General features: G+C 46.8%; 6 protein-coding genes and 1 pseudogene across 26 annotated transcripts; 3 read left to right on the top strand and 4 right to left on the bottom strand.

Annotated features, from left to right (window-relative positions):
- Positions 1-6,120: 6,120 nt before the first annotated feature.
- GFAP (glial fibrillary acidic protein) lies at positions 6,121-15,540 on the top strand. Of its 2 annotated transcripts, XM_082706377.1 has the most exons (10): positions 6,124-6,613; positions 7,551-7,611; positions 7,833-7,928; positions 8,651-8,812; positions 10,377-10,502; positions 10,688-10,908; positions 11,480-11,523; positions 11,886-12,005; positions 13,252-13,337; positions 13,992-15,540. In XM_082706377.1, the coding sequence occupies exons 1-10, from the start codon at positions 6,153-6,155 to the stop codon at positions 14,031-14,033; spliced, it is 1,419 nt and encodes a 472-aa protein (XP_082562503.1). In that variant the 5' UTR covers positions 6,124-6,152; the 3' UTR covers positions 14,034-15,540. The 2 variants fall into 2 exon arrangements, with proteins under 2 accessions (XP_082562504.1, XP_082562503.1); XM_082706378.1 differs by lacking the exon at positions 11,886-12,005 and having other exon boundaries at positions 6,121-6,613.
- Positions 15,541-15,634: 94 nt separating this feature from the next.
- Positions 15,635-17,554, bottom strand: FAM187A (family with sequence similarity 187 member A). Its single transcript, XM_082706395.1, has one exon. The coding sequence runs from the start codon at positions 17,490-17,492 to the stop codon at positions 16,251-16,253; it is 1,242 nt and encodes a 413-aa protein (XP_082562521.1). The 5' UTR covers positions 17,493-17,554; the 3' UTR covers positions 15,635-16,250.
- Positions 17,555-17,643: 89 nt separating this feature from the next.
- On the bottom strand, positions 17,644-21,881 carry DNAAF19 (dynein axonemal assembly factor 19). 5 transcript variants are annotated; one of them, XM_082706434.1, is made up of 4 exons: positions 21,816-21,881; positions 20,627-20,778; positions 20,060-20,195; positions 17,644-18,934 (listed from the first exon to the last, which is right to left on the bottom strand). In XM_082706434.1, the coding sequence occupies exons 2-4, from the start codon at positions 20,767-20,769 to the stop codon at positions 18,491-18,493; spliced, it is 723 nt and encodes a 240-aa protein (XP_082562560.1). In that variant the 5' UTR covers positions 20,770-20,778; positions 21,816-21,881; the 3' UTR covers positions 17,644-18,490. The 5 variants fall into 5 exon arrangements, with proteins under 5 accessions (XP_082562560.1, XP_082562557.1, XP_082562561.1 ...); XM_082706431.1 differs by having other exon boundaries at positions 21,600-21,851; XM_082706435.1 differs by having other exon boundaries at positions 21,811-21,849.
- A 62-nt stretch (positions 21,882-21,943) lies between these two features.
- On the top strand, positions 21,944-64,199 carry EFTUD2 (elongation factor Tu GTP binding domain containing 2). The gene is made up of 28 exons (XM_082706335.1): positions 21,944-22,194; positions 25,270-25,378; positions 33,241-33,406; positions 34,719-34,797; positions 36,250-36,325; positions 36,822-36,887; positions 37,669-37,704; positions 40,399-40,489; positions 41,428-41,510; positions 44,238-44,404; positions 46,805-46,929; positions 51,626-51,689; positions 52,023-52,113; positions 53,794-53,929; positions 55,059-55,186; positions 56,081-56,274; positions 57,515-57,626; positions 57,996-58,136; positions 58,752-58,853; positions 59,764-59,846; positions 60,788-60,874; positions 61,036-61,162; positions 61,360-61,447; positions 62,133-62,251; positions 62,404-62,498; positions 62,998-63,151; positions 63,299-63,406; positions 63,733-64,199. Exons 2-28 carry the CDS (start codon positions 25,274-25,276, stop codon positions 63,826-63,828), a joined length of 2,919 nt encoding a protein of 972 aa, XP_082562461.1. The 5' UTR covers positions 21,944-22,194; positions 25,270-25,273; the 3' UTR covers positions 63,829-64,199.
- On the bottom strand, positions 37,854-39,800 carry LOC309852198 (large ribosomal subunit protein eL22 pseudogene; annotated as a pseudogene). The gene is made up of 2 exons: positions 39,420-39,800; positions 37,854-37,871 (listed from the first exon to the last, which is right to left on the bottom strand). The product of its transcript is annotated as a large ribosomal subunit protein eL22 pseudogene (transcript).
- A 468-nt stretch (positions 64,200-64,667) lies between the features above and the next one.
- HIGD1B (HIG1 hypoxia inducible domain family member 1B) lies at positions 64,668-71,650 on the bottom strand. Of its 4 annotated transcripts, none has more exons than XM_082706447.1 (5): positions 71,619-71,650; positions 67,956-68,056; positions 66,188-66,337; positions 65,449-65,583; positions 64,668-64,812 (listed from the first exon to the last, which is right to left on the bottom strand). In XM_082706447.1, exons 3-5 carry the CDS (start codon positions 66,285-66,287, stop codon positions 64,748-64,750), a joined length of 300 nt encoding a protein of 99 aa, XP_082562573.1. In that variant the 5' UTR covers positions 66,288-66,337; positions 67,956-68,056; positions 71,619-71,650; the 3' UTR covers positions 64,668-64,747. The 4 variants fall into 4 exon arrangements, with proteins under 4 accessions (XP_082562573.1, XP_082562571.1, XP_082562570.1 ...); XM_082706445.1 differs by having other exon boundaries at positions 71,051-71,628; XM_082706444.1 differs by lacking the exons at positions 67,956-68,056; positions 71,619-71,650 and adding an exon at positions 67,192-67,601.
- A 4,070-nt stretch (positions 71,651-75,720) lies between these two features.
- Positions 75,721-116,602, top strand: GJC1 (gap junction protein gamma 1). Of its 12 annotated transcripts, XM_082706385.1 has the most exons (5): positions 76,879-77,286; positions 95,558-95,695; positions 97,490-97,599; positions 109,773-109,848; positions 111,524-116,602. In XM_082706385.1, the coding sequence occupies exon 5, from the start codon at positions 111,544-111,546 to the stop codon at positions 112,732-112,734; it is 1,191 nt and encodes a 396-aa protein (XP_082562511.1). In that variant the 5' UTR covers positions 76,879-77,286; positions 95,558-95,695; positions 97,490-97,599; positions 109,773-109,848; positions 111,524-111,543; the 3' UTR covers positions 112,735-116,602. The 12 variants fall into 12 exon arrangements, with proteins under 12 accessions (XP_082562509.1, XP_082562516.1, XP_082562512.1 ...); XM_082706390.1 differs by lacking the exons at positions 76,879-77,286; positions 97,490-97,599 and adding an exon at positions 75,722-76,189 and having other exon boundaries at positions 111,524-113,137; XM_082706388.1 differs by lacking the exons at positions 76,879-77,286; positions 97,490-97,599 and adding an exon at positions 76,527-76,750 and having other exon boundaries at positions 111,524-113,137.
- Positions 116,603-117,569: the final 967 nt, after the last annotated feature.

The following is a 117,569-nucleotide window of genomic DNA, read 5'->3' as shown; positions in this document are numbered from 1 at the left end:
CATCATCTCTTTCCGTGCGCCTGGCGTTCCCGCCTCTGCAATTAGTCTTAATGAGTTTTTTTTCCCCCTTGGTGCTCCGTGATTCCCACAGAAGCCACCACAGCCTCCCATCTGTAGCCCCCAGCGGCCTGGCGTGGTGCCTTGACCTTGGGAGGCCTCGCGGAGCGCTGGTTGGATTCAAATTGAATAACTTGCCCGTTTCCCGGGGCGCTCACATATATTATCTCATCTGATGGTCACCGTCACCCCTGCAAGCGCCGAGGCAGCGGGCGCAGGACAAGGCGGCTGGTAACGAGGGCCAGAAGGGCAAGCTTCACACGACGGGGTCCGCGGCACGAGGCAGATTTCTCCGAGGCTGGGGGCAGCTTGCCAGTGGAAGGGGTCACTCTTGACAAGGATGTTCTGCACCCGGCCATTGGCTTGGCAAACATTCGTGGCTCCGTGGTGGAAAATGTGCTCTCGGGTGACCCATTAAATGTACAAAGACTCTGCCAGTGGAGTTAAGGACGTGAGGCTCCTGCCCTCAATCACAGGAGGTCGGGTGGAGAGAGCTTGCCGCATGGCGTCCTGCTGGCCAGGGGGCAGCCTGGCTGGTCTCAGCCTCACAGGGAGCTGGTAGGGGCTGGGCAGGGGGGCAGTGAGCTGACAGCCAGCTCCCAGCTGACCTCCATGGGCGGCGACGAGGCTGAGATTGGATTGTTCTTACATAAAGAGAGTCATCCCTGAGACGCGGCCATCAATGGCTCCCCCAGACACGGCAGACCCCTTGTCCTGCTTCGCTGACCTTCTCCTACCTTGGGGCTCAGCACAGAGCCACCCTGGAGTCCAAAGTCCTGCCCAGTTGAGAGAACCAGACTCAGTGCCAGGAGCGGCAGACGCAGAGAACAAGACACTGTCCCTCCCTGCGGGGAGTCAGGGGAGCACCTGTCCCTGTCACCTGAGGGTAAGCCCAAACCTCCTTTGGTGTTGGGACCTGTCAAGGTGGGGGGACTGGGCTCTCCCTTCTGGGTCCTCCCACCCCTAGTCATCAGCTGTGCCACCCACCCCCACAGGGGACTCTGTTACCACATGGGGAGCCTTTGGCACTACTAACTCAGGAGTCCTCCCTCTCACACCCCTGTTTGACTGTCTCTGGGTTTTCCCAGGAATGCCCCTCTGGCTTTTAGTTAAGTTTGGGGGACCCTGGCTCCCAGAGAGAATCTAGTTTGTGATTGTCTCCCCCGACTCCCATGGTTCTTTCATGCAGAGGGATCTCAGAGGGCTTGGGATGGAGGCTGTTGAGGGGAGAAAGGGACCAGAGTCACCCCGAGGGGCCTGGAGACCATGGCTGTGTTTTCCAGCCCTCCCAAAGCGTTCCCCTGAGCCCGCCTACAGCCCTTCCATCCTGTTCCCTGGCTCATCCTGTCCATTTGGAGGACCACTGGATTGGAAATAACAGGCTGCCCGCCAGCCCTCTCCTCCCACCAGGGACACATCTGGGCCCCCGCTTCTCACCCTCCCAGAGGGACGCAGTCAGGCAAGGAGACAGAGGGGAGCAGAGAGCAGAACAGATCAGGGAAAGCAATTAAAAAGCAGGTCTCAGGGTTAGAGGCTGGAAAGTGGGGGACAGGCTGGGGCACCCAGGAGGGTGGGAAGAGGGGGATTGGAGAGAAAGGACCCGCACTTATTAACTCCAGCACAGCAGCCTGCCGCCTTGGTGTGCGAGGTGAGCAAGGTGATGCCTCCAACAATGTGCTGACCGAGGCCAGGAAGGAGGCAGGGGAAGGAGTCTTGGGGGAGGGGGGTGTTCATCTAAGAACACTTCAACAGCCACAGGAGCTGGGTACTTCTCACCAGCAGAGCTGGTACAGGCTGACAGAGGATAGGAGAGGGGCAGACCCTGGCCTGAGGCAGCCCTCCTCCAGCCTGAGAGGGGGAGAGCCCCTGCCCTCGAGGAACTTCCATCCAACAGTGAACCATGGGTGCGCACATCAGGGAGCCCCCACAGCAGAGAGGGTGTCCTGACGGACCCTATCCTTAGGGAGACTCCATTCTGATGGGAGGTCATAGGTCCTAACATCCGGAAGCCCCTATCCATGGGGGCCCTTCTTCTGGGGAAGCCTCAGGCTGAGGGACAGGAGAGACCCCCTCGCACAGGACATGGTAACACACCAAGAACTTCTCAAACTGATGGAACTGTGAGCCTCAAGTCTATGGTGGGGAAGGGCAAGGATGGAGGGACAGAGCCCGAGGGGGAGTCAGGGAGGTGAGAAAGCAGACTGGGAAACAGCCTCTACTCTCAGTCTCCTCCAGGGCAGGTAGAGATGACCTATGTGTGGTCCCTGGCAGACCCAAAGCCACGAGCAACTTGTGATCTGGGCGCAAATGGGGCTACCTCCCACCCTCTCTCCCTTGGTTGCTGCCCCCTGTGTCCTGTCCACACTCCCAGGTAACGGTGCTGGGGAGATATGTATATGATGTCCCTGTCCACCCCCATTGGGGTCAACAAGACATGGCAGTGCCCAGGCAGTGCCCCGGCCCAGCCCCTGTCCCTCCAGGCCCACCCCGTCGCTGACAAAGAAATAAGTAAAGCTTCGGGTAGGTGTTGTTAAATGCAAGCTGTGATTTGTCGAGCAACTTCTGTGTCCAGCTTTCCCTGAATTCATCCTCCCCGCCACCTTGGAAGTAAGTGTTGTGAGTCCCCATTTTACAGGTGTGAAAATGGAGACTCTGAGAAGTTCCTGAAGTCGTCCAAGATCATGGAGCAGCTGAATGGCCGTGACCTCGCTCGCCTCTAGAGGGCGCTGTCAGAGCAGTCAGAAGGAACGCTAGAGCGTACAAGGGATGATCCTTCTGGGTGATAGAAATCTGGGGTTTGGAAAGCAGGCTCGCGGCTTTGAGACCCGCTCCCTCCCCACTGCAGGACCCTGCTGCTGCTCGGACACTGCCATCTAGTGGCCAGCAGGGCCTGGTTCCTTTCCTCAGGGAGGGGGCTCGTGTGGGAGGGATGGATGGACTCAGTAGTAACCAAGGAGTCAGCCCCTTCGAGACTCCCAACTTCTCTTCCTCCTGCCCTCGCATGAGGACCACCATGCTGTGCCAGGCACTGGAACGGGGTGGGGGCCCTAGGGGAGCCAGTGAGCAGCCGTCTAGTGGCTTGAATCTAAGGCTGGCAATTTAGAAAACACAGGGCACCCTCGTGGGTACTTTGAGGCCCCTTGTGGTACTGATCTGTCCCAAGAGGCAGAAGGACATCCTGGCGGATTCTCCCCACGCAGGGGAGGGGCATGGAGGCAGGAGACCATCTCGTCTCCCTCTGAGCTTGAACTGGGTCTTGGCTTGGCTGAAGGACCCGCCGAGAGATATCTGGGCATCCTCTCTCCAAGGCCTGCCGCTTTCTGTGGTCTGTGCAGAAGTCAGTCTAGGATTGGTTGGGGCTTGGGACGTTGAGGCCCTCGGATTAGGGAACCAGGAGAGGAGAAGCCACAGAAGGGGCCTGAGCCAGACCAGGAGGGCGGGAGTAGTCAGAGACTGGGAGATGCGTCTGCCTGGGGCAATGGTGCAGCATAATGGGATCTAGAACAGAACCAGAGAGGGAGGGAGGTAGGGAGGGAAGGGAGGCGCAGCAGGGGGTCGGAGTGGGAGTGGAGGGAGGGGGGAAGACAACTGTGTGTCTAACAGTAGGGCTTGGGTAAATTAATGCATACAGTGGAAAACCATGCAGCTGTTAAAATGATGATGCGGATAATATTTATTGATATGGAAAGATGTTCACAACATATTGCTGAGTGAAAAAAAAACAAATTACAAAATAATTTGTACAGCATGAGCCCACTTGTAAAAAAGAAAACGAATTTATATATGTGGGGGAAATCTGGTAGTGTTTATCCCCAGGTGGTGAAATCATGGCTAATTAAATTTTTTTGTTTTGCTTATTTGTATTTTCTGATTTTTCTACCACGAATGTGTCATACAAAATAATGAAAGTTTGGCAAACAACCACGGCCCTATCGGTCTACCTCTCTGGTTCTTGCGTGGACATTCGTGGATAGTTAAGGGCTGAGTGTGGGGAATGGGTCTAGGGTCAGATGGAGGTTGAGGGCGGAGCCAGGAAGCCTGGGTGACACAGGTCCAGGGAGGGGCCTCTCTGCTGCTGCTGCTGCTGCTGCTGCTGCTGAAATAAGCCTGGGTTGACACACCACACAGGGACCTGTCACTGAGCCTCCCTGACAAGCCTTTCCTGTTCTCGTTCCATCTCCCCCCTTCCCCAAGATGGCTTTGCACTCACTGTAACTACATTTCACTGGAACAAAGAGAGAAGGCTGCACACTGTGACTTGCCCAATGTGAGCTAGATGGACAGCCACCCCTAGTCACAGAGACACTTGGGATGAGGGTTTCTCCCATCTTTTTCTTCTTTTAATGCCCCATGACTTTCCCAGCTCCTCCACTCATAGCAGGATCAAAAGTCACTGGGCACCCCATCCCCAAGGGTTCCTTTTCCATGTTACTGTCCCAGGGTCAGCTGTGGCTGAAGACTTAGAGACCCTCACCTTCCCTCTCTGTGCTGGGATTCACCAGGGAAAACCTCGGCAGGCAGCCCATAACATGTCCAAATGGAGCGCGTCTCCCCAACGTGGGGTAGGAGCTCAGGGGTGTGAGCTGGCTCTGGAAGCTGGGGAGGGGCAAGCAGCCAGGCCTTGTCTGCAGAGCTGGAGACCTGGCAGTGCCCAGCTGGCCGCCCCCACGGGGCCTTCCTCTTGTGCCCACTGAATGACTCACCTTGGCACAGACACAATGGCCGGGGGTGGGCACAGAGCCTGCTCCACACTGCACCCCGGCCCCCTCGGAGGCTTCCGAGAAGCTCTTTGAGCTGGGGGCTTGGGGGGCTGTACTCTGCCTAATAGCCTGGCATCTTGGGATTAAAAACAGCGCAGCCCCCCGGGGGCTGCCCTCTCCGTGTGGCGCCCTGACCAGTGGTGGAAAACAAGGCTCTATTCAGCAAGTGTCCAGGAGAAGGGATCAGAGGCCCAGGCATGGGCGGGGGGAGGGGGGGCGTGGAGAGGAGGGCTTCCCAGAAGTCCAAGGGCACAGAGAGGTGAGGGGCCTGCGTGAGGCTCTGGCCCCCAGTAGAATCAGAACACAAGGGTGGACAGATCTGAAGGGTCAGGCTACAGGACGCCGGCCCTGGGCTCCTAGTGTTGACCCAGTGGCTCCCAGGTTCCCAAACTGACCTGTCCCCAGAGGCCTTTCCATCCTCTCAGCCTGATGCGTGGGAACTCAAAGGAGATAAATCTCCAGTGTGAAAGGGAGGTGAGGGGTAGCTGGGGAAACAGGGTGATGCGGGAACAAAGATGGGAGCAGGGACAGCCAGCTCATCCTTAAGTGTTTTTTGTGTAGCTGTCAGGGCCGGCTCCAGACGGGGGTGCAGAGCGGCCAGGCAAGGGGTGAGGGAGCCCCGTGGGACTGAGGCAGGGGCTTATGTGTGGTCCAGGGAGAAGGTCAGGGAGTGCAGCACCCGTGGCTCTGGCCCCCTCAAAGCTTCCCTACTCCTCCCTTCATTACCATCCCCCAACTGCTAGACAGAGGCCTCAAGTGACCCTCTAGACAAAGGGCTGGTGTCCTGTTGCAGCCCACAGCCCTAGACCTCCGGGGAAGGGAGAGCAGGCAGGAATGCTGGATGCCCATGTTCGGACCGAGGAGTCCAAAGGTCTGCTGGAAATGGGGCTCAGCAGGAAACTGTAGTACGGGCTGTTTTCTGAGAGGAGGGAACACATTTGTTCTTTGCAAGTTCCCAGCACTTAGCAGGAGGAGCGCCGTGATGGGGTCTAAGAGGTGGAAAGCAGGTCAGAGTTTATCTGATCCAGACCTTTCTTGGCCCATCTTCCCAGGGAAAGGGCCTCCTGGCCCAGTGGTTGCGGCCGCTGACCAAGCATCCAGCCCCAGGCACAGCCCATGAGGACCTCTGTTGGTGGCCAGGCTGGGGTCGCCCTGCCTCTGGGCACAGGGACCTCAATGGAGTGAGACGAGCTCTCCCCATGGCCGAGATGTGGCCCAGCCCCTCCCCCTCAGGCTATGCCAGTGGGCGTTGCCAGGGGCAGCCTGGGCAGCGCCAGGCCGGCCCACGCCTCCATAAAGCCCTCACTTCCCAGGAGCGGCCAGAGCCCAGCCAGCATGGAGAGGAGACGGGTCGCCTCGGCTGCTCGCCGCTCCTATGCCTCCTCCTTGGACATGGTAGGGGGAAGCCTGGTCTCTAGCCGCCGGCTAGGGCCGGGCACCCGCCTCTCCCTGGCCAGGATGCCACTTCCACTCCCGGCCCGGGTGGACTTCTCCCTGGCCGGGGCCCTCAACACCGGCTTCAAGGAGACCCGGGCCAGTGAGCGGGCAGAGATGATGGAGCTCAACGACCGCTTTGCCAGCTACATCGAGAAGGTGCGCTTCCTGGAACAGCAGAACAAGGCGCTGGCCGCAGAGCTGAACCAGCTGCGGGCCAAGGAGCCCACCAAGCTGGCCGACGTCTACCAGGCTGAGTTACGAGAGCTAAGGCTACGGCTCGACCAGCTCACAGCCAGCAGCGCCCGGCTCGAAGTTGAGAGAGACAATCTGGCACAGGACCTGGGCACCCTGAGGCAGAAGTGAGGAGGGGGCCCGGGGAGAGGGACCTCATGAACAGGGGAGATGCCCCCGCACCCCAGCCCAGCCCCAGCGGGAGCCCCTGCAGACCTGCACGATCTCGGGCAGGGGACTTTGCCTCCATGATACTTGGCTCCGCTGTTTCCCCGTCTCTGGGAGGATAGGGCTGTCCTTCCTCCCCGAGATAATGGGAGGGACAGGGAGGAGGCCCACAGTCTTAGGGGTCTGATTGCCAAGGAGCCAGAGTATTCTCAGCACCTCCGCAGCCGGGAGAGCTGTGCAGGGAGAGTCAGGGACTCTACAGCAGGGACCCCACAGGCAGGGGCCCAACGGGCGGGGTCTTCACATTTCATTCACTGGGGGGCCTGATGGCCTTGTGGGTCCGCAGAGAGGAGGAATGGGAAGGGAAGATTGCTGTGCACCAGGGGGCTGGGGCTCCGGGGGAGAGGAGGAGAGGGAAAGGGCCTGGCCTAGGAACACAGGTTGGTTCACCAGTGTGACCCTGGTCAAGCCGCTTTGGCCTGCAGGGCTGTGAGGCAGGGATTCTAATAAAACTGTTTCCAAAGGTCAGAGGAGATCCCAGGGACGGCGGGTTTTGCTGAGCTGGCAGGGCACGGTGTGTGTGTGTGTGTGTGTGTGTGTGTGTGTGTGTGTGCCCTCAAGGGCGGGAGGATGAGTGTGTTTGTGTATGCAACAATGAGTGTGTGTTGGTGAAAGCTCTGGTGTGAGCAGGAGCAGGTGCACTGGCCTTGATAAAACACATTAGTAATGAGCTAAAGCCCTAGTCCGCTCACCCTCCGGGCTAGGGCTCCTGCCATTCCACTGGCTTTGGGCAGGGGGCGGGGGAGGGATCTCTCTGGCAGCACCCTCCAGGGAGATTGGGGAGGGGTCCAAGATCCTCAGAAGAGCCTCACCCAGGGATGTGTTCCACTACCCCAGGCTCCAGGATGAAACCAACCTGAGGCTGGATGCTGAGAACAACCTGGCCACCTATCGACAGGTGTGGGGGAGGGGGCGGCGCGAAAGGAGGGGAGGGGAGGGGAGGGGAGGGGAGGGGAGGTGGGGGGTAAATGGTTGATGGCAGTTCACACAAACAGCCCCTAAGTCCAGCCCTCCAGAGCAATGTGCTGCTCTCCCCAGCCACAGGAGGGATCAGACAAGGATAAGGAGTGGGGAGGAGGAATCTGGGGTCAGAGCAGCCTTTGCCCCTCCCTGCTACAGGAGGCAGATGAAGCCACCCTAGCGCGCCTGGATCTGGAGAGGAAGATTGAGTCTCTAGAGGAGGAAATCCGGTTTTTGAGGAAGATCCATGAGGAGGTAAGGCCAACACAGAGATTGGGATGGATAGAGACAGAGAGGCCAGGCCTGAGACATACTCAGAGAGAGAGAGAAAGAAAATGAGAAAGACTGAAGGAGACAGACCTAGAGACAAGAGAGCACCCTCAGCCCCTGGTGAAATTCACACGGACACACCCCACTTACTAAGAATTATAACAGACCTTGTTGCCCCATTTGTTATTTCACTACAGCCTTGTGAGATAGGGACCCTTCCAGAATGACCTCTGTGAAACAGAGGAGGACACTGAAGCCCAGACAGGATAAAGAACTTGCTGAGGTCACACATCTCTCCGATATCACCCCTACTGCCACCTGTCTCCATTTAAATGAAAGCCATTCATTTTAAAAAGACACCACTGAGCTCTCTGACTTCAGATTATGGATTCCAAGTCCATGATATGGTAGAATCTGGGAACCCACAGACACACCCACACCACAGGGACTCGGTCACTCACAAGAACACAGGCATGCTTTCAGGGCTCCTGCCTGGCCGAACCTGGGAGGAGGACACTATGAGGCCCCCCAAACTACCCTCTGCTCCCCTAGCCTAGGCCATGCCCTTTCCTCTAACCAGGACTGCCCCGTTTCCCTTAGCCAATGTCAGTGTCCAAGGGGCAGCCAGACGAGGGCGTAAAACCGTGGGGAAACCCCAGGGGCAGCTTGGGCCCCTGGCTGGCCATCCCTTCTCTCATTCTGGCCAGGAGGTGCAGGAGCTCCAGGAGCAGCTGGCCCGGCAGCAGGTCCACGTGGAGCTGGATGTGGCCAAGCCAGACCTCACGGCGGCCCTGCGAGAGATCCGCACGCAGTATGAGGCCATGGCGTCCAGCAACATGCACGAGGCTGAGGAGTGGTACCGGTCCAAGGTAGCCCTGACTGTGGGCCAGTAGGCAGCCCTGCTGGCTCCATACCAGAGAACTGGGGAGCAAGGGAAGAGGAAGCTGGGAGAGGACTGATCGTCACTAGAGTGACTGACCGTCACTAGAAAAATGAGGTGGCTTGCCCAGGGTCAAACAGGCACCATTACTTCCAATAAGTATTTCTTTTCTTTTCTGTTTTTTAAGGATTTTATTTACTTTAGATATAAAGAGCATGAGCAGGGGGAGGAGCCGAAGGGGAGGGAGACAGAGGGAGAAAGAGTCTCAGGCTCCTGCTGAGCATGGAGCCCCATGCAGGGCTCGATCTCACCACCCTGAACTCGTGACCTGAGCCGAAACCAAGAGCTGGATGCTTAACCGACTGAGCCAGGCAGATGCTCCCCCAAATAAGTACTTCTTCTTTTTTTTTTAATATTTTATTTATTTATTTGACAGAGAGAGATCACAAGTAGGCAGAGAGGCAGGCAAAGAGAGAGGGGGGAAGCAGGCTCCCTGCTGAGCAGAGAGCCCGATGCGGGGCTCGATCCCAGGACCCTGAGATCATGACCTGAGCCGAGGACAGAGGCTTTAACCCACTGAGCCACCCAGGTGCCCCTACCCGAATAAGTACTTCTTATTCCTATTGTTATTATTAGCCAACATTGTTGTGTGTCAGGCCTTGAGCTTTACATGCATTATCTTACTTATTTACTATGAAGAAGGTACTGTTCTTCGACAGATGAGAGAACTGAAGTCCAGAGAGGTTAACGAGTTTGCCCAAAGTCACACAGCTCGTCAATGGTAGAGCCGGATGTCTAAGCCCAGCCATTGCTCTTGGGAGCCTGCATTCCTGATGCCTCTGCTGTCTGTGTCCTGGGTTACTGAGCAACCACTGTGTGCCAGCACTGCCCGGGGTCCAGAGACCTGTCCCACCCGGGGGACGTGATGTGCACCCAAATACGGTGTCTAGAGAGAACACTGCTGGGCAGAGTTTATACAGATGCAATGTGGGAGACAGGGAGGGTATCATAGAAGGGAGGGCCTTGGGGCTAGGCGGGCCTGGCAGCCAAAGAACAAGAAGAGAAGAGGGAAGAGGCATTTGGAGTGCAAGAAAGCACAGGGCAAGGGCCTAGAGATGCCAGCCCAGGGCAACGTGAGTGGCAGAAGCTGGCGATGGCTCCAAGCAGGTCAAGGCTGGGTGGAGCCGCAAGAGCTTCACTGCAAGCTGGGGAGAGAGAAGGATCAAAACCCAGGGTACTGCTCACCAGAATGCCCCGGCCACCGTGAGAGAGGCCAGGGTACAGGCTCCTGGATAGTGCAGGGGATTCTGGGTCTGGGTTCCACGGCAAACATCATTTGACCTTCATTCCCTACCCAGGCACTGTTCTAGGTGCTAGAGACATGGCAGGGGCCTCCTGTGCCCTCTGCCCAGGGGCCCCAGTCCTGGGGAGACCTGGACACCAAGCCTGGGGTCCTGCTCATCTCCCTGAATTCCCAGAGACCCACTGGCCCACAAAGCTCCTGCGACGTGGGGCCCAGCCGCCCCTCAGCGTAGGGCCCTCTCCCCCCCTAGTTTGCCGACCTGAACGATGCCGCTGCCCGCAATGCTGAGCTGCTCCGCCAGGCCAAGCACGAGGCCAACGACTACCGTCGCCAGCTGCAGGCCCTGACCTGTGACCTGGAGTCCTTGCGGGGCACGGTGAGCTCCAGCAGGGCCGCCAGTGGGGTGGAGGGGACCCGGGTGCACCACGCAAGCCAGGGATGGGACCGGAACTGAGGGCGGGGGCTCTGAAAATTTACTTGGGGGACAGCGGGGAGACTGGACAGAGGCCAGGACGAGCAGTGTGACCCCGCGCTGAGGCACCTGTCCACTCCACCCTACAGAACGAGTCCCTGGAGAGGCAGATGCGGGAGCAGGAGGAGCGCCACGCACGGGAGGCGGCGAGTTACCAGGAGGCACTGGCCCGGCTGGAGGAGGAGGGGCAGAGCCTCAAAGACGAGATGGCCCGCCATCTGCAGGAGTACCAGGACTTGTTAAACATCAAGCTGGCCCTGGACATAGAGATCGCCACGTACAGGAAGCTGCTGGAGAGCGAGGAGAACCGGTGAGCTGCAAAGCCCCCACCCCCCACCCAGTGGCCCTGCAGTGTCTTCCCTGCTGTCCCTCCCTGGAGTCTCCTTTCTCCCTTCAGGGACTGTCATAATCCGCCTGTGTCCTGCCCCCTCCTATCTCAGTGCTCAGCATGATGCTTGCCTAACACACAGTAGGTAGCCAATAAATGGTCAAGAAATGAATGGATTCGAGTCAAGCAATGTTGACGAGGCCACAGGGTGAAGACTTGGGTCAGCCCCCAAACTAAGAGTCTCACTCCCCACCCTCCCAATGAAGACTGGACTTCTTTTCCCCTGACCCATCTCTTTTGATCTTGGAACTTTCCCTCCACTTCATCCTCCCCCTGCCATCCTCCAGGCTTCCACTCTTGCAAATAGAGACTTTCCCCCTAGCGGACAACACCCAAGCCCCTTGCAGACTCCTGCAGCCCCAGGGAGCATGTTGGCGGCTGGAGAAAGCCTGGAGATGGGCCTTGAGGCTGTCATGCTAAGCCCGGACCAGGGCCTGGCTCCAGGGATGTCCCTGGGCAGCGCGGTCACTCTTCTGCCTTTGCTGTCTTGCAGCATCACCATCCCCGTGCAGACCTTCTCCAACCTGCAGATCCGAGGTCAGTAGAGCAGGGCCTTGTGGGCAAGGGGTTGGATTCCTGCCCTTTCCCCCAGATGGGCTGCTACTCTGGCCTGGAGCTAAGGACCAGGGCAAAGGGGTCCAGTCCAGGGGTCTCCTTGGGATCTTCATAATTCACCGCAGAGCTTCCAGCCAGAACACAGCAGCCCAGGGCATTCCAGGTGGGGCTTGTGGCTGCTCCTGTCCTGCGCCCCATTCCCTACCCCTCTACCCCCTCTTACAGCAGAACTGGGTGAAGGTCTCAGCCTCTGCCCTGTCTGCAGATCCCTGAGCAGGCTCTTCCCATCCGAGTGTTTTATGTTTTTGTTTTTGTTTTTGTTTTTGAACTGCTTGTCACTACAGGGGGCAAAAGTACCAAAGAAGGGGAAAGTCACCAGGTCACAAGACATCTCAAAAGCCTCACAATACAAGTTATACCAATACAGGCTCACCAGATTGTAAATGGAGCCCCGCCGGCTCTCGGTTAGCAGCCTGCCCCTCAGACTCTCAGACACGGTGCTTTTCTCATTTTCCGCGCCCTCCTGGGCTCCTTCCTCCCGAGTTTCCCTAAAGGGCCAAGCTTGTGTCATTTCCCCAGCGACCTCAGTGCACAGCCCAGAATGTGGCACAGGGTAAATGTAGGCTAAACTAGCCGAGCTGGCGGCTGTTCAAAGTGGTACGTCCTCTGGTGCTCGGAGGAGATGCTCTGGGGCCTCTGGGCGAGTGCCAGCCTCTGCCTCACCTCTTCCCATCCCTGGGAGGGCCCCTGGGGTCTTGCCGTGCCTGGTGGCTGGGTTCTCTGCTCCATTCTTCTGTCCCCGAGGCTCTGCGGCTCAGCTCAGTGCTGATTCAGCCCACAGGATTATTTCCCCCTGGACCGCTGCTCTTGCAGTGAATAAAGTTTTATGCTCCCTGCTCTTAATTTTAAATATTAGTGAGTGTGACATGTTACATTTTTCTCTCGGGGGCACCAGGGAGCTAAATTACTTCTTACTTGGATGTGGCCCTCAAATGATTCTTATCTAAAGGGGGAAAAAGAAAACCCTACTTCTGCTCTAGAAATTGAAGAACATGAGCTATACATGGCCTAGGGGCCAAGTTCAGGATCAGAAGTTTAATCAGGCAGAGCAGGAGGAGGGAATACTGCCAAGTGCCAAACAGTAAAGGGTCAGTAGGGCCCAGAGAAGTGGCAGAGAGGAGGGAAGGAGGGACAGGGGAACAGGAAAGGGACCCGCATATATTGGACACTAATATGTGCTAGGCACTTAACATGTATGATCTCAGTGAACTGACTCTTTGCTCCCACGTAGAGAGGTAGATGCTATCATCCCCATTTTGCAGATAGGAAACCGAGGCTGAAACCGAGGCTGGGACAGGTAGATTAACTTGCCTACAGCCTTACGGCTGAGCTGAGACTTGAGCTCTGCCTGATTTCAAAGCCCGTGTGCTCCTTCCTTAGCCCAGCACTGGGGTGTCAGAAGGCCAGGGGGCAGATGAGAGCTTGCAGAGGGACGGAAATATAGCCAGACCAGGAAAATGGGCAAAGCACTGGATGGAGTGGTCAGGTCTTGTCTAGCACCATGGGGATTTGGGGGTCTAGGCCCTCTCTGCCTGCTTGGATAGACTTTCAGTCCCCATCACTGTGGGTTTCATGGGGAAGCTGGGTTGGGGGAGGATCTTTGGTGGCTCAGGAGCCAACAGGAGACCTCTCCTGTCTCCGTGCCTGCAGAAACCAGCCTGGACACCAAGTCCGTGTCAGAAGGCCACCTCAAGAGGAACATCGTGGTAAAGACCGTGGAGATGCGAGACGGAGAGGTAAGGGGAGAAGACCTGAAATTCTGGCCCCGGCAAGCTTGGGCTGCCTCCAGGAATTTTTGAGGGCAGGCTTTGGAAGAAAGCCTAAACTGGCACACAGAAGATTCTCAGTCACTCAGAAGAGTTTCTGGGGAGGCTCTGGAAGAGGGGAAGGACCCTGGATGTAATTCAGTTCCCTGTCCCCTCCACTGGTGGATCCAGGGAGCCTGGGTGTAGAGGCCACCGGCTGGAGTCCTGATTCGGACTTTCTCACTGAAAGCCCGCAGGCTCCCCCAGCACCAGGCCTGGGGAGAGAAAGAAAATTATAGTAGCTTTCACTCCCAACTTTCAACTTCTGGCTTGATAAAAGGAACCAGCAGGAGGAATAAGAAGGGGGGGTGCATTTGACATAAGCCCTCTCCGTCACGCCCACGACAGTCCTAGCCAAACTTACATCAGCTCGCCACGTGCTGGGCAGGGTGCTAAAGGCTCACTAGTGTTACCTCATTTCCTGGCGGCTGCGAGGCAGGAGTCCTGGTTACTCTCATAGAAAAAAAAAAAAAAAGACCCAGAAAGTCTGGAGATTTCTCCAAGGTCACAAGGCCTAGCAGAGGTGGGTCTGGTGTCTGTGTGAGCCCCTGACGAGTGTGCTATGTGTTTTTCTGTCCCCTGCAGGTCATTAAGGAGTCCAAGCAGGAGCACAAAGACGTGATGTGAGGCAGGACCCAGCTGGTGGCCCCACAGTGGGCCTGAGCCGATGGGATTGCTGCCGCCTCCTCTGATAGCGGACTTCCCCAGACCCGAGTTCCCACCCACCCCGACTGCTCCCTTCACCCTGCCACCTCTACACCAGCTTGCTGCCCTAGACTCTGTGGGTACTAGACCCGCAGACAGCACCTACCTACACCCAGTAACTCCAGCTAATGAGGCACCCAACCCAAAGGTGCGGCCTGGAGGGGCGTGGCCAGCAGCTGGGGTTAGAACTGGGAGAAGTTGGGGAGGGCCTGGGACCCCATCAATCGCCCTCCACATCCCTAATCTCCATTGTCATGGCAACTGTTGCCAGAGCCGGAGGTCCCTGGGGGTAACTGGGAAGTGGGCCTTCGGGTTTCCTAGGGCTGCTGGAGGACAACAGAGACTCTGAGACAGGAAGGGGAACTCCCCATAGGCAAGATAGCCCTGGCCAGAGGTTTCTTCTTCTAGAGTGACCCTGAACAGTCTTGAGAGTGGGCGGTGACATCCCACCACTTGGGAGTTGTTTCTAGACAGAATGCCTGGTCTGCCCGGATCCCCAAGGAGCCTCCTGAGTGACGATTAAGTGTCTCGGTCCCACTGAGCTGACATGGGGGCACACTGTGGGCATGCCACGGGCGTGTCGGAGTGTGATTCTCAGCACTTGGGGGATCTATAGTGTAAGTGGAGAGGGAAGGGGTGCTGGGAAGGAGTAGACGGGGGCTGCCTGGCCCCTAGGTTGGATACAGAGAGCGGTCAAGCCCAGGAGTCCTCCCTCCATAAGGCTGGAGGGGAGGCAGGTGGAGATGGTGGAGGAAGCAGCTGGGAGGACGCCAGACATCAGAGCTGGGGGTTCTGGGCAATCAGGTGCCCCTGGCCTGTGGGTCTTGGGAGCCAAGGAAGTGACTCATCCTCTTGAAGTTGCTAAAACAGGACAGAGGGGCTGCTGTCCCCAGGACTCGCTTTGTCCCATTTCTAAAGGCCCCTTCCTTGCTGCATAACCCCTCCATCCAGGCCTCAGAGTCACTGTAGCTGCTGCCTCGAGACCCCAGCAGACATGGCTGGGTGAAGCCACCGCCATACATGTGACACTCTCCACCCTACGGTGACCTGCTGCTTTTCCCTAACCAAGGGTCCTTGTGGTTCCTCTCCTACTCAAATACAAAATGTACCCTCGTATTGTAGGTAGCATGCTATTTTACCATTTGGGAAGTGGAGGCCGAGTGAAGGCTCTGGTTTGTGCTCTGGTTTTCCATGGAAAGACCGTGGGGGACAGTCACAGGACTATCTGTGCCCAGAAGTAGGCTGAAAGGGCCCACTCCAGGGTCCCCCTCGCCCCTTTAAAGCCAGAGAAATGAGAGTCCCTCCCTCTTTCCGAGTCCTGGTGCCTTTTCCCCCTCTCTCCCTCCTGCCACCCACTGCTGCTAACCTTCAGGGCACCACCGCAGCCTTTACTCACTAAGGTAAATAAAGACAATTGCCGTGGCCTTCACCAGAGTGGACGCTGATCTGTTCAGGACAGGCTGGGGCTGGGGAGAGGGCAGGAAGTAGCCTTGGACAAGACTCAACTTGCTTACTGCTGATCATCTTGGGACCCCCAAACCCCCCAGCGGCAGCCACCGGACAGATCCCAACTCCAACCCTGCTCCGCATGGCACCCCAATGCGCCCTCAACTCGGCCCCTCTTCTCACCTCCCAGCCCTGGGGAAAGCCCTGACTTTGACTTCCACTTTTCTCACCCATTTTCCCTGTTCTGGTTTTTACCTTTATTCCCAAACTTGCCATTCCAGAGTCGAGGACATATTCTAGGCTCCCCCACTCCCTCTTCCTTTCCCTGCTGCCCCCAATTCAACCAGCGACCACTTGGCAATCCTCCAAGGCAGAAAATAAAAGCACCCCAAACACTGTTCCAACATCAAAAAGGCCATTTGATAAATATCAGCTTCACTTCTTCCTTCTCTGAGCATGAAGTTGGAAGAGGCACGCTCTGGCTCCTTCTATACTGGCCTACGTCCCCCATCTCTCGTCTGCCCCGGGCTTCTCCACCTGCCAGGAGCAGGTTGTAACTAACATATTTACACACACACACACACACACACACACACACACCCTTGCCGCACAGCCCAGCCAGAGGCATCCGGGATCACTTAACAAACACATCTGAGCACAACTGGTCTTCCAAGCCGGGGAAGAGGAGGGGACCTAGGGGGAGTAGCTGGGCCAACAGCGAGATAAGTAACAGCAGCAGCGACAGAGGTGAATGGTGACAAAGACCACCGTGATGACCAGGTAGCCTATCAGGGTGAGCTGCACGGCGGAGCGAGTCTCAGGGTCCGAGAATGAGGCCCGGTAGTGGCCTCGGGCTGTGACACCCAGCCGCAAGCCGGCGACCCTCACGCCCTGCCGCCAGCAATAGTAGATGCCCCGGTCACTGAGCTGGGTGAAGCGGATGTGGAGGTGGTTGCCGTGGTCGATGAACACCCGCATGGACCGGTTGACACCTCGCAGGTACTGCGTGCGGTAGAAGTACTGGCGGTCCTTGTCCCAGGCCACGGCGTGCTCTGGCCGGGCCCCGGGGCAGGAGATAATGAGTCCTTGGCCCAGCCTCTGCTGGTGGAACTGGATGGGCACCTGAGGCAGCCAGGGCCGGCTGCCCACCTTGGACACGTAGCTGAGGATGGCCACCAGGCCCTCACGAACCTCCTTCTTCTCACAGGGCACCACGCAGCTCTGCACCAGGAGCTCGGGGGTATGCTCCCTGGCCTGGGCCCGAAGCTTCTGGGGCACGGCCTGCGAGCCACAGGACACCACGTCAGGCAGGGTCCTGCGGAAGCGCGGGGACAGCCCCGGGCTCTGCAGGTAGCACAGGCCAATCCGCCACTGCTCCCCTCGCACCCCACAGCGGTCGCACGGGGTCCACTCCCAGAAGGTGGTGAAGATGTGCAGGGTCCCGCGGTGCTCGTCTGCGAACGGCTCCTGGCCCTGGTCCTTGAAGGTGGCCACCATGTCCTCCCCGCTTTGGATGTCCACGTCATAGGCATAAAAGTAGTCCCCCTTGCGGGTGCCGCAGAAATACAAGCCCGAGTCCTCGGGCTGCGCCCGGAAAACCAGCAGGCTGAACATGCGGATGCTGAAGCGAACCAGCATGTCGCTGCCCACGCGCACCTGGGACTCCTCCGTCAGCACCCGCCCGTCGAAGTCCGTGAGCACTCTGGTGTGGTCGCTGCCCAGGTGCTTCTGATAGTACCAGACCACGGTGGACACCTCCTCAGGCTTGCAGCGGCAGGGAAGCTCGAAGCTCATGTCTGCCAGGTAGGCTGCGTTGTCAAACATCAGAAAGGCTGGGCAGGGGGTCCGCTGGAAAATATTCTCCTGCTCCACAATTTCGAAGGCCTGGAGGCTCCCCCACACCCACAGGAGCACAGCGGTGTGGGCGAGGTTCATGCCCACAAGAGGCAAAAGTCAGAGGGGGCGGGGCAAAACCAAGGCACTCAAGGCCTACGGGGTTTCTAGAAATCCCTGCCAGGAGCGGGTAGTCTCTAGGAGAAAGGACCGAGCAGCCAGGAGAGGAGTAAGAATCTACAGGGGAAGTGGCCAAAGGCAAGGCAAGTTTGTTCCCAGCTGATGTACAAGATGCCCTTCTCGTGTTCTAGATGCGATCTTGAGGGAAAGACCATTCTAGAACCTGGCCCTCCCTCCCCTTTCTAGAACACTGGCACTCACCCAAGAATGGGCCGGGAAACCGGAATGAAGAGCAAGGGCACAGGTGCTAGAACAGGCAAATCTCTTGCCTTCCTGCTTTAGGCCCTGCCTGCCTGCTTGGTGGAATGGTCTTCCCTTTGGGTAATTCAGGAGTTGAAGAAGACTCACCTGCCTGCACGTCTGGCCATCTGAAGCCTGGGAGGCTGGCCTGACCCAGGCTGATGGCTTGGGGCTTTCCCAGGCCCAACCTACACAGGAATTCAGCCCCTGAGGAAAATACTGGACCTCGAAGAGGTAGCATTTGATTATTTGCTGATTAAATGTCCATTTATTGATTTGGGATGTTCTTGTTAAGAGCTATGGAGATCAGTATTTGTTTACCAAGGAAGATTGATGATTTTCTTTTCTTTTCTTTTTAAGTAGAGGATTTAACTGGTATAGCCAGCATTTGGTTGGGCACACACTCATCTCTCAGGGCTGCAGGCTAGAGGCTTGGCAGACTCTAAGGGTGGGAAACGAACCTCTTTCAAGTTCTTGGGCCCTTGACCATTGTACTGCTCTACATAGATCAGAATACTGAGCCACCAAGGTGGCTGGAGAGTGGGGAAGATTCGATTCCTGCATATCCTCTGTAAATTCCAAGTTGAGAAGGGAATTAGGGGTGGGCACTCATTACAGTCCTGTGCAGCCCCCAGGATGACAAGCAAGTTACTGGGGGCCTCTGCAGGTAACTGGTCCTGTCAAGCCACCTGGTACAGCACTAGCAGCTCCTGCAGGAGCCTTTCCTCCTCCTGGAGCTCACCAGGCTGCTCCTCTAGACCCCACTCCTTCTGGCTGAGCCCCTCCTTTGTGGGCCTGGGAGCCTGCAGCTTCTGAAACAGGCCTCTGCAGCTCTCTCTCTCCGCGGGGCTCAGCAGGCTCAGGTTCAGGGCGAAGCGCCCAGTGCCGGCCAGGCTGTGCAGGATCCCTAGCACCATCAACCGGTCGGCTGGCCTCACCTGATCAGCCAGTGCCACCAGCAGCTCCCCTAGAAGTCCAAACCCCACGTCCGTCTGGAAGAGGTGACCCAGCTTTGGACCTCCGAGCTGCAGCAGGGCCTCATAGCGCTCTGGCCCACTCTGCAAGTGCCGCCGCCAATCACGGTAGAACTCTGCGGAGGTCTCAGGCTGGAAAAGTGTTTTCTCCTGGATCACAAGGAAGGAAAGAAAGTCCCAAGCTCTTCTAGCTGCTCTGCGGCAGTGAGAGAGTGACAGTGAGGGGAGCCTGTGGGTTTTTGTCTTAGCTGTAGTGGTACTCTCTGAGCCCCGGGTAGGATGTGGTCCCTGTGGGCCTGGTTTTCAGATCAGGGAACTGGGAAGGGACAGGGAGGGAGGGGGCCCCAAGGAACCCAGGCCACGGTTTGAGAATCTCAGTTGCACCAGGATTTTCCACTGATGAACGTGAACACAGTCGTGCTCTGTGAGAGTAAGTCAGGCTTTACTCTGAGCAGGGCACAGAGGATGACTGGAAGCCTCAGAAAGAGAAAAAGGAATTCAAGGTGAGTGTTAAAAATCTGACGGGGAGGGCGCCTGGCTGGCTCAGTGGGTTAAGCCTCTGCTTTCGGCTCAGGTCATGATCTCAGGGTCCTGGGATCGAGCCCCAAACCAGACTCTTTGCTCAGCAGGGAGCCTGCTTCCCCCACCCCTCTCTCTGCCTACTTGTGATCTCTGTCAAATAAACAGATAAATCTTTTTTTTTTTAAAAAGTCTGGTGGGCTGGGCCTCTCTCCCAACACTGACACAGAGGATTACACCATATACCATATAATGTGGGGGCAGAGCACCTTAAATCTGATCTGGGAGTGCAAGCCAAGTCTGAGTGAAAAAGACTGTCTAGTCCATTTTTCTGACTTGTTCTGCCCAGTTTAACTCACACTCACTATCTGCTGGTTGCTTTTCTCTCTCCGATGGGAGGCAGAAACCTGCCTCTGTTGGCTTAACATGAGAAAGAAGGAAGAAGTGTGTGTTGTAAGAAAATAGGATGGGGGTGGGGCGCCTGGGTGGCTCAGTGGGTTAAAGCCTCCGCCCGTTGGCTCAGGTCCTGATCCCAAGGTTCTGGGATTGAGCCCTGCATTGGGCTCTCTGCTCAGCAGGGTGCCTGCTCCGCAACCCCCCCGCCCCCACTCTCTCTCTGCCTACCTCTCTGCCTACTTGTGATCTCTGTCTGTCAAATAAATAAATAAAATCTTTAAAAATAAAAAAGAAAGAAACCAGGATTGGAGGTTTAGGGCAGAGGATCCTACTGGGCAGAGGAGGCTGGGCCTCCCCTACCTGGGAGATTTCAGTGGCCTCATCCTGAGACTCGGTCTCTCGCTGAGTAGCATGACAGTTCCAGGCCACAGTCCTCTTCCCTCCTATCTTGTCCTTCCGCTCCAGTGGCTTCAGATGTGATGCAAGGACAATCCCCCTGTGGGCAAAGGAAAGAGATCGGAGGATAGACTTCATGCTATGAAGTGGGCGTGGCTGTGAGGTGGCTGCACTTTGCATGTTAGAGGTGAAACTTCAGCAAGCCAATAGGACAGCAACAGCAATGGCAACAATGGCTGACCATTTTGAGCGCCTCCCATGTGCCAGACACTGTACTCAACATCTTACATGTAACAATTTACTCAATGGTAACAATAGTCGCTCTCTTTTACAGATGAGGAATAGAGGCTCAGAGAGGTTAAACAACTTGCATGAGACCACACAGGTAGGGCCAGGACCGAGCCCAAAATTATCTGACTTCAAATCACATGCTCTTATCCACTACAGTTCACCAAAACAGGAGGGTCTGAGAAAAACTGCATTAAGCTGAAAAAAAAAAAGAAAAGAAAAGAAAAATTGCATTACACCAACCTGAACTCCTCATAGGAAGCCACCCTCTGTTCCACGGCCCGTAACTTGGCAGCGTTCTCCCGTTTGTATTTCTCGTCAGCAGTGAGTGCAGCCTGTAGCTCTTTCTCCAAAGCCTTGAAATCAATGATGCCATTCCTTTCCATGGCCTGTTTCTAGGAAGGCAAAGGGAATGGACATCAGTGGAAGATCAATATCGGGGGAAGAGGATGTGTCTGTATTCTTTGCCCGCCTACAGTATGACCCCAAAGTGCTCTGGATAACTTTCTACTTATCTTGGAGGGTGGTAAAACAATCTAGTCCTCTACTTTATAGACGGGAGCTGAGTTTGTTACACAGTGAGGACTTGCTTAAGACTTGCCACTGAAAATAGAATACAGAGTTCTGACTTTCAGTTTGGAGCCCTATCTTAATTTTGTTCTCTGCCTCCAGAAGTATTTTAATTTTGGTGCTTCTGCTGAGGACACATTTGGATCTCAGAATTCAGTATTCAGTCCCTTCACTCTTCCATATGGGCTCACTCCATACCAAGTGACAGAGGACCTCCCACAAAAGCAGAACTATTGTGAAGTATACTCCTGAGCCCAGGGATAAAATTTCACCCATCATTCAGTGTTTTCAACGGGGAAAGATACTTTTCATCCAAACCAGATGCAATGACTGAATAGGAAGTCAGGCAAAAGTGGCAGAGGAAGGGGTTTAGGGATCTCCGTTCCCAATTCCTCGGTCCAGACCAGGTCTGGATCACAGATCTGTAGGTTCTTGAGCAACCTCTTTAGTTCGGCCACTGTACTTCTGCACCCTCTGAGTATGTGAGGCTGATTGATCCGTTCTACAGGGAAATCATCTGTATGAGTGCTAGTGAGGGCTCTGGCTTTTCTTCCTGTGAGACCTCCCTGAACCTCAGACGCGCACTGAGCTAGTTTGTGGCCAGCCGTAGGGCAGGGAAGCAGGAGGTCTGCTACCAAACCCATACCTTTTCCCTCCACCCCGGCGTGGGTGAACGAACACCGAGAAAGGGGCGGGGCAGGCTAGGAACTGAACTCAGATGTCTCGACTCCTGTCCAGTTCTGAGCCCTCCCCAGACTGAAGAGAGAGAACAACTAACCCTTCCGCCCCCCAGCACTTCACCCCAGAACCTCAGGCCTAGGTTTCCTTGCTTTCCTTAGGAATACTTAGATGAGAACCGCACAGCTCAGCGTAGACCACGCCCAGCAGCTCTGGTTGCTCAGCAACTGCTCAAACAGCCTGACCACGTGATCGTCCCGAAGGCCCCCTTTCAGGGTGGCTCAGAAGCGCCTGACCAGATTCTTGCCTCCTAAGGCCTCGGTCTTTTTGGAGCAGCCCACGCCTTGGTTTGAGGGCCCACGACCCCACGTCGCCGGTGTATGGATACGTGGTTGGCATTCCTCCCAGCCGGTCCTCAGGCATAGGGCTGTCCTCGGGGCAGAAACGCGACGGCAGCGTCTGCGGGGTCCTTCCTTGACGGCGGGCGCAGCGGAGCGGCGGCGTGTGGCGGAAGCGCGGTCTCCGGCGGCGGACTTGGAGCTTTAGGCTGCGCGGGCCGGCAGGTGAGCTGGCGCTGGTCAGCGACGGGGGAAAGTTGCTCCGGTTGGGGTGGGAAATTAAATAATGTCAGATCTGCAAAAGACGTTGTAGGTTTTCTGTCCCCTTTCACGTTACGGATGGGTAAACTGAAACGTGGAGCGGGAAAGGGAATGAAAGACTCTCCCCACTACCCGCCACCCCCCCCCCCAGCACATATCTTGATTCCAGGGTTCCCTCATTGTCCCTTCCCTGGACACGGGTCGTTGTCTTACTCCCTCTTCCATCTGTGCCTTCTTCACCCCTTCTCTACCAAGCTCCCTCCGTCCTTACTGTGTATTCGTTTGAGAGCCGGTGTTCTAGCGGGAAGCTGCAGTGAGGTTTGGTGACTAGTTTTATGCAACTGTGGGCAAGTCAGCTATCTTTTCTGTGCCTTGTAGGAGCCATTCATTCATTCAACAAAAACTTATCGAGGTTTCGTTTCGTGCCAGCACAGTTCTAAGAGAAAAATAAAAAATCCTTTGCTTAAATTGTAGTTGGGGAGATGATAGTGAAAGTAACGTGAATAGGTAAATGTGAGCGAGGGACGAGTACTACTACCAATAAAGTAATAATAAAACCGTTAAAGTGGGGGGGGGTGGAGAGTGTGTTGAGAGGACTGTTTTATGGTGACATTCTCAGAAGTGACCTGAGTGAAACAATAGAACAAAGTATAAATATCTGGGGCGCCTGGGTGGCTCAGTGGTTTGGGCTGCTGCCTTTGGCTCGGGTCATGATCTCAGGGTCCTGGGATCGAGCCCCGCATCGGGCTCCCTGCTCCGCAGGAAGCCTGCTTCCCTCTCTCTCTCTCTCTGCCTGCCTCTCTGCCTACTTGTGATCTCCGTCTTTCAAATAAATAAATAAAATTTAAAAAAAAAAGTATAAATATCTAAGGGAAGAGCATTTCAGAAAAGAGTTTCAAGTACAGCGTCCCTGGAGCAGAAATGAGCTAGATTTGTCCTACGAGCAGCCTTTTATAAAAATGTGTGCAGGCACTTCATGGATCTTGGAAGAATGAAATGAGCACAGATGTGATAGCTCTTGGGAAATACAAAGAATCCCTAATATGAAAGTTTCCATTATAATTTACATGTAATTACAAGGCCCTGAAGCCAGTCCTTTACTTGGATAAATACCGCTATCTCAAAATTAAATATTCTGTTCAGTTAACATCCAGTTCCTGCTTATGCAAGGCACTATGTTGGGCATTGGCAGGAAGGCACAAGGAACACAGGGTTCCTGTATTCAAGAATGGCCAAAAAATAATGCTTGTTGACATTTATTGAGCTGAGAACTGTGATAAGTTGTTTACACAGACTATTTTGCTGTAAGTCTGAAAACTTTATGCAGTGGGGATTACTCGCTCCATTTTCCAGTTAAGGAAATAGATTTGGAGAAGTGAAGTAATTAACCTGAAAGTACTTCGTATAAGTGACAAAGTTAGGATTCAAGTCTAGGCCTTTCAACCCCAGAGCCCTAACCCTTACACGACCTCTGGCTTGTTGTTTATTAGTTATAAACTGTAGGGTTGTTGGGAGAGGGTAATTAGTAGTTAACTGCCATTTAAGGCAGAATTAAATGCTGGTTAAGGTACGAAAGGCTATAGCAGTGTAGGGGAATGAGAAATTGAGAATCTAGAATGATTCTCCTCTTTGAAGGAGGTGGCATTTGAATTTTTACTTTGGATAGAATTTCAGTAATTGAAGTGCAGAAAACCCACAGAATACGTAAGAATTACAAAGAGAAAACAAATAACTTTATATTGGAAAAGGTTGGCAGATACTACCATAATCAAGTAATTTAATTAACATCACTACTAATGGGACAGATTAAAATCATGTACCACCTGATAGGAGATGTACTGAAAAGAACACCGCATTACTTCTGAGGTATCCCTGCCAAAAATGCAAAACCTGACTCCAATCATGAGGAAACAGACATACCCAAATTAAGGGATATTTTGCAAAAATCAGTCTCCTGTAATCTTCAAAAGCGTCAGGTCGTAAAAGTCAAGGAGAGACTGAGGAGCTGTTCCTGAGTACAGGAGACTAAACACACGACCGTTAAATGGAAACATGTGATCCTGGATTGGAACCTTTGCTGTGCAGGACATTACTAGAACACTTGTTCTGAGGGCACCTCGGTGGCTCCGTCGGTTAAGTGTCCAACTCTTGACCTCAGCTCAGGTCTTGATATCAGGGTCATGAGTTCAAGACTCGTGTTGGACTCCACACTGAGCTTACTTTAAAAAAAAAAAAAGAAAAAGGAAGAAGTTTTTTTCTAATAATGGAGATCTGTGGATTAGGTGGTAGTAACATGTCACTATTAATTTTCTGATTTTGATTGTCATGTTGTGGTTATGTGGGAAAATGTCCTGGTTTGTAGGAATCACACTAAAGCAGGGGTTGGCAAACTTTCTACCAAGGGCCAGATAGTAAATATTTTAGGCTTTGTGGGCCATATGGTCTCAGTTACAACTACTCAACTTTGCTGTTACAGTGTGAAAGCAGCCACAGACATTATAAATGAATGAGCCTGGCTGTGTTCCAATAAAGCTGTTTTTTTAGATGCTGAAATTTGAATTTTATATAATTTGCACATATCATGAAATATTCTTTTGATATTTTTCAATTATTTAAAAATGTAAAAGGCATTTCTAGCTTGGGGGCTGTGTGAAAACAGGCAGCAGGCCATGTTGGCCCCAGGCCATAGTTTGCCAACTCCTGCATTCAAGTATTAGAAGGTGATGAAGCACTGTGTCAGCAACTATCCTTGAGTCATTTAGGAAAAAGAAAAATATTTGTGCTACTTTGCAACTTTCCAGTATTAAGTTAAAAATTTTTTTAGTGTTATATAAGAGTGGGAGAAGAGAATGTAAACAGGTAGAACCATGAGGACAGTAAAGTACAGAGCTTTGGGAGGAGCCGCCAGTAGGCTGGTCTAACTGGAAAGGAGATGTGTTGAAGGGATATGGTCAACCATAAGGTTAGAAATGTGGGGCCGTGTTGTGGAGGCCTTGGTTATCTCGCCGGAATCTAACGCTTCTTTTCCTTGAATTTTAGCATCATGGATACCGACTTGTATGATGAGTTTGGGAATTATATTGGGCCAGAGCTTGATTCTGATGAAGATGATGATGAATTGGGCAGAGAGACCAAAGATCTTGATGAGGTAAAACAAATACATTGCTGTTTTCATCTCTCTCTTTAAAAAAAAAAAATTAAAAAGACACTGTATCCTCTGTGCTCCCATAATATCCTGTGTACATCTCTCACATTGTACCTTTTATTTTTTTTTAAGATTTTATTTATTTATTTGAAGAGAGAGATCACAAGTAGGCAGAAAGGCAGGAAGAGAGAGAGAGAGAGGGAAGCAGGCTCCCTCCTGAGCAGAAAGCCCGATGTAGGACTCGATCCTAGGACCTTGAGATCATGACCTGAGCTGAAGGCAGCGGCTTAACCCACTGAGCCACCCAGGCGCCCTGTACCTTTTAAATATATGACTTGTTGGGGTCTTATTCTGCCCGTACAAAGCTTAGCTACTGAAAGTCCGAAAGGGGATATAAGGTAGTTTCATGCATGGGGTGGTTTTTTTGTTTTTGTTTTTGTTTTTTGTATTTTAAAGATTTTGTTTATTTGACAGAGGTGGACACAACAAGAGAGGGAGCACAAGCATGGAGAATGGGAGAGGGTAAAACAGGCTTCCCGCAGAGCAGGAAGCCCATTGTGGGGCTCAATCACATCCAGGACCCTGGGATCATGACCTGAACTGAAGGCAGATGCTTAGCAACCCACCCAGGCACCCCCAGGTGTTTTTATAATACAAGCTCTGGTTCACGGTAATAGCTCTCCTTCCATTTACCTGAAGTTTTTTTGGACAGTTAATGAGTAATACCAACTTAGAAAAGGTAGTCCGTTTTTCCAAGTGCAGCTGCACTGACAACATACTCATAAGCTTGGGTTTTGAAAGGTGAATAAAAGCAATAGAAAGGGAAGATACAGGGGTGCCTGGGTGGCTCAGTCGCTTAACCGTTTACCTTCGGCTCAGGTCATGATCCCAGGGTCCTGGGATGGACCTGCATCCAGCTCCCTGCTCAGTTGGGAGTCTGTTTCTCCCTCTGCCCCTCCCCACTCATGCTCACACTGTCTCCCTCTCTCTCTAATTAAAAAAAAAAAAAAGAGGGGAAGGATGGTACAGATTCTCACGACTCCCTTCGGGAGAGTTATGGAGGATGAGTCCAGAGTGATCTGAGGCTTGCAGAAGACATCAGAGGTTAGCAGTGTTCAGAACAAGATGAACAAAAAGTAGACGGGCCCACTGCTGATCAATGGAGGTGTGAGACTAATAGGACGGCAGGAAGGCAGAGCCAAAGTCCTGGCTGCTGTCTGCTCCTTTAGGGAAAATGTCCTTCAAATTAGAAAAAATAGAATAAACATTGGAAGAAGAACATTGAAGGTGAGGTAAAAAGAGAGCATCTTGAAGCTTTAGGTGTGTTCAAGTCTTCATGCCCAGATGAATTATTTCCTGGGTCGGCATGGTGGGGGAGACCTGGCAGAGGTAAGCTGAGAGAGCCATTGTGGTCATCTTTAGTAAACTGGGGAATGGCTGTGGTGCTAGCAAGTGAATCAGGCAGCTTTTCTACTTTTCAAAGATGGAGATATGGCACTACGTTTCCAGAAACTACCGACTAGTGGGGCTCCTGGGTGGCTCAGTTGTTAAGCATCTGCCTTAAGCTCAGTCATGATCCCAGAGTCCTGCGATCAAGCCCCACATCGGGCTCCCTGCTTAGCCAGAGGCCTGCTTTTCCCTCTCCCACTCCCCTTGCTCATGTTCCCTCTCTTGCTGTGTCTGTCTCTGTCAAATAAATAAAATCTTAAAAAAAAAAAAGAAAGAAAGAAAAGAAAGAAACTAACAAGTAGTATGTGTAATGTATATCCACGGTAAAAATGATGGAAGGAATTTTAAAACAGATGATTGTTGCAGTCTTAGGAAGCTCATATGAGTTTTATAAAAATGATTTTCCTCGGGGTGCCTGGGTGGCTCAGTGGGTTAAGCCTCTGCCTTCGGCTCAGGTCATGATCTCAGGGTCCTGGGATGGAGCCCCGCATGAGGCTCTCTGCCCAGCGGGGAGCCTGCTTCCTGCCTGCCTCTCTGCCTACTTGTGATCTCTCTCTCTGTCAAATGAACAAATAAAATATTTTTTTAAATAAATAAATAAAAATTATTTTCTCAATATGATTACTAGATTGAGATACAGGTCAAGGGTATGCTGTGGATATTATATATATTGATTTGAGCAAGGCATTTAAAGTTTTTAATTCTTTTTATAAACCAGGTTTTTCTTTTTAAAAATATTTTAAAGAGGTAGTTTTCATTTTACAAGCAATTTGTGAATACTTTTCATGCAGTTCTAATAAATAGAAAGTCTTCTTGGTCCTTATTCCAGTTCACTTTTCCTAAGGTAATCACTGTAACTCACGATGTCCCTGTGAAAAGTATATGGGTTGGGTCATAATAAAGTTAGGAGAGGTCACAGCTGATAGAACTGTGAGACCCAAAGAGTGTTGATTAATGGATCGCCACCAGAGGTGACATGCCCCAGTCATCCATGCTTGGTTCCATTCTTTTCAACCTTTTTATCAGTGGCTTAGGTGAAGATAGGGGAGTTTATAAAATTCACACATGACGGGGTGCTTGGGTGGCTCAGTGGGTTAAAGCCTCTGCCTTCGGCTCAGGTCATGGTCCCAGGGTCCTGGGATTGAGCTCCACATTGGGCTCTCTGCTTACGGGGATCTTGCATCCCCCCCCCCCTCTCTCTGCCTACTTGTGATCTCTGTCAAATAAGTAAATAAAATCTTAAAAAAAAAAAAATTCACACATGACATAAGCTAACACACTGGATAAAAAACTCTAAATTCAAAGTGATCTCAACTTGAATTCCAGGCTAAGTAAATAAATAAATTCATTCATTAAATATTTGTAATCAGGGCAGCTGGATGGCTCAGTGGGTTAAAGCCTCTGTCTTCGGCTCAGGTCTTGATCCCAGGGTCCTGGAATGGGGCCCCACATTGGACGCTGTGCTCAGCGGGGAGCCTCCTTCCTCCTCTCTTTCTCTCTCTCTGCTTGCCTGCCTCTCTGCCTGCTTGTGATCTCTCTCTCTCTGTCAAATAAATAAATAAAATCTTTAAAAATAAATAAATAAATAAAGATTTGCAGTCACTTACATTTGTAATCCCTCTATCCAACGAATCACGATACTGAGAGCCAAGGCACTATCTCTGCCTTCTAGGAACGTACTGCTCACCAGGGGAGATGAAGTACAAAAAAAATTTAAGTATAAAGCAGGGAAGGACAAGTACCATTTAGATTACTTTATCTTACTTTATTATTATTTTTTAAGATTTTATTTTATTTTTTTTAAAGATTTTATTTATTTATTTATTTGACACAGAGAGATCACAAGTAGGCAGAAAGGCAGGCAGAGAGAGAGGGGGAAGCAGGCTCCCTGCTGAGCAGAGAGCCTGATGTGGGGCTCCATCCTAGGACCCTGAGATCATGAACCAAGCCGAAGGCAGAGACTTAACCCACTGAGCCATCCAGGCACCCCAAGATTTTATTTTTAAGTAATTTCCACACCCAATGTGGGACTCAAAATCCTAAGGCAAGAGTTGTGTACTCCACCAACTGAGCCAGCCAGGTGCCCCATTCAGATCATTTTGACTTAGTACTGTAGTAATAGCTCCCTTACTGGAGGGAATCATTCTTGGCTGATGTGACCGAGAAAGTATCTTGAGGGAGTAACATTCCTAGTGGAGCTGAAGACTGAGTAGACATCTATAGGGAGAGGAAGTAGAGTGAGTGATTAGTGGTTGCCTTCGTTTTGGGGCATGGAATTGGGGAGTGATGGCCAAAGGGTACAGGATTTCTTTTTAGGGTGACAGTCTGACATTGTGATGGCTGCACAGTTAGGAATATACTAAAAACCACTGAATTGTGCCTTGAAAATGGGTGAATTGTGTGGCATGTGAATTCTATTTTACGAAAGCTGGTAAAAAAAAAGATACCCTGTAAAGGAAAAGGACTGCTTGGGCCCTGTGTGAACGTTTTCACCTCAGTACCAAGTGCTGAGTTCATCCCACTCCGGTTCCTGCCCTTCGGTAATGTCGCTTGTGCAGGGCTCTGCTCTTATGTAGTTAACTTATTAATGCCTTTGTATTTCCTTCTCACGAATTACTGTTGTAGCTTGTGGGTGTGTGTCTTTTTGTGTGTATGAGCTACCAAATGTGAACGATTGCATTGTTTATATAAATAGTGTAAGGGGTTGTCTTATGTTCCTCATTCTGCTTCTCACGTTTGCCACCCAGCCTTGGCAAGTGATGAGGTTTAGGGTCCATCTCTGGTGCCGCATGTCTATCTGGTCTGTCATCTGACTGCTGCTCGGTCATCCGTGGTGTGTAGTACTCTCTCAGCGATGGGCACAGGGTGACCTGCCGCCACTGTCGCCTTCCCTCAAAACAAATAACACTGCAGTGGATGGGTATTTGCAGATATGTCCCTCCTGCACCACATGAAAATGTCTTTGAGTTATATTCCCAAAAGCAGAGTTGTTGATCACAGGATGGTGTCCATGTTTAATGTGTTTATAGTTAATTAAGCGTTTTTTACTAAGTGCGGTCAGATGGCGCCTCAGCTTACCAGCACCAGTCCGTACTCCTCCCGGCAGAATGGGAGTTCCTAGAGCCTCCCAGTCCACACAGGGTGCACGGATGTTCTTAGAAAACTTTTTTTTTTTTTTTTTTTTTTTTTTAAGATTTTGTTTATTTGAGGGAGAGCAAAAGCAAGAGAGATCACAGAGGGAGAGGGAGAAGCAGACTCGCCGCTGAGTAGAGAGCTCAACGTGGGGCCATGATTCCAGGACCCTGAGATCATGACCTGAGCCAAAGGCAGAGCCCAACTGACTAAGCCACATAGGTGCCCCTATAAACATTTTTTTATTGAAGTATATACAAGTAAATAGTTGCACAGGATTTTGATAATGGAGACAGGAGAGAAGGAGGGACATTCTCGAAAGGCATGCAGTGACCAGGGGCCCAGAGGTAGTGTGTTAAGAGGAAAAGATTTCTCCTCCCAATTGCCAAAGCAGTTGGTCTCTGGGAGACAGCTCAAGAGGAGGGACCAGACCCTGGAAGGCCTTGGCTGGAGAATGTGGAGGAAGGGGTGACATGATCAAAGCAAGATGCTGGGACCCCTCCTTTACTGAAGAAAGGGTCAGGAGGCCAGGAGCTCATCACCGTGGAAGGCTGCACAGGTTTGGAGTTGGAGGGGAGAAATTGGGGTGGGCGGGATAATTAGCAGAACACTGGTTATTAACAGACAAATGAGAGAAAGATGCTTACGTGGTTTTATTTTAGACTGGTCATGTGTGACTTACTGACAGGACACTCAGCTAGAAGTAATTACAGGTAGTTGGAAATTAATTGCATAAAATCCTACAATTAATTGCAAAATGCATTCAGCATTTTGGGGCAGGAAGAAACTGGCTTGATAGCTGTTTCGGGGCCCCCACCAGTGGTATATGGCTAAGCCAGGAACTACTGTACTGTCAGGCCATGTTAATTGAAGAAGAGCATAAGGACGGGAGGAGGTGGTGGTGGTCAACACACCACTGGAGGGTTTTCTGTTCTTTTTAAGAAAGCAGTTGACATGCTGGGATTTGTGTGAAGGAAAACGGGCTCCCACCAGTACCTCCACCCGCCTCCCTACATCTGTGCCATCTGTCTTCCCTCCTGTTCATAGGGATGGTCTGTTTATGTTCTTATCTACCAGAAATTAGGTCCCATCCCTCCTCACCTGCACCAGACACTCACCTCGGCATTTCCCCCCACCCCTGTGTCAGTTTTCCCTCTGGACCATCCCCATCCGCATACAGGCATCTCAGTATTTCTCTGAACTCATCCCAAATCCCCCTTCCCCTCGCCCTGCTTCCTACTGCAGCACTCTCAAAACAGTTTTTGATACTTACTGTCTCCACATCCTCTCAAACCCATTTTTGTCCTCTGCCTCTCCTGTTCCACAGCACCTGCTCTTGTTAGTGTCACCAGTAACCTTGACCCCAGGCCCTGTCCTCATCATACTTGACCAGTCCGCGGTGTCTGACCTGGCTCATCACTCCCTCCTTAAAATCCCCTCTTCCATCAGCTTCCATGGAACCCCCTGGTTTTCCTTCTCCCTGGCCCGTTCCTTCATCGTCTTTGCTTCTGCGGCCTCCTCATCTCCCTGACCTCTGAGTGTCAGCAGACCCCAAGGACTCCGTTCCCCATCCCTCTCCTCTCAGAACACTTGCTCCCGGTGAACTCATCCATCAGATGTGTTCTGTTCGCTAAGGACTCTCGTGTTTCTCTGCTCTTCTCCTCATCCTGGCTTCCTTGCTAATCCTCTTGGCCCAGGTCCTTCGCATTTGTTGTTCCAGTCAACTAGAATGTTCTTCCTCAGCCACTTGTAGAGCTTTCTCTCTTTCTTCAGAGTTTTACTCAAATGTCATCACCGTTTTTTCCCCCCATTGTTGTATTATCAATACCAGAGCAGTACCTGGGACATAGTATGTGCCCAGTAAGTATTTGTTGAGGGACCTCTGGGTGTCGCAGTCCGTTAAGCTCTGACTCTTGGTTTTGGCTCACGTCATGATCTCACAGTTGTGAGATCGAGCCCTGTATCAGCCTCCACATGAAATCTGCTTCAGACTCTCCCTCACCTTCTCTCTCTGCTCCTCCCCCTGCTTGCTCACTCTTGATTGCTCTCTAAAAATAAATAAGTCTTTTTTTTTTTTTTTTTTTTAAGGTATTTGTTGAGAGATGCCTTGGTGGCTCACTCATTAAGCCTCTGCCTTCGGCTCAGGTCATGATCCTGGGGTCCTGGAATCGAGCCCCACATCGGGCTCTGTACTCAGCAAGAAGCCTGCTTTCCCTCTCCCTCTCCCCCTGCCCATTCTCCCCCTCTCACTGTCTCTTTCTCTCTGTCAAATAAATAAACAAAATCTTTAAAAAAAAAATGTGTTGAATAAATGAAAGAAACAGGATGTTTTAGAACATGAAAGGTGGTGTAATATCCACTTTTAATTATTCAAAGGACTCTTTGGCAGAAGAGGGCATAGCTTCCTTCGGTGTTGCTTATGACCACGGTTCACTTATAAGGAGGTGCTTTAAAGTCCTTTATGAAGACCTGCTTTCCAGCTGTGCTTTCCTGCGGGGAAATGCGCCATCTTGTGAGTGAGTGCCATGTTACTGCAAGTATTCAAGAGGGGCAGGAATATGTAGAAAAAATTCATTCAGGATGCCTAGGTGGCTCAGTTGGTTGAGCGTCTGCGTTTAGGTTAGGTCGTGATCTCAGGGTCCTATGATGAAGGCCTGCTTTGGACTTCCTGCTCAGTGGTGAGCCAGCTTCTCCCTCTGCCTACAGCTCCCTCTGCTCGTGCTATGTCTTTCACTATCTCTCTCCCTCTCTATATGTCAAAGGACTAAATAGAATCTTAAAAAAAGGGCGCCTGGGTGGCTCAGTGTGTTAAGCTGCTGCCTTCGGCGCGGGTCATGATCTCAGGGTCCTGGGATCGAGTCCCACATCGGGCTCTCTGCTCAGCAGGGAGCCTGCTTCCCTTCCTCTCTCTCTGCCTGCCTCTCTGCCTACTTGTGATCTCTCTCTGTCAAATAAATAAATAAAATCTTTAAAAAAAAAAAAAGAATCTTAAAAAAAAAATGATATGCTATGATGAGCCATTTTTTTTCTCCAATCACAATCCACTTGTGAGTGGTGACCCACATTTAAAGAAAGGGCTGGCTTAGAGCAGGACTGCTGGCAGTAGCCATGGCTTACCGTGAAGGACCACACAAGAGCAGGACCTGCCCTGCTGATTCTTTGGCCCAAAACTCAAAATAAGAAGCTATCCAACCTGAGGAGCCATTGCTCTTAACTCGTACAACATAGTCACCGAGAAGGGAGGGCGCGCACCTCTCCTGACCTTGTCCCCTCTGTTCTCTTAGATGGACGACGATGACGACGAGGATGACGTAGGAGACCATGACGAGGACCACCCAGGGATGGAGGTGGTGCTGCACGAGGACAAGAAGTACTACCCCACGGCCGAGGAGGTGTACGGCCCCGAAGTGGAGACCATCGTTCAGGAGGAAGACACCCAGCCTCTCACCGGTGAGTCAGGAGGCAGCGGGCTAGAAGAGGTGAGAGGGAATCTAGAACTTGAGGTCATGGCCATCAGCAGTGTTGAGAGGTCAGCGAATGGACTGATTCATTTCTCTCTACTACTTTCTGGTACTGCTTCTGGATTGAGCTTCCTTTCACCCTGTTTTAATATTCAGTACAACTCGTAGCTTATTACGAAGCAAATGGGAGTTACTTTTTTATTTACTGAATATCTGTTTAGGTGCTTAAAAACTATTTTTGTTAGTTTTGTTTTGGGATCTTTGGTTTTTGTTTTGTTTTTAGTATTTACTTATTTATTTATTTATTTTTAAAGATTTAATTTATTTCTTTGTCAGAGAAAGAGCACAAGCAGGGGGAGTAGCAGGCAGAGGGAGAAGCAAGCTTCCCACCGAGCAGGTAGCCCAGTGTGGGACTTGATCTCTGGACTCTGGGATCATGACCTGAGCCAAAGGCAGACTCTTCACTGACTGAGCCACCCAGGCATCCCCTGTTTTTTTTATGTAGGCTCCATGCCCAGGGTGGAACCCAACAAGGGGCTTGAGCTTATGACCCCGATTTTAAGACCTGAGCTGAGATGAAGAGTTCAACACTTAACCGACTGAGCCACCCAAGTGCCCCAACTTCAAGACTGTTTTTAAGTTCTCCCTCTGGTGTGATCTGTTCTTCCATCGAAATAATTCTTAACTCCTTCCAGTCCTCATAGTGCCGATTTTCCACTTCTTTTATCCTTCTCATTGACCTTCTGGGAAGTGGTTAGATTTTATAAATGGGAGGAGAGGTTTTGAACTTACAGTAACCTCAGCCTATATCCAGTCCCCCTCCCTTCCTTCACAAAGTGAAATCCAAATCTCTCAGTCCACAGTTCCAGATCCTTCACTGTCTTGTGTCGGACAGCATTTCCAGAACTTGTTTCAACCTATGAGTAGTCCTTAGAATGACATAAATCAAAAAAAAAAAAAAATTAAAATTAAAAAAATAAAAAGAATAACATAAATTAATGTCACATATACATTATGAAAGCTCAGTCTAGGGGCGCCTGGGCGGTCTAGTCGGTTGAGCATCTGACTCTTGCTTTTGGCTCAGATCATGGTTGTGAGATCAAGCCCTGCATTAGGCTCGGTGCTTGCCGGGAAGTCTGCTTGAGATTCTCTTTTTCCTTTTCCTTTCCCCTGCATATTCTCTCTTTCTGTCAAATAAGTAAATAAATTAAAAAAAAAAAAAAGAAAGCTCAGTTTAATGGAATGGAGCTGTGTATTTTTGTTTTATGCCAACCTACACATCACTACTCTTTTCCCCCCAGAACCTATTATTAAGCCGGTGAAAACCAAGAAGTTCACTCTGATGGAGCAGACATTACCTGTCACGGTGTATGAAATGGAGTAAGTTTTCAGGTCTCTCTGCCTCTCTGCACAAATAGTGTGGGTTCATTTTTCTGTGGAGGTGGGATGTGGTGTGTGATCGAAGTGTAGGTAGTGAACTGAAAAAGCAAAGATCCTCTCCTACAATTTGCCAGAATTTTCCTTGAGCATGCATGGTTGCTGGAAAAGTTAAGCCCATCTTAACTTTTTCTCTTGGCTCTCATTCAGATCTCAGCCTTTTCTCTTCCAACTCTTTAATTGGGTAAAAGAGGCTGGCCTTTGAGGCAGAACTGAGGATTGTAATTGTCATTGTTGGGGCCACCAGAACCTATTTTGATGTGGTAGGATCATTTAAGCTTAGTTTGGGGAATATAACAACTCTTTATTTTGGAGACAAGGGTGCAGGTAGGTGGATTCATGTGGAGAGGGCTTTAGACTTCATGCCGCAGGCTTTCTGAAAATATTTTCGTTGGTGAAATGCACTTGTAAGTCCTCATATATTAAAGTGATTGGGACTCATTATTAGATAATGAAATTTCTTTCTTTCTCTCTCTTTTTTTTTAAACATACTGACATCTAATTGTCCAGAAGAGTGGGGTCCCTTCCGAATGCTCAGCTCGCCTACCAACATTCAGCCATTTTCAAAACGACTTTTCAGTTGTCTTTAGAACTTGCTTCAGATTCCCTTGTGTTCTCAATGGTGATTTTGTAAAATCTCAAATCTTTGAAAGTGAGCTTGATGTTTCAAAGAGCCAAAGTCCTCTGAAGGTGACTTGCCATGAGTTATGTGGGTGGTATGCAAGAAAGACAGTGCTGGTTTTGATCAAGCTAGAACTCCTCGGCATCATTAATGAGGTGGAGTTTTCTGAAAAGTTTCGTTAACTGGCTCTGAGGGCAGTTTTGAAAGAAGCTGAGGTGCCCGGGGGAGCTTAGCGTCCCACTCTTGATTTCGGCTCAGGTCGTGATCTTAGAGTCACGGGATCAGGCCGCACATCAGACTCTGCGTTCAGCAAGGAGTCTGCTTGTCCCTCTCTCTCTGCTCCTCACCACCCCTCCCCGCACTCTATCTCTATCTAAAATTTTTTACGTCTTTTAAAAAAGAAAGAGAAACTCACAGTAATTTTAAGTCCCCTTTGCATTAACAGAGTAGATGCATAAATGGAACAAGTCTAACCTGAGGATTTTGAAAGGAACCAGGCTTGTGTATGTGCATGCGTGCCTGCTGGTCTTTTTTTTTTTTTTTTTGCTTTTCTTCTTCTTGCTTTTGAAATCTCATTTCGTGGGTTGTGTTACATAAGTCTGTTCCGTTTCCAAAACCAGACCTGTGTAGATATAGAAATTCATGTCTGCCTCTGAGCATTCTCCAGTTGGTCTGAAAGTTGTTCCTGACAAGATACATGAAACACCTTTGCACCACTTTGCATTTGGAAGCTTTTGCCAAAGTCCCTTTTCTCTTTTCCTATCTCCTTTCAGTTTCTTGGCAGATCTGATGGATAACTCGGAACTCATCAGAAATGTGACCCTCTGTGGCCATCTCCACCATGGCAAGGTGAGAGAACTTTCAGCTACTTGGAACAGAATTTCTCTTTGTTCCTGCTCATTTTTTCAGCCCTCAGAGTCACAGGTTGGGGTTTGAGGCCACAATGCTGGACCTCCCGACTCCGTGTATGTGTGTGGCGGGGGGCCCTCCATGCCTGGTGTGAAAACTGCTGTGAAATTCTAGCTTTTCCTGAGCAGCAGATGGAGCCTGTTTCTAAGCCACTTCCAGCCTTGTGTCTACATCTGGACAGAAGAGGGGAAATTGAGCCGTACTCTGATTTTATAAGTTTTCATTTCCTGGGGGAATGCTTGTCCAAGAAAGATTTCATCTTTCATTTGAAAATAATCCTGTGGCTTCAGTGTTAATCCCTTGCTGTCCCATAATCCTCCTTGCTCACTTCTTCCTCTCCTTATCCCTAAATTATGTGGTGTATTGGGCACTGAGAGAAGGGTAGAGTAGATTTTCCTTTGTGTTTGGCAGATCTTAACCTTCTCCTCCCTTTCAGACGTGTTTTGTGGATTGCTTAATAGAGCAGACTCACCCGGAAATCAGGAAACGTTATGACCAAGATGTAAGTAGAAAATCTGTGGAGGGTTTAGGATGAACCATTGAGAGTATACAGGGGTGTCTCTCTCCTTCCCTTCCTTCCACCTTCCCATTTTCATTATAAATAATGATGCTTCCAAAGTGCTGCTTTATAATTGTAATCTCTATTCATAGCCTTAAAGAAAGTAATTTAACTTTCTTAGGAGCATAGAGAATATTAACCTGCAGTATTTTTGGATGATCTGTTCTGCACTTGGGAACTTTCCTCTGTTCTGATATATCCTGACTTTTATAGCCTATTCTTTCCTGTCTTGGTATTAATAGCCTACTCTATAAATATAATACAATTGGACCTTGTTGTTTCCATGATAAATTTAAATGCCTGTGAATGAGGCTGAATATGGCTACAGGTCTCAATGCAATAAATGCTCTGTGTCTGCTGGATTGAGTGTTCTGACACACGGGGGTTCCATAAAGGCCGTAAGTGTCTCCCTTTACCACTTTAGAATTCAGACCATTTGATAAAATTTAGGTCTCCAGCCATACCTGGTCCTCAGTGACCGCCCTGACACCCACCCCCCCAAAAAAATCCAAAAAAATCCACCCATCCAGGAGCATTTTCCACCTGAGAGGCACTGGTTTTATTGCTAGAATTTCTGTAGGATACCCTTCTGTCTTCCATCTGTCCTCCTGAGGCAGAAAGCCTTGAGTTGGGAGTTGGTGGAGGAAAGTGATTGATGGTTTGTGTGGGAGAGGAGTCTGGAGTCAGGTGGTAACAGCACTTTTTTTTTTTTTTTTTTTTAAAGCTGTGCTATACTGACATCCTCTTCACAGAGCAGGAGGTAAGTGTGCCTAGGGAAGTCTGACTGTTCCCCACACTTGACCCAGCAGGAGTTGTGCAGGGAATGTGGGGGAGCCTTTATGCTAACAGTTTGCTCTGTACCCTCTCTCATTCCCATCTCGTACCTCTTTATCTTGCAGCTTCTGCCTGTTATCCCATGATGTAGTACTTAAAAGAGGACAGGGCAGGAAGTGGTGGGGTGGGTGGAGGGACCTTCCTACCCTTGACTGGATTTAATTTGGCTTAGTAGGGCAATGCTAAGAGATGATATCTACATTTATGCTGTAAGTTATTACAGAAACTCAACAGATTTTTTTTTTAATTTATTTATTTGACAGCCAGAGATCACAAGTAGGCAGAGAGGCGGGCAGAGAGAGGGAGGAAGCAGGCTCCCCACTGAGCAGAGAGACTGATGTGGGGCTCTATCCCAGGACCCTGAGATCATGACCTTGGCCTAAGGCAGAGGCTTAACCCACTGAGCCACCCAGGCGCCCCAAATAACATCATTCTAAAAACCTGTACGATGATTCCATCCATATGATGATCTCTTTCTAGGACTAACTTCTCTTTGAGAGTGTGTTCCTCTGTCTTTGTGCTTCTCTGCTGTGTAAAGCAGTGAGCATACATCACTGTCTTTCCCACTCCAGCTGGTGGGTCCTTCTTCCATCTGGATCTTTCCCCTACTCTCCAAACCTTCTCTTTCCTCTCTCCTTTATTTACTGATGTCTCTTTTTCTTAAATCACCATATGGAGAGCTCAAGTTCGTAACTGTGGTTTACGAAAAGAACTTTGAACAGTGCAGGCTTATGACATGCAATCAACATATGTTAGCTATTACTGTTTTTTAATATATTTGGCTGGATATTTTTAAACACTTACTTCTTGTTAAAACTTTTTTTGGGGGGAGCGCCTGGGGGGCTCAGTGGGTTAATAAGCTTCCGCCTTTGGCTCAGGTCATGATCTCAGGGTCCTGGGATCTAGCCCCGCATCAGGCTCTCTGTTCAGCGGGAAGCCTGCTTCCGCCTCTCTCTCTCTGCCTGCCTCTCTGCAAACTTGTGATCTATTTCTCTCTCTCTCTCTCTGTCAAATAAATAAGTAAATAAATCTTTTTTAAAAAGCAACACTTTTTTTTTTTAAAGTAGGCTCCACCCCCCAGCATGGAGCCCCAACTCTGTGCTTGAGCTCACAACTCTGAATCAAGACTTGGATATTTAACCAACTGAGTCACCCAGGTGCCCTTATCTTTTTTTTTTTTTTTTAATAGACCCCCCCCCCCTTTTTTTTAAAGTAATCTCCACACTCAATGTGGGGCTTGAATTCCCAACCTCAAGATAAAGAGTCTCTTGCTCTATTGACTGAGCTGGCTAGGAGCCCCCCCTTATTAGAGCTTTTATATATGTATGTATGTTGCAGGGAGTCAGTTTTTTGTTTTGTTTTTGGTTTTTTTTGATTCCCAAGATTCAATCAAGAATTCATGTAAGAGGGCGCCTGGGTGGCTCAGTGGGTTAAACCGCTGCCTTCAGCTCAGGTCATGATCTCAGAGTCCTGGGATCGAGTCCCGCATCGGGCTCTCTGCTCAGCAGAGAGCCTGCTTCCCTCTCTCTCTCTCTGCCTGCCTCTCCATCTACTTGTGATTTCTCTCTGTCAAATAAATAAATAAAATCTTTAAAAAAAAAAAAAAAAAAAGAATTCATGTAAGATATTTCCGATAAATACGTTTGAATCTTGCTCTTCATCCTGGTTAATCTGGAAGTAAACACAGTTCATGACTCTCTTTGCAGTTAGCAACTGCACGCAGTCCTATAGATTCTTCTTCACATATTTTTTAGTGAGATCTATCAAATACCTTTTGGAAAAAGGCACATCAGAAGTTAGAGTACTTGCTCATGCACCTTTCAATAGTTACAACCCAGTCTCCACCAAGATTCCCAGCTTTGCCTTTCACTTTCATTCTCTTTTGAAGAAACTGCTCGAAATTAGAGGCATTCATGATTCCATCTTCCGCAGGGTGAGTGCAGTCAAGGTAGACTGCAGAACTTGCTTTTTTTTACTCGGGGGGACACCCCCCCCAGCCACAAGCTTTTTCACAAGCTCCATGGTGGCAGCAGGGGCAGATGGGTACCGTGGTTTTTTTTTGTTGTTGTTTTGGTTTTTTTTTTTTTTTGGTACCATGTTTTTTTAAATCCTTAAATGACCAGGATGTCTTTTTACTTTATTTATTTATTTGACAGAGAGAGACACAGTGAAAGAAGGAACATAACCAGAGGGAGTGGGAGACAGGCTCCCCGCTTATCAGGGAGTCCGATGCGGGGCTCGATCCCAGGACCCTGGGATCACAACCTGAGCTGAAGGCAGACACTTAACAACTGAGCCACCCAGGCGCCCTGATACTTCATTTATTTTTGTTAACCATATATGAAGTTAAGATTATAGGACACTGGGTTCTCTTGTTAGGTTTAATCCTGCTTTACTTGCTTGTTCATTTTTATTTTTACTTTTTTTTTTTTTATTTGAACCAAACCCCCGCAAAAATTATGTTTAATACCAAGATATTTCATCTTCAAGGGCCATTCTAGTTAGAGGCCACTCAAGGAGAGAGGTCAGTGTAACTTACTCGCAGCTGGCAAGCCCTAAGAGCAGAAGGAAGCCCTCTTGTAGGACGCAGTCTTGACCTCTCTGCCTTTGTGACTTTCAGAGAGGTGTTGGCATCAAAAGCACTCCCGTGACGGTGGTCTTGCCAGATACCAAAGGAAAATCTTACCTCTTCAATATCATGGACACTCCAGGTAGGATATTCCATTTACTATCATAACCTTATCCTCTTTGTTTTTTGTGCTTTTGCTCTTTCCAGCACAGAGCAGAGCATTTCATCTTTGCGTTTATGTTCCCTTCACTTCTCCTTCCATTGAAATAATTTCTGTTTTCCTCAGTCTCCTTTGCTTCTGACTAGCTAATTAGCAGGGACTGTGCACCAGGCTTTCTATTTCGCTCCTCTCTGCTCTGCTCTAAAATATTTAAACCTCATTCATTTACTCGTTTCAGCGTGTCAGGCCCCGTGCTAGGCGCTTGCTAACGAGGGTGAGTCAGACATGGCCTTGGCCTCAGGCATTCCCAGTCTTTTGAAGGAGGCCATGGGGTCAGCACACCAACTGGTAGTGCCCATACAGGTCACTGCAAGAGCAGCATACCTTGCCCTGTGGCTGCCTCTGTCTTCATCTTAGGGAAAGGATCAACTCGGGGCAGAGTTTTAAATAGAAACATTGGAGTTTTGACAAACTGACCTTCTCACCCTCAGGCGCCCCGTGCCCTGATACCTCTCAGCCTCTGTCTGCCAGCAGCAGCACCTTGCCAGCAATTGTCTCCTGTGCACCAGGCCCTTCTTGCCCTTTCTCCTGCCTCTGAATTGTCCTGTGCCCCCGCAGAACTCTGCTGATTGCAGTTGAGAGCAAGCTGGTGTGTGAATGTCGATCTGTTAGGTCCTCCTAGGGCATACAGAGCACACTTTGTGTTTTTGATGTTTGGGGACCTGCTGTATGAAAGTTTAATCCAAGCATGTGACTCTAACTGGTGGAACTTTATACACGGCAGGGAGCCGTGGGGAGAAGGGAAAGGGCATATTTGGGGGTTCACATGCTTTGCAGTGTTCCCTCAGACCTCCTACACGTTAATTGTGCCTCAGCCTGGTACCCTGCGGGTAGTGACTTACTTGGTTTTTGTCTTACAGGACATGTGAATTTTTCTGATGAGGTCACGGCTGGCTTGCGCATCTCAGATGGAGTTGTCCTGTTCATTGATGCCGCTGAAGGCGTGAGTCTGCCTCTACTCTTATGACCCCTCCTGCCTTTTGGGGTTGCCCCACCCAATGCCCAGAGTGTAATCAGAGATGATTACAAGTCTGTGGGATTAAGGCTCACGTTTGCTCTGAAATTAAGGCAGCATATGAAGTTCAAAATTAGTTCTCAGTGTGAGTCCCTCACTCCCTGCTCAGTGAGGCTCAAAATGATAGGACCCAAAATAAAATGACAAATGTAATTAAAAGAGAAGGAGGCAAGTATATTCATGTAAATTGATTTTAAATATTAATGCGCTTTTCGAAACTAGAGAGACTGGAGTTAAAAGGCCCAAAGTGTCTTGTATATTTCTAAATTGAAAGGTAATTTGGCTAATCCTGTTTATGTTGTCGTTGATGAGATAGCCAGCAGAGGGAGCCAGAGTTGCTTTTTTAACCCTCTTTCCTAATTGACTTCATTTTGGAATAATTTCAAATTTATTGAAAAGTTGCAAAAAACGGTACAGGGAGTGCACTCTCGTCTGCTTTGTAATTCTTTCTCTGTACACGTGCCCGCACGAGGACATTCACTGACGTGACCAAAATACAATTACCAAAATCAGGGAATTTAACACTGGTAGAATATATTATATAGATCTTTTTCTCTGGATCTTACTGTCCCAGTAGTGTCCTTCATGGAATTTATTTTTTTCCTGATCAAGGATGCTGGCTAGCATTCAGTCCCTGAGTCTCTTAATTGAAACTGTTGAGTAACCTTTCTTGGTCCTTTGTGATGGCATTTTTGAAGAGGGTAAGCTATATTTGTTTTATAGAATGTCTCCGTTTGGGTTTGCTGAATGTTCGCTCATGCTTACGTTCAGGTTATTTTTGGCAGGAACACTACATGAATATAGTTGTGTCCTTCTTAGTCCCATCACATCAGGAGGCCCTGGGTGTCACTTTATCCCATTACTGGTGATACTAACTTTGGTCGCTTGGTTCAGGTGGGTTTGCCAGGTTTCCCCAGTGTAAAGTTCCTATTTTCCCTTTAGTAATAAATAATTTGTGGGGATATATGTTGAGTTTGTATATACATTCTCCTTTCCAAACTTTGCGTGCTAGTTTTATCATCCATTACTTTTTTCTTCTTCTTTTTCTTTTTTTTTTTTAAGATTTTATTTATTTGCCAGAGAGAGAGTGAGTGCAAGTGAGCACAAGCAGGAGGAGCAGCAGGCAGAGTGAGAGGGAAAAGCAGGCTCCGCACTGAGCAGGGAGCCTGACGTGGGACTTGATCCCAGGACCCTGGGATCGTAACCTGAGCTGAAGGCAGCCACTTAACCAACCAAGCCACTCAGGTGTCCATGTTACTTTTTTCCTTAAGATTTATTTATTCATTTAAGAGAGAAAGAGTGGATACAGGTTGGGGAGGGGCAGAGGGAGAGAATCTCAAGCCAATTCCCCACTGAGTGCAGAGGCAGATGCTAGGCTCAGTTCCATGACTCATCAGATCACAACCTAAGACAAAACTGAGAATTGGAAACTTGACCAACAGAACCACCCAGGTGCCCCACATTTCTTTACTCTTTGCACCTAACACGGGGCTCAAACTCATGACCCCAAGACTAGTAGTCACACCCTTCAGCCCAAAGTTGTATCTTCCATAGATCATTCCTAGTTTATTTCCATAGTAGTTGCACATGGTGATTTTCTAACTTTTATTATTCCTTCTATATTTTTTGGTTGGAATTCTGTTTTAAGGAAGAACTTTCCCTTCTCCCTCATTTGTTTACTTATTGTCAGTATGGATACACGGATTTTTATTTCATCGGTAGGTTATGCTCCACTGCTATCCTTACTTGATACCCTTATCCATATCTTGATACTCTGCCTATCCCAGATTCAGGTAGGTAGAGCTCCTTTGGGTTGGCTTCTTTGTCTTTTTGACATGTCCCATCTTCTTTCAAGTACTTCCTTTCTCTTAGGCATAAAAAGATGTTCTAGACTCATTTTGTGCTTTCTCTGCCCCAATTCTGGAATCAGCTGTTTCTTTTTTTTTTTTTTTTTTTAAGATTTTTATTTATTTATTTGACAGAGAGAGATCACAAGTAGGCAGAGAGGCAGGCAGAGAGAGAGGAAGGGAAGCAGGCTCACTGGTGAGCAGAGAGCCCGATGTGGGACTTGATCCCAGGACACTGGGATCATGACCTGAGCCGAAGGCAGCGGCTTAACCCACTGAGCCACCCAGGCGCCCTGGAATCAGCTGTTTCTTAAGGGGTTCTGGCTCCTTACAGTGGGGACTAGTATTTAGAAATAAAGGTCAGGATGTGTTCACTGCTTTGGGGTCCATTCCTTCTAGACCCTTTCACTGAACACAGGCATCCCCTCACATATCCATAACAATTTCTGCACATATACAGGAAACATGATTAACAATAAAAAAAGAAGAAAGTGTGTGTCGATCATAATACCTGCACTTCCGTCCAGCACCCCAAGTGTTCCCTGGGCCTGGCTCCACCCCTTTTCCAGGCCTGAGAGACCTGGCTCCCAGCATCATTCATGTGGTTGTCTGTCCTGCCAGGTGCCCTGTTCAAGGTCCTGAATCAGCCTCTGGCCAACATACCCTCTGCTTCCACCCAGCAATCGATTTCCGCAGGTCCTCTTTTCCTCATATTTCATATTTTCTGATAGTACCCTCTTTGGCTTTGCTCTGAACTTTTCTGCTCGTTTTGCTCTTCTCACCACCTTCTGGGCCTTGTATGTCTCAGGTGATGCTGAACACAGAGCGGCTGATCAAGCACGCGGTGCAGGAGAGGCTGGCGGTTACCGTGTGTATCAACAAGATTGACCGGCTGATTCTGGAGCTGAAGCTGCCTCCCACCGATGCTTATTACAAGCTGCGGCACATCGTGGATGAGGTCAATGGACTCATAAGGTATAGGACCCCGGGCATGGCTTTCCTGTCCTTGGGAGCTCTGTGTTTTATCAGTCTTAACCTTGAACACCCGTGAGAGGCAATGCTGATCTCTTGGGAGTGCTTAATGGCCTTTTTGGACCAGGCTCTGGGCATGTTCCAGGTTCCTCTAGGGTTTGATTCAACACCCTTGGCCTCATTGACCCTGGGCCTTCACCAGCTGTGCAGCTGAAGACACATGTTCACTTCTACATCGTGCTTAGTACCTGGGCCTCTAGAGCTGGTCTCATTTTTACCCCATACCAAGTGTGTGAAGCTGGGCAAGTGACTTATGCTCCTAGAGCATCAGCTTCCACCTCTGTGAAAGGGGAATAATAATGTTAGCCTAATGGGATGTTTTAAGAAGCTTGATAGATATTTGATGCAACACGCTGAGCACACTGCTTAGCATACAGGACCTGCCCGGTGAATTGTTAGCTGCTGTTACCTTCTAACGCAGACTCAGTAAATGAAGGAACTCTTGGCTGTTGTTTCTGTGGCCCTGGTTGCTTTTCAGCAAGATGCATCTCAGGCTTCTATTAACAAGTATGAGTGACAGCTGGGAGACCTTAGAACACAGTATCAAGGTGACTTGGAAGAATAGGTTATAAATATATCTTAACCACAGTCTTATCTGCAGGCTGACAGATGGACTGCATGACTTCTTGAGGCCCCTCAAAGGGCCCAGAACAAAGCTGTTCTTTAGAGGGAAGACCTCTCCAGTTAAGGACTGGGGATAGTATCTCCATGACCGGAGACAGATTTACCTTCAGGAGCCTCCTCAGTATGTAGTCCTAATTCCAACAGCGATCTCTCTCCCTGGCCCCAGAAGGGCTAAGAATGACTGGAGACTAACATAACATTAGGAGCCCCAAAGTGAAATGTTAGACGTCTCTATGCATCCCTGTTAAAGTGGGAGATGGGGTAAATCCTGATCACCAGACTAGGAAGTCCGATCTCAGCCTCTAAACAAATTGAGGGCAACATAAACATTTTCTTTAGAAGTACGGGGCAAGTGGTCTGAGAGCTTTAAAAGAGTTGAAAGCAGGCGTGCCTGGTGGCTCAGTGGGTTAAAGCTTCTGCCTTCGGCTCGGGTCATAATCCCAGGGTCCTGGGATCGAGCCCCGCATCGGGCTCTCTGTTCAGCAGGGAGCCTGCTTCCCTTCCTCTCTCTCTCTCCACCTGCTTGTGATCTCTGTCTGTCAAATAAATAAATAAATATTTTTTAAAAAATCATTTAAAAAAAAGTTGAAAGCAGTTGCTTCTGGGGAGTATAACTTGAATAGGTAGGGAACTGCTCTTTATAAGTCAGTACTTTCACCTCTAAATTCTTGGGTGCCTGTGTGGCAAAGTTGGTTAAGCAACAGCCTTCAGCTTCGGTCATTATCCTGGAGTCTGGCGATCAAGTCCTACATTGGGCTCCCTGCTCAGTGGGGAGTCTGCTTCTCCCTATGACCTCTCCCCTCTCATGCTGTCTCATTCTCTCTTTCTCTCTCAGATAAATAAATAAAATCTTTTTTAAAATAATAATAAAATGAGTTAAGACGTTCTGTAAAACGGCACCTGGGTGACTCAGTTGGTTACGTGTCTGCCTTTGGCTCTGGTTATGGCCTGGGATTGAGCCCCACATTAGGCTCCCTGATCCTTGAAGAGGCTGCTTCTCCCTCTCCCTCAGCCTGCCCCTCCCTCAGCGTGTGCCCTTGCTCCCATGCGCACACGCTTTCTCTCACTGTCTCTGTCAAATAGATAAATAAAATCTGAAAAGAAGGGAAATTCCATAAAACAATCTGTCAGTAAGGCTAGGATTATGGATTGGATTCCTGTGTTCAATTGGTTTTCTTTTAAACGTCAGTGAACGTGGGATGCTGTGGCTTCTGCATGGCTTTTAAGACAAAATTTTAATGTGAATTTGTATAACAAAGCCAAACAAAACAATAAAGAACAGGGTAATTAGAGCAGGGAGCAAAGTTACCCTTATCTTCTGTTATTTATCCCATTTCTAGCGTTTATGTCTGTTTGTATTTGTGAAATTGAGATTTCTCCAAAATACACTCCTTGCACATTAGATTGATTTCCTGCTTTCCAGGAGCTTTGTCTCTGACCTCCAAGTTTTCCCTTGTCTGTCCGGTGTGGTTAACTTTTCTAGGATCGTGCATGAAGTTCCCGGCTCTGGGAAATCAGCTCACTACTGGGAGCTAGGGCGCGACTCCACCGTGTCCACTTTCTTGGGCCAGGCCATTGGCAAAGCTGAGTGTGTGATGCCGGCACGTGCCGAGGGCAAGGGCTGGAGAGAGGCTGGGACCCTGAGTGGTGGGACCCCTGTGCGGTGTCAGTGTTGCTGCTTGGCCTGGCTCTACACTCATGACTCTCTCTCTGTTTCAGCATGTATTCCACCGATGAGAACCTGATCCTTTCCCCACTCCTGGGCAACGTCTGCTTCTCCAGCTCCCAGTACAGCATCTGCTTCACGCTGGGCTCCTTTGCCAAGATCTATGCTGACACCTTCGGTAAGCTCCGGCTGGCAGTCTGCCTTCCAGCTTCCCCGGAGCCATGTGCGCCTTTCCTGCGGAAGAGTTCCGAAGTGGCTTCATGCCGGCATCCCCTGTTGGGGGAGCAGCTTATCAACTGTTATTGTCACAACCATTATTGTCACTCTCTTTGGCCCCTAGATCCCTTCTTTTGGTTAAGTGGTTCCTAAAGAATAGAAAGATAAAGGTGCCTGGGAAAGAAGTGGGGGGAGGGGGAGCTCGTTTTAGGAATAGGAATCTCTCCCCATGTGAGACAGATACTGTCCGGAAGGAGTGATCCGTGCCCACGAAGCCCTTTCAGACCTCTTCCTCAGAGGTGGGTCTCTCGTGAGTGTGCTTCCTGCTGTCTTTCTGACCATATGTAGGCACATCGACATTTTGTAGGCCTCCCCGAGAGCTCATGTTGGATTCGCAGCCCGCAGGGATACCCAGCCGAATGATTTCACAGGTCCCAGGAGCCTTGACGCCAGAGCCCTGGGACCCGCTTCCCAACTCCAGAGACTGGCGCTCTCTGCCTCTGGGCCTCCCAGTTCCGATGATAACAACCGTGTCCTGAGGGCCGAATTCTCTGCCTCATTAGGGGATGATGATCACCCCATTTTAAGAGCTGAGGAGAGGCTCTGGGAACGAGATTGCAGCTGACAGGCTCTGGCACTCCAGTGTTTCTGTTCTCTCCAGAGTTGTCCTTCACTTGCTCTTATGAAAGAAATGGGCAAGTACAACTTTTTTCTTTAAAATATGTACATATTTACCGCATCCCACTGTAGAAAACTGAGAAATACAGTAAAATCCAATCCAGAAAGCAAAGCTACCCTTAACTTCATTATTGTAAGTGCTGCAGACATTTGTCAGCTCTCTCTCTGTGGAGTGTTCTACATAAGCGAGACCACGTTTTATAGAGAGAGATAACACATATAAAATATATAATAACACACGATAGAGTTTCACTCAGCAGTGGCTTATAAGCATTTCCCTGTTTTATTAGAATTCATTTCAAAAAATTATTTTCTCTAATTGCCTGTAGCTCCAGGGTACAGAGATAGTTGTGTTGTAACTTAACTGCTTTATCATCAGGCGTATATTTTAGTTGTTTGTAGCTGTAGTTGTTTGTAGCTCTTTGGAACGGGGAGAAATAGATGGACCGTAAATGAAACCCCTCTGAGGAGGGTTCTAGTTTATAGGTTTCTGAATGTTCTTTATATCAGCATGTGAAGCAAAGACCGTCTCTGTAACTACCGTGTATTAATGGTTCAGCTCCTGAGTGGAAATGGCCCTAAGCCTCCGGAGAGTATTACCCATCCTCAGACCCACTGTTCATTTACAGAGCAGCCAGCTGGGGGCTCTGATGTCATCGTGAAAAACCACACGTGGACTTGTATAAAGTTAGCTCTGGAAGGACTATCAGAGATCACTGAATCCTTCTTTTTCATTTCATGTATGGGCAAGTGTACAGAACCTGATGGGTACAGAACCTGATGGGTTGGGGACTAGAATCAATTTGGGGGTCTTTACCGTCACACTGTACTGCCACAGTTGATGCCCTGTCCTAGTTAAGAGGGGGTAGACAAGAGACTATGGACTCTGAAAAACAATCTGAGGGTTTTGAAGGGGTGGGGGGTGGGAGGTTGGGGTACTAGGTGGTGGGTATTATAAAGGGCAAGAATTGCATGGAGCACTGGGTGTGGTGAAAAATAATGAATACTGTTATGCTGAAAATAAAAAATAAATTAAAAAAAAAAAATTAAACAAACTGGCAATACCAAATATGGCAAGTGATTCCATGATGATCATGAAGGCCCCTGATGTACACATGCTATATAATGCCTCCCCTTGGGTATGAGCAAAATTGGTGAATATAGTATCTGCCTTATGATTATATTTGTACCCACTGACTTTTCAGTTAATCAAAAGGGAGCTTATTCTGGATAAGCCTGGCCTAATCAGCACTGCCTTTAGAAGAAGGTGAAGTGTCAGAGAGGCCTTGAGTGGCCTTGAAGATGTAGAATCCTCCATGAGTCCTACAGCTTCAAAGAAATGAATTCTACAAACAACTGTGAGAGCTCAGAAAAGAACCCAAGGTTCAGATAGCCCCCAACCCAAGCCAACGCCTGGAGGGACCCTGAGCAGAAAACCCTATTAATCTGTACCCAGACTCTGACTCATGCAAATTGTAAGGTAGCACATTTAAGTTGTTTTAAACCACAAAAAAAAAAAAAAAAAAAAAAAAAAGAGGGGGTAGACAGAAACCCACAGAGTATGAACAGCAGTGCGTGGCATCAGCTTGGGCAGGAGGAGATGGGGTTTGGTGGACAGGTGTAGAGTAGGGAGCTGGGAATCCCAGACTCGCAGTGTTGGGCAGGGAGTCCCAGAAGCAGGTGGTTTGGACGCATGGCCTGCTTTAATATTGGTGGACCGTCTCACCAAGGAGAAGAGTTGAAGTAAAACTGGGCAGGCAGGGGTGGGACCATATCGAGGAGGGTTTGAAATGCCCAACAAAAGAATTTTGACTTTATCCTTTAGGCAGTTGGGAGCTATTAAAGATTGGGGGTGCTATAGCCACATGGTCTCTGTCACCATTTCACTTCCCTGACAGAGCACAAAAGCAGCTGCAGACGATACGTAAGTGAACGAGTATCACCGTGTTCCTATAAAACTTCATTTACGAGTGTGGAATATGAACGCACATGTCACAAACTACTCTTCTTCTTTCCCTTTAGTCAACCATTTAAACCTGCAGACAGAGCCTGTCCTTTGCTAGAAGGACATGCATCATCTGTGGGCTGAACTTAACCTTGAGGGGCAAAACCTTCACCAGGCTCCCCCGCACCAGCTTGCGGCCCTGACCCTTCTTTGCCAAACATTCAGAGAGTGCTCTGAGGGGGGACAGGGAAGATTTCTTGCGTAAATCAATACCTCAACTAATTCTCCTTTCCCAGGAGCTAGACTTCCTGCACCGTGGCCAACCTAAACCTGACTCTGTGCTTTGACAACATTCCCTCCACCCTGTTCCCTCACCTGTTCACATACGGACCCCAGAAGTCCTCCAGTAAGATTGATGCTTCTGGGCAGGACAGAAGCCTGTGTCCCGAGGCGGTTTCTTTCCCCAGGCCGTCTTAAGCAAACAAGACATGAAATTCGTGTCCCCAGGCCACTTTCCCAGCCCCTGTAGTATCCTGAGGGCTGTATGTGTTTCCCAAGATCCAACTTCTCCCTCACAACCTGCTTAAGAAAGATATACATATAAAATAAATGGGGAAAATGCCACAAAGTAATGTTTAAAAAATTAATAAATGAAAATAAAGATTGGGGTGGGCTGACATGGGCAAAGCTGATGGAAGGTGGGCCAGAAAGAAGAGAGGGTGCTGGAAGGAACACCCACTTAGACACTTCTACCAATATTCAGATACAGGCTTGCAAGTGCTGGATTCCTGTTATCTGTGAGTTGGAAAAGGAGGAGTTGGGTTGGAGAGCCGTCCTCCCGTTCTTTCAGTGAGCGTTTGTCACACTTCTGTAGCACGCTAGGCCTGGTTCTTGTGAGTGTGCGCTGCGTGAGTGTGCTGTGCTGTGTGTGTAATAGATACAGTGGTGCAGAGGAGAGAGCTTCACTAATGGGAGAAAGAAGGGGAGAACTTGGTGATCAACAAAGTGCGGAAGAAACAGATTTTGAACTTGGTTGAAGTGCCAAGGAGCCTACTGAGAGAGAGAACAGTCTGAAGGGGAACGTAGCTTTAGGGAAAAGATGATGAATTCCCTGTATGCCATCTCGAGTGAGAGGAAACAGTCTGACATCTGGATAGAAATACTCGGGAGCTAGTTGGTGACGTCAGTGATCTAGCTGACTGTATTACAGGAGCTCTTGACTGAGAAGATCTTGAATTTTTTTTTTTTAAGATTTTATTTATTTATTTGTCAGAGAGAGAGAGAGAGAGCAAGAGCGAGCACAGGCAGAGTGGCAGGCAGAGTCAGAGGGAGAAGCAGGCTCCCTGCGGAGCAAGGAGCCCGATGTGGGACTCGATCCCAGGACGCTGGGATCATGACCTGAGCCGAAAGCAGCTGCTTAACCAACTGAGCCACCCAGGCGTCCCAAGAAGATCTTGAATTTTAAAAGGCCCCATTGCTTGGCTTAGACTGACTGGGATTAAGGGTTACAGTCAAACTAAAAAGATTAATTGGTAAAAGATGAGATGAAGGTTGGCTTTGGTGTTTTTCTCTCCAGAGGACTGGCTGTCTGCCTTCCAGAAGCTTAGGGCTAGTCAGAAGTTCAGCATGGCACTGCAGCCGGGAGACTGCCCACACTGGCCGCAGAGAGTTTCTGTAGATCCAGGAAGAATGAGGGAGCCATTAAGCTCCACTTCTAGAAGGAACAGTGTTTGTAGGAGCATAACATGTGAACAGCTGAGCCTGTTTTCTCGCAGGAAAGAGTATAAACCGTACCCTTGTCCATAGCTCAGTTTTTTGCTTGCTAGACATGGAGAGCCATTTAGGTGCTCATTTTGGCTCCAGCATAGTCTTGTTGACTTTGGGCCAATGCTATCCTTGTCTGCCTGCCTGAAGGAAATGTCGAGACCTTGGAAAGGAAGATGCTAGAATTCCTCAGCTGTAAACCATTTACACACCTGAAAAAGACTTTCAAACAGTACTCGGGCAGGTTATAATCGTATGTCTTCTCTTACAGGTGACATTAACTACCAGGAATTTGCTAAAAGACTCTGGGGTGACATTTATTTCAACCCCAAAACGTAAGTAGAGTGGGGACAGAGAAAGAGTTCCTAAGATTAAAACCTACATTTTTATAAGCCACGATCCTGCCTCCTGTAAGTGGAGTGGCTTCCTGAGCTCTTAGCAGAATGAAGCTGTTCCTCTTGAGGACGTTCACAGCTCAGTTCAGCCGTGCATGCGAGTCAGAACCATATGCCCTCTCAGGAATCTCTCTTTGGAAATGTTATGATCACATACACACTCCTTCCCTTTGACCCTGCTCAGATTGAGAACTTTAGGAGATATACCCTTAGGATCAGTGACATGCCTTCTTCCTGCTGGCTCACCCATAACTCTTGTTTTTTCCTCTTTAGACGAAAGTTCACCAAAAAGGCCCCAACCAGCAGCTCCCAGAGGAGCTTTGTGGAGTTTATCTTGGAGCCCCTTTATAAGATCCTCGCTCAGGTGAGTGTGTCAGGCCACCTGATTCAGGTCTGCCCTCGTAAGCATGAGGTGGAAAAGCTAGTGAACTCACACCTCCCCTTGCCCATAAACCAGCTCAGTTTCGTATCACTAAGTATGAGGATAGTTGATCACCAGTCTTCTCGATCTAGAACACTACAGTCCTCTAGATGCTGTTGAATTCAGAGTGAAGAGGAAAGATACAGAAGGAAAAGGCTCTGGAGAATTTGGTGTAAAGATTTTGTATTCAAAGGATTATGATGCTTGAGAATTAATAATGTCAGTTGTGGGGATTTGATTTACAGATCAAGTTGAGAAAGTTCTCCAGGTTTAACATATGTATATAATGTATAAGTTAAAGCATTATTTAAAAACTGGAAATAAGTTAAATGCTTACCAATGAGAATCAGGTTTAATGAATTATGGTACATCTCAAATGATTTAAGTATTTTGCATCCATTAACAGAATGGCTTATGAGCTAGCTTTTAATGACTTTTGTGGGTGTGTATGTGATGTTTGTCAAATTGAAAAGGATGCATCATGGGGCCCCTGGCTGGCTCAGTGGGTAGAGCATGCGACTCTTGATCTCTGGGTCTTGAGTTCAAGCTCTGTGTTGGGCATAGAGCTTACTAGAAAAAAGGAAGAAAGGATCCATCAGACAGTGGTAAAGATGTAGTTAAACGTGTGGGATGCAGGGCGCCTGGGTGGCTCAGTGGGTTAAAGCCTCTGCCTTCAGCTCAGGTCATGGTCCCAGGTCCTGGGATAGAGCCCCGAATCAGGCTTTCTGCTCAGCAGGGCGCCTGCCTCCCCCTCTCTGCCGGTCTCTCTGCCTGCTTGTGATTTTTCTCTGTCAAATAAATAAATAAAATCTTTAAAAAAAAAAAAAAACCCCATGGGATGCTTCATAGAAAAGAGCATAGCATTGCATTTGCATGAATTTGTGCTACCTAAAAGTCAGAAGAAAGAAGTAAAAGGGTGACATTGTACAGGAATTTTCATAGACCTTTTTTCCAAGACAGTTATAAAATATTCCAGTGTTTAATAAGCCCAGTGCACAGTGGGAACATACACATACACAAAATGTGTGTGGCCATTCCAACTGACAAAAAAGTAGAACATAGCAACAACAAGACAAAATAGCATGATTAAAATTTATTGGTGCTGAAAAATGCTTAGTATCTTGTGTCAGACTGGAATGGATTAATAAAAGAAATTTATAGAATCTGTCTCAGTAGAGACCTTGAGTCTGTTGAGAATGATTTAGCTTGGCTTTGCCCGACCAGTGGATGGACTGCTAGGTGACCTTTTTTGGTTCCTTCCAGTGCAACGATGCTCTCAATTGGAGAAGTCTCTAAAATAGGGAAGGGTGAGGGATTTCCTGAGTTTGAGGAGATGCTGCTTTGCAGACACCAGGGGGCAGCACTGAAGGTCCGTTCCAGAGGTCCAGGTTTATTGGCTGGTGTGGGCATTTAACCAAATCTTCCCCCTCCCCCCCCCCCCCAGTTGGTTTAAAGAGTAGGTACCGAAGATTTCCCTGGAACCTAATGGTTGTCCTTGCCAAGAGCTCTTCCTATAGAAGAGAACTTAGTGGAATGACCCTTGAAATTGCCCTCTGGCCTTCCCTGGTAGCAGGCACCACACCAGGGCTGTCACTGCAGCTGACATGTCTCGTATCCACACAGGTGGTGGGTGACGTGGACACCAGCCTCCCCAGGACTCTGGATGAGCTTGGCATTCACCTGACCAAGGAAGAACTGAAGCTGAACATCCGCCCCCTGCTCAGGCTGGTCTGCAAAAAATTCTTTGGCGAGTTCACAGGTAACAGAAGAGCTCACGGCCCCTTTCCCATCCCCATCGCCACATTCTGCCACAGGTGTCATGCGGAGCTCTTCCTCCTCCCACAGGGGTGTTCAGAGGTGTGAGGCTCTTGTAAATAAACTGCAGGCTGGGATGCCTGGCACCCAGATTTTCTCCCAGCTCTCTTCTTCAGTGGACGGTACCAAGGACTCTCTCTTGGGAAACAGAAGCAATTATATTTCCGTACCAGGAGGAGCATGCAAATAAAGGAGATGGGGAAGCAGATTCTGAGGTTCTAGTGTTTTTGCCAGGAGCCCGTCAGGAAGGTAGACTCCTGAGGGATATGAAGTAGTGGGAAAGCACCCGGCTCGGATTTCTTTCCCCCGAACTCCTATCTTCTCTAGTTGAGTGACACGGAAGGCAGGTGCCTCAGTGGAAAAAGCCCTAGCCTGATTGGGAATAGACCTGAGTCTTGCTGCTGTTATGGCCCTGACCCTTCCATGTGGTAAGACCCTGGGCTAGACCCCCAGTTCTTCTGTGACTCGACTTCTCATCTGTAAAATAAGGGAGGCAGAAAAGGCAATGGCTAAGGGCCCCCTCAGCAGTCTCTTGGTTCTGAGTTGGGTGGTAATTAGGTGTCTGAATCCTCCAAGGGCTAATTCTAGTAGTTCATTCTGGGCAGGCCATCAGCCCAGCCTAGGAGGTACCCACTGAAAACAGATCTGCCTTTAGCAGGGTGCTAATGGAGGTCCTCTCTGGCATGGCTCATTAGCTGTTAGAAAAACAGGAACATGTATAGAACAGAAACGTGCAGCGTTTCCCAAAAGGAAAGAATCGATTTAGGGATTATTCTAAGTAGATCTTAAAGAGATGGGGTACTTACTTAGTGTAAGCGCTCAGTCAGTGTTTCTATTCATTCAAAGAGTATGGATTGGTAGAGATACTTGAAAATTTTTGTCTGCTGAGTTCCACGGAACCACTGAGCCCTGCTTCTTACTCTTCCCTGGCGTAAGTGTGGCGCCGTAAGTTTCAGAGCTGAACATCAGTCCCCTCGCTTTTAGCTCTCTGGCCATCACAAGTAGACCCATAACTCGCCACCCACTTCCCCCGTGAGAGTGTATGCTAATGGCCTGCTCTTCTCCTTCCACAGGCTTTGTGGACATGTGTGTGCAGCATATCCCCTCTCCAAAGGTGGGCGCCAAGCCCAAGATTGAGCACACCTACACCGGTGGCGTGGATTCTGATCTCGGCGAGGCCATGAGCGACTGTGACCCCGACGTAAGGGAAAGCCCCCATTTCTCTTAATGTTTGTTCCCTCGTGTGTGGGGAAGTTGTTTTCTGGGTCATAGAAAGAATGCCTTCTTTCCATCCTTGCTTGTCACCCACTCTCCGTGAGCAAAGTCAAAGAGACCTGGATTCAGAGCCTAGTGTTACGGTGGTGTGAGCTTGGGAACATTATTCAGTCTTTCTAAGAGTCTTGGTCTGTAAAATGAGGATAATAATTTGTATGGGATTGTTACAGGAATTGAATAAGATAGAGAAAGTATTATACTGTGTTCTGCGCGGTGTCTGACAGAGAGTAAAGATTCAACAATGGGAGCTAACCTTGTTAGCCTTGGGCTTTAAAAAGATCTTTCCCAGGGGTGCCTGACTGGCTCCGTCAGTAGAGCGTGTGAGCAATGATCTCAGGGTCATGAGTTCAAGATCCACACTGAGTGTACAGCTTACTTTAAAAATAAGTAAATAAATAAAATTTAAAATAAAAAAATAGAACAGTCTTTCCCAGCCGTTCCTAAGTCAGTCTAGTTTTTTGGCATAAACACCCAAACAGTTGAGAACTGAGTTCCATCTTCGGAAAGAATTTGGGACAAGCAACTTGTAATTTTGCAAGTGAATAGTGCCCGTCTGCCATCTTAAACCTGCTTTTCTTTGCCATTGCCCTCATCCCCCTAAAGAAAAGGAAAAGAGTTCTGTTGCTCTGCCTGTGACATCTGTTAACTAAGCAGGGGTCAGGGCGTGGTTTGGAATTTTCCCAGGAGATTGACGCATCTTCCTCTAGGTCTGGGCGGTCTTTTCTCGGACCTCATGTCATTGCTATCAAGGGAGATAGAGACCGTGGTATTTACCGTGGGAATATGTGTGGTTGACCCCGCACTCCGTCCCCATCCCCAGGGTCCCCTGATGTGCCACACTACCAAGATGTACAGCACAGATGATGGAGTTCAGTTTCATGCCTTTGGCCGGGTGCTGAGTGGCACCATCCACGCCGGGCAGCCTGTGAAGGTGCTGGGGGAGAACTATACCCTGGAGGATGAGGAGGACTCCCAGATATGCACCGTGGGCCGCCTCTGGATCTCTGTAGCCAGGTACCGCCAACCAGAGCCCATAGAGGCACACCTTGGCCTTGTCACTGGAGCCACCGCAAGGAGCTGGAGGGAGTGGTCCTGCTTGGAAGCACAGTAGCTGCATGGCCCCCTATAATAGATCAGCTGACCCTCCCTCACATCTGTTGACTTCCAGTTCTTACTACCCAGAGTTGCTAGGGCCAAAAGGCAGCTACTCTTGGGATAATGCCAAGAGCCTTGCCTTTGCATTTTGAATGGCTTGTATAAACTTTGGTGGCAGGATTTCTATTTTTACTCTTAATCCTCTCTTCCTTTTCTGTGTTCCTAAGTCATAACCTCTATGTTTCTTCCCAAAAGAAATGGTCTCCCAGCCTCCACTGACTATTCTTTGACTAAGAAGATTTTGCTGGATCCCTTGTAGCTCCCCCATCTGCAGAATCAGACTTAGCTTGGGCCTCTGGGCTGCTTGTGAGTTCCTAAGTTTGGCTTCTCAGCTAGCAAGCAGAGCGGAGGCAGTCCTGTTCCTGACACTGCTGCCGCACCTTGCCGACAGCCCCCGTCCCCTCCAGGCCCACCCATTCCCACTCCCAAGAAGGTAGAAGACTGATGAGCCAAGATAGTTACAGTATCTTCTGTGATGCTTTTGGCATGTCTTTACCTTGTACCCCTTGGCCAGTGCCTTGCTTACCACTAGTACTAACTGGAACTGGGTTTTCCTATAGTCCTCTTATAGTACCACAGGCTTTTCTCTCATGTGCTAATCTGTTGGTAACTCCACTTGACCCTTGAACAACACAGATTTGAACTACATGGGTCCACTTTAATGGGGGGTTTTGTTTTTTTGTTTTTGTTTTGTTTTTGTTTTTTTCAATAAGTATGCTATAGTCCTATAAACATATTTTCTCTTGTTTAGGACTTAACTTAGTATTTTCTTTTTTCTTTAGTTTATTATAAGAATACAGTGTAGAATACATATAACACACAGATATGTGTTACTCAATTATTTATGTTATCATAGCCAACAGTAGGCTGTTAGTAGTTAAGTTTTGGGAAAAATCAGCACATACACGTGGAGTTTCAACTCGGAGGGCGGTGGCACCCCTAACCTCTGCATTGACAAGGTGTCACCTATACATATGTGAGGTTTTATGATTGGTTGTTTATTGTGTCCCTCCCCTGCTGGAAAGTGTCTGTCTGCTTCACGCCTGCGCCTGGCTCAGTGCCTGGTACCCCTTCTTATTTCGCTTCTCTGTTGCTCCAGGTACCACATTGAGGTGAACCGTGTTCCTGCTGGCAACTGGGTTCTGATCGAAGGTGTTGATCAACCAATTGTGAAGACAGCGACCATAACTGAACCTCGAGGCAATGAGGAGGTAGAGTTTTTGAAAAGGCAGCTGGATTTACTTAAGCTAGAGGGTCACATGGAGCCGTACCGCCCATGAACAACCAGCAGCAGAACTCACGGGGTACTAACCCGCAGTCATGGCTACTTCCTGGTCCTGGGCCTCGGCAAGGCTCAGTGTTCTACATCTGACCCTGCTTGATTCTCCCTGTACTCTGCTCAGAGGCTAGGAACTACGGGGAGTTCCTTTATCTTTCCCTCGTTGTTCTGCCAGAATGCGCAGGAGTAACTCCAAGCAGCACAATGGTTCCTGGTGGGGTGGTCTGTTCCTCTCTGACCTCTGCACCTCTGGTGCCCACTCAGGCCAGGTGCCCTCATTCTTCTGCATTTTGAATTTCAGGCTCAGATTTTCCGGCCCCTGAAGTTCAACACCACGTCTGTTATCAAGATTGCTGTGGAACCGGTCAACCCCTCAGAGCTGCCCAAGATGCTGGACGGTCTGCGCAAGGTCAACAAGAGCTATCCATCCCTCACCACCAAGGTACGCTCAGGGCGTGCATGAGCTGCCAGGCCCCACTGCCCAGCCGACGGGTCGGTGCTGCCCACAGCTTCATGTCTACCAGGGGTGTCTGATCCCCTTCCAGTAGCCTGCATCAGGAGCAGATGTTCCCATCTGCTGCTGTCATCTCAAAGCAGGACATGTTGGGGAGAGGGTGAGAATGCACGTGTGTGTGTGTTCATAGCCCACGGTATGGGAAAGAGATGTGTCCTGGATATGTGTCCAGAAAATATAGAGGGAAAAGTGAGTCATTTTGATCCTTCTGCATTCCTGAGCCTTCTGGCATACTTCTCTGAGTAGCTGGCTAGGGCTGAGGGGTCAGCTTATGTCCTTAGACATAGGGCAGAGTGTTCCCTAAACAGTTGTGACGGGAATAAGTCAGTGACCTTATGCCTAGCAGCACTATGCTGAATGGTCCAAGTGTCTTGAGAATTAACCCATAGGCCCCTGCTCCCCACTGGTCCTTCTTGAAGAGGCTAGAACTGAGGCTGAGCAGTGGCTCGCTGAGACTGGGTTCAAGCACCGCCTCCTGGGCTCGTCGCGTTGCTTCTGTTGCTAGCTGTTGTGGCTGTGACCCCCAGGGCTGTTGCATTTCAGGTGGAAGAGTCTGGGGAGCATGTGATTCTGGGTACCGGGGAGCTCTACCTGGACTGTGTGATGCACGACTTGCGGAAGATGTACTCAGAGATCGACATCAAGGTAAGTTAGCATCTCCTTTCTTGAGCGCCTGCCTGGCCAGGAGCTTGACTCATGGCTCCAGACTGATTTTATAAGTATCCAAACCCTTGATTCGCCTGGAAGGCCTGCGTAAAGAGGGGGTTGCTAGGGGAGGAGATGTGTTTGGGAAGAGCATGACCTGTTGCTCCCTATATGGGAAGGTATTTGAGATCTGGTTTGGCCCTTTCTACAGGGTTATTCTCAGTGTCATACGTTTAAAGTCAAAGCTCCCAAGCCAAAGTGATTCTTGGTCTTCTGTTAAAAAAACAGTTACACAACCCATCTTTGGCAGTGGATGGTTTCAGGGAGTGAGAACTGGCCCTCCTGAGTTTGCTTTCAGGTCATGATATAGCCCCTCAGTTCAAGTGCGCCTTTTTGGTAAACGTGTTTTCTCCCAGCCCCTGTGGTGGTGGGGGCGGGTGCCCTCATGTACCGGTCTTAAGCGCTTCTCCTGATGTGCCGAGGATGGGTGCTCTGGAAGACACTGGGTTCCCAGTAGCCAGCCCTGTGGGAGCTTCTGGGAGAGTGGAACGGGACCTACCAGGCTGTCCCTAGTGCCCACAGTGACAGAGCCACACGATGTTCAGTGAGCAGTGGGGGGGGTTGGCTGAACGGATGTTGGAAGACACCTTGAGGGACTATCATTTATGCCCAGGTTCAACTCACACTTACCCTTGGCTGAGTAACACAAACTCCACAGTCTGCTAGGTTTTCTCAGGCTGCTTAGTGCCGGTCTGCACTTTGCGCCGGCTGTGGGGCTTGTTGCCGACGCTGATTGAGAACGGAGTGTTGTTGCAGAGGTGGTGCCAAGCAGACCTCAGAATTCCCTTTGGCACAAGGTTGTCCTTCCAACAAATTGGGACCTTGCCTAACAATTTATTCTGTTCCCCAGGTGGCTGACCCTGTTGTCACATTTTGTGAGACGGTAGTGGAAACATCTTCACTCAAGTGCTTTGCTGAAACACCCAATAAGAAGTGAGCTGGGGAGGGGCAGTCCTGGGTGGCTCAGTGGGTTAAAGCCTCTGCCTTCAGCTCAGGTCATGGTCTCGGGGTCCTGGGATGGAGCCCCACATTGGGCTCTCTGCTCAGCAGGGAGCCTCCTTCCTCCTCTCTCTGCCTACTTGTGATCTGTCGAATAAATAAAAAAATAATATTAAAAAAAAAAAACTGGGACGCCTGGGTGGCTCAGTTGGTTGGGCAGCTGCCTTCGGCTCAGGTCATGATCCCAGCGTCCTGGGATCGAGTCCCACATCGGGCTCCTTGCTCAGCAGGGAGCCTGCTTCTCCCTCTGCCTCTGCCTGCCATTCTGTCTGCTTGTGCTCGCTTTCTCCCTCTCTCTCTCTGATAAATAAATAAAATCTTTAAAAAAAAAAAAAAAAAAACTGAGCTGGTGGGTCCGAGTGCCCCTGGGACGGACAGGGGACACTTTCCTTTCCCCACGCCTCTCCACCTTAATCACAAGCACTGTGGAGAAAGAGACCCCCAAGCCTTGGGATGAGGTCTTAGGATGCTTGAATTTTACCCCAGCACTCTCATCCCTGAGGCCTGTAGACATGATGCTGTGGTGTTCTTTGCTGGAGGTACCCCAAGAATGAGTGGCCTTGTCTTTCTGTATAATATGATCATCTTAAAATTTTGCCCTAGCAGCAGCTCCACTGTTTCTTGTTTTTTTAAGATTCTATTTTTAAGTGATCTCTACACCCAGCATGGGGCTCAAAGTCACACGCCTGAGATTAAGAGCCACCTGCTGCACTGAATGATAGATTTGAATGAAAGAAAACAGAAGATGAACCCTTTTTGCTCTACTCTAGCCCTCTGGCTTCTACTGGTGTCACTGCCTTGCCAGCCTTTTCTTAGGAATGCCCCTTCTGCAAGTCCTGCTGATCTTTATCATTACCTGTGTCCGTTATTACTAGGAACAAGATCACCATGATTGCTGAGCCCCTGGAGAAGGGCCTCGCCGAGGACATAGAGAATGAGGTGGTCCAGATCACGTGGAACAGGTGAGAACGTGGCTGTGGTTCCCAGGCTGAAAGGAGAGGAGGCACCACAGCCTGCCCACCCAGTCTCTAACGCCACCTGTCCCAGGAATCGAACTGTGACCCCAGCAGGCAGGAATCAACAGAGCTGCCGGATGCCTTCATTGTCTCCTTCTTTTCCCCAGGAAGAAACTCGGAGAATTCTTCCAGACCAAGTACGATTGGGATCTGTTGGCTGCACGTTCCATCTGGGCTTTTGGCCCTGATGCCACCGGCCCCAACATCCTGGTGGATGATACCCTGCCCTCTGAGGTACAGCAGAGCTGGTGGGAGCCATTGGGGTGGTTTCTTTGCTGTTGAGTGGAAGAAATTACAAAGTGTGATTTTTTTCCCCGAAGTGTTTTGTGGCTTCTGGTGAATCTTCTTACCAGTATACCTACCTTCTCCTCCCCCTAAACTCTGGTTGTTGCCGGGGTCACTGCTCATACATGCCCTCATGTTCTGTGCAGGTGGACAAGGCTCTTCTTGGCTCAGTGAAGGACAGTATCGTTCAAGGTTTCCAGTGGGGAACCCGAGAGGGACCCCTCTGTGATGAGCGTAAGTTCCACCCGAGCCTCGGCCTCCCCTGCCCCAGCTCTCCAGAGGCCTCGTGCCTGGGTATTTGAGGCGAGTTGGGCTCATCTATGGGCCCTGGCAGGAGAAGCAGCTCAGGACACACAGGGCCAGCCCCCGTCCTGGGGCAGCATCCTCTCCCCTCCTCCTTCCCCGTCCTAGTGCTATTGCTTGGGACATTGTGGAAATGAAGTTACTCCTAGACTGACATTTGCTCTCCAGTCCTGAGAAGGAATGTGTTCGAGGAGGGGTATCAGGTGGGAGGTGGGATCAGAATGGTTTATAGACCAGGATTGGATTTAGTGGGAAGCAATGTGCAATTCCTCGAACTTACTCTTTATCCAAAAACAATTAAACATTTATCCAAAACAATTATCCAAAATGATTAAATCCTTTATCCAAAACAATTAAACAGCAAGAAAAACACATAAACTTTTAGGAAGGCTTTACGATTCTTGAGCATGATCTGAAACAAACACGAAGAATGTGTGCTTCACCTCTGTGCTCTGCTGTAGGCCTTGGTACCCTATCAGAACGCCCATCTGCAGGGTGATTGTGTGGCCTCAAGCCAGCTGCCACGCTGCTAGAGGCTCCTGGCTGCTCTGCTCTTGGGCCCTTGACGAGTACCACAACTGCTCCTCGCTCAGCAGCTTCCCCATCTCCGTTTCAGTGATTCGAAATGTCAAGTTTAAGATCCTGGATGCAGTGGTTGCCCAAGAGCCCCTGCACCGGGGCGGGGGCCAAATCATCCCCACAGCAAGGAGAGTCGTCTATTCTGCCTTCCTCATGGTGAGTGGATGGCGCTGACCTGGTGCGGGGCATTAGGTAGAAGTCCAAGCTTTGGGGGCATCAAGACTACGGCCCTTCCAGTCTTTTCTTTGCCCGGATCCTTGGTCCCCAGCCTTCCCCAAGCTGAGGAAGCCTTTCTTGTCCCACTGCAGGCCACTCCTCGTCTGATGGAGCCTTACTACTTTGTGGAGGTCCAGGCCCCTGCGGATTGTGTCTCCGCTGTGTACACCGTCCTGGCCAGGCGCAGGCGAGTCACCGGGATGGCGTGTTAGGGAGGGTGCAGAGAGCAGGAGCACAGCAAGAAGTTACCGGGCTCCTGTGGGGAAGCAATGGGCCTCCTGCACAGTCTCTGTTCCTAAAAACCCACTGAGCTGGTTTTTCAGAAGGAAGTGGGAAAGATTTAAGGCAATCCCCAGCTTCACCACAGATAAAAATTTTAAGATTCCTTCTTGGGTCCTCTCTCCTTGGAGAGCCCTTGGGGAAAGTACTGAAATGTGTCAGTGGGGGGAAAGTCTGTAGGACCTTGTCTCGTCAGTGTTTCCACTCTCGCCTAGCGGTCACTGCCCCCTTTGACAGCCACAGGAAAGGACACTGAGGGCCTCAAGCCTTTTCCGCCCACTATAGCATGATTGTGGTTATTCTTTCTTTGATGGGAACTCTGTGTTGTGATACATTTGGGGCCAGATTCTTTCTTTGCTTTTGGTCTCCGTAGGACAAGGGACTCAGCCTTTCTTTTTCTGTCGCAGGGGGCATGTGACTCAGGATGCACCCATCCCAGGCTCCCCTCTCTACACCATCAAAGCTTTCATCCCCGCCATTGATTCTTTTGGCTTTGAGACTGATCTGCGGACTCACACCCAAGGGCAAGCCTTTTCCTTGTCTGTCTTCCACCATTGGCAGGTGAGAAAACGGTGCAGGCTGGCCAGCGTGGCCTCCCACCTGTTCAAGGCCAGTCCCCTCTGGCCTGTTCCCCTTCCAAGCCCCAAGTGAGATTTCTAACATCTTAGACAAGAGTCGTAGACCTCCTGAAACCACTTTACCTTCCAGATTGTGCCCGGTGATCCTCTGGACAAGAGCATTGTCATCCGCCCGCTGGAGCCACAACCTGCTCCTCACCTGGCCCGGGAATTCATGATCAAAACCCGTCGCAGGAAGGTATGCGTCCCTCCGGCCCATGGCCAGCCCTCATTCCCCGGGGCTCTTGGCAGGGGTTGGATCTCTTTTCATTTCTTCCTTTGGGACCTTTTTCCTAAAGAGTGGGAGCAGTTCACTGCACAGTGCAGAGAGAGCCCTCCAGTCCCCAGACCCAAGGCCCAGTCCGGCTGGCAGGGGAGCACCTTTTCCCATTGGCAATTCCTGAAATAGCTGGCCCAGTTTTCCCACACCAGCACACACTCCCACCCCCAGAATGGGTCTCAGATGGCCTTCAGCTCTGTCGGCCACCACACGGGCTCTTCCCTGCGTCGCCCCCACTCCTGCAGGGCCTGAGTGAGGACGTAAGCATCAGCAAGTTCTTCGATGACCCCATGTTGCTGGAGCTCGCCAAGCAGGATGTTGTGCTCAACTACCCCATGTGAGTGCTGGGGCTCCCAGCGGCCCCTGCTCCCTGCAGCAGGCTGTGTCCTGCACTTGAAGCTGGGACCTGGTGGACCCGGACTCCACGTTGTCAGCGTCAGAGAGCTTCTGTGGCCGTTTTTAACCACCCCAAACCCTCCGACCCAGAGTCCCAGGAAGGAAGAAGTATCTGGCCTCCCAGTTTCTCTGCAGCCTCTGCCTGGCTCCATGCCCAGGGACCAGAGCGGAGCTTGGACTGCGGGAGGGAGAAGGGGACGAAGTGTTTAACCCCAGGGGGCCCTGTCTTCAGGATTTACATGGAATGTTTTTTGTTGTTTTTTTTTAAAGTTTGACCTTAGACATGGTTTTTAAGTGAACAGAACATTCTGACCTCTGCCTTGCTCTGTTCCTTTCATCTTCACCCCCATCCCCTTCCCTCCAGCACAGTGTGGTCCTGCCACTTGGGTTCTGAATATATGTCGTCTCCTATGGCTCTTCTCCCAGCTGCAGTCTTCCTGCCTGGATGCCCTGGGCAGCAGCCTGTGCTGGGAAGGATGCCAGTCTCTCGATGCAGTGCTCCCGTGGATGTCGAGGCCACTTCCTTACCTCTGCCCTTCCCCTTCCCGCACTCGCCTCTTTACTTTCCTCCTTCTGGGTAGGACCTGGGCTGGCTTGGGAGGTGTCAGGCTTCTGGGACCAGAGGCTCTTGCCCCTGGAGAATCTCCCTTGCCCTGGGGCTGGGGGCTTCAGTCCAGGACTCCGACTTCTAAACCTTTCTCTAAACCACACACACACAGACACACAGACACACACTGCTATCGGTCCCTTACTCTACTATCCCCCATGTGAAGAAGAGACTTGATTTTCTTCAAAACTGCTTTATTAGGAACGTACCAGGGATTGATGGACGAGGCTCTGACTGCCCCAGGCCCTACAGGAGTCCTACTTCTCCCCAGGATCCTGTGCTGATCTCTTGATGTAGTCTCTGTACATCGTGTACACAGCACCTGCGGGAGGGAGAAGGGGAAACGTCCCATAACACCGAACCCTGTACCCATCCTCTGGCTCGCCCAGGAGTCTGACTCCAGCCATTCCCCTGAGAGTCCAGCTTCCCTGCTCGTCTTGTAGAGCAGTTCCCTGCTCTAGGTCTCAACAGCTGCTGCCAGCACCCGGCCACAGGGCCTAGGGAAACACCCCGCTGGCAGTTCACAGAGCACTTCCACGCAGATCCCCTGTCTGGGACGCCTCACAGCAGCCTGCGAGGTGGGCCAGCCAGGGTGCTCATCATCCTGTCAGGGCAACCGAGGCTCAGAGAAGGGCGTTTGTCCACTGTCACACAGCTAGTCGGAGTGTCTGCCTCTTGACCCAGAGAGGAAGAGAAGTTCAGCATATGTTCTGCTCTGTGATATTTCTCATCTCTAGAACCGACTGTCACAAAACCAATGGAGCACCACCCCCACAGGCCCTGGGATGGGAGATAAAACAGGGAACCCTGAGATGGCTTGGGTTGAGGAATTCATCCAAGACTTGCTGTGGAGCCCAGTATAGGGAACAGGGACTAAAATCATAATCGCTTAACTGTCCGGACTCACAGCCAGATTTTGCCTAATCAGCTCTGTTCTGAGACCCCAGCAGCCACTCACCTAGCATGACCGCACCCACGGCACAGGCCTGCGCTGCCACGCGGGTGTGAATCAGGTGTATGGACATCTTGGTGGAACCACGTGCCTTCAGCCGATAAATCCGGTAGGCTGCCACTGCCAGGCAGCATCCTAAGCCTGTAGGCAGAGAACATGACCATTGGGCCTCAGTCACCACTGGCATGCCTCCCCTGATGAGCAACCCCCTCCCTAGGCAACCTGGGCATCTGGAATAAACCCCAGCTTTCCTGCCACTTCATGGAGGGAGAGGGGGACAGTCATCCGAATATTGAGTTGTTTCCACTCCGTGGTGTTTTCGGAGTGGCTGCTTCCCTCCAGTGTCACCCACCCTGAACCCCCTCCCCACACTGGCTCTTCCCGGGCCCTTCTCCAACCACTGTTGGCTCCCACAGCCGCTTTCCTGCTCTCAAGACCCTGAGGAAGGAAGGCCTGGGAGACCCCAAGTGGCTCCTTCCTCTCCTGACACTGTGTCGATGCCCCACGTTTCCCTGCACCCCAAGCCCTCAGTTGGCCACCGTCTCCACCTGTCCAGGCTCCCTCATTTCCTTGTCGGGCATGTCCCTTTGTTCCTTGGCACCTTTGCTGCTGGTTCACTCCTCTCCTGGCTGTTGAGTGCTCCGTGGGCAGAACACTTGAGTTCTCTGCTTCATTTGAAAAGACCAGGAGGCCATTCTCTGAGGGCAGGCCCCTCCTTGCCCTCTTCCCTTACTTTCCTACTCACCGACAGGCACCAGCGGAGACTCCCTGGTCTTCCTCAGGAACTTCTGAGACACACTGTCTTCGCCCTCAGGTGGTGCCCACCAGCCTTTGTTTGCAGACATGATCCTGGCCCCAGGGTTTTCAGCTGGGTCTCTGAGGCTTCAGCCCAGTCCTAGAAAGAGGAACCCCATAATAAGAACTCTGATTCTCCTCAGTCTACGGTAGAAAGGAGGGAGTTGCCCGCTAAAACCCTCTCTTACCATGCCCCAACACAGCCGCTACTTGAAAAGATGTCCCAAGTCTCCTGTGTCAGAAGGCTGGACCACTAGTACCGTTTCTCCCATCCCTTCTTTCTAACATAGGCCTCTTCCTCTGCTCATTCTGACTTCACTCTTTCCCCTGCTCTCCCCTCCCGTCCCCAGACTTCCATTTGTATCCCTATGTGATCCTTGGGTCAAGAAAAGCAGCTGGAAAAATCCGCAGATGAGGGTGGGAGGAACAGGCCTTGAGCCTTGGGACCCCCACTGGCCTTGAATCTGTGACGGTTGTTCCTGAGGGAGCTACAGAACGGGATCTGGCCCCAGGGAGCCAGAGTCATCCCAGTGTTAGAGCCCTGGTTACTGAATCACCAGAGCCAAAGACTAAAATGAGTGGACATTGATTTGTGAATAATTTAGCATAGATTTTGGACATTAGTACTAATGGAACTAATTCTGGTCCCTGAACTGCTCCCATTTCCATCTCTTGCCAAGTTCTTTGCCATTGCCGAACCCCTGCCTCCCTCCCTGGGCAGGTGACCCCTATTGCTCTACTTGCTAACCCCAGTAAACATCTGCTCTGATCATAAACTAGACTGAGTCGCCGAGTCCTGGTCCACAGATCAGGGCTTCTGCCTGTGAGGTGCCTTCTAGGTCAGACCATGAGACCGCCTCCCTGCGGGAGGTGGACTCCATTCCTAGTTGCCTCTTCTCTCCTGGAGGAGCAAGGACTGTCGGCCCCACAAGTTCTCAGCATGCTGGTGCTTACCCTAGGAGATGGCTAGAAAGTAGAATGCGAGCAGCCCGGCCAGGGCTCAGCATCTGTTGTTTTGAACCGGCCAGGAGCCGATGATGGAGCTGCCACTGTGGGGTCAGGGAAGCAAGCTTTAATGGGGACTTTGAAGTCAGGAATGGAGAGGGGAGGAGATAGGCCAGGGCATCAGTCTTAACCCCCCATTTGCTGAGTTCCAGGCCGCAGCTCCAAGCGCTGGAAAGTAATGAAAGATAGATGGTGGGAGCCCTTAACTAGATTCAGTCTGTTAATTCCCATGGCAGTAAGGGGCTGGATCAGACAGGGACTTGCTACGGAGAACAGAGCTGGAAACACAGAGGCGAGAAACGATAGAGATCCTTGGTTCTCCTGCAAGCTACACTGCTTCAAACACGAACAATGTGGGATGTAAATAAAACGCCCCAAATCCCAATCGTGGTCTTGATCCTTCCAAAGGAGGCTTTTTAGATCAAGCAGATTCATCCAGGGTATGACCACTAGGACTTCCTCACGTCTGCAGGGCTCCTTGGACTGCCCACGGGGCTGAGATGCTCACTCATACTCCCTCGGGACAGAGATGACAACGACCTGCGTTATCATCTACTTTGTTTGAGGTGCTTACATTGCAGGCCTCCCAACTGTTCTGTACGCTAAGTAGTAGTTTATTCACAGACCAGGAACTGAGCTTCTGAGAGGCTCAGAGACTTATCCAAGAGTGCATAGCACCCTTGGCCATGTCAGGATCTGAATCTAGGTCTGACCGTCTCCAGGCTTTGTCCTTGTAGTCCGCTTCCCACAGGCTGACCAAGCAAAGACCCTCCATCCAGGCTGAAGCTTAGGACTGCTGATCAGTTGTGGCACCCTGGATTCAGAGAAGAGGAGAAAAGAACCTTCTTGTTCATAAGCAAGTGGACAAAGATTGAAGTACACTATGGAGAGTCCCACTCCATCCCAGGCCTTTGCTCCTGCCCTAGATCCTCAGCCCTACGTGTCTGTCCAAAAGGGGCTTTTCAGCCCTGGATATCTGTCCAGCAGCTGAAGTCTTTCTTTTCTCTCCCCAAGCACTCACTGCTCTAGGAAAAGACCCAGGGTCACAGCAGCTCCCCAGGGCCTTCACGTATCCCCAGCGTCCATGGGAACTCTCCTTCCAGTCATTCACACACACTCTCCCGGGCCGTCTCTCCCGGTCCCAGCGGTGGCCTGAATTCTCAAGAGATGGATGGTCTGGGCCAGAGGCAGAGGGATGGAACTTCCTGGATGAGACAGAGCAAGAATCAGGATCGACTTCATGCTCTTTGGAGAACAGGGGCCAAGCTGTGGAGAGCAAAGTTCAACTTCCTTGAGAGGGTCTCCCTTCTTGCTGGGCTTCTGTTGATGCTCCTGGAGCCTCTCAGCCCAGGATTGAGAAAAGAATAAAACACATGGGTCGCCTGGGTGGCTCAGTGGATTAAAGCCTCTCCCTTGGGCTCACTCAGGTCATGATCCCAGGGTCCTGGGATGGAGCCCCGCATCGGGCTCTATGCTCAGCAGGGAGCCTGCTTCTCTGCCTACTTGTGATCTCTGTCTGTCAAATAAATAAATAAAAATTAAAAAAAAAAAAAAAAGAAGAAGAAGAATACACGTTTGCTATGATTTTCTGAGCACCTACAAGGCCAGAAATGTGCTCATTGCTTTAAGTAGGTTATTTTTTTTTTTAAGATTTTATTTATTTATTTGACAGACAGAGATCACAAGTAGGCAGAGAGGCAGGCAGAAAGAGGGGGGGGGGGGAAGCAGGCTTCCTGCGGAGCAGAGAGCCCGATGCGGGGCTCGATCCCCGGACCCTGAGATCATGACCCGAGCTGAAGGCAGCAGCCCAAACCACTGAGCCACCCAGGCGCCCCTTAAGTAGGTTATTTTATTTAATCCTCACAATTCTGTTAAGGTGGGTACTATTATTCCCATTTCACGGATGAAAAACTGAGGCTTGGGTAAAAGGTCTTGTGCCAGGTCACAGTAAGTGACAGAAAAAAAAAAAAAAAACAGCCAGACTAATAACTGTTCCTAAAATCAAATCTCACTGCTCTGGACTAATGAGAGAAGGATTGTAAACCGGAGGGAAGCTCTTGAAACAGAGGAAATAAAATTGCTTTTTACTTCTGAGAGCACACTAAAACTTCAAAGAACAGACTTCTGTAGAGTACCACTAAGATAAATTATGATAACATTTTTGTTACTATGCCAAGTCTTCAGTAATTATTTCTTTAAGCATTTCTACATTTAATTTACTTAGTAAACCTTTTGTCCTTCCAGGTCATGTCACACTCATAGAAATTCTAATTTAAAAGGGTCTAATTGAGTGATGCAGACAGACTTAATGGATCTGGAGCGTAGGCCACAAGCAGACATGGGGTCAGTCAGCTGCTTGAATGACCACTCTCTGAATATTTGGTCTTTTGCCACTGTCTTTTGAGTCTATGCCGTCATCTGTAAAATGGAGAATGGAGGTAGCATCTACCCCTAGGATTATTGTAAGAGTTAAATAAGATGATTGTTAGAATCCCCCTGCACAGGGCCTGCTCCTATTCCTCCAGAATGAGCAAGCATCAGGATAGAGGGAGCAGGCTGGGGGAGAAGTGGAAAGTCCCTAACAACAGATGGAAAGGTTGCCGCGTTCCAGGTGGTCCCAATTCAGCATACCCTTGTCCCTCCCCAACCTTCTTTTCTTTCTTGGCCTTCTTTACCTTAACTGGAAGCTTCAGGGTTGTTCTCCCTATTGTGTTGAGAGGCGGGTGGCTAAGACTTTAAGTGCTGCGTGAATTAAGACATTTGCTATGCTATATATAGCCCAAGGGAGCTGAGGGACCAGACAGGGAAAGGAGGGCCAGCAACTCTTTCACCTTCAACTAAGGAGTGCTGTGAGTGAGGGGATGCTGAAGAATGAACTGGACAAGGAACAGAAGATGCTTGAATTGGGATTGGAATGCGGAGGACCCAGGCTGAAGGGCTGGGGGAAATCACAGGAGAGAAAACACGAGGCCATATATAGTAGTGTCTCAGGGATTTGAGGTGCTGGGAGTGGGGGGGAACAGGAGCAGGCTGGAAGTTTCCAGATAATAGGGCTAGGCGGAGGCAGCCTCTCCAGAAAGTGCCTGGGGTGACATCCCCTCCCCTAAAAGCAGGCAGGGAGTTCAAAGGACCTTGCAGTATTTGTCCAAGGACAGCCCCAAGAGCCACAGGCCTGGGGCCAGGAAAGTGCCTTTGTTACCACCAATCTTTCTGGGGAGACTACTCACACATTTAAAAAGCTGCTAAGAGGGTGTGGATGGTAGTGATTGGAAGGCTGCCTCCGGCTGTAGTAGTGCTGACGATGTAGGATCACTTCTTGTGAAGGACCAATTTTGAACACACCTGTCTCAGATGATGAATGGATGTGCCAGAGATTTGAATGTTTTGCTAAGATCCTTGTGTTGGGTGCTTTTGAATACCCAAATTACCTGGCTTCCACTGAAGAGCACTGGGAGGCCTAATGCCTTTGGAGCCTACAAGATTTAGGCACTTCACGTATTTTACTTCATCCTCACAACAGCCCCCAACAGATGGATCTCGTCTCCATTTTACAGATGAAGAAACCACGGCTCAGAAAGGTTAAGTAACGGCCAGATCGCACAGCAGGTAAATGGCCGAGCTATCCAACCAATAATATTAACCACTATAGACCAGCTGACAGTGGAAAATTAACATAGCAAATAATAATGGGACTTCATGTACATTTCACCATCACTTTCTTCCACCATCCACCATCGTAGCAATATAAGTAAACAAGTACAAACAGCTGGGCAGAGAGAACATCTAGAAATTCAAAGACTGCACCTACCGCACCACTTCTCACCAACGCAGGGTGGTTCCTGAGCCAGCACACTGCGATCTAGGTGCATCCAGAAGTCCTCGCCTGGTGGGTGGTACCAGAACCGGTCCTCTCCCAGATGCTTCTCCCCCCCCATCTCCCGCACACACTTCACCTATCCCTCATTTGCAAGTAAATAGACCGTAATTTAAAATTCTGCCTTAGTACACAGGAACTGCTAACTGGGCTCAAGGAAGCACGGGGGAGAGGGGGGGAATGGGAGAGGGGAAGGGGGTCATCCTACTGTTCTTTCTAATCTTTCTATCTGTACAAACACATTCAAAAAAAATTTTTACAACAAAAAAATGTGCTTCACCCACCATCCCTGGAGGCAGGGAGAAATAATATAATGTGTCCCATAAGTCAACTGAAACTGCCGGGGATTCTGGGGAGAAGGGTGTGCTACTCATCCTCGCAACCCCCCACCCCCAGCACATGCAATCAAGACCTGGTTTAACAGGAAGCTTCCTCACTACCCAGCCTGTCTGGGGCCCTCAGGGCTTCCCGTTGCCAGCAGGCAGCTTTCGGAAAATCCTACCTCTCTGAGCCTTTGCTCCCATCCCCCAGGACACAGCAATCTACTCTTGAGTTTATCAGCCAAGTGGGGACCCTGGAAAATGTGTAATGGAAATAGTGACACACACTGCAGTCTTCAAGTTGACCCTGCAGTTCCCAAACCACAGAGCCCCAGGGTGACTCTCAAGTTCTCAAACTGGGTTTTGATCCTTTCCTGCCTGGGCCCCATGTGAATAAAAAGTGATGTGGTTCTCACAACACCCGCCTCCACCACTCTCTGCCAGAGGCTTGGAAAGCAGACCCCTTCCCTGTTTGAAGCTGGGGCTCTTTTTCTGCCCTCGGGTAGCCGGTCTTTTTGCGCTAGCCAGGGCAAGCGCTCAGTCACTCATTCACTCTGCTTGTACTTGCTAAGCACCTACTACGTGGTGTGCTCTGCTCTAGAAGCTGAGAGCCAGTGGCCCTCCCTTCAGGGAACTCACATTGTAGCGGTTGCCGTTCTGCTCTAGACCCTGGTTGACAAGGGAGCAGAAGGCAAGCTGAAGACACAGCACAAGCTGACACGCGGTGACCTCCTCCCCCACCCAGGTGGGATCTATGTGACATTCCTCAGCCCTACAGCTAAGAGAATGAAAAACAAATGGCTCCCCACGACAAATCCTTCCCCTAGGTAACCTCTATAGAGGTTACACTCCTTCAAGACCGAGTTTCCCTCCGTTTACAATAGTCTTAGTGATTTACAGGGAAAAAGCATTCTTATCAATAACCTAGCTTCCAGAAGGAACTGTAGATAAAATTAAATGTTTTTATACGTGCAGCCCATTGACCCATACTTGAGGCAGGCAAAGTATAACTTCCTCCAGGAAGCTCCCAACTGTCTTAATGTTAATGCCTTGCTAGAGGGGAAAACAACCTTAGCTCGACAAGGGCAAAGCCTCCAGCACCTGGTAGGTCCTCTTTAGCATATGAAAATTCTTCTGAAAACCTCCCTTTTCCCTTACCTCCCCCAACTCCAAGTACTTCATCAATTGCTCCTCACAACTCCTGCACCGCTCTTTCCGCCCACAGTCCAGTCCCCGGTGCTTTAATAAAACCATCTTTTTTTTTTTTTAAGATTCTATTTATTTATTTGACAGAGATCACAAGTAGGCAGAGAGGCAGATAGAGAGAGGGAGGAAAGCAGGCTCCCCGCTGAGCAGAGAATCCGATATGGGGCTCGATCCCAGGACCCTGAGATCATGACCTGGCCAAAGGCAGAGACTTAACCCACTGAGCCACCCAGGCGCCCCAATAAAACCACCTTTTTGCACCAAGACGTCTCAAGAATTCTTTTTTGGCTGTTAGCTTTGATCCCTAACATCTTTCCTATATCACTGGGACCGCCTGGATCAGAGATCCTCTGACTTGGGTTTCTGGCTTCAGTTTATCACCTATAACTAAATTAAAAGATGTCATTATCTGGGAAGGTGATAAAAGAGAGAAGAGTTACATTTCTGGGGTTATTTTCAACTATGCGCAGGTAAAACAACTTAGCTTCCATGGATCTTATTATTTCCATTTTTTAAGATATTTCACTTATTTATTTGAGAGAGAGAGAGGGCATGAGCAGGGGTTAGTGGCAGAGGGAAGGAGAGAAGCAGACCCTCCAGCTAAGCAGGGAGCCTGATATGGGGCTCGATCCCAACACTCTGGGATTGTGACCTGAGCCAAAGGCAGCTGCATAACTGACTGAGCCACCCAGGCGCCCCTCATTATTTCCATCTACCAAAAGAGAGATGGGCTGGCTGCAGGCTGGGTAGTAAGGTAACAATGATAGAAAGTGTATTGTTCCCAAGCTCCATGAGGAATGGTCAATCCTAAAAGATCGTGAGCCTTCCTCAGCAGTTTCATCCATGAACAGGAAAATAATACCTAATGAACATTTAATATAAACTATTAATATATAATATATACATATGTAATCAAATATTTTGACACCCTTCAAAGGTTTGGGTTTGTTTTTTTTTTTTAAGATCTATTTATTTTAGGGGCACCTGGCTCAGTCATTAAAGTGTCTGCTTTCAGCTCAGGTTGTGATCCCAAGGTCCTGGGATGGAGCCCTACATCGGGCTCCCTGCTCAGCTAGAAGCCTGCTTCTCCCTCTCCCACTTTCCCTGTTTGTGTTCTCTTTCTCTGTGTGTCTCTTTGTCAAATAAATTAATTAAATCTTCAAAAAAAAATATTTATTTATCTGAGTGAGAGAGGGTGTGGGGCAAGAGGCAGAGGGAGAGAATCTCAAGCAGGCTCCCTGCCAGGTGCAGAGCCTGACACAGGGCTCAATTCCACAACGCTGAGATCACGACTTGAGCATAAGCCAAGAGTCGCACACCCAACCAACCGCGCCACCGAGGAGCCCCACCACTTTAAAGATTTTTGTTGAAGTCTTAATATGCTACACAAAAGTGCACTATCAAAAGTGTATAGCTCAGGGGCGCCTGGGTGGCTCAGTGGGTTGGGCCGCTGCCTTCGGCTCGGGTCGTGATCTCAGAGTCCTGGGATCGAGTCCCGCATCGGGCTCTCTGCTCAGTGGAGAGCCTGCTTCCCTCTCTCTCTGTCTGCCTCTCCATCTACTTGTGATTTCTCTCTGTCAAATAAATAAATAAAATCTTAAAAAAAAAAGTGTATAGCTCAGATGTGTATGAACACATTCGTGTATTTAACCTTCAGATCAAGAAAAGAACAGGATCAGTCCCCCAGAAGCTCCCTCATGCTCCCCGTGACTAAACTTACCCCTAGGTATCCATTAACCTAACAGCACAGGACACTGTAGTCTGTTTTTGAACTTCATATAAATGGAGTTTTGTGAGATTCATCTATCTTTTTTTTTTTTAAGATTTTATTTATTTGACACAGAGAGAGAAAACAAGAGAGGGAACACAAGCAGGGGGAATGGGAGAAGGAGAAGCAGGCTTCCCTCCAAGCAGGGAGCCCAACACAGAGCTCGATCCCAGGACCCCAGGACCACGACCTGAGCTGAAGGCAGATGCCCAACCGACTGAGCCACCCAAGCATCCCCTATCTATTTTTTTTTTTTTAAGATTTTATTTACTTATTTGACAGAGAGAGATCACAAGTAGGCAGAGCAGCAGGCAGAGAGAGGGTAAGCAGGCTCCCTGCTGAGCACAGAGCTCGATGCAGGGCTTGATCCCAAGACCCTGAGACCATGACCTGAGGTGAAGGTGGAGGCTTAACCCACTGAGCCACCCAGGCACGCCAAGAGATTAATTTACATTGTGTGTAATTGTAGATTGTTCATTCTCCTTGCTGCATAAGGGAACATTGTGTGACTACAACATTTCATCTATCCTTTCTACAAATGTTGGACATTTGGGGGGTTTCCAGTTTTTTTGGCTATTGCAAATAGTGCTGCTATGAACACACTGATACATGTAGTTGTACATCTGTACACATTTCTGTGGAATTTCCATGGAATTCCAGTCATAGTGTAGACGTAGTTTTGGTCTTAGTAGATATTGCCATTTTCCAAAGCAATTTGTACGAATACAGAGTTGCACTAGCAAGACGTTAGTTTGAATATTTTAATCAGCATAGTGATGTCTCCTGTGTTTAGTTTGACATGTTCTTTACCATACTTCCATATAATTACAAGGTCCTCGCACTTGTCATCTTAAATACATTTGTAGAGAGGCAATGTGATAAGGAAGGTGGCTGGGGATGACTGGGGCATGGCGAGTTCCATGGGGAGAGAGGAGAACTTAAATTCAAAGGGCAAAAAAGGTAATGAAAATGATTCAAGCAGCTAAGTGGGAACAGAGCCTGTCCTGCGTAAAAAATACTACTCAGTGAAACTAAAGGGTTCAAAGGGAACAAACTTTTTTTTTTTTTCATTATTTAGAGAGAAGCCAAAAATCTGGATTTTAAACTTCTGGCAATTAATTCATACTTTTGAAAACATCATACTGGCCAAACAAAACTTGTCAGTGGGCCAGATGGCCAGCCCTCTGGACTAGCTGTTAGTTCCGGCCCGGCTTTGGGGATGGGAGGGTTTGACCTGTAGCAAGTCATCTCATTTGTTAGAGCTTAATTTCCTCTGTGGTCAAAGGGTAAAATGGAAGCCTATTCTTGATGGTCAGAGATAATTCAGGAGTACAGGAGTTGTCAAACTCCATACAAAGTTAAGTACTCGCCCATCTCCTTGGGATGCCTTCCGTTGTTATGCACGGACTGGCTGGACTTAAAGCATTTGAGGAGTTTCCAGATTCCTTGGAGGCGAGGTCGTTTAAAGCGGGAGATTCCCAAGCGTACAAATTCTTCAGAAAGTCCTTTGAATGGGATCCTGCTGGGATGCAAGGGGTTAAGAGGAAATGGCCTATTAGGGTCTTGCTAATCTGAGAAGTCCAGGACCTCGAGAAAGTATCTAGAACGCCACTAAAAGCCAAGACTCAAAGGAGCTAGGATGATTGACCCGACGAGGGCCAGTAGGAGCAGAACCTAGAACCGAGAGTGAGCAACCTGATGTGTCACACCGGACCCAGGCCTCGGCGGAGCGCACAGAAGACAACTCCCGGGCTCGTAGGACCGACTTAGGATGCTCAGGTAAGGCGTGTCCTCACGGCGCCGTTAGTACCCCGCCCAAAGAGAGGCGCGGGCCTCGGGGGACGGCTATCCCGAGAGCCAAGCTAGAGGAATGAATTGTCCCGCGGGCGAGGTCTGCGCCTACCCAGGTCCAGACTCCACGCGAGGGGTACCGACACGCTCGGCGCCCCCGGGACCGCCCGAGAGCGCGCGAGGGCCCGACCGTAGAAAGTTGGGACGCCCGCGCCGCAGCCCGCGCGCTCCGGGGCGCCCCCTCCCACCCGAGCGCCACGTGCCGGGCGCCCCCAGCTCCCAGGCCGCGGCGGGACGCCCCCGCCCCCACCGCGGCGCGTAGTGCGCAGGCGCCTCCCCGCGGGTCCCGGCGGCGGGAGCGGGAGGCGGCGGCGGGAGCGGCTTTGGCCTCGGCTGGAGACTGAGGCGAGGGCGGTGACGGCGGCGAGAGTTGGAGGAGAGGCGCGGGTGGCAGCGAAGGCGATGGCGACGCGGGGCACATGAGGCGGCGGCCCGCGGGACGGGCCGAGGCCCGGCGGAGGAGGCGGCTCCGGGGGAACACGCCGCCCGGTGAGGGGCGGCCGCAGGGCCGGCTGAGGAGCGGGCAAGGGGCGGGGCCGGGGGGGGGGCGGGAGAACTTCTGGGGAGGATGGAGGAGGGGCGGGGGGGGGAACGCAGGGGACAGGGGTCCCAGGAAGAGTGCGGCGAGGGGGGCCCGCTGCTGCCGAGACTTCCCGCCGATCCCGGAGGGGCGTCTGACCAGCGGCCGCCCGCTGCCCCCTGCGCGCCCTCCCTCTTTGTCCCTGGGCGCGCGGTTCCCAAATTGGGAGGGAAACGGCCCGGGGGTGGGCCCGGGCGGCGGGGGCCGCGCTGGGCGGGCGGAGAGCCCGGAGGACCCCGGGCGCGCACTTGGGCGGCGCTCGGCGGTGCTCGCAACTCGTCGGGGCGGTTAGGGGCGCAGGGCCGCGCCGGGGCCGCCCCTCGCCGCCGGGGCGCTTCGCGGGCTGGTCTTTGTCTCCCGACGCTCGGCCCCTGACATCTCTCCCGGCGGCGTGCGGTTCGTTTGACTCCTTCCTCGAACACCGCTACCGGGACTCCTGCCTCCCGTTAGTGATTGAGACAAGATTTAGTTCGAGGGCTGGAAGGAGGGAGTCGGGGCGGGGGGGCGGTGAATGGCGCGGTCGCCTCCTGATTTACATGTTCCCTTTACTTAAAATGGTTTTTTTTTTCACCTCCGCTGCGTGAAACTTTGGACAACTGTTTTGTTTTCCCTTCGATCTGCAGATTCAAAATGAAGAGAAGGCGCTAAAGCTGCGATTGTAGCCAATTATGTGGTTGGTGGCTGCGTTTGGAGCTTTGAGTTGAAAGGCTTTACGTGAATGTGTGTTTTAGAATTTGGGTTGTTTTCCTTCCCTTGGATTGTTTTCTAAGATTGGGATTACTTTTTCTTTGTGAAGCGGGCGGGTTCGGATTTATGATTTGAAGGAATGTTTGTTCATTGAGAACCTGCGATGCTCCAGATTTCATTGTGCTCACGCTTTATTTTGTTAGCCTCAAGACCGGACTTGGTGGAATCGAGTAAATCAAGGTAGAATAAGTTCTGGATAAGCGTTATCTTGCGCCTGATTAGTCTAAAATTATATGTTCGTGTTGTGTATACTTGGAAGTGAGTATATGGGAAAACGCTATAAAAATCAAACTGTGTACATGAAGGGGATTTTGGTTTCTGATAAACGGAGAAACAGCATATCTCGACTACTTCACGTATCTGTAGAAAAGGGGATTAATAATGTAATTTAGGGATCAAATCCTTTACCCCCCTGAAGAGGGTTTAGGTATTATTCAGAGTAAGAATGCAGAAAAATAAACTTAATTCCAAAGGTTCTGATTAAATGTATTGTGAATTGTAGTTACCACGTTTCCAGGAGTTTTGTTGGGTTTATTTTTTTGGAATTTAGCATAGTGTATTGTAGTTGCTTTAGATTTCTTAAGTGCTGTATAATGGCAGAATTGAAGAAATGCACCGACCCTTCTGGGTAGAAGGTAAAAAGCTGTGGTCTTAGTGTTGGCCAGATCTTTGTGAGCAGAGTGTTGTAAGGAAAGGGCATTTTGAAGAGAATACATAGGAGCCATATGAAAGCTCTTTCTTTTTTTTAATTTGTCCTGATCTGTAGTTGTTTGATACTGTCTACCACTTGTTTTAAACTGTTGTGCAGTTTTCCAGAGCCTTTGAAACATCCTTTCTAAAAGCCAACGCTTTTAGCTTCTTTTTTGGGTTGTGTGACTTCAGAATTGGTTTTCTGTCTGTGCCAGGTAGCCACCACAGTTCTCTCTCAAAAAAAAAAAAAAAAAAAAAAAAAAAAAAAAAAGCTAAGGACCCAGAGACTTTCAATTCAGTTCATGAAGGTAGAATGGACTTTCAGCCTTCACTCTAAAGGATTTTAGAAGTTTGTTTTGTTTTGTTTTTTTAAGATTTTATTTATTTATTTGACAGAGATCAGAAGTAGGCAGAGAGAGAGGAAGCAGGCTCCCTGCTGAGCAGAGAGCCTGATGCAGGGCTGGATCCCAGGACCCTGGACCATGACCTGAGCCGAAGGCAGAGGCTTTAATCCACTGAGCCACCCAGGCGCCCCAGGATTTAAGAAGTTAACATATCTTCAACATAACAATTTTACTTAAATACTGTTCCCCTTAATATTTTTATTCATATTTTATATTTGTGTAAATTAGCAAAAGGGAAGGAATAGAGGGTCTGTCTCTGATTAGCGGCACCACAACCCTAACTCCAGGCTCTCCTATAAAGTCAGTAATTGGGATCCTAGAATACAAAATATGTAATTAAAATCTAGAGTATCATAGTCTTAATAAATGAATAGTTTGTTCTATGCCTAATTCAGTGCAAAGAGATCAGTTCCAAAAAGTTGGGCTTTTTATCTGAGGTTCGTTCACATTTCAGAATAAATGAGCTGTGCCGCCCCCCCCCCTCCCCGCCATTCTCATTAGTCTGGATAGTTAGTGCAACTGGGAGTATACTTTATTTCCAAACCGGTGCTTTCTTTTTTTATTTTTTAATTTGCAAATGTATGTATTTTTATTAATTGGAGCTTGTTGCATAGAAACATGTGTGGCTTCTATCCAAAATATCTGAAAAGAAATTTAGGCAAAGAAAAACGGGATTACTTTTTATTTTTTAGACCATTTCTTTGAGAATACATATGGTAATAGATTTTAGTTGATATCATTAACCTAAAACACAGTTCAGAACTTTTGATATCGGCTAAGTGCCAACAATTTTCAGACATAACTACTGCAACTGATGAGTTTAGTTTTTGTGGAAATATAAGGACTTACTCTTTTAAGTGTGAGCATTGCTATTTTCTACTGCTCTTTAGAATGAATGACCAGACAGTACTGGCTGGCATACTGTAGTAGTACATTCTTGAATTTTGGAAACATTGTAGGGGTTGACAACCTTCAAGTTTGTCATTGAAACCTGTGTGTGGAATGTGTTGCCCAAAGTGTTTTTTCCCCCCTAGGACAAGGACAAGATCTCTTTGCAGAAACCATTTTATTTCTGAGAAAAGAAGTGTTCTGTGGAATGAGTAGAGCCCTCAGTTAAAGTTTGTACTTTTGATCTGTATTGCTTATAGCATCAGCACAACTTGGACAAAAGTACTCAGTGGCTGTTCATTCATTTAAGGAAGTTTTTTTTGTGGGGTTTTTTTTTTTTTCCATTCAGTTATTTTTGAGAATGCTGTAAGATGCTGAAGATGAATGCTACATGGTTTTTGCTCTCAAAATGCTTGCAGTTTACCATGATGAAAGGTTTAGCAATTTGGAAATTCTCAGAAATATTTGAAACAAAAGAAATGTTCAGGATTTTGGAGTAAATTTTTGTTTTTTCTGTATAGAAATGGAATAAACTTCATATATCCCTATTTTCCTTTAATCTCTAAACTGGATGTTCAAGTCTTATATAGTTAGAGATTATTTTCATCTACATCTTTGTATGATTTATCAGTTTTGACTGAGTTTATTGTTACTTAACTGGGTTATAACATTTTGGGGGGGGGTGTTCAAAATAAGGTAGATCTGAACTTTCTGTTTTTAGGGAATTCTATTTGACTCAATCTTGAACCTCAGGTTCCTAAATGCCCATTTCAGAATAGGTGTTTATTTTATTTTATTTTTATTTCCACTTTTTAAGATTTTATTTACTTGGGTGCCTGGGTGGTGCAGTTAGTTAAGCATCTTCCTTCAGCTCACATGATCCCAGAACCCTGGGATCAAGTCCTGCATTGGGCTCCTTGCTCAGTGGAGAGCCTGCTTCTCCCTCTGCGTGCTCTACCTGCTGCTCCTTGGTTGTGCTGTCTGACAAATAAAAATCTTTTTTAAAAAATATTTTATCTATTTATTTGAGAGAGCGAGCGTGCATGTGATGTGTACAAGGTGGGGAGGGGCAGAGGGAGAAGCAGACTCCCAGGGAGCCAGACATAGGGCTCAATCCCGGGACTCTGAGATCATGACCTGAGTGGAAGGCAGACACCTTAACCAACCGAGCCACCCCGGCATCCCAATAGGTGTTTATTTCTGTTCAAAAATTTCTTCCTGAAGTACTCTTTATCTCCTGGCTTCTGATTTTACCGCCTTGCTCTCTGGCTATTCCTTCAAGTCCCCTTGGCCGCCGCCTGCCATCCTCTTCTACCAGATTTTTTTTTTTTTTTTTTTTTTAAGATTTTATTCATTCATGTGAGAGAGAGACAGGGAGAAGCAGGCTGCCTGCGGGGTGCCCATTGAGGGACTTGATCCCAGAAGCCTGGGATCAAGACCTGAGCCAAAGGCGGACGCTTAACTGACTCAGCCACTCAGGTGCCCCTCTACCAGATATATATATATATAGATATAGATATAGATATAGATATATTTCACTCCCCCCCCACCAGATATTTAATTGATGGACTTTCTCAAGTCTTAGTACTCTGATTTCATCCATTCTGTGGCTTCAGTTACAATATGTATTTTGAATATTCCCAAATTTTTGTCTGCCTCCCAAACTTCTTTTCTGATCCCAGCTGCCTACTCACCATCTGTACTTAGTTTCAAGAGGCACTTTGCTCGAGATGCGCAGACTGACCTCTTGATCTTGGCTCCAGACCTAGACCTTCTTCACTGTACTATTTAATTAAGTGGCTCTATCAACAACTTACTGAGGCCAGACTTGTGATTTTTCTCTACCTTTAGTCTCTCCATTCTAGTCTAGGTCACCTTTCCCTAGGATTATTACAGTCAATTATAAATGGTCTTTCCACATTGACTCTTGTTTTTAAAGGGGGGGTAGTATGAGATATTTAAGATAGAAAAAGTAATAAATAATACTACAATAAATACTTAACATAACCACCGTGCAGCTTAGGAAAATAAAATATTGCCAGTGAAGTTCAGGTGTTTCCCCACCTGATTGCATCCTCCTTTCCCCAACCTCCATTGTAGACCTCCTTGCCAGAGGTAATTACTAATTGAATTTATTTTTTTTTTAAAGATTTTATTTATTTATTTAATTGACAGAGAGAGAGAGAAGACAAGTAGAGGGAGTGGGAGGGGAGAAGCAGGCTTCTGGCTGAGCAGGGAGCCTGATGCAGGGCTTGATCCCAGAACACTGGGATCACCACCAGAGCCAAAGGCAGGTTCTTAACCAACTGAGCCACCCAGGTACCCCACTAATTGAATTTATTACTCCTTTGCATTTCTTTGTACTTTTACTACATACATATATGCTCTAAGCAGTATATCCTCATCTTTTCTTCTCAGAACAGCTAGAATTGTCTTTATAAAACAAATTTAACCAAGTCACTTACCTGAAGACTTCTGTTTTCCATTGAAGACTTTCCCTCTTCATTTAAGAAGGTGTGATCTGGCCTTGCTTACTCCTCCAGCGTCATGTCTTTGTACTTAACCTTCTTATTATGAGTGGTCTGGCTTGCTGATCTTGCTGATCTCCCTGCCCCCCTCCCCTCATTCCTTAAAGGTTCAAAGCTCACCCAAGGCCTTTGGACATGTAGTAGCTAATTCTTCTGCCTGGAAGGCAGCTTCTCAGTTCTTCAAAATATGCTTAAATAGCAGTTTTGTGGAGAAATCTTATGATCCTCCTAGATTCAGTTAATAGTATGCTGCACTTCTCTTTTTTTTTTTTTTTTTAAGATTTTACTTATTGAGAGAGAGACAGTGAGAGAGAGCATGAACGAGGAGAAGGTCAGAGAGAGAAGCAGACTCCCCATGGAGCTGGGAGTCCGATGCGGGACTCGATCCTGGGACTCCAGGATCATGACCTGAGCCGAAAGCAGTCGTCCAACCAACTGAGCCACCCAGGCGTCCCTGCACTTCTCTTTTATAGGGTTTATCACAATATTGATTAATTATTTGTATAATGCCTATTTCACCATTAGTCTGTTCTGTATATTTCATAAAGTCAGGAGTAATAACTGTCTTGGGCAGCCCAGTATCACAGCACCTAGCTTGTAGTTCGTATCTGTATTCAACAATTAATTGAGTGCTTACTAATTATTTATAATTGCTGATAGTAGCAAAGTAACTTCTGACAAAGCTTTTGTTATTCTAGTTAGAAGCCTCGTTATTGGGGCACCTGGGTGGTGCAGTCAGTTGAGCATAGTCATGATTAGGTCGTGAGATTGAGCTTTACATCAGGCTCTGAGCTCAGTGCAGAGACTGCTTGAGTTTCTCTCCTTCTCCCTTTGCCCCTCCCCCACTCACTCTCAAGTAAGTGAATAAAATCTTTATTAAAAAAGAAAAGAAGCCTCATTATTTTATGTTGTTTTTTGCTCTGTTGGTCTTATATGCCAATATAGTGTTAGTTCCTTAGTAAATATTTATTGATGTAAACTTGCTAATAGCCATGGCCTAAGCAATCTTCAGTAGTTTTAGTAGACCAGAAATAGAGTGGTCACCACTGGTGTAATATACACAATGGGTACACTTGCCTTCCAGGAAAATAATCATAGCTGGCTTAGGCAGGCTGTCAGATGTAATAAAGAAATTGAAGATTAGGTTTTTTCTTTGACATTCTGTACCTAGTTCTGATTTTCATTTCTTCTTCCTATTTGCTGGGCCAAGCTTCAGTATAATTAATGTCCCAAGAAACTGGGACAGTTTATACATTACGGCCAATGTTGATAGTTTCGCACTTGAGTATTTTACTTTGTAGACTTTTTTTTTTCTTTTGACAGGCAAAGATCACAAGTTGGCAGAGATGCAGGCAGAGAGAGAGAGAGAGAGAGGAGGAAGCAGGCTCCCCACTTCCTGAGCAGAGAGCCTGATGCGGGGTGCGATCCCAGGACCCTGGGATCATGACCTGGGCCGAAGGCAGAGGCTTTAACCCATTTCACTGAGCCACCCAGGTGTCCCTGTAGACTTTTTTTTTTTTTTTTTTAAGATTTTTATTTATTTGTCAGAGAGAGCGAGCGAGAGCAAGCACAGGCAGACAGAGTGGAAGGCAGAGTCAGACGGAGAAGCAGGCTCCCTGCGGAGCAAGGAGCCCGATATGGGACTCGATCCCAGGACGCTGGGATCATGACCTGAGCCGAAGGCAGCTGCTTAACCAACTGAGCCACCCAGGCGTCCCCCTGTAGACTTTTAAACATTGCTTTTTGCGGGGGCACCTGAGTGTCTTGGTCATTAGGCGTCTGCCTTCGGCTTGGGTCGTGGTCTCGGGGTCCTGGGATTGAGCTCCACATTGGGCTGTCTGCTCCTCGGGAAGCCTGCTTCCTCTCTCCCTCTGCTGCTGCCCTGCTTGTGTTCCCTCCCTCACTGTGTCTCTGTCAGATAAATAAATAAAATCTTTATGAAAGAATTTTTTTTTAATTCCTTTTTTGGAGTAGGTAATGTATTAGGTATTATATCATCCCAAAGGTATAAAAGGATTTGCAGTGAAAAGTAAGTCTTCCTTTATTCTCTTCTCACTCATTTTCTTTCTGCTGAAGCAATTATTATTTACCCTTTTTTATGAATGGAGGTATCCATGGACTCAGTAATTCTCCACACATACACATAAATGGTAGCATACATATGCACTGTTCTACAGCCTAAATTGTTGGCTGATATATCTTAGTTTATTTCTATCATTAGAGATAAGTGTGTCTCCTACTTTTTGACTACCAGATGTGCTGTAATTTGTTTACCCAATCCCTTCCAGATAGACTTTTAAATTTTTTCCAGCACATTATCAACAGTGCTACAGTGAATATTCTATGTATGTAATCATATTTATTAGATGAACATTCAGAATTGGAATTGCTGGGTCAAAAAGAGTGTGTGTTCTTCATATAACCAGTTCACCTCACCATATACCCTATTCTGTATTCTTCCTTGTCAGTGATTGGCTGTCACTTCTTAAATTTTTTCCAATTGGATAAATAAAAAGTAGTATGTTGGTGTAGTTTTAATTTGTAAGTCTTTAATTACAAGTGATAATTATATCTTCTCATATCCTTAAAAAACATTTCTATTTCTGGGGCACCATAGGCTGTTAAGCATCTGCTTTGGCTGAGGTCATGATCCCAGGGTCCTGGGATCAACCTCCATGTGGGGCTCCCTGCTTAGTGAGAGCCTGCTTCTCTCTCTTCTCCCCCCTTGTGCTCTCTCTCGCTGTCTCTGTCACTGTCTCTCTTTCAAATAAATAAAATCTTTTTAAAAAAAATGTATATTTCTTTTTCTGAGACCTCTGTCTATCCATTGCACATTTTTCTATTGAGCGGTCTTTATTATTATTATTATTTTATAAAGATTTTATTTATTTATTTGACAAAGAGATCACAAGTAGGCAGAGAGGCGGGTGGGGTCTCAATCCCAGGACCCTGAGATCATGATCTGAGCCAAAGGCAAAGGCTTAACCCACTGAGCCACCCAGGCACCCTTTTTTATTATTGATGTTAGAGTTCTTTATGTGTTAGAGAAATAAAGCCTTTTATTCTGAGAGCTGCAAATCATTTTAAGCATTCAGTATATCTTTTGAGTTTTCTACAGGTTTTTTTTTTTTTGCTTTCCAAAAATTACACTGGATAATTGAATTTGTCATTTCTTTCATTTGACCTTTAGGTTTTTGTATCATTTTAGAAGTCTTCTCTACTCAGATTATCAAGGGAAAAAAATGTCCATGGCTTTTTCTAACTGCCATTGTTTTTAATTTAATTTTTATTTCTTTAAAGGTGTGCTTGGCGTATTAGTAAGCCCTCCGTACATGTTAATTTTTTTTTTTTTTTAAGATTTTATTTATCCATTTGAGACAGAGAGATACAAAGAGAGAGCATAGGGAGGGAGAGGGAGAAGCAGACTCCCCTCGGTGCCAGGAGTCCACTGTGGGGCTCCATCCCAGGACCCCAGGATCATGACCTGAGCTGAAGGCAGATGCTTAACCATCTGAGCCACCCAGGGGCCCTGTTTTTAATTTTAAATCCTTGATTCATCTGGAATTTATTTATTTGACGAGAGAGGGAACCCAAGCCCGGGGAGTGGGAGAAGGACAGCAGGCTTCCCACTGAGCGGGGAGCCCATGCAGGGCTGTATCCCAGGACCCTGGGATAATGACCTGAGCCAAGGCAGACGATTAACAACTGAGCCACCCAGGTGCCCGTCATCTGGAATTTAAAAACCCAACTTTAATTTTTTCCAGAGAGCTACCTATGGTAGTTTATTACAATTTATTAAATATTCCATGTTTTGTTCTTTGCTTTGAAATGCCACCTTTCATACATTACATTTCCAGTTGTATTTTGATCTTCTGGACTTTGTGTTATGTTCCATTCCATTGATCTATTAATCTTTTTGCCAGTTCCACCTTTTAAAATGATTAGTTTTATAATCTATATCTAGAGAAGCTTGTGTGCCCTTCTTACTCTTTAAGAAAAGTTCCCAAATGGGGGCGCCTGGGTGGCTCAGTTGTTAAGCTACTGTCTTTGGCTCTGGTCATTATCACAGCGACCTGCAATCAAGCCCCACATTAGGCTCCCTGCTCAGCGGGAAGCCTGCTTCTCCCTCTCTCACTCCCCTTGCTTGTGTTTCCTCTCTGGCTGTCTCTCTCTGTGTCAAATAAGTAAATTAAATCTCAAAAAAAAAAAAGAAAAAGTTCCCAACCATTCTTAACTTTATTTTTCATATTAAATGTGTTTATTCATTATTTGATTTATTTAAGTTTATTTTTTTAAGGAATCTCAACACTCTATGTGGGCTCAAATGCACGACCCCCAGAGCCACATGCTCTTCTGACTGAGTCAGCCAGGCACCCCTTCACGTTAAATTTAGAATCAGGTTGTCTGCTTCCTAAGAAATCTGATTGGCATTTTTAGAAATCAAGATTACATTACATCTTAGATCAGTTTAAGGAAAACTAATATTTTATGATGGCTTTTGTATCTAAGAATATGTAATATTTTAAGCTTTTTTTTTTTTTTAAGCTTTTTTTTATTCATTTATTTGACAGAAAGAGCAGGAGAACACAGGCGGGGGTTAGCAGCAGAGGGAGAGGGAGAAGAAGCATGCTCCCTGCTGTGCTGGGAGCTGGATACAGGGCTCAACCTCGGGATCTTGGGATCATGGCCCGAGCCGAAGGCAGTTGCTTAACCAACTGAGCCACCCAGGTGCCCAGTTTTCAGTCTTCAAAGCATTTACAAAAATTTTTTTTTTCAATTTTATTTATTTGACAGAGAGAGAGATCACAAGTAGGCAGAGAGGCAGACAGAAGGGTGGGGAATAGGCTCCCCGCTGAGCAGAGAGCCCAGTGTGGGGCTCTGTCTCAGGACCCTGAGATCATGACCTGAACCAAAGGCAGAGTTTTAACCCTCTGAGCCACCCAGGCGCCCTAGATTTTTTAAGTAATCTCTACACCCAACATGGGGCTCCAACTCACAACCTCAAGATCAAGAGTCCGCATGCTCTTCTGACTCAGCCAGCCAGGTCATCTTGGGATCTCTTTTTAAGAGACCTGATTGACTAGCCTATCTAGATTTGTATAAAGAATGTTTCATGAGAGAAACCGTATAATACTTTCTGAAGGGGAATTTGTTGTTTGTGTGTCTAACTCAACTAGCTTGCTTTGACCTTAATGTTCCAATTTAGTAGTGTGAAAGCTTTGTATTTATTGTAGGTTGAGCAGGTCAAGCAGATGTGCGTTTCTCAGAATTACTTAGGAATAGGGTTTTTTTGTTGTTGTTGTTTGGTTTTTGTTTGTTTTTTTTTGTTTGGTTTTTGTTTTGTTTTTTGAGTTTGGAAAGATTGTTAGGAATTGGGGGAGCATCTCGGTTCTTTCACTGAATTGTGTATCTGAAGCCGTTGTATCCTATTACTTGAACTCAGAAAAGAGTGGCAAAATATGTTTATGATTGAGATGTGTCCTGGGGAGGAAATTATATATACATACCTTGCAAAGCATTCTACTGATTAGATTTATTTTGATTACCAGTTCATTATGGTTACTAGTTCAGGGAGAAATTTAAATCAACCTTACATTTCTTTTTAAAAAGCTCTACTACACCCAGTGTGGGGCCCATACTTACTATCCCAAGATCAAGAGTCCCAGGCTCCACCAGCCAGCACCACCCCCATCTTAGCATTTGGAACCCATAGTAGAATGCCTTTTTTTTTTTTTTTTTTTTTTAATTGAGAGAGAGAGAGTACTAGCTTGTGGAAAGGGCAGAGGGAGGGGAAGAAGCAGACTCCCCACCGAGGGAGCCCCACATGAGGCTTGATCCCAGGACCCTGGGATCATAACCTTCCAGAAGGCAGGTGCTTAACAGACTAAAACCCCACTAGAATGCTCTTTTTTTTTTTTTTTTTAAAGATTTTATTTATTTATTTGACAGAGAGAGATCACAAGTAGGCAGAGAGGCAGGGAGAAGCAGGCTCCCTTCTGAGCAGAAAGTCCAATGTGGGGCGCGATCCCAGAACTCTGGGATCATGACCTGAGCCTAAGGCAGAGGCTTTAATCCACTGAGCCACCCAGGCGCCCCCAGAATGCTCTTAATAGAAGTTTATTTCCTATGGGTACCTGGCTGGCTCAGTCAGTGAGGCATGCAACCCTTGACCTTTTTTTTTTTTTTTTTTAAGATTTTATTTATTTATTTGACAGAGTGAGATCACAAAGTAGGCAGAGAGGCAGACAGAGAGAGGGGGAAGCAGGCTCCCCACTGAGTAGAGAGCCCGATACTGGGCTCGATCCCAGGACCCTAAGATCATGACCCGAGCCAAAGGCAGAGGCTTAACCCACTGAGCCACCCAGGTACCCCTAGAGCTTACTTTAAAAAGAAAAGAAAAAATTCCCTGCTGTATTTTATTTATGTGCCACAGAAAACTGCTGTTTTTTTTTTGGTTTTTTGTCTTGTTTTGTTTAATATTTTATTTATTTATTTGACAGAGAGAGATGACAAGCAGGCAGAGAGAGAGGAGAAAGCAGGCTCCCTGCTGAGCAGAGAGCCCGATGCGGGGCTCGATCCCAGGACCCTGAGATCATGACCTGAGCTGAAGGCAGCAGCTTAACCCACTGAGCCACCCAGGCGCCCCTGTTTTGTTTTTTCTTTGTGGTTTGAAATTACATACATACTGGCATGGTTTTTTTTTTTTTTTTTTTTTTAAGATTTTATTTATTTATTTGACAGACAGAGACTACAAGTAGGCAGAGAGGCAGGCAGAGAGAGAGGAGGAAGCAGGCTCCCTGCTGAGCAGAGAGCCCGATGTGGGTCTCAATCCCAGGACCCTGGGATCATGACCCGAGGTAAAGGCAGAGGCTTTAACCCACTGAGCCACCCAGGCACCCCTGGCATGGTTTTTTGAGGTAGGAAAATGGGAGATGAAATCTGTGCTCAGAATAGTGGTCTTATTAGATTCCAGTTTAGCTAATCTTCAAAGCCCTAAAGTAATAGATGATTTTGTTTTAAATAATCAGCATGTTAGCATTTAGTATTTTCTCTCAGGAGAAATCTCTTGGGTTTATACTGAATCTCATGGGCATATTCTTAGCCCAACAGAAGAATCCTTGATATGAAGGAGAAAAAAATGAAGTGGAATGATTAGGACAGAAAGTATGAGTTTTATAACATTTTCACATGTCAAATAAAGATTTACTAGAACTCACTTATAATAGAGACTGGGAGGCTCCTGGGTGGCTTGGTTGGTTAAGCAGCTGACTTCGGCTTAGGTCACCATCTCGGGGTCCTAGGACCAAGCCAGCAGGAAGTCTGCTTGTTCCTCTCCCTGCTCCTGTGCATGCTCACTTGCTATCCCGCTCTCTTAAATAAATAAAATCTTAAAAAAGAAATAATGGAGACTGGTTAAGTTTGGGTGGCATTTTAATAATAATTTCCCCAAATAAGGTAGCTCTTTCCAAATACTCAGTAGCAGACATTCAATAAGCAGATAGCAATGGCAACAACTGTATATTTAAAGGGACTGTTGGATATGTTAATTTTCCATGTTGCTTCTGGACCATATTAAAATGTATTTATTTATTTATTTATTTGAGAGAGAGAGAGAGGGAGCATGAGCAGGGGGAAGGCTTGGAGGGAGAGGGAGGAGCAGACTCCCTGCTGAACAGTGAACCTGATACGGGGCTCCATCCCAGGACTCCAAAATTGTGACCCAAGCTGAAGTCAGACACCCAACCAAGTGAGCAACCCAGGCACCCCTTAATGATTTTATAGTGTTTCTAAAGGAATGTAAAGAGCAATATTATGATATAGTAAGCTGGGATATACGACATCATGTCAGAATACTAGTCTTCTGGGGTGACTGGCTGGCTCAGTTGGTAGAGCACCTGACGCTTGATCTCAGGGTCATGAGTTTGAGCCTCATGTTGGATGTAGAGATTGCTTAAATAAACAAACTTTTTTAAAAACTTAAAAAAAAAAAAAAGAATAGTGCTATCTTTTGATATATCCTTACAAATTACGAATTACCTTCTAGACTCTGTTTTACTCTGGAGTGGAATTTTACGCAAATTCTGTCTTGGACCCCTTTCTGCAGGGGGGTGTAGTAACTGTATCAAAGGTTTTATGAGATAGTTAACACTTTTCTGTGATATACCCATTACTTAATTAGGTCTTTATGAATGTGTGCAAATATGAAATTTGTGCCCTGACCTACTTTTTAAATTTCCTTCAGGGCTTTTGTTGTATAGAAAAAAGCTTTTCCAATTCCTTTATTACATGTTTGTTATAGAAAATACGGAAAAGCAAATAGAAATTATTCAAAGGCCATTGTCAATGTTGGTGTATTTCCATTCAGACATATTCTTACTGGAAGGTTTTTGTTTGGTTGGTTTTTGTCTCTGCTACATAGGAGCATTTTCCCACATGATGAAATATTCTTTTTAAACAGGTCACAAATTGACAGGCTTTATTCGGCCAATAAGATTATCTGACTCCATAGTATTTAAATGTTGGGTTACATGGGTGGTACAGTCAGTTAAGTGTCCAATTCTGGATTTTGGCTCAGGTTATGGTCTCAGGGGTTTTTTTTGTTTTTGTTTTTAGATTTTTATTTATTTATTTGACAGACAGATCACAAGTAGGCAGAGAGGCAGGCAGAGAGAAGGAGGGAAGCAGGCTCCCCACCGAGCAGAGAGCCTGATGCGGGGCTTGATCCCAGGACACCGACATCATGGCCTGAGCGGAAGGCAGAGGCTTAACCACTGAGCCACCCAGGCACCCCTGGTCTCAGGGTTTTGAGATCAGGCTCTGCACTGGGCATGGAGCCTGCTTAAGATTCTCTCTCTTGCTCTGTATCTCCCCTCCCCTGCAAAAAATATATAATATATATTTTATAATATATAGTAATTTATATATATTATAGTTAGTTGCTGACGTGAACAAAAAGGAGACAAGAAATAATGTGAATTGATATAACCCTCTTTGGAAAAGTACTAACCTATGGAAGCTGACATGACAGTTTGCTTCTAGGTATTCAACAGGAATTCATACACGGATTCACCAGACGACATACATGGAATGTTCATAGTAGCATTATTCATAATATTCAAAACTGGAAACTGCTCAAATGCCCATCAGCAGTAGAATGGATACATTGTGATACATTCACACAATAGTAATATAGTAAAGAGAAGAGAGTGAACAGACTAGAGCTTTAGGTTTAGTAAAATTGGTGACTCTCAATAGATGGTGAACAAAAGAAGTCAGACACAAAAGATTATATTCTTTTTGATTCTGATACAAGAAAGCCCATTTTGTATGATTTCATTTACATTAAGTTCAAGAACAGGTAAACAAGTGGGTCTTAATGTGGATGTGGTATAATATTGTACCCCAAGGGGGATTTGGCGATGTGTAGAGACATCTTTGGTTGCCACAACTGGAAGAGACCAGGAATGCTGCAGAACACCCAAAGTTCATAGGACAGTCTCTTAAAACAAACAACTATCCCTGGGCTAAACTTACATACACTGTTGGAGGAAGGATGGTGGTTTCCCTTGGGTATGATTGTGGCTGTAGGTGGATGGTAATGTTCTTGATTTTAGTGCTGGTTACAGGCGTATGTTCGGTTTGTGACAATTCACTGAACTTCATGCTTACATTTATACACCTTTCTCTAGTTATTTTCCACTTCAGTCAAAAATTTAAAAAAATATCAGGGCACCTGGATGGCTTTTTCAGTTAAGGGTCTGCTTTCGACTCCCGTTATGATCCCAGGGTCCCATATTAGGCTCCCTGCTCGGTGGGGAGTCTGCTTCTCTCTCTGCCTCCGCCTGCTTCTGCTGGTGTTTTCTCTCTCAAACAAAATCTTTAAAATAATTTAATTTTTAAAAATTGTAAAAGGGGCGCCTGGGTGGCTCAGTGGGTTAAAGCCTCTGCCTTCAGCTCAGGTCATGATCTCAGGGTCCTGGGATCAAGTCCCGCATCGGGCTCTCTGCTTGGCAGGGAGCCTGCTTCCTCCTCTCTCTGCCTTCCTCTCTGCCTACTTCTGATCTGTCTCTGTCAAAGGAATAAATAAAATCTTAAAAAAAAATTGTAAAAAATCAGACTTGACATAAACATCCAGGTCAAAGATATGAAAGCCTTGAGGTGCCTGGGTAGCTCAGCTGGTTGAGCCTCTGACTCTTGGTTTTGGCTCCGATCAGGATCTCATGGGTTATTAGATCAAGCCCCAGCTCGTCCTCCTTGCTGAGCAGGCAGTCTACTTGAAGAGTCTCTCCCTCTGCCCTTTCCTGCACTTGCACACGAGCATGCTCTCCCCCCAAAAAATAAATCTTTTTTTTTTTTTTTAAGATTTTATGTATTAATTTGACAGAGAGAGATGGTGAGAGAGAACACAAGCAGGGTGGGTGGGAAGGTGAGAAGCAGACTTCCTACTGAGTTGGGATTCTGATGCTGGGCTCAGTCCCAGGACTCTGGGATCATGACCTGAACCAAAGGCAGGCGCCTAACGACTGAGCCACCCAGTCGCCCCAAATAAATAAATTAAAAAAAAAAAAAAAAGGATATAACCATCTGGTAGCTCCATAGCTTTAGCTTATAAGCAGTAAGCATTTTTTCCAGGCCCTATTTTCCTCTTTTGGTTACTTTCATCTCCTCACTGGTATCTAGATGTTTAAAAAATACCTTAAATAGCTTGAGTGAGATATAACTCATACCCTGTACAGTAACCTATTTAAAGTGTACAATTCGGGCACCTGGGTGGCTCAGTGGGTTAAGCCCCTGCCTTCGGCTCAGGTCATGATCTCAGGGTCCTGGGATCGAGTCCCGCATTGGGCTCTCTGCTCAGCAGGGAGCCTGCTTCCCTCTCTCTCTCTCTCTCTCTGCCTGCCTCTCTCTCCGTCTACTTGTGATCTCTCTCTGTCAAATAAATAAATAAAATCTTTAAAAAAAATAAAAATAAAGTGTACAATTCAAAATTTTCAGTGTATTAACAGGGTTGGGGAGCCATGGCACAATTTAATTTTAGAATATTTTCATTGTCCAAAAAGAAACCCCCTACTTACTAGGGATCACTCCCTGTTTCCCCCTGTCCCATACCTTTCAGATCTAGGCAACCACTAGTCTATTTTTTGTCTTTAGAAAATTGTATACATTTGAATTTTGTGATTTCTACTCTAAAACAATATTTATAGTAGTTGTGCAGTATTTTGTCATGAGGTTATATCCTAAATTGCATAAAATTTGTCTTATTTTTGGTCATTTATTTTAGATAAATTACTAGATGTGAAGTTACTGATCAAAGAATATAAACACCTTAATATTTTCTTCTTTTTTTCTAAGTTTTTGTTGTTGTTGTTTTAAGTAGTCTCTGTACCCAGCGTGGGGCTTGAACCCACGACCCCAAGATAAGAGTCGCATGCTCTTTGACTGAGCCAACCAGGCACCCCAGAATGTAAACACTTTAAAGTTCCCAGTAAGTATTAACCACAGTACCTTCCAGAGAAGTTATACCAGACTGCCCTCACCATTAGTGGATGATAGGGGTTTTTTGTGGTTTTTTTTTTTTTGTGGTTTTTTTGTTTTTGTTTTTTTGCAAATTTTATGCTGTGAACCTAGTCATACTGGAAATGTTACACATTTTTTGTTTTGTCTTAGAGGTGTTCATTCTCCTAGAGTGATTATTATTCAGACAGTTGATTTGACCTAAACTCAAGCTGTTTTGGGCAAGTGTACCAATACTGTCCTTTTTTACATGAAGATAGTACCACTTAGGATGTGAATGAACGCATTATTCCCAGGTTACTCATACTTCTCCAGCTGGTTCCTGAAGGTTCTTAGATTCAAATAGAGTGGCTTTTTGCCAGCACAAATTGACACTTCAGCCCACAGTGATGTATTTTGTATCCTTGTTGGTTAACAGAGCCAAGATTTCAAACTACATTCTCTCTACTAGGTTTTATAATTCGACTCACAACAAATTATATTGTGTTTCTCAAATACTGTCCATAGCCAAGAGCTCTTTTGAAAACAAGTTGTTTTTATGTTTGTAATACATAGATTACTGTTTGCTAGTGAACTGCCATAATGCTTTTGCTTGGAAATTGTCACTAGCTAGTTATTAAACATCTATTACCGCTCATGCAGAATTAACTTCCACTTAAAACATTTCCAGTTGAACAAAACTTCATTGTAAACCCTTTAATTGATTCCTTGTCTCTGTACATAAAGCAGTCTCATTCAGGAGTGTGAGTCACTAGCACGATTCTTAGTGGATTGCTCAGCTTGTGACCCGGGATACCCAGATAGTTAATATTTTAGAATCATGGTGAGTCGGTATTGAAATCTTTTAGCATGATTTAACCACAGATTTTCTGGGATGACTTGTTGGGGAAGTGCCTTCTTGACACTTTGTCATCTTATCATTGTTAATTTCACTGCAGTTAGTTCACCTCTTTCTTGCTCCCTAGAGATCTGAATTCCACATAATTTGATGGTTGGCTTGGGTTTTTTTTGTTTTTGTTTTTGTTTTATTCTGCCTGAGGTGATTTTCATCAAGTGTTAATAGCCAGGACCTTAGAAATCATCTGATATTCTCCACTTATTTTACAAATGAAAAAATGGAAAGAAATACTCCTGAAGCGCCTGTTAAAATCTCTTGGCTCCTAGTTCAGTGCTTACTTCATCTTGGTTTCATAAAATTCAACATTAGGAATGACTATTCTAGAAAATTAATTTTATTTCATCCTGGACTTTGTTTTTATTTTAAAAAGAAACTAAGATTTTAAAATCTGGCTTATGATAGGTTTGGGGTTTTTTTTTTTTTTTTTAAATTAGAAGGAGATTAAAGCTTGGCTCTGATCCATTTGGACTTCGTTGTTGGATTTGCAAAACATTTAGAATAGCACTACCTACTTTAAAATTTTAAATTTCCTGGTTATAATAGTTTAGTAAGACTAAAAATTGACAAGGGATAAGTTACTGGGTTTTTAAATTATTGATCTGGAACCCTTGGGAGCTTTTTTAACATGAGTACTAGAGAGTCATTTCCAAAGATATATATATATTAAAGTGATATTTTTAGATTAACAGTTGTTTTTTGTGGCCAACATAATAGTGAAGAGCTTGCAGTGGAAAAAATGAATCAGATAAACTGAAAAGTAAAGTGTTTCCCTGTAGTGTTACTATACTCTAAAATGTTTAAACTTTAACAGATGATTCTAGTTAGCTTCCGCTACTCCTTTGTTGCTTGGCATATGTAACTGTATTTTTAAAAATTGTTTTTATTTATATAACTGTATATTAACTATCTCTTGAATACAACTGTAGTTTTTTTTTTTTTAAGTGTAAATTTCTTATAAACTGCTGGATTGCAAGCTTCTTGATGGTAGGTGAATACCAATTGAGTGAATGAATTTTAGTCTAAAACTTTTTTTTTTTTTTTTTTAAGATTTTATTTATTTATTTGAGGGAGAGGAAGAAGAAGAAGGCTCCCCACTGAGCAGGGAGCCCAACTTAGGCTGGATCCCAGGACCCTGGAGTCATGAACTGAGCTGAAGATAGATGCTTAACTGACTGAGCCATTCAGGTGGCCCATCGTCTAAAACTTTTTTTATCCTTTTTTATTGTGGTAAAATATACTTAACATAAAATTTATCATTTTACCCAATTTTTTAAGTTCTGTGGCATTAAGTAAATTTACATCATTATACAACCATCTCCCAAACTTCTGAATCTTACCAACAGAAACTATACCTATTAAATATAGTTCCCTGTTACTCTCAGCTCCTGGCAATCACCATTTTGTTTTGTTTCTATGAATTTGCTTAGTGTAGCTATTTCATGTAACTGGAATCATATAACATTTGTCCTGTTGTGACTGACTTTCACTTGGCATAATTTTGTCAAGCTTCATCCATGTGTCAGAATTTCCTTCCTTTCAAGGCTGAAGAACATTCCATTGTATATTAACAAAATGTCCTGTGTTGTTTATTCATCTGGCGGTGGACACTTGGGTTGCTTCTTACCTTTTTTGGCCCTTGTTAATAATTCCGTGAACATGAGTACACAGAATCTGTTTGAGTCTCTGCTTTTGTTTCTTTGGGTATATACCCAGAAGGAGAATTGCTGGAGATCATATGGTAGTTGTATATTTAATATTTTGAGGAAATTATAACCATACTGTTTTCTCTGTAGCAGCTGCACCATTTTAGATTCCCAGCAAAGGTTTCACTTTCTCCACAGCTTTGTCAGCACTTGCTCTTTTCTTGTTCTGTGATACACATTCTGATGGGTGATGTGATGTATCTTACGGGTTTTTTTGTTTAAGATTTTATTTATTTGTTTGTCAGAGAGAGAGTGCGAGTGAACAAGCAGGGTTCATGGCAGGGCAGAGGGGAAGCCAGGTCCTTGCTGAGCAGGCAACCTGATGTGGACGCTATCCCAGGACCACCCAGGTGCCCCAATTTAAACTCCTATTAACCCAAACTTTGTTTCTTAAAAAATATATTAAGGGGCGCCTGGGTGGCTCAGTGGGTTAAAGCCTACTTGTGATCTCTGTCAAATAAATAAATAAAATCTTTTAAAAATATATATATATATGTATATATATAAATTGGGGCACCTGGGTGGCTCGGTGGGTTAAGCCTCTGCCTTCAGCTCAGGTCATGATTCCAGCGTCCTGGGATCAAGCCCCACATTGGGCTCTCTGCTCAGTGGGGAGCCTGCTTCCTCCTCTCCTCTTTCTCTCTCTGCCTGCCTCTCTGCCTACTTGTGATCTCTGTCAAATAAATAAATAAAATCTTTAAAATATATATATATATATATATGTATATATATATATATTGAAATTATTGGTGAGGGAGTGAGGAAACCAGCATTCTCATACTCTAGTAGTGGAGATATAAGTAGGTACCAGCTTTTTGGAGGGGTAATTTGGTAATACAGATCAAAAGCTTTAGAATTTTTGAAGAGAGAATTATCTCTTTCCCTTCTCTGAGGTTTTTTTGGTTTTGGTTTTTGGTTTTGTTTAAGATCTTGTTTGTTTGTTTGACTTGAACAAGCACAAGGATGGGGCACAGCAGGCAGAGGGAAAGGGAGAAACAGGCTACCCACTGAGCAGAGAACCTGATTCAGGGCTCCATCCCAGGACCCTGGGATTATGACCTGAGTGAAAGGTAGACACTTAGCCGACTGAGTCACCCAGGCACTTCCTTCTCTAAGTATTTTCATGTTTCGTACTTTTATACTATTCATTGTATTCTGTCCTGAAATATGATTGTATCAGTGAACATGATTTACATTTTCTACTTAATACATATTCATTCAAATCTTCTGTTTAATATAGCACACATTCATTGAGTGCTTTTTGTGTCCTGGGCAGCATACTAGGGGCTAAGTGTCCAGAAAATTTAAAGAAACAGACTTTCCAGACATCAAGGAACTCCTATTCCAGCAGAAGAAACCAGTTATCACTAATGTTGATTTAATAGAGTAAGTCCTGGTACTGTGGGAATGAAGAATTATTATGGGCTTTGGGGGTTGGTTGATTGAGGAGGTCAAGGAAACTTGAAGTGACCTTTGATTAGATCTTAAAGGATGAAATTTTCCAGGTAAGAAATTGTGGAAAGACATTTTAAAGCGGAGGAGGGTTGCCTGCCTGGCTTACTTGGTAGAGCGTGAAACTCGTGATCTCAGGGTGGGAGAAGAGAATACTTAACGTTGAGGAAAAGTCAATGAGCAGAGATTTAAATTTATTTATTTATTTTTATTTATTAAAGACACAACGAAAGAAAGAACACAAGCAGGGGGAGTGTGAGAGGCCGTGTGGGGAGGCGGACACTTAACTGACTGAGCCACCCAGGTGCCTTGGGGAAAGTGGATTTAATAGAGGAAACAACAAATCATAACAATTCATATATGAAAGTGCATAGTGTGAATTAATACAAATAATGAATTTCTTCAATTTGAAGTAAAACACATTAAGATGAACACAAAACATTGAGGTTTTTGAAGAAGAATTTGTTAAAAAGTTACAAAAGAATTTTTTTTTTAATCTCAAGCAGACTTTATTCTATAGGGCACGGAATGCCTTTCGAGGTATTTTCTTTTAAAAGCTAATATATTCATTTAGTTCAAAAAAAACCAAGACAATATTAAAGGATGCATAGGGGCACCTGAGTGGCTCTGTCAGTTGGAGACTGACTCTTGGTTTCAGCTCAGGTCGATCTCGGGGTCTGAGTTGATGCCCCATCTTGGTTTCCACCCTTAGCGGGGCATCTGAGATTTTTCTCCCTTTTTCTCTGCCCCTACCTGTGCTCGCTTGCGCACACACTCTCTCTCTTAAGTAAATCTTTTTTTTTAAAAAAAGATATATAGGACACTTGGGTGGCTCAGTTGGTTAAGCGTCTACCTTCAGCTGAGTGTCCTGGGATCACACTTGATTCCAGTGTCCTGGGATCAAGTACAGCATTGGGCTCCCTGCTCAGTGAGGAGTCAGCTTCTCTGTTTACCCCTCCCACTGCTCTCTCTCTGTCTCTGTGTGTGTCTCTCAAATAAAATCTTTCTAAAAAGATTTAAAAAATAAAAATTAAAAAGATATATAATCAAAAGTGTTGATTCTACCGTGTCCTCCTTACTCTCGTACTTTTGTTGGTTTTTTTTCATGTCCTTGTAAGCCTTTTTTTTTTTTTTTTTTTTTAAGTTTGTTTATTCATTTAAGTAATCTCTACACCCAGTGTGGGGCTCGAAACTACAACTCCGGGATCAAGAGTCCCATGCTCTTCCAACTGAGCCAGCCCATTACCCCCTTGTGTGTCTTTATAGAAATAAAAGGAAAAACACATTGGAATTTTTTTTCCTCTCTACATAAAAGGCATGCCTAAATATATACTTACATACCTTGCTATTTCCACTGATTAAATGTCTTGAATGTCTTTCTATACAGGGAGAGCATTCTTCCTTATTTGTGTAGATAGACCATAGTGAATTTAACCATTGCTAGATAGTGGACATTTGAGTCCATTATAAAAATAATGTGATTATTCCCAAAAGTGAGATTATAGGTCAAAGGATAGGTGCGTTTATACTTTTGTTGGATCTTGCCAATTTGCCATCAGAAGTTATACCACTCCTGGGACTCCTGGGTGGCTCAGTTGGTTAGGCAGCTGCCTTCGGCTCAGGTCATGATCCCAGCGTCCTGGGATCAGAGTCCCACATCGGGCTCCTTGCTCCCCAGGGAGCCTGCTTCTCCCTCTGACTCTGCCTTCCACTCTGTCTGCCTATGCTCGCTCTCGCTCGCTCTCTCTCTGACAAATAAATAAATAAAATCTTTAAAAAAAAAAAAAAAAGAAGAAGTTATACCACTCCCATCAATGATGTATGAGAAATCTATTTCTCCCCAACTGTTTTATTTTTATCAACATGATAAAAGAATTATATCTCAAAGTAATTTGTTTTATTTTAGAGATATAATTCACATGCCTTAAATTTCATCCTTTTAAGGTGTACAGTTCAGTGATTTTTTAGTGTATTCAGAAGGTTGTGTAGCTGTCACCCCTGTCAAATTTTCATCATCCCAAAGAGATACCCTGTGTCCATTAATAGTCACAGTCTATTAATCAAAGCCCCAGACAACTACTAATCTTTCTGTCTCTGGATTTGCATTTCATATAAATTGAATCCTATAAAATTTGACCTTTTTGTGTTTGACTTATTTCACTTAGCTTTATTTTTTCAAGGTTCATCCATGTTGTGCATCTTTTTTAAAGTGAACTTATAGGGGGGTTTTGCCATGGAATGTGTGTTTGTGTACCTTGCCTATTTTCTGTTGGATTGATGGGTGGGGTTTTTTGTTTGTAAGTTTGGGGTTTTTTTTTTTTGTTGTTGTTGTTGGGTTTTTTGTTTTGTTTTGTTTTTCTTTTTTGTAACTCTTTATATGATAGCAAAATTAGGTCTTTACCTATAAAAGAGTTAACAAAGGGGCATCTGGCTAGTTAGCATCTGGTTAGTGGAGTGTGCAGTTCTTGATCTCAGGGTTGTGAATTCGAGCCCCACATTGGTGTAGAGATTGCTTAGAAATAAAATCTAAAAAATATTTTATTTGGTGTGCCTGCATTGCAGTCATTCAGCCAACTGAGCCACCCAGGAGCCCCTCTTCTAAGATTTTTTTTTTTAGGGGCACCTGGGTGGCTCAGTGGGTTAAAGCCTCTGCTTTCAGCTCAGGTCATGATCCCAGGGTCCTGGGATCAAGCCCTGCATCGGGCTCTTGGCTCAGCAGGGAGCCTGCTTCTGCCTGCCTCTCTGCCTACTTTTGATCTCTGTCTGTCAAATAAATAAATAAAATATTTTTTTTAAAAAAAAGATTTTTTTTTAAAGATTTTATTTATTTATTTGAGAGAGATCACTAGTAGACAGAGAGGCAGGCAGAGAGGAGGAGGAAGCAGGCTCCCCGCTGAGCAGAGAGCCCAATGCAGGGCGAGATCCCAGGACCCTGGGATCATGACCTGAGCCAAAGGCAGAGGCTTAACCCACTGAGCCACCCGGACACCCCTGTATCCTATATTTTTCAGTTACTTTATCACCAGCATTTTTATTTTTCCAAATGTTTGAATTTATTTATTGAACAGATACTTATTGAGCACCTACCACCCTTTGTCAGGCCATAGGTTTTTTTTTTTTTTTTAAGATTTTATTTATTTATTTGAGAGAGAGACAGTGAGAGAGAACATGAGCGAGGAGAAGGTCAGAGGGAGAAGCAGACTCCCCATGGAGCCGGGAGCCCGATGCGGGACTCGATCCCGGGACTCCAGGATCATGACCTGAGCCGAAGGCAGTCGTCCAACCAACTGAGCCACCCAGGCGCCCTCTCATAGGGTTTTTGATACTAGGGATAAAGGAACAAAATTCTGCCCTCAGAGAGCTTCTATTCTATAAACAATGAAATTATAAATAAGAAATATATATATTTTTTGAGAGTTAAGTGCTTATAAAGAAAATTAAAGCTGAGTAAAGGGGCTGGTCTGGGGGAGGTCTCTTTTTTTATTACTACTATTTTTTAAAAGTTTTTTTTGTTTGTTTTGTTTTATTTTTTAAGTATGCCCAGCATGAGGATTGAACTTAACCCCAAAATCAAGAGTAGCGTGTTCTACTGACTGAACCAACCAGCTGCCCCTGGGGGACATTTCATTATGGAGGTGACATTTGAGCAGACTTGAATGAGACAGTCCTGCCAACAAGCTATGCAAACAGTGTTCAAAGCAGTGAAAATAACAAGTGTAGAAGTCTTGAGACGAAAGCATGGCATATTAGGTATGATCTGAGGAGGATAGGATGCAGGTGTTCCTGAGTCAGAATGAGCAAAAGGGAGAATGGAAGGAGTATGCAACCAGAAAGTGAGCTGTGGCTGTATGACAGGGGGTGTTACAGACTGTGATAAAGATTTTTGGTTTTATTCCAAGAGTTTTGAGCAGAAAAGGGAAATGATCTGACTGACTTTTTATTTTTTTATTTTTTTTCCCCTAGATTTTATCTATTTATATGACAGAGAGATCACAAGTAGGCAGAGATGCAGGCAGAGAGAGGGGGAAGCATGCTCCCCGCTGAGCAGAGAGCCTAACACAGAACTCAATCCCAGAACCCTGAGATCATGACCTGAGCCAAAGGCCAAGGCCCAAATCACTGAACCACCTAGGTGCCCCCTGACTTACTTTTTAAAGCTTTACTCTGGTTGCTTTTTGGAGAATAGATTTGAAAGGGATAAGATCATAAGCTAGGGGGCCAGTTAGAAGACTTTTGCTTTGGGGCGCCTGGGTGGCTCAGTGGGTTAAGCCGCTGCCTTCGGCTCAGGTCATGATCTCAGGGTCCTGGGATCGAGCCCCACGTCTCTGTCTGTCAAGTAAATAAATAAAAAATCTTTAAAAAAAAAAAATGAAGAAGACTTTTGCTTTTACCGTAGTCTTTGTTAGAAATGAAGGTGACTTGGATCAGAGTGGTTGTCATGGAGGTGGTAATAAGTGGTTGGACTGTGGATATATTTTGAAGATAAAATTAATAGGATTTACTAGTAGCTTGGCTTGAAGTGATAAAAGGAGTGAGGCTGACTTGAAGGTTTTTGGCTAGAGGAACTACATGAATGGTGGAGGCATTTACTTAGATTTGGATAACTGAAGACAGAGTCGGTCTTTAGAGGATAGGAGGATTGGTTTGGGGTATGTTAAATTTGGTGCCTATTAGACATCCAAGAGAAGATGTCAAGTAGCAGTTGAATTTCCAGTCTAAAGTTCAAGGAAGGTGTTAAAGCAAATGTGACATCCCTTCCAGCTTGAATTCTGGTTGGAGGAACCCACAAAGAAGACTGAGGAGGGTAGGCTAATAAGATAGGATAAAGATCAGGATATGTATTTAGAAGTTTTCAAAGGAGAAGTGAGACTGAAGTGGAAATTGAAAAATAATAGCCAGGGGCGCCTGGGTGGCTCAGGTCATGATCCTGGAGTCCCAGGATCGAGTCCCACATCGGGCTCCCAGCTCCATGGGGAGTCTGCTTCTCCCTCTGACCTTCTCCTTGCTCATGTTCTCTCTCACTGTCTCTCAAATAAATAAATAAAATCTTTAAAAAAAAAAAAAAAAGGAAAAATAATAGCCAGAGGACCATGACACCAGGGAAACCACAGGTGTGGGGGCACGGGGAGTATTTCAGAGAGGAAGGAGTGATCAGGTGTATCAAATATAGCTTAAAAGGTTGAATAAGAGAGGGGCGCCTGGGTGGCTCAGTGGGTTAAAGCCTCTGCCTTCCGCTCAGGTCATGATCTCAAGGTCTGGGGTCCAAGCCCCGCATCGGGAGCCTGCTTCCCTTCCCCTCTCTCCCTGCCTCTCTGCCTGTCAAATAAATAAAATCTTTTTTTTAAAAAGGTTGAATAAGAGAATTGACCATTGAATTTGGCAGTGTAGAACTTATCTTTGGTAAGTAGTTTTGGTAGATTGGTGGTATGAAGGTTTATTGGTATGTATACTGTATTCACCACTCATCATCAGTTATTAACCATTTAGTAGTTTTCAGTTCTTTTTTAAAAAATATTTTATTTATTTATTTTGACAGAGAGAGATCACAAGTAGGCAGAGAGGCAGGCAGAGGGGGAACCAGGCTCCCTCCTAAGCCAAGAGAGCCTAAAGTGGGGCTGGATCTCAGGACCCTGGGATCATGACCTGAATGGAAGGCAGACACTTAACAACTGAGCCACCCAGGTGCCCCTTATTATTTAGTTTAATACTGATGCCAAAGATTGGGTTTAGTTCCTCCCATCTGTGTTCACATGGAACCTATATATAGTTTCATCTGTAATGTAATTCTTTATTAGTGGTTAAGGCCTAGCTTCACCTGTTTAATAACTGTATGATCTTGGGCAACTTTTATATGCTTTCTAGACTTCTTCATTTTTAGAAGGGATCTAGTCATATAATCTGCCTCCTGGAATAATCCAAGTAATATGCTTTGTATTTAATCTTCAAAAATCCTGTGAGTTTTTTTTTTTTTTTTACAGAAAAATGTGGTTAACTTGGACTTGATCCTATTAGGGTATAACTGTAGAAACTTCAAATACAAAGAATTTAGAAGGGAATTAGGTAATTTATTACCATGTTTATGCCAACTAATTTAGAAAATTGTTTTCTAGTACAAGACAAGGTAGATTTGTAACTTGTAGTTATTTGGAAAATGGACTAAAAATAGCACATTTGGTTTCTGCCCAATAAATGTTATATAAGCAAACATAATTTTCTTTAGTGTGTTTGTGTGTGTGTGTGAGTCTTTTTGAATTATGGGCTACCATGAATTGCAGTATTCTTTTTTTTTTTTTTTTAAGATTTTATTTATTTATTTGACAGAGATCACAAGTAGGCAGAGAGGCAGGCTCCCCGCTGAGCAGAGAGCCTGATTGGGGGCCCGATCCCAGGATCCTAGGATCATGACCTGAGCTGAAGGCAGAGGCTCTAACCCACTGAGCCACCCAGGTGCCCAAATTGCAGTATTCTTTACTTAAAAATTCGTCCTAGAAAAAAATAGTTTTTCCACCTTTGAATTTAATCAAGAAATTGATCGATGAGACTATATAAAATAAGAAAATTTGAAGCAAGACGATAAACTGAAGTGTTTACATTAGAGGTCAGATGGTTAATGTCTGTCTATACTATGTTGAGAATACATTCTCCAAATAAATGGGCAAAAGTCTAGAAATAAGTCAGTGAAGGGGGGTGGATATGGGATAACCGTATCCTGATACATTAAAAACAAAAACTGGGGGCGCCTGGGTGGCTCAGTGGGTTGAGGCCTCTGCCTTCGGCTCAGGTCATGATCCCAGGGTTCTGGGATCGAGTCCCACATCCCACATCCGGCTCTCTGCTCATTGGGGAGCCTGCTTCCTCCTCTCTCTCTGCCTGCCTCTCTATTTGTGCTTTTTTTTTTTTTTTTTTTTTAGATTTTAATTATTTATTTGACAGACAGAGATCACAAGTAGGCAGAGAGGCAGGCAGAGAGGGAGAGAGAGAGAGGGAAGCAGGCTCCCCGCTGAGCAGAGAGCCCGATGTGGGGCTTGATCCCAGGACCCTGAGATCATGACCCGAGCCGAAGGCAGCAGCCCAAACCACTGAGCCACCCAGGCGCCCCTATTGGTGCTTTCTATCAAATAAATAAATAAATAATATATATTTTTTTAATTTTATTTTTATTTATTTGAAAGACGGAGATCACAAGTAGGCAGAGAGGCAGGCAGAGAGAGAGAGAGAGGGAAGCAGGCTTCCTGCGGAGCAGGGAGCCCGATGCGGGGCTCGATCCCAGGACCCTGAGATCATGACCCGAGCCAAAGGCAGCAGCCCAAACCACTGAGCCACCCAGGCGCCCCATAAATAATATTTTTTTAAAAAAAACTGAGGGGCGCCTGGGGCGCCTGGCTGACTCAGTAGAGCATGCAACTCTTGATCTTGGGGTTGTGAGTTTGAGCCACATGTTGGGTTTAGCAATTACTTTAAAATAAAATCTTAGGGGCGCCTGGGTGGCTCAGTGGGTTAAGCCGCTGCCTTTGGCTCAGGTCATGATCTCAGGGTCCTGGGATCGAGTCCCGCATCGGGCTCTCTGCTGAGTGGAGAGCCTGCTTTCCTCTCTCTCTCTCTCTCTGCCTGTCTCTCTACTTGTGCTCTCTCTCTGTCAAATAAATAAATAAAATCTTTAAAAAAATAAAATAAAATAAAAAATAAAATAAAATCTTAAAAAAAAATTTTCAGGACACCTGGGTGACAATCAGTTAAGTGTCTGCCTTCAACTCGGGTTATGATCCCAGGGTCCTGGGATTGAGCCCCCATCAGTCACCTGCTCAGCGGGGAGTCTGCTTCTCCCTCTCCCTGCCTCTCTCCCTCTTTCTCTGACAAATAAATAAAATCTTTTAAAAAACAACATACAGGGGAGCCTGGGTGGCTCAGTGGTTTAAGCCTCTGCCTTCGGCTCGGGTCATGATCTCAGGGTTCTGGGATCAAGCCCCACATCGGGCTCTCTGCTCAGCGGGGAGCCTGCTTCCCTCTCTCTCTCTGCCTGCCTTCTGCCTACTTGTGATCTCTCTCTGTCTATAATTAAAAAAAAAAAAACATACAAATTGACATAATTTTTAAATGCGATTGGCATCTGTGTGAAGTAGCGTAACAGTGCTGATGAGGTTGAGGTGAAATTGTAATTGTTCTTTGCCAGGCATTAGTAAATTGCTGGGATCTTTTTAGAAAGTTGGATGACAATGGTGGCTCTGAAGGTTAAGGGTCCAACTCTTTTTTTTTTTTAAATATATTTATTTGTTTGTTTGTTTATTTGACAGAGAAAGCACAAGCAGGAAGAGGGAGAAGTAGGCTTCCTGCTGAGCAGGGAACCCGATGTGGGACTAGATCCCAGGACCCTGGGCCCATGAGCGTCCAACTCTTCATTTTAGCTCACATGCTGATCTCAGGGTTGTGAGTTCAAGATTCACTTTGGGCTTCACGCCCAGCCTGGAGCCTAATTTGACTGATTGATTGATTGATTGATTGATAAATAAATAAATAAATAAGAAAGTTGGATGACAGTACAAAGCAAGAGCCATGCAGGTTTACATTTCCTGTGACCTAATACCGTTTCTTAGAATTTGTCTATAGATAAATTCAACAAAAGCATAAAGAATCTATTTTTTCAAAAAGCTATTAAGTTCAAAAGTACGTGTAAGTCAGTTGGGGCTTTCTTAGCAAGAAACTTTGAGGTATTTGCCATCCCCCTCCTCTCACCACCACTTGTCACATGCTCTTCTGTCACTTCCCTTCATAGATAGAGAGTATGGAAATGACTCTTCCTTTTTCATGAGAGCCATTCACAGGTAAATTACACACTCTCACTCCCCATTCCTTATCCATGTCTGTTTGCTGAAACAGGGAAGTCAGAAAAGACTATGTCCTGAATTTTAGGCTTCTGATAGCAGAGCAAAAAACGGCAGAAGAGAGGGAACTGTAGTAGAGCAAGAACACAATGAGACCACACTTGGTAATGACATGTTCTGCTTAGAAATGGCAATTCCAGAACCCACCCTTCTACTCATTCCATTTTCGCTCTCTCATTACCTCCCTCCCTCTCCCCGCTGCTCCCCCCACACACCCTTGGAGCAGTGTAGTCTGATATTTAAGCCGTTCTCTTTAATGTTTGCAAGGAAAGGAAAGGAATTTGGAAAGAGTATCAAATCTGTTGACTCTTTAGTAGAATAGTGATGGCTGCCATTGATTTTAGGAAGCCCATGGTTATTTTAGAAAGAAAATTTCCCAAGCCCCTTTTTATGAGATGCTGAAATTAAGTTCCTAAACACAGCATTGCTTACACTCTAGCTGTGGGTGTGGGGTGCTTTGGCACTTAAAAATGCCCCTGGGAGGGGCGCCTGGGTGGCTCAGTGGGTTAAGCCACTGCCTTCGGCTCAGGTCATGATCTCAGGGTCCTGGGATCGAGTCCCGCATCGGGCTCTCTGCTCCACAGGGAGCCTGCTTCCTCCTCTCTCTCTCTGCCTGCCTCTCTGCCTACTTGTGATCTCTCTCTGTCAAATAAAAAAATAAAATCTTTAAAAAAAAAAAAAAATGCCCCTGGGAAAGCAGGTTCTAAGGGTTCACCATTTTCTAGGCCTACCCCACAACTTAGCCAATGTGCAGTGCTCGCTTCCGGTGTGTTTCACTGCTTTATAACTTATATGAGGTTTGAGGGACATACCCCATTCCTCCTCCCCCAAAGAACTTAGATTATTACATGAGATGGTGAACTGTTGAGAGATTCTTTCATAGCAATAATTACTAAAAAGATAACTTGTTGGGGTGGCTCAGTCAGTTAAGCAGCTGACTCAGTTTCTGCTTAGGTCATGATGTCAGACGCATGAGATCAAGCCCCACGTCAGGCTTTACACTCAGCACGGAGTCTGCTTCAGATGCTCTCTCCCTCTGCCCCTCCTGCTCATTCTCTCTCTGTCTCAAATAAATTTTAAAAATCTTTTTTTAAAATGATATTCATTTGTCTTTGGTATGGAGGAAGGTGTAGAGGATGAATTTTCTAACTAATTAACAATAGTACTTTGATGATTTTGACTCACTGGAATAAACAGAATTTCGGGCTTCCGGGGAAATGCTTTCGATGGGGTATTTGGGAACAGTCTGAACTTGGATGTGAATCATGACAGGAGTTCCGTGTTGGAAACTTGAGTTATGTCACCATTTAAAGAATATATATTTCTATGTTGTGGTTTTATAGCTTGTGTATTCAGTGAGAGAAGTGCTGAGCTCGGGGCGCCTGAGTGGCTCAGTGGGTTAAGCCGCTACCTTCGGCTCAGGTCATGATCTCAGAGTCCTGGGATCGAGCCCCACATCAGGCTCTCTGCTCAGCAGGGAGCCTGCTTCCTCCTCTCTCTCTGCCTGCCTCTGCCTGCTTGTGATCTCTCTCTGTCAAATAAATGAATAAAATCTTTAAAAAAAAAAAAAAAAAAAAGAAGAAGTGCTGAGCTCATAGACTTTAGGGCTGGGAATGTACTTGAAGTCCTATGGTGAGATGCTTGTGTGCTCGGATTCTGTATATAAGGAGATACTCTCATATTTTGTAGGTGCCTGGATTAATATCTTTTCTTATTTTCACTGACCTTTTGAAAATCGCTCTAGGGGCGCCTGGGTGGCTCAGGTCATGATCTCAGGGTCCTGGGATCAAGCCCTGCATCGGGCTCTCTGCTCAGCGAGGAGCCTGCTTCCCCCTCTCTCTCTGCCTACTTGTGGTCTTTCTGTCAGATGAATAAAATCTTAAAAGAAAAAAAAATCGTTCTAGGTTTTTTCCCTATATCTTAACCCCCTCCCCAGATTTTTCTAAGTTACCATGAACATGTAACACTTATGGATTGTTTTAAATTTATTAAATTAAATGATAGCCAGTGAACAAATTTGCCACCTTATGGATGCCTCTTAGCCACAGCTACTCAGAGCTGGTAGAACTTGATAATAAACAATACTTTATCCTGGGTTGGTTGGTTGGTTTGTTTTTAAGATTTTTTTTTTTTAAGATTTTATTTATTTGAGAGAGAGACCGTGAGAGAGAGCATGAGAGGGGAGAAAGTCAGAGGGAGAAGCAGACTCTCCAAGGAGCAGGGAGCCTGAAGGTGGGACTCAATCCCAGGACTCTGGGATCATGACCTGAGCTGAAGGCAGTACCTTAACCAACTGAGCCACCCAGGCGCCCTTTAAGATTTTATTTTTAAGTAATTTCTATACCCAGCACAGGGTTGAACCCATAACCCTGAGATCAGGAGTTGCATAGTTCACCACCTGAGCCAGCCAGGCGCCCCTGGGACTTATTTTATTTTATTTTTTTAATCACAGTACAGATGCAGGTGTTTTCTTTCTGTGAGCAGTTTCTTTGTGTGAATTTATAAATCACCCCATGTGGATTCGGATGTCCCAGTGACTGAGAGCCAGCTGTTGGGTGTTTTAACTAAACAGCTTACTCCCAGTTGGCCGCTTAAATCCCGGTGAGAGGTATTAGCTGCTCAGAGCATCCAGGGTGAAGATTTTCACAAGGCTTTTTGTGACCTGTTTTAAATTTGTTGAGATTTTTCTGCCTTGGCTTTTTCCTATAGGTGCCAGAGTTGATCTGCTTCAGATTTCCAGAAATGACTCATCTTCCTGTCATATTTTCTTAGACTACAATGACTTAAGATTATCTCTGGGTTCCTTTTAAACATAGTTTTTTTTACTGCATGCATTGGGAGGAATAAACAGTGGTATTGAAATTCAAGCCTGGGGCGCCTGGGTGGCTCAATGGGCTAAGTAAGCCTCTGCCTTCCTTCTGCTCAGGTCATGATCTCAGGGTCCTGGGATCGAGTCCCGCATCGGGGGTCTCTGCTCAGCAGGGAGCCTGATTCCCTCTCTCTCTCTCTGCCTGCCTCTCTGTCTACTTGTGATCTCTGTCAAATAAACAAATAAATTCTTAAAAAAAAAAAAAAGAAAGAAAGAAATTCAAGCCTGTTTCTAGCTCATGCTGGTTGATTCCTGCGCTCCATAGAAAACTTCATTTCTTCCTGAAAATGGCACTTTAATGATTCATTATTTTCTATGGGAGGAAGCTTGTGACCTTCTTTTGTCTTTTTTCCTTCCAGAGGGAATCTGGAAAAGTTGTAAGCAAAACATCATTTGTCTAAGAAAGTACTGGGTAACAGAAGTTCTGGATAACAGGTAAAGCATAAACTTCAATCATGCTGATAATCACCGATAATCTGCAAAAGTAAACTGGGAGAGAGAAGTGTGCTTTGTGTCAGGTGTTGCGTTAGGGATTTTAAATTTTTTTTTAAAGATTTTATTTATTTATTTTTAAAGATTTTATTTATTTATCTGATAGGTCACAAGAAGGCAAAGAGGCAAGCAGGGCGGCGGGGGGAGGCTGGTTCCCCACTGAGCAGAGAGCCCGATGTGGGGCTTAATCCCAGGGCCCTGAGATCATGACCTGAGCTGAAGGCAGAGGCCCAATCCACTGAGCCACCCAGGTGCCCCAAGATTTTATTTTTATTTGAGAGAGAGTGAGAAAACACGAGAGGGGAGGAGGTCATAGGGAGAAGCAGGCTCCCTGTGGAGTCGGGAACCCAATGCGGACCCAGTCCTGGGTCTCCAGGATCATGACCTGAGCCAAAGGCAGTGGCCCAACCAACTAAGCCAACCAGGTGGCCTGTATTAGGAATTTTATATACATCACCTCATTTAGATGATTTTTAGTAGGATTCTGGACAGAGATCTAAGACTCTCAGAATAAAGCTGTCCTTGAAAACGCAGTTTCAGGGGCACCTGGGTGGCTCAGTGGGTTAAGCCTCTGCTTTCAGCTCAGATCATGATCTCAGGGTCCTGGCATCAGAATCTGCTCAGCGGGGAGCCTGCTTCCCCTTCTCTTTGGCTTCCTCTCTGCCTTCTTGTGATATCTCTCTCTCTCTGTGTCAAGTAAAGAAATAATTAAAAAAAGAAATTTTTTTTTTTTAATGCTGTTTCAAATGGATTTGCCTGTTGATTGGATTTAATGTCCTCAATTCAGTTTGGAAACATTTTTAACATCTACCAAAAACAAAGTACAGCAACATAGAGAATCCTAGAATCTGTTATGCTGTGCAGCCCAGCTAGGGAGTGACTTCCCAGTTCCTTTCTGTCTTTTGTTTTAGTTCTTGATCGTTGCCAGTTATTTGCAGCTGTATCATCTCCTTAATTCTTTCTAATACTTTGTCACCAGGTCTAAAATTTAAATTTCCTCATACAGTGCCTCTTTACAATGGAGTCCAGCTCAAGTGTCCACATTATGCCTGTTTGTTTGTTTGTTTGTTTTTAAGATTTTATTTATTTATTTGACAGAGAGTGAGAGAGCAAGTGCACAAGCAGGGGGGTGTGGCAGGCAGAGGGAGAAGGAGAAGCAGGCTCCCTGCTGAGCTGGGGGAACCCGATTTGGGACTCGAACCCAGGACCCCAGGATTGTGACCTGAGCTGGAGGCAGTTGCTTAACCAACTGAGCCACCCAGGCGCCCTCCACATTATGTTTTTATTGATAATCTCACCATGACTGAACAGAATAAGCTACACTTTGTTCTTTTTTCTTATTTATATCTCACAAATAAGTCTTATGACATGATAGTACACATAAAGAATCCAGTATGCTGAGTCTGAGAAATATATCTCAGATGGTAGCTACAATTTGACCTTTGGGACAAGGGAAGACCGGAAAGCCAGCCAGACTTCCTAGTGTTCTGCGCCCCAAACAAGTGCTCACAGACTGAGCTGTATTATTCTATGTGAGATAGTGGAGCGTGAGGTGCTCTTCATGCTATCATTTTAATAATTTGTTGATTTTCCTTTGGGGTTTTTCCATTTTTATCAGGGCAAAGCAGTTCGGTCACCATGAGCTGGAGCTTCCTGACACGCCTGCTAGAGGAGATCCACAACCATTCGACATTTGTGGGGAAGATCTGGCTCACTGTACTGATTGTCTTCCGGATTGTCCTTACGGCTGTAGGAGGGGAGTCCATCTATTATGATGAGCAAAGCAAATTTGTATGTAACACAGAGCAGCCAGGCTGCGAGAACGTCTGCTATGATGCCTTCGCGCCCCTCTCCCATGTGCGCTTCTGGGTGTTCCAGATCATCCTGGTGGCAACCCCGTCTGTGATGTACCTGGGCTACGCCATCCACAAGATCGCCAAGATGGAGCACGGCGAAGCAGACAAGAAGGCGGCTCGGAGCAAACCCTATGCCATGCGTTGGAAACAGCACCGGGCTCTGGAGGAAACAGAAGAGGACCATGAAGAGGATCCCATGATGTATCCGGAAATGGAATTGGAGAGTGAAAAAGAAAATAAGGAGCAGAACCAACCTAAACCCAAGCATGATGGCCGACGGCGGATTCGGGAAGATGGACTTATGAAAATCTACGTGCTGCAGTTGCTGGCAAGGACCGTGTTTGAGGTGGGTTTTCTGATAGGGCAGTACTTCCTGTATGGCTTCCAAGTCCACCCATTTTATGTGTGCAGCAGACTTCCTTGCCCTCATAAAATCGACTGCTTTATATCTAGGCCCACTGAAAAGACCATCTTCCTTCTAATAATGTATGGTGTTACAGGCCTTTGCCTATTGCTTAACATTTGGGAAATGCTTCATTTAGGGTTTGGGACAATTCGAGACTCGCTAAACAGTAAAAGGAGGGAACTGGAAGATCCGGGTGCTTATAATTACCCTTTCACTTGGAATACTCCATCTGCTCCCCCTGGCTATAACATTGCCGTCAAACCAGATCAGATACAGTACACCGAACTGTCCAACGCTAAGATCGCCTACAAGCAAAACAAGGCCAACATCGCCCAGGAACAACAGTATGGCAGCCATGAGGAGAACCTCCCAGCCGACCTGGAGACTCTGCAGCGGGAGATCAGAATGGCCCAGGAACGCTTGGATCTCGCAATCCAGGCCTACAGTCACCAAAACAACCCCCATGGACCCCGAGAAAAAAAAGCCAAAGCAGGGTCCAAAGCTGGGTCCAACAAGAGCAGTGCTAGTAGCAAATCAGGGGATGGGAAGACCTCCGTCTGGATTTAATCTTGGCAGGGCTTGAAACCAGTGCTTTTCATAGTTCATGGTAAGCAGCGGCTCACTGAATAATGACTTCCATTGAGTAAACATTTGGCTCTGGTTATCTTCAGGGATGCTGTTGGCTCATGATCCAAGCTCAGGGGACTCTGAAAGCGGGGCTGGGACAAGGGGAAGAAAAGGGGGAAACACAGTGTTCCTGGGCACATATTCCAGCAATAATACAGTTATGGAACTTTACATTTATGTCTTCCAGATCTGGAAAAGAACAGATATATTTAAATCATTCTTGTTGAAAAGTTTTTGTATGTACAGTATTATGGTACTTTTTTTAGTATGAGAATTTTTTTTGTATTTGTATATTGGACCACTGTAGTTATACTTTTATATTAAAGGAAAAAAAAATCCTTAAGGTAATGCCTACTGGGCTAGTGTTATTACGTTTCAGCAAATGCAACCCTGGGTTTAAAGGTTTCATAGATGCTACACCTAATAAAAGTGCCTCTTGTGTTGCCAGGAAGAGTTCAGATATGTAAGGAACCAGAGGAGGAAGCATCAGTTTTTAGTCTTGGAAAGAAAGTCCACAGTAGCAGGAGGCTCGGGTCTTTTCTCCTTTATTTAAGAGGTTCTTGAGTCTCATTCATGTACTGAGACTTGTATCTCATCTTTGAAAACCGATTTGTGTTTTCAAAGGGTATAAATGATTCCCTCCAAGATTCCTGTAGTTACCAAGCATTACCAGCATTTCCCTTGGTGGTGTGTATATAATTTAAGTTCTTTCAAAAGGCTTGCAGACAGAGGTATCTCCAGCCTGGTAGCAGTGCAGAGTCCCTGTCCTGAGGTGTGACGAAGAGTCCTGTTGCACAGCGAAGCGTCAGAAATGAGCCCCACCACACTGCAGTTCAGTTGTGGACCTGATTTGTCTGATTTGCAGGTTTCTAACCTGCCTCTTGGGTTGCTCAAGAAACCAGTGATGGATATTTTCTTTACATATTAACATTAGAAATACAAAAATTCCCCTATAGGCTAAGAAAACTCAGAGCTTCTTGCACTGTGAATGGCAGAAAGGCCTAAATCTGAATTCAATAAGTTTTTATAATTTACTATAAAACTTAAAATTTCTATACTTCTGCCAGTGTGGATTTCTGTGTGAAAACCAGTGAGGACAGGGATTCTGCCTGTAAATAGACCTAAAGAGAATTTCAGTATTTATTCCTTATAGGCATATCTGTTTGTTAATGACTAGCATGAGGGTTCACCCCTAATTTGTAGTATTTTATTGATGTTTTCCGACCTGGATTATGTTGGAGAGCTTTGCTCTCGCATCACGTTCACATTATTTGTCTCTGAGTGTATAAGCATCTGAGTAAGAATTTGGTAAAGATTTAAAGGAAGGGGCTTTTGCTTCCTAGGGAGCATTTCCGTTTGAGTGTGTCACTCTCCTAAGACGAAGCAAGCCACCTCTGACTTTGGAATTCCCAAAGTACTACTTTTATGTCTTAGTTTTAGAACATCAGTTCTTTATTATTTAGGAGAATCCTGGAGCAGCACCCTTAGGTCATTCCTTTTTCATTTCTTTCTTTCTTTGTTCTACTCAGTAGAAAATTTAAAATGATCTTCTAGCCATGCGTTAACCCTTATTTTGCTTTTCTTTTCTTTTCTTTTTTTTTTAATCTATAAATTTTAGCCCAGAGAAGCTCCTTAGAAATCTCTACACGTCTTAAGCAGGAAGGAAGCTCAGGTGAGACTAAAAGGGAATTTTCAAAGAACAGGAGACCTGATGTCTCGGATGATTAGTAAACACGCATAGTTTCCTTCATACTACATGTTTTATAAGGAAATTCAAGTGATTCTTCTTAGAAAACAAGCAAGATTTTAAACACCAAAGCTTAGCTAAGATGAAGAGCCATCAGTTCATTCTTGTGTCTCTAGAGCTTCAAGGAGATTTCTTAATCAAAGGACAGAAAACACACAGACACTCGCATCCATCTACACAGAGCCTGAAGGAGAACAGAGTGGCTTCGCCAGCGGAAAGGTTGGGGACTCGGGAGTGACCGAGAGGGAAAGGAGCCGAGCAGAAATGCCAGGCAAAGACGTGCGGCGCCAGGAGCATCCACTTAGTTCCTGCACACAGTGCCCTGGGCGTTTCTTCTTGGCTTGTTCTGAGGAGAATGTTATTTTGTATCTGGATAATTTCTTCAACATCTAAGTCACTTCACATGTACACACACTTTAAAAACCTATTTTTTTTTATTCTCTGGCCAGAGCTTTAATTATGACCTGGAGTTCCCAACCCTCACTGCTTTCCTGGTACATTTCTTTCAGCCTTTGAACATGGGAGTTGGCCAAAGCCATTTTCCCCTCATGGCATGTCACAGACCTCCATTAGGAAGACAGCCCTACCAGTGTCTACCTTAACCCATTAATTGGGTTGACGTTGACTCTATTAAAAATGCTGTTCTGGTTATTCTGGAACGTGCAGTTATTAGTATAAAAAGCGTGTGAGCAGTATTTTTTTTCTTACCAAAATCCTGTTCCTTTGGATTGCCGCATCGACCTGCTCTGTCTGTCGTGTGACCTCTACTTTTCTAAATTGTTAAGGTCTTAGTCTTCCCACACCAGAACTAGGGAACAGTCAACACATTTATATTTCTTAACACGGTATTAGAATTATTCAAATGTGGTGTGTCTTTTTGCTCATCATCTGTGTTAAAATCTGTTATTCAGAAGAGATTATAAAACAAACTTCTTTCTTAGTCAAACTGAAAGGGAGAATTAGAATACATTTTTGCCTAAGAATTGTTAATGTTCGCTTTGTGGCTTCATCTTCGCTTATGACTTCATTTTTCCTGTCTCTATATTTGCTTACTTAAACCCACAAGTGTGTTACCTCATTTGAAGTCATTCTTCTGGGGATTTTCCTTGACTAATATCTCTAGAATTACTTTTTGATAATAATGAACTTTGCCATCTAAAATATGTTTCACGGTCCCAACAACTCTTACCCATCTGTCTTTCAGAAGGACACCTATGTCTTTAAAGAGAAAAAATGTCATCATTTGGTACCTTAACTCTGTCATTTCTCCATGGTATGAAATTAAGCAGTTTATTCGCCCTTTCCAAGTTTCGGGAGCTGCTTGCTTCTCCAAAATGTTATGAAGTAGTTAGACCCTCTGGTAAAAGATACTAAAAAAATCATCTATGGGTCATTTGTCTGAACCTGGAGCTTCAAGGAAAAGAGAGTTGACAGAAGAGCTTGACAGTAGTAAGACATCCTTCAGTGCCCTCCATCTCGGGCGTCAGTGATGGTTTGAAACACTCGCTTGAAGCAGTCTATACCAAGAATGGACTTCAGTGTTAACTCCCGTTAGTCATACCAATGCTTTGCCCTTTCAGCTTATGAATGTCCGTGTTTTATTCCTCTGTCTCATATAAGAAACAGTACACCTCTAAAAATAACATCTATAGTTTATGATAAATTTTTGGCCAACCAGCTTTCAGTAAAAGGCAAGTATGTTCTACTTGAACCTACTTCAAGAACCTTTTTATAAAAGGGTCTTTTCTGACTGAAGAAAAGCACCTGAAGTCAAAGATACACAGTTGCTAGTCATTTTGATTGGAAGATTCCAAATATTAGATTAATTGTATCTCCATAAAATCATGTACTCTGATGAAGGGTCTTACCACCTGAAAATAAGAAAGCCCCGGCGCCTATACAGTATTTGGAAATAAAACTTCAGTTCATCTCTATACTCTAAATCTGTAATAACTCGTAGTCACCATCAAATGTTAGAACCATTAGGTTGAATTGCATACTTGTCACTCATTCTGGCCACAGATCATGGAGAGATTAAAAGATTTTATTTGTTGTCCCTGATGCAATTGTGTTGTTCTTAATAATGATGTTGAGTTTGGGTCATGCATATTCCACCTTAATAGTCATAACTTAAAGAAGCAATCCATAGTATTGCAAAATACAGGAGTCCAAACAAACAAAAGAAAATCTTACTCCCATGCAAAACCTCTACAGAAGTAAAAGGAGTAAGCATTTTGCATTTCAGGATTGGCTTGTTGAGCCAGCCAAGACCTTTGGCTATATGCTTCCAAGATTGGAAATGTTTTTTATTACACTGTTTTGGGTTTTGTTTTGTTTTTTAAGATTTTATTTATTTGACAGAGACCATGAGAGAAGGAACACAAGTTGGGGGTGGGGGGAGCTGGAGAGGGAGAAGCAGGCTTCCCTCCCACTAAACAGGGAGCCCGATGAGGGGGCTCGATCCCGCATATAGCAATCATAAGCTATAATTTCCCATATGCAGTTATTCTCAAGCAGAATGAAAAAAGTTCACTTGATAGTAAAGATGGGAGCCCAGTTCACTGCCACATGCTCTTCAAGGACTTTCTGAAGCCTCCCCCACAATATGCCTGACATCAGGCTATAGCTATAAACCCGTAACTCCAAAAGTAACACCATTTTAAGGAAGGCGCTAGAAAGAGCTGTCCTCCCGTCGCCACTCTTACACAATCAGTATACTTACTGTTATAACACACTTTGGGTTGTAGTGTGGTTTTAATTATTTAAGCCAAGTAGAGAATATTTCATGTTTTTATGAAATACTTTCGTTGAGAAGTCTAATTTTATTTTAATCATAGCATCTTGCTCTCATATGGTTGAATATTTCTCTTTCGTTTCCACTTGGTTTGATGGGTTCCCCCCCCCACGATATATACTTTGCCTTTTCCCTAATCAGTAATTATAATTTGCACAAATTTTTTTCTATTATGAGAGTCAAGATTTATTTGTACAGTTTTGGTATATAAACGCAGGCTTTGGTGATTTCTTT

The sequence above is a fragment of the Mustela nivalis genome (assembly GCF_964662115.1).
Source record: "Mustela nivalis genome assembly, chromosome: 17".
NCBI lineage: Eukaryota > Metazoa > Chordata > Mammalia > Carnivora > Mustelidae > Mustela > Mustela nivalis.
The sequence above is the reverse complement of the archived record's forward strand: the minus strand, read 5'-3'. Positions and strand labels throughout refer to the sequence as shown.

Coding starts and splice junctions, on each gene's coding strand:
- GFAP (XM_082706377.1), top strand. CDS start 6,153: ATGGAGAGGAGACGGGTCGCCTCGGCTGCTCGCCGCTCCTATGCCTCC. Junction 6,614..7,550: donor CTGGGCACCCTGAGGCAGAA/GTGAGGAGGGGG, acceptor CCACTACCCCAG/GCTCCAGGATGAAACCAACC. Junction 12,006..13,251: donor TGGAGCCCCGCCGGCTCTCG/GTTAGCAGCCTG, acceptor CCGTGCCTGCAG/AAACCAGCCTGGACACCAAG.
- FAM187A (XM_082706395.1), bottom strand. CDS start 17,492: ATGAACCTCGCCCACACCGCTGTGCTCCTGTGGGTGTGGGGGAGCCTC.
- DNAAF19 (XM_082706434.1), bottom strand. CDS start 20,769: ATGGAAAGGAATGGCATCATTGATTTCAAGGCTTTGGAGAAAGAGCTA. Junction 20,196..20,626: donor GCTTCCTATGAGGAGTTCAG/GTTGGTGTAATG, acceptor CTTTGCCCACAG/GGGGATTGTCCTTGCATCAC. Junction 18,935..20,059: donor AGGCCACTGAAATCTCCCAG/GTAGGGGAGGCC, acceptor CTTGTGATCCAG/GAGAAAACACTTTTCCAGCC.
- EFTUD2 (XM_082706335.1), top strand. CDS start 25,274: ATGGATACCGACTTGTATGATGAGTTTGGGAATTATATTGGGCCAGAG. Junction 25,379..33,240: donor AGACCAAAGATCTTGATGAG/GTAAAACAAATA, acceptor CTGTTCTCTTAG/ATGGACGACGATGACGACGA. Junction 56,275..57,514: donor CTCTGGATCTCTGTAGCCAG/GTACCGCCAACC, acceptor CTGTTGCTCCAG/GTACCACATTGAGGTGAACC.
- HIGD1B (XM_082706447.1), bottom strand. CDS start 66,287: ATGTCTGCAAACAAAGGCTGGTGGGCACCACCTGAGGGCGAAGACAGT. Junction 65,584..66,187: donor GTCTCCGCTGGTGCCTGTCG/GTGAGTAGGAAA, acceptor CTCTGCCTACAG/GCTTAGGATGCTGCCTGGCA. Junction 64,813..65,448: donor CGTGGGTGCGGTCATGCTAG/GTGAGTGGCTGC, acceptor TCCCTCCCGCAG/GTGCTGTGTACACGATGTAC.
- GJC1 (XM_082706380.1), top strand. CDS start 76,681: ATGAGGCGGCGGCCCGCGGGACGGGCCGAGGCCCGGCGGAGGAGGCGG. Junction 76,751..111,523: donor CCGGGGGAACACGCCGCCCG/GTGAGGGGCGGC, acceptor CATTTTTATCAG/GGCAAAGCAGTTCGGTCACC.